Genomic DNA, 126774 nt, shown 5'->3' on the forward strand with positions numbered 1-126774 from the left:
CGCTTTTCTGAGGGTAATCGTTTTATGATGTGGGAAGAATTTTTTATGAATTCCCTCTGCATGTCGTTCCATGTGCCAATGGATCTAGGACGTAGTGAATGTAACCACGTCTTAGCTTTCTCTTTTAAGGAAAAAGGAAAGAGTTTCAGCCTAATTGTATCCTCAGATACATTAGGAAAACATAATGTAGCTATTATCTCATCGAACTCTTTCAAATGTAAATATGGACTTTCAGATTCAAGTCCATGGAATTTGGGAAGGAGTTGGATAACTCCTGGCTTGATGTCCATTTGTCCTGTGTTTTCAGGAAAAATCATGCATGAGGGCATACTCACTCCCGCCGGTTGTAGATAATCTCGTAAAGTACGAGGCGGGGTGCCTGTTGCACCTCATTCTCATCTTGGGTATCCTCCACCCCGGGTGGGAGTAGAGGAGGTTGGTCTTCAGCCATAACCAGTTAACTCCGGGGATTTCGAGCGGTGTCTAATCTGCGATGGATAGTCAACCCCTCAACCACTCCTCCTTATCAGAGACGTCGAGTGTTGTCACGGGCCCACTTGGGCATGAAACACTCGCACCCTCAATTCAAAGCCTAATCCTAAAAAAGGAAAAGAAAATCTAGAAAGAAAGAGAGAGTTGGAAAGAAATTACCAAATTGGAGTCCTAAGTTAAAAACCTGCAAAATAAAACAAGAATAAGTTAGATTCTTAAAAAGAGAAGAAAAATAACAGTAAATTAATTTCTAAAAGAAGGGATTCTTAAAAGAACGTGGAAATTTCTAAACTAAAAGAGAATTGAAAAATAGACAGTAGGGAAGGAGCTTACCTGAATTAGAGATTTCTATCTTAAAGGCCTACTAAATAGGAAGGTTAGTTTCTAAACACAAATTCTAAAAATAAATTAGGAAACAAATTAGTTTCTAAAATTAGAAAGTTACTAAAAGTAGAAAATTAATTAAGAAATAACCTAGTTTTAAACTATTTCCTACAGATGGGAGGATATTAAAAAAAATCTATAAAATTCAAACCCTAATTCTAAAAGATAGAAAAAGTAAGGAGATTATGGAGGAATTACCAATTTATGGACTTATGTCAGGATCCTACAAAACAGGAAACAAGTTAGTTCTAAAAATCAAATAGAAAAAATCTAAAACTAAAGTTAATAAAATCCTAATCTTATCCTAATTCTAAAGCTAATTAATTTCAGAAAATCGTAACTATCAGTCCCCGGCAACGGCGCCAAAAACTTGTTCACTCCCCAAGTGCAGGGGTTGTGATGTAGTAATAAACTCGGTAAGACCGAGGTCGAATCCACAGGGACTGATACCTGTACGTTATCTGAAACCAACTAGAACTAGAACTAGTCGAAGATGCGATCTAAAACAAATAGAATTTAGGAAATAGTTGCGGAATGATTATCTAAAACTTAAGTAACTCAGAGAAATGAAACTAGGGATTCAGAGGATCCACTTGTAGGGATCAGGGAGATCTTTTGCCTGCATCAGGAATTATGGAAATCAGACTGAACTTACTTGATTTGGTTTTCAAGAGGTGAAAGGTGTACGAATTAGAATGGATTCCATCATCTAACCATGCCTAGGAGACAAAGCAAACAACAGAATTAATCTAATTACCAATCAATCAACATGCCATGAAAGTTAGGCATAGTACCGTCATCCGACCATGCCCATGAGACGATGGTGAACAATAGGGCTTTCTGACTTCATAAACATGAAAAGGAGAAAAGGAACGTGCTCAAAGCTATCACAGACCCATTGTAATTTCAGTCACAATAGACCATTAAAAACTACAAACATTCCCTTAACAATTAAACCATAATCAAGTTCAATTCACGATTAAATAGTTAACCCAGCAATCAGAGTCTCCCATCTCACTACAAGCTTCACCTCTTAGCCCTAGCTAAGAGGTTTAGCCCGTCATGATGCGGGCTAAATTCTAATTAAAAGAAAAAGAAGAAGAAGAAGAAGAAGAAGAAGAAGAAGAAAGAAAACAAGGAAGTAAAGTAAAGGAAGAAAAAAACTTCTCTCTCTAGCTCTCAGACCGTGCACAGCAGCAGCAGCAGCCCCGTTTTCTTCCAAGCCGTGCCCAGCAGCAACTCCCCACGTCCCTGTCTTTCTCCCAAGCCGTGCACACCTCCAGCTGACCAACTCCCTCTCTCGTTCCAAACTAAACCGGCTCCCCTTTCTCTGCTCGTTCCCTCCTGCCCACCGTGGATACCCCTCTCTCTCTCGATCACACGCTCCTTATAGAGCTGTCCTCCGGGAATCCTACCAGAAATAGGACGCGGAGCTACTCCTTACGCAGCCAGGACTGGTGGAGATCCGGAGTCCGCAAACAAGCCGGCTGGGAAGCTTGCTCTACGCAGCGTGCGAAGCAGGGATGGTTCCGGTTCGACGAATCGTCTCGAGTGGCCGATCATCTACCTTACCCGTCTGACATCATGGTTGGAACCTTCCTTATCTTGAGAATCCTCTGGACGGTCCGGATCACTGATCCGGCCTTGATAGTGATCACAGAACGGCCCACTGTGGCCGTTTTTCACGGACGCTCGTCCATGCGTAAGCAGGAAACGCTGTGACAATCGGTGGGCCTCATAGTATAGTTTTTAGAGAAATCCACCCCGTTCATTGGATTCCTGACGAAAAACTGGTTAGGAAGGGTGGGTTTTCTTAAAATTCTGCATGGCCCATTGTATCAGATCCCTTCACCGTCCATCTTGCTTTTGGACGATCAAGAATGGATCTCTGGGACTTTTGGAAATTTGCCACCTATGCATGAATGATATGGCCCTTGTGATTCTCATGGACAGTCATCTGGACCATGATGGTGGCCCATAGAGATCGACCGGCGCCCCTGTTTCATGACAGAAAAAGAGTTCACGTAAACAGAGTCGTGTTGCCATGCACTCTTAGTGCAAAAAGTGTAGTATATACACCGTATAATGATTATGAGAAATCCACACCATTCATCTTGTTCTCCATTTCATTTGAACCGTGGGGGCCAAAGTTAAAGCGTATCTGGACAGCGGGTGGGCCCCAAATCAGGATTTTATGGACTGATCTGTTAGTTCAGCCACTTTCACGAGGATCCAATGGCTGAAATTTGACGTGTACGGTTAGTTTTTGGTCCTCGAGCCATGTATAAAGTTTTGAGCTGATCGGATGGCGAGAACCCCGTGATCTTGCATTTTTCACCAATTTCGGACCTCTTTAATGTGAATGGCCTGCTTTCCTCGGATCCTTGATGCATAATTCCATCGATCTTCGTCTCCTGGAGTCCGTCCTTATGATAAAATTTCAAACAATGCTTAATGAGTCCAATTGAAAGATACATTTCCGATCTCAAAGTCTAACTCACAAAATCCACCGTCTATCAGATTTTGCATTATATCTAGGGTTGTACATTGAGTCGAGTTGAGTTGAGGTGGGCTAAGCTCGGCTTGACTCGTCCATGCTATACTCGAGTTTGAGCTTGAGCTCGAGCTTGCCCTCGAGCTCAACATTGAGGCTTGGCTTGTTTGCCAAAGCTTTCGAGTCGAGTTCGACTCGAGCTAGTGGTTCGAGTCGAGTCAACTTTATCTTGAGTTTTGAAACTCAATTGAGCCATATGCAAACTAAATTGTCTAAAAATTATGAAACTTGCCTGTAACCTAGGGTTAGATGAATTCCCTATAATCCAAAGGGATGCAGATTGCCCACAACAACTTAGGGCAGGAATTCTTTACTATTGAAAACTATGTGGGTCTCATGTTAATTCATTTTGACTACTCTCGTTATGATATAAGACAAAAAATGAGACAAATCTAAAAAAATGAATTGACTACTCTCATTATGATATAAGACAAAAAATGAGACAAATCTTAAAAAAAGTGGGCAAGACAACGGACCCGGTCGACCCCAACTAGCTGACCCAGTTTATCAGATCCCAGTACCAAAGTACTTATGGCTACAGATTTGCGGTACATATGGCTACGGTTATAATCCGTAGCCATAGAGGCCGCTAAATCCGTAGCCATAATCTGACTTACTTAAAAACAAAACCAGCGAGTTGGGGTTGACCGGGTTGGGACCCGGTCGACCGGGTCAAAGCTTGGTCTATCGCTACGGATTATAACCGTAGCCATAGCTGTAGTGCTATGCACTTTTTTCTCTTTTCTCTTTTTATTTTTTACATGGAGAACATTTTTCCCCTTATATTTTTCAATAACACATAATTATGTAAATATGTATATATAAGTATATAAAAATATTTTCTATCTTTTAATTCATTTCTCTGTATATTTATTTAACAAGCATATCTCTTAAACTTAAATGATTTACTTAACTTACCAGATATGATTTTGGGGTAGGAGGAGCTAATTTAGCCAACCAACCTAGTTATTTTTCAAGATTCCATCGAGTCGATGGTCGAAAATCCATTTCATTCAGTTCATGGTCAATTTCAATCACTTTGTGGTCAAATTGAAATTTTGGCGAGGCAAACATGAAATTGAGCCAACCGCTCATTTTCTATCATGTGGCCCATTGAGCTCTGGATCTACATCATTTCTATCATGCTTTAGCAATCTAATTCACGGTTGCCCAAGGTCGTCATATGGTAGATATCAAGTGACCGTTCCGACAAATGCACAATCCAATTGGCATTTCTAATATCCGTAGAATTGAACGTTATGATGTTTTTAAATAGAACAAAACGACATAGGCAATCAGAACTCTCTTTATTTTAAGATGATGAAATTTTATAAAAGAAGAGAACCAGAGAACCATCATTCATTCACCAAGTTTGAGAATCGCTCCACTTTCACCACATCAACTCAAATCTGAACAACCGTGGTCCCAAATCATCTTACTCCACTTTCGAAACAATCAGGCAGTGTCTTTAAAATGTTGGCTATCCAGATGTCATTGTCCTTTCTAGATAACGCGCAATAATTAAGCCTCAATTCAAATTTAAAAATCACAAGATTTGGACCTATTAATAACTCGATGGGGTTTGTATTCTCGACTGGACAAAGGAGAAATAAAAAATGAAGAAATGGAGCGTTTTACTGGAAGGAGGATAGTCACAGAGGGGGAAAAGTAATCGGAGAATCAGATCCGGTCAGATAGGATGAAGGAGCAGGGGGAGGAGAGAAGAAATAATCAGATTTTTGGTGGAGATGGGGTTGACAGCATTGGAAGGGGCGTCTGTTTTAGAGCAGGGGCATTTTCATCATATACAAGGGCATCCGTACGTCTGGGGAGTATTATTGGCAACTAAAAAGAAAATGGGCTTAAAAAGGTTGTGGGCCATATACTGGTCGCACAGTTGGAAATTTCTCTTTATGTTCTTCACTTGGTTAGGTATGTATGGGAACAATGGACTAACTCAGATTATTAATGAAAGTGTTTCCACTTTGGTTTATGATGTACAGTAGTGTATGGATGTTTTCATTTTATCACTCTCAATCTCATTCATCATGCATCTTAGATTGATTCTGTCATTCCTCATCCCAAGCATGAAAATGAGTTAGGCAACCATGAAAACAACGGGGCAAACTGAAATATGAGCAGGGCAAACTGAAATATGAGCGGGGCAAACTAAATTATGAGTAGGGCAAACTAGAAAAATAGCGGGGCAAATTGAAATATGAGTAGGGCAAACTAGAAAAACAGCAGGGCAAATTGAAATATGAGCAGGGCAAACTAGAAAAATAGCGGGGCAAATTGAAATCTGAGCGGGGCAAACTAGAAAAATAGCGGGGCAAACTGAAATATGAGCGGGACAAACTGAATTATGAGTGGTGAATTCTAAACAATAAACAGATGAGATTGATGGGAAAAATGGGAGGATCACAACGGTAATTATGGTAAAATAATCGGGTGATGAGCCATTAAGGAGATATTGTATAAAATTGCGATGGTGTTCACTCCCCAAGTATAGGGTTGTGATGTAGTAATAAACTCGGTAAGACCGAGGTCGAATCCACAGGGACTGAAACTTGTACGTTTCCTGAAACTAAATAGAACTAGAACTAGCCTAAAATGCAATCTAAATCAAATATAAATTGATGAATAATGATGAGAGATTAATATAAAAACTTTAAGGAATTCAGAGGAAAGAAACTAGGGATTCAAAGGATCCACTTGTAGGGATCAAGGAGATCTTTTACATGCATCAAGAATCATGGAAATCAAACTAAACTTACTTGATCTAGTCTTCACAAGATGAAAGGTATATGAATTAGAATGGATTCCATCATCTAACCATGCCCAGGAGACAAAGCAAACAACAGGATTAAACTAATTACCAACCAATCAATAATGTATGAAGATTAGGAAGGGTATCATCATCCGACCATGCCCAGGAGGCGATGGTGAACAACAGGGCTTCCTGACGTCATATACATCAAAAGGAAAAAAGAGATATTCAAGGCCATTGCAGATCCATTGTAATTTCAGTCACAACAGACCATTAAAGACAAGAAACATTCCTTTCATTAAACTAAAAGCAATATCAGTTCAGTTTAAACAAAAAAAAAAGCATAAGTAAAAAAACTCCCATCAGGCTACAAGCTTCACCTCTTAGCCCCAGCTAAGAGGTTTAGCCTAGCATGATCATGCTAGAACCACAGAAAAACAATCAAAGGAATAAAAGGAAAAGAAAACAAGAAACAAAAAAAACTGGATCTTTCTCTCTTGCAATCGTCCAGCCAAGTCCCTCCTGTTGCTTCCCGTTCACCCTTTCTCCTTCCAAAATTCCTCATTTTATCTTGCTTCTCACGTCCCTGCCCAAAGAAAACTCCTCACGAAACTGTTGTGGAGTCCTGAAGGGATTAGGCTGCGGAAGCTGGAGACTTCATGCACGCCCTCTGCTGCGAGATACCTCACGCAGTCAGGAGTTCGGCGTCTCCACTCTTCTTCTTCTTTGCTTTCTTTCCAGAAGGACAGCGTCCTCTGGGGGTGTTTTGACAGAACTACATGATGAACGGCTCGGATCAGCCGTCCGATCGCCCCCACGAGCGCACAACTCGCCGCGAAAACTGGATGGCGTTTGGTTGCGAAACAGAGTGCGTTACGCACTTACGCTGGCTGATGGTGGGGCCCACATAGCTTTCGTTTTGGGAAATCCACGCCGTCCACTGGTTTCCCCTCGAAATTTCAGTCAGGAAGGTATGGTTTTTGCCGTCCGTTGGTGCGGCCCACGTGATCAATCTTAAGCTGTTCAACCTGCGTTGAAATGGTTGAGACGCCATTGTCGCTGGTATTTTGAAACTCTTCCACCTAGGCCTTGGTAATGTGGACCATGGGAATATGATAAATGGTCCAGATTTGTCATCTGGAGAGCGAGTGGGGCCCACTGCTGAAAAACGGACGGACGCTGTCCGTCCGCTGTTGCTGCGGGAGAAGAAGACGGGTCAGCCCTGTTTTGACTGGGCTGACCGTCCGGCGCGGCGCGGCTGGTGTGTGTGCTATGCACATGCACTGTATGATGTGGGTCCCAGGTGATGTATTCGAGAAATCCACTCCGTCCATCCACTTCCTCCTTTAATTTAAGACGTTGAGTCCAGGACTGAAGCGTATCCAAAGATCAGGTGGGCCCCATATCACTATTTTATAGGCTGATCTGTCCATTGGGACACTTCCAGAGCGATCCAATGGATGAAATTTTACGTGTACGGTTCATTTATGGTCCTCAGGCCACGTATGGAGTTTCGAACTGATCAGATGGTGGGAACCCTATGATCTTGCATTCTGGACACTTTTTAGGCCACTTGAGCTTAAATTCCTCGATTTTCTCGGACCCCTGGCGTGTAATTTCTTCGATCTTTGTCCCCTGGAGTCCGTCCCTTGCCCTTGGTAATGCCTGAGCTTTAAATCCATGCTTTTAACATCCTTTCCAGCCCATGCTCGTAAACATACTCTATATCACAAATACGATTAAATCAGGTCATTAACCGGCATCATGCTTGTAAATCCAGAAAATAATTGGGGTCTAATATGCAGTAATTGACCCTCAACACGGGGGCAAACTAGAAAAACAGCGGGGCAAATTGAAATATGAGCGGAGTAAACTAGAAAAATAGCGGGGTAAATTGAAATATGAGCGGTGCAAACTGGAATATGAGTGGGGCAAACTAGAAAAACAGCGGGACAAACTGAAACATGAGCGAGGCAAACAAGAAAAACAGTGGGGCAAACTGAAATATGAGCGGGGCAAACAAGAAAAACAGTGGGGCAAACTGAAATATGAGCGGGGCAAACTAGAAAAATAGCGGGGCAAACTAGAAAAACAACTGGGCAATTTGAAAAATGAGCGGGACAAACAAGAAAAACAGCTGGGTAAACTAGAAAAATAGCGGAACAAACTGAAATATGAGCGGGACAAATAAGAAAAACAACGGGACAAATGTTGGGTCTCATTTGTCCACATCATTTCCAAGGACCCAAGCTAACAAGATATGTCGGATTTCTCTCTCCTAAAGAGACTGCGTGCTATGCTACATGACTTTTTAAAGGAGTAGTCCTATATTTTAGCTTAGTTTTTTAAAGAAAAAATGAAGTTCTTTATGATGAATATTCACGTATATAATTAATAAAATCATAGATAATAAAAATAAGTCCTATATTGAAATATAATAAACTAATGTAATAATAAAAATATTAGCACGTAATTGAAATAACAAATTAATGTAATAACAAAAATATTAGCACGTAATTGAAATATAATAAACTAATGTAATAAGTCCTATATTGAAATATAACAAAAATGAAGTTCTTTCTTGTTTTTCCCGCTCAATTTCATGTTTGCCTCGCTCAATTTCTAGTTTGACCACGAAGTGATTGAAATTGACCACGAACTGAATGAAACGAATTTTCGACCAATGACCTGATGTAATCTTGAAAAATAACTAGGTTGACTGGCTAAATTAGCTTCTCCTACCCCAAAATCATGTGGTAAGTTAAGTAAATCATTCTAGTTTAGGAGGTATGCTTGTTAAATAAACAGACAAAGAAATGAATTAAAAGATAGAAAAATATTTTTATATACTTATATATACATATTTACATAATTATGTATTATAGAAATATTTAAGGAGGAAAACGTTCTCCATGTAAAAAATAAAAATAATAAAAATAAAAATAAAAAAGAGAAAAAAGTGCATAACACTACAGTTTTAGCTATGGTTATAATCCGTAGCAATAGACTCAGCTCTAACCCAATCGACCGGGTCCCAACCCGGTCGACCCCAACTCGCTGGCTTCTTTTTTTTTTTTTTCCTTCTTTTTCCCTTGTTATAATCTCCACTGATTTTTGTGGGTCCCATAATGAGGTATGTGTTATATCCAAACTGTCCATCTATTTGGCGAACTCGAATTAAGGCTTGAGGTGAAAAATAAGACAGATCTAGCTATCAAGTGGACCACACTCTAAAAGGCAGTGGGGAATTGAACGTCTACCATTGAAACCCTTTTAGGAGTTACAGAAGTTTTGGATCATTATGAAATTTGTTTTTCCTCTTCATCCAGGTCTTTGTGACCCTATGAATGAACTTAGACAGGGAGGATTTCTCACAAACATCACAATGGGCTCCACCTGAGTTTCTAATGGTTGACGCTCAGTCAACATTGTTTCCTGTAATGTGGTACAGTTGAGATTTGGTTATACCTCATTTTTGGTCTAATGCCATAAAATGATTTGGAAAAATATATGGACGGCATGGATGAAAAGTATACATCATGGTGGGGCCCACAGACCACCAACTGTCCGGCATTAGCTGGTGGCGGGGGAGTACTGAATCCGTTTCCGTCAAAAGGAGGGGTATTTACGTCCTGAAATTCTGACTCCGTACGAGGAGGTCCAAGTGAGTATTCTAAGTTTGAATTGCTTCAAAACAACCGCTGGATAAAAGGTGGGGTCCACACTCGTAAATTTCTCCCATCATGATGATACCCCGGCAAGTGGGTGGAGTGGACGCATCGGATGCTCGAATACATCATGAACTATTGTATCGTGGTATGTATTTTAATGATCCAAGCCGTTTATTTGATAGGAGTCACATTTGATTGCCTATTTCCAAAAAGAAAAGTCTCATATTGAATATTTTACGCTCTGATTATCCAAATTACATAATAAGCGTTCATATTCAAGGCAAAGTATATGAATTATCGAAGTAATAAATAATCCAATATAGAGCTTTATGTTATTAAATTTCCACCGTAGAAGATGAGACTCGTCATATAAACGGTTTGGATCATTGGAAGATCAACCAGATTCAAAGACTAAAGTCCCGATGTACGGTATGATAATACGTTGGGATGCATCATCCTAGGAACCTTGTTGCCACGCGTGCAAACGTGTCGGTTGGTGTCGCTGGTTCGAAAACGCTAGCAGAACTCGTGAAGGTATCCACTAGGAGGGCCTCACTCTCTCTAATGTGAACGAACAGACTTATATTCATGAGATCCACTCCGTCCATCAGGTAGATAACCCCTTTATTTGCCTTAACCTAAGAAATTAGACTGATTCAACACCCATGTGGGCCACCTCATATGGAATATTATAATATTATACATAAAACCTCTAAATTCAGGTGCTATGGCCAACATGAGTTTTGGCATGGTTGCATTTTATGGCTAATTTTTTAATTATTTTCCGGTGCATCGGATGGATAGAGTAGATGACATATAAATATCATGGTGGGCCCAGTACAATATTAATGGTGGGCGTGGCCATCCCTACATTTCCCAATGGCATGGCCCACCTGAGTTTTCGATCATCGTGATTTTTTGGATCTAGTGTGAAGATAAAGCGAATTACCTAATGGATGGTGTGGATCTCGTGAGAGGTCCACCCATGTAACGATCAGTCGGCGAAAGTGATGCCCTCCGGACACCGTCCATGCTCGTTGGGTGGTCTCCTGTCTCCACAGTATATGTGCGGTGGATGTAAAATCACGCCAGCCGGTTTAGACGCGGATTGCGTGGTGGCCGTGCCGCTATTGAACATCTCTCCACGTGGCGAAATTTGATTGGGCGACATGTTAGATATTGGCCCGGTGGGCGCAGCTTTGATGGATCCCCGACGGTGGGGACCACCTTGACATATGTTCCTTACATCCACACCGTCCATCCGTTTGGACATGTCGTTTTAAGCTTCGATGGATTCCGGACTGTGGGAACCACATTGACATATGTTCCTTACATCCACACCGCCCATCCGTTTTCACGGATGGTTTTAAGCTAGTATATTAAAAATGAAGCACATAAACACAAAATGAAGCAGATCCAAATCTCAAGTGGACCATACCAAAGGAAACAGTGGTGATTGACCATTAAAAACTTATTGTAGGCCTTTTGTAGATCAAGCTGGTATTTTTGTGGTCCCTTCATCAACGTCTCAGATCTCAATGACATTATCAACGGGTTGGATGGTAAATAAACAATTCGATGGCCCTTAAATAGTTTTTAATAGTGGTATTCAATTACCATTATTTCACATGGTGTGGTCCCGCTGAGATTTTGATATGCTTCGTTTTTTTGGATTTATGGATACTGAAGATTTTGATATGCTTCGTTTTTTTGGATCTGTGGATGCCGTATTGTAGGCAGATCACACTCAAGGGCTCTATTTTAGAACTTTTGTAGTATATTTGTGGGCTGGGTACTTCATATTTATTTGACTTCGAATTGCTACTTCATCAATCGCTCATGATTTCAGCAGATTCCCTATCCTAAATATTACTCCTAATCTGCAGTTGATAATCATTAGCAAGTGACCACAATAACGAAGAGGGAAATGTACGGACTCTATTTTACAAGATAAGACAAAATATTAGGACTAAGATTGGCTCTTCTGGTGATGTGATGCAAATACTTATGAAATAGAGTAAGGCAAGGCGATGCCTATAGCAAGTAATGGCTCAAGTTAGACAAGTCCATCGCGGCTAACCCACTCGATGAAGTGATTGAAATATGGTCAGTCTAAGATTTATATGGGCAAGATTCGGTATACCAATGAGCTACATAGCATATACTTGGACTAACTAAACCAATGGGTGATTTGGAGTGGAGATGATGACGGATGATGCAAGTATAGATGTGAATAAAGCTAAGTGAGACTAGGCAAGTGGGTAAACGATTTATTGCAAGAATCATTTAGATCAAATTGGTTAGATGGCTAAGGTGGCTAAAGGTTTTATGATAGGTTGGGTCGATATGGGTTGGTGACTCCTCTCTTCTTGGTGGATAGATGGAATAACTCCCACTCTCCCATTCTCATTCTTAAGCCTTTTGACAAGTGGTTAATAGTAAGAGATTGGGAATGAACGATAATAGAGTATTTATAAACTTTTGGAATGGTTTTTTTATCATTCATGCGAATTCTAGAGGTAAAATAAGCTATAAGGGGAAGGATTGGTTGCTATAATGAGATTACCACATGGTGTGATATGGATAGTTAGATCAAGGGGGCAAATTTCACAAATTTAAATAAGTGATAGGGCAACGAAGTCTTTCTACATTCCAATGCATTTGCTATTGCATGCATGGTCTGTTAAACCCCATAGAAGCATTATGAGAAATAATCAATGGATTCTTTGTCCTAAAATAACAATTAATCTACAGTCGAAAATTATGAGTAGGGGACCACGGTAACAAATAGGGAAGGTGTTAGGCACCCTCCATACTTGCACAAATGTACGTTCTCTATTTCCCAAGATAAGACAAAATATTATAAACTAAGATCGATTCTTGCGGTGATATGGTGCAAATATTTGTGAAATGTAGTGTGGCAATGTGATGCCTACAACAGGTGATGGCTCAAGTCAGACAAGTCCACCATGACTCACCCATTTGATGAAAGCGGTCGATGCACGACCAGTCTAAGTTTTTTTACAGGCAAGATTTGGTATACTAGTGAGCCACATAGCATGTGGTTAGATCAACTAGACCGGCAGGTAGGTAGGAGTGGAGATGATAACGAACGATGATATATATATATATATATGGGTGACAACAACCACATTGGTTAACTGCCCATGACTTGACAACAACCACCATGGAACTAGCAATGTGGGTGGGACCCTGATCATAGGGCCAACCTCAATATATGCACTATATATCCATGTCGCCCATCTGTTTTGCAAGTTTATTGGGATTAGGGATAGTCATGGAAATATCTAACGGATCAAATCAACTAATCAAGTGACCTAACTAATTCGATTTTAATCAAACTAGTTGAGTCCTCCACACCGCCAAAATGTACATCACTCCTGATAAGAACACTTCCAACCAATGTAGGAATTAATTTTATTTTTTATTTTTTAAAACCAACTAACTTGGCAAGGAAGGACCCAACCCATGAGCAATCAACAGTCCAAACCAATGGGCCTGAATCTCATTTGAACAAAAACAATCAAACCACATCTTCAGACCCTCAATAGTGACAAAACTTAGTCAAAATTGATCAATTAGATCTCGACACTTATTAGATACAATTATCAAATTTGATTGGCCAAGTCGAACCCAATAAAGTACGGATCACAATCATACATTTTAACTTTAGAAAACTTGGAGGCCCTGCGCAACAACTGGCGCATGAAAAAAGGAAAAATCCGATAAGCAATTTCTTAAAAAAATGACTATTCTTATTACTACCTTCACTCAAAAGCCCATTTTATTGTCATTCTATCATGACAATAACTACGAGGGCAATCTATAAAGCTATAGGTGCTCCTTTAAGGACTGTCTATCTGGTTTTTATAAACTACATCTCAACGAGAATTCTGAGAGAGAAGTAGCCATGCTTATAAGAGAAGGTTAGTTGCCGTTGAAGGGGTCTGGGGGAAGGTTGTGAGAGCAAAGTGTGTACGGAAGCGCCTTTTAGAGCTATTGGAGTATAGAGTGTGCATCCAAAGCCCCACCAAATCATGATTACATGTACCTTTTGTCCAATTCAAATGACATCTATTATCAAGGCAATTAAAATTCATAGAGAATAGTAGAAATTGGGGTCAATCGATCATCACTTTTGCCTAAATAATAATATTTGGACTCATTTTTTTCTCCATACATCTCAAAGTCACACAACAGTCCACTCCACACGTTTCAAAGACATGATTATTAATGCTTGTTCTCTTATATATATATATATATATATATATATATATATATATATATATATATATAGGCATGCTCACCTACAAACTTGCGCATGTGCGCACCTTTGCATACGTGTCATGAGTATTTAATCCGAACAGTCCATGTGATGTTGCATCCTATGAAACCCTATCACCTTGATCTAAAACTTTGGTGGGCCATAGCAAAAAGAGATGCAAATCAAGGGAGAAAACTGTTTTCTTTCTTCCATGCTCCACTAAAGTTTTGGATTAAAGTAAAAGTTGGGCCATAGGAGATTCATGAGGTGCCGCATCATGTGAACCGTTCAAATTATGTAAATCACATCACGTATGATGAGTTCTCAAAAAGTTTACACGAGTTCCGTGTGAACTAGTGTGCTTTTCATGAGAACCGGCGAGATATTTTTGAGAACTCATTTCACGTGATATAAGCTCAAAATTTGAATATTCCATGTGATACAACACCTTGTAAATTCTTTCGGGCCAACTTTTACCTTGATCCGAAACTTTGACGGGCTATGGTGGAAGGAAATAGTTTCCTCCCTCAAGTTACATCTCTTTACTATGGCCCACCGGATTATCAAATCAGGTTGAAAGTTGGCCCAAAAGGTTTTATGGGTGTTGCATCACATGAACCGTTGACAAAACTTAGTCAAAATCAATCAACTAGATCTCGACACTTACTAAATACAATTATCGAATTTGATTGGCCAAGTTGAACCCGATAAAGTATGGATCACAATCATACATTTTAACTCTAGAAAACGTGGAGGCCCGATGTAACAACTGGTGCATTAAAAAAGGAAAATTCTGTTAAACAATTTTTTTAAAAAATGATGATTCTTATTACTACCTTCACTCGTAAGCCTATTTCAATGACAATCCATCACGAAGATAGTTATAAGCGCAATATATAAAGTTATAGGTGCTCCTTTAATGACTGTCTATCTTATTTATATAAACTACATATTAACAAGCATTCAGAGAGAGAAGTGAAGTGTTCATGGTTATAAGAGAAGGTTAGTTGCTGTTGAAGGGGTCCGGGGAAGGTGTGAGAGCAAAGTGTGTACCGAAGCGCCTTATAGAGCTATCAGAGTATAGAGTGTACATCCAAAGCCCCACGAAATCGATGACATGTACCTTTTGTCCTATTCAAACGACAACTGTCATCAAGGCAATTAAAAATTAAATAGTATAGTAGAAATTGGGATCATTTGATCATCACTTTTGCCTAAATAATAATATTTGGACTCCTTTTTTCTCCATACATCTCAAAGTCACACAGCAGTTCACTCCACGTTCTCTTATATATATATATATAGAGAGAGAGAGATGCTCACCTACAAACCTTCGCATGTGCGCATCCTTACACACGTGTCATGGGTATTTAATCCGAATGGTTCATGTGATGCGGCATCCCATGAAACCTTAAGGCACCAATTTTCACCTTGATTTAAAACTTTGGTGGGCCATTGCAAAGAGAGATGCAAATCAAGGGAGAAAACTATTTTCTTTTTTCATGGTCCACCAAAGTTTTGAATCCAAGTAAAAGTTGGGCCCTAGGGGTTTCATGAGGTGCCACGTCATGTGAATGTTCAAATTATATAAATCACAACACATATTATGAGTTCTCAAAAAGTTTACACGAGTTCCGTGCGAACGGGTACCCTCTTTTTGGAGAACCGGTGAGATATATTGGAGATCTCATGTTAAGTGATACAAGCTCGAAATCTGAATGGCCATGTGATATAACACCTTGAAAAATCTTTCAAGCTAACTTTTAGCTAGATCTAAAACTTTGATGGGCTATGGCAGAAGGAAATAGTTTCCTCCATTGATTTACATCTGTCTACTACCCGACTATTAGATCGGGTTGAAAGTTGGGCCAGAAGGTTTCATGGTTGCTGCATTACATGAGCCATTTTGGTTTTGGATCTGCCTCATTTTTGTGATCATGCCTTAAAATGACCCGGCAAAATCGATGGACCACATCGAGAAGACACCTACATAACAGTGGCCCCACCGATTCGGGTCACCAGCGATGTCCCTGGTGATCAAACAACGTCCTGACAAACACACGCTTACACTGTCAGGTCCAATGGTTCGCAACTCTGCAGATGAAGGGGTCATGGTTTAGTAATCTCGACCACTGGTCTGATGCGAGTTGCGACCAAGATGAAACACGGCCCGGATGAAATACAATATCCTCCACGGGAAATCTTAACCCTTCAATCTTTGACCACAAATAGAACTCTGTGGTCCACATTCAACATCCAATCTAGAACATTTTTTGGACCTAACCCATCCACAGCCATTCACAGAAAACCAATGGTCTGGATTACTGAAAAATTGGCCCCACTCACCAGGACTTAAACCGCGCGTACGCCGTGCAAAAGCCTCGCGTTGCGCATCACACGAGCCGTCCATTCTAAAATGCGCCACAGGCGACACAAAATTAACCGGCGCAGCACTGTATGCTGCACGGCGGGAGCCGAGAAGTTGGCGCTAAAACAGATAGAGGGAGGAACGAAAACTGTCGAGTTTCGAACCTCCCCATTTCCCGAAATACCCCTAGCTACTCTTCACCGAAGGAATCCATCGAGGGGTGTTTCACGTCATTTTGCAAAAGCCCTTTTGCCCAAATACACGATGCCCACTTCAAACAAAAGGGAAGAGAAGAAGAAGAGCCGAAAAGGTATGATCTCGATCTCTCTCTGTATCTATACACATGATGCGTTTGGGTGCACTATTGAATTGGATTGCAATAATTACAATGAGAGAGTAATCTTCAAATTGCATTTGGATTCATTTCAAGTCGAACTTGAAAGGAATGCAATTGCAATTTGGAGTCCAAACACCACAACATGAACACGAAGGTAATTTCAATTTGGTCATTTTCGCATCTGTTGACCTGAAGATTGCAATCCTATTGGATAGCCACACCCAAAGGCGGCAGGTTCCTGGTGTTTGTAGATGATTGGTCAACGCGCGAGTTGTGATCGTCTGTTATTCGGTGTGTTGCTGGATGCAGTTGACATGGGCATAATCCGACTGGAATTGTCTTGGATGGGCCACACTTCCCAAAAGTGGTCCATGATCAACTGGATATAATTCGTCAGCTTAGCTATCTCTGTACTGTGGATCACTGGTGGGGCCCATTGGATGGATGGTTGTCTAGCAGCACATGTTGCATGAGTGCGATTGACATGACCCAAAGCATGCAAACACCCTCACTGTAGAAATAACAACAGACTGTTTTGGCTGTACCCCAAAATACCGATGCCAGCGACTTTGCATCTGCTCATCCATGTTCACTTTATCTCATAGCCCAGGCCCCACATCCATGGGTTAGGTCCTCGGCCAAACCCTCCTCGTGGGCCCCAAATCCATAGGTTCCGCCCCCTCGAGTGTGCCCCCGCATCCATATGCCACCCCACTCGAGCCCGGTGTGAAAATGCTCCTGCATTAATCACCCCCGGTGAAGAGTTTCGAACACGAGACCCCCAACTCTGATATAAATTTGATGCAGGACAATTAACCACTTGCTCTAAAAGCTCGAACTGATGAGCATGGCGAATTAATCCCTTTATCTCATAGCCCAGGCCCCACATCCATAGATTAGGTCCTTGGCCGAACACTCCTTGCAGGCTCCAAATCCTTGGGTTCTGCCTCACATGAGCCACTTGCCTCACACGGGCCTCAAATCACACGGGTTCCGCGGGCCGCCCACCCCGAGTGTGCCCCAACATCCATAGGCCACCACACTCGAGCCCGGTGTGAAAATGCCCTTGCATTAGTGGATGAGTCAAATACTCATGTTTGGGCGGCAGATGGGCTGTCCCATTTGTGTTTAGGCACATCTTGTCTATCCTTACTGTCAACTAACATTTGGATTTGGGGAATTCATAGTTTCACGATCCAAAACAATGAATTTCGCCTCCACAAGGGTACTTTGGTCATTATGGATATTTTAAGAGCATTTGTGATGCAAACAACAAAGGGAGATGCAAATGGATCAAAGAAAAGAAAAAGAGTGTGAGAAAGAGCCCAACATTCTTCTGGTTTAGACTAGAGATCACGAAAACCCATCTCCAAATTTCTTTTACGGCAGAAGAAGAAGAAGAAGAAGAAGATGAAAACTCAAGAACTTTTTATTTCCTAGATACCATAATGTTGAACTTTGTTAGGAACACATGCTTGTGCAATAAAGCTCATGTACATACCATGCATCTGCCAACATTGCACGATAAGTCCGAGATCCAATCCACCCATTAGAATGGTACCACTATATTGATGCCCTAGCCCCAAAGTCAGGTTGATATGTTGGTTAGGTGGGTAATAGCTAGCAAAACAAATGTATTGCTTTGAAAAACTTGGTTGAAGTTTTTTAAGCCAACAACTTGTTTCCAATGTTGGGCCCACATGCCGAGTGGATCAAGTTTATTTTCGGGAAAACATACAGAAGTTTGGACCGACTTGATGAATGGATTAGATCTCGCACCTTTATGCCATGCTAGCACATGTATGGTGTGCACATGAGCTTTATTGCGCATGTGTGCGCGTAGCAAAGTTGCCATAATGCTTTACAACTCCAAACATTAGCCTCATATAGGCTTGAAAAAAGAAGAAGCCGTAATTGTGAAAAAGACTAAATTTGTTGAAAATCGGATGCCTCAAATCTATGCTGAAACAGGGGCCATCAACCGGTCGACAGATCGAAGGATATCGAAAATATTCAATTTTTTGGTAAAACTCTCTGGATAGTGTTTTTGGAGTTTTCAATAGGTCGACCCGATCGATCTACACGTCTCGACCGATCGAATCGACAGGTCAACGAATTGCGTAGGTTGCGTAGTTTTGCGCGATTTGTTTCTATTTCCCTTTTACCTTAAATATATGGGTTTAATCGGGATTGGGGCAAGGGCTAGACATGCTTAAGGGTTTGAAAGGGTTTTGGAGAGACAAAATAATTGAAGGGCATTTTCACATCGGGCTCGAGTGGGGTAGCCCATGGGATGCGGGGACACACTCGGGGTGGGTGACCCATGTGATTTGGGGCCTATGGGGGAGGTCTCACGTTTGATACTCCTCCCCGTGGGTAATTAATTGCATTTCACACCGGGCTCGAGTGGGGTAGCCCGTGGGATGCGGGGACACACTCGGGGTAGGCGGCCCATGTGATTTAGGGCCACGAGGGGGGGGTGTCCGAGGTCCTAACCCATGAGATGTGGGGCCTGGGCTATGAGATAAAGGGATTAATTCGCCATACTCTAACAGTTCGAGCTTTTAGAGCAAGTGGTTAATTTTCTTGCATCACAAAAGGCTAGGGTTTTTCTCTTGGGGCTTTGAATTGGTAAGGTTTCATCTCTTGTAACTTTGTTATTCATAGTGCATTATCGCTTTGTGCTGTGGTTTTTTTCCGCAAGGGTTTTTCCACATAAATTCGGAGTGTTATATTTTGGATTTGCTTGTGCGATTATGATTACTTTGTTTGATTCCGCTTTGTGTGCTTCCGCGAGTCCCAACAAGTGGTATCAGAGTTAACGTTAGGAAGCAGATCGAATATGAAGATAATGTATCAATGGCGTCTAGCATGAAGTTCGATGTAGAGAAGTATTTCGGGAAAAACAATTTTGAAGTGTGGAGTGGACGGTAGGTAGACTACTCAGGATTGCGAGTATTTGGTTGCAATACTTATATTCACGTACCGTCAATTGAGATAAATAAGTTGGACGAAAGGGCTAAAAAGTACATCTTTGTCGGCTATAGTGATGGTGTGAATGGGTATATGCTATATGACCGGGTCACACGAAAAATTATCCCTAGTCATGACGTCAAATTCAATGAGGGATCCTTGTTCCGTAAGGATGAGCACAAGGAAGCGGAAAAGTCAATTGCAGACATTCAGATAGACAGAGATGAGATACAGGTTGATACTGAGACATAAACAAAGGTACAGGAGCAAGTGGATCAACTACCTGTGAGAAGGAATTCACTAAGGGATCGTAGGTTACCGACGAGATACAGGGATGACTTCCCTGAGATCTTCACACCCGTGTTGAAGCAAGTATTTATCAGATTCATATTGACGTTGGTTGCCCAATACAATCTCAAGCCGAAACAAATGGATGTGAAGACTGTTTTATTGAATGGGGAATTAAAAGACTAGATTTACATGAAGCAACCAAAATGATTCAAAATACAATGGGCATAGAGCAAGGTTTGCAGGTTGAAGAGGTTATTGTACGGCCTAAAACAGTCGCCTAGGCAGTGGTACAAAAAATTTGATTATTTCATGCTGAGTTAGAAGTTTACCAGGAGTGAGTATGATCATTGTGTCTATTTTATGACATTGAGTGATGGGAAGTTAATTATCTTGGTATTATATGTTGATGACATGCTTATCGCCAGTCATAACATGTTTGAAATTGACATACTGATGGTTAAACTACCAGGGACACTTGAGATGAAAGATTTGGGGGTTGCAAAGAAGGTTCTTGGTATTGACATACACATCGATAAGAAGAGGAGCATGCTATGGTTATCTCAGGCTGTATGCCTTGAGAAAGTATTTGCGAAGTATGGGATGAACAAGGCAAAGCTGATCAACGTTCCTCACGCGACTCATTTTAGGTTTTCTTCTTAACAATGTCCTAAAACGGATGGGGAAAAACATGTTATGCCTCGTGTGCCCTATTCGAGCGCGAGTGGCAGCTTGATGTATGTCATGGTTTGTACAAGATCGGATATTTCACATGCGGTGGGTGTTGTTAGTAGATACATGTCTAACCCCGGCAAGCAACAGTGGGAGGTAGTGAAATGGCTACTTCGATATATTTGAGGTATGCATGACTATGTCTTGACATTTGAAAATTTTGAGGACAAATTAGTAGGCTACATGGATTTAGATTATGCGGGCAATGTGGATAGCAGAAGGTCGACTTCCAGTTACTCGTTTGTCTTAGCGGGTGAAGCGATTAGTTAGATATCGAAGCTTCAGTCAGTGGTGGCTCTTTCCATAACCGAAGTTGAGTATATGATAGTGGCAGAAGCATTTAAGAAAGCAATTTGATTGAGGGGAATGATAAATCAGTTGGGGCTTCAGCAGGAGGCCTTGCCGGTTAATTGTAACAGTGAAAGCGTGATTAATTTGGTGAAGAAGTCAATTTACTATTCTAGAACTAAACATATTGATGTGCGTCATCATTTTATCCGACAAGTGCTTGAGGAAGGCGGTGTGACTCTCGAGAAGATACATACAAGCGTGAATCTGGTGGATATGCTTACCAATGTGGTTTCTATAGAAAAGTTCAAGTTCCGTGTGATTTCTCTGGGTCTGGCAAAGATAGAGTGAAGATGGAGTGTGCACAAGAAGTGATGATTGTGAAGCTATGATGGAGACGAAGTAGAGATGGAGGATCGAATATGGCGTGCTGCAGCATGAAGATTAGAGTCATGGTGGAGATTGTTAAAAATCAGATGCCTCAAATATATGTTGAAACATGGGCCATTGACTGGTCGACAGGTCAAAGGATATCGAAAATATTTGGTTTTTTAGCAAAACTCTCTAGACAGTTTTTGGAGTTTTCGACAGTGAAAATGACGGATTGCGCAATTTGTTTCTATTTTCGTTTTACCTTAAATATATGTGTAATCGGGAATACGACAAGGGCTAGACGTGCTTAAGGGTTTGAGAGGGTTTTGGAGAGAGAAAAAGCTAGGGTTTTTCTCTTGGGACTTTGAATCGGTAAGGTTTCATCTCTTGTAACTTTGGTATTCATAGTGCATTATTGCTTTGTGCCGTGGTTTTTTCATGCAAGGGTTTTTCCACGTAAATTCAGAGTGTTCTCTGTCAGATTTGCTTGTGTGATTGTGATTACTTTGTTTGATTCCGCTTTGTGTGCTTTTGCGAGTCCCAACAAAATTACCCGTTGAAATTAGTCACCATCCAATGGCCTTCTATAACCTGACCATTACTCTTTAAAACAACATTAATCGTGTGATCTTGTCCTTGTTTGAAAGCTTACTTGATAGGTTATCAAATGAGATCAATTTTGTATCATTCTATCATGTCGTGGTGCTCTAAAAATTGCCCACCAAAAGTGTCGAAAATACAAAAAGGAAAATATTAAATACTTAATCTAACCCCAATAACTAAAAAATAAAAAATAAAAAATCCTAGAAATAATGACCACTTAGTTGCTCCGGTAGGCCCCAACCATTACAAGCTAATCATTGATCCCCTCGAATTGGTAATGAGAATGTTAATTTGGTCTAGATCATCAATCAAGACAATTTGAATGCTTGAATTGTTCAGATCTTTGATCAACTAGCTTGTGTGGCCATTTGGTTGTATCAATTTTGACTAGAAACTAATGCTTCCAAATCTAATAGAAAAGCAAATATTTATTTGGATGCATGCCTTTTTCTTAAAGATCAAACCATTAAATTTCTCCAGAGATGCAAAAAAAGCTGAAAAGGGTTGTGGATTAATCTCCAACAACCTACTAGTTGTTATGCTAATAATCGCAATAAACCCCTGATCTTCTTCTACCAGAGTCAACACACGCCAAAGCGTAGCACCACATGCTACATTGTAAGAAAAATATCTTCTTCTTTTTTTCATCACCACTCCTTAGAAAAGAGTTGTTATATGTATATATATTCTTTCTTAAAGCCCTTTCTTAATACAATTCTAACCATCTATTCGACTAAAATATTAAAAATGACCAAAATACCCTTGAATTCCGTCACAACCCTATAAGTTCTATGTAATTTGGCCTGTAACTGACTCAAATGATATTAGAATGGCAAGATCTTGGGCTCGTTTGAAAGCTAATTCAATAGAGTTTCAAACATGACCAATTTCATTTCATTTGAATATCGTTTGGTACTTGAAAGGTGACCCACAAAATACATGACAAAAGTAATAAGGGTTTGGTTCAACCAACTCTAATATATAAGCAGACGATTGCTAATGTGGTCCATAACACACATTAGGACCAATGATCTTCCATTGAATCAATTTAAACCCTCAAAGTTGTTCAAATCTTCAATCTAGACAATTGGATGATCGACATCCTCTTTGATCATGAGTCACGACCCTTAGATGGGCCCCATCTTTGATCGGCCAACTTATGTGGCCTGTGTGCATCATTGCTCCCAGCTGGAAAAAACTTGTCCTCGAGTTTTGGTCATAGCTGACAATGAAGACCTCTACATCGTATCGGGATCTTGTTCATATGATGGCATTGTATGTCACACCATTCCTTTTTCACTTTTTTCCGGTCCTTCCTTTCTTTAGTGTCAACTTGGACTTCTTTAGCAAGAATGGATTTACAGACTTGGATGGCTGGAATGTTGATTGTGGTTCGCTCCATTTACTGTTGTGGATCAACTCCCATACCTTGTGGTGTCATCTTTGTCACTATTAGCCTTTGTGTCCTCTGATTGTTGTTGAGACAGTAAATAAGTAAATGAATTGAACTACCTCAATGGTTATGTAAACTGTTCATGCAGCAGGGGGATGATGGATCAGAACTATTCATCTAATGATCTCTACCATTGCTAGCCCGTAGTTCAAAAACCATACTGATAAGATGATCTCATCGATGGCTCTAAATATCATTTGAATTGACTTGGGCTAAGTTGTTTTTGTGTTGTTGGACAATGAAATAGGTTATTAGACCAAAACATATCAAACTTGAATGAATCAATGCGAGTCATATTCGATATTTGTTTGAGTCGCAGTCCTAGACCGCTATTTAAAATAGGGGTGGCCATGGGTTGGGTGATCCACTGGCTTGGCTTTTGGCCAGGCTTTGACTTGTTAGGTAGGTTTGTGGGCCGGGCTTAGTCTTGGCATGTAAGGCCTGATTGATTTCAGGGCTAGGCTTGGGCTCATGTTATTTTTAGCCTACCCAGTCCAACCCAACTTCAAGGTTATTTATGTAATTTCAGTATATGGCATGCATAACCCTACCCTAACTCAAATTCTTCCTCATATGTTGCTCCCTACTTAACCAACTTTATGGTGGCTATTGCCCTTCCCACCATCATATCTAGGGGTGCTAATGGGCCGCGTTAGGGCGGGCCAAGCTTGGCCCAGCTTGTTTGACATAAGTCCAAACTTGGCCCAGGCCTGTAACAGGTCAAAATAGCCCAGCCCAAGAGAGCTATAGCCTACCTAATTATTAGTTCAGATCTTGTAAACCTTTGCTACGTGTGCGAAAAAGCACGTCACTGATAAGCTATGCAAAGTAACATACACGTCCTTTGATTGATGACTTCTGGGACAGTAAAAAATTATGAGTTTTTGTGTGATTACACCATGAAGCTTGTGATCTCTATCTATTTTATACACAGTTCCTCTGGGAGGAAAAAAGAAAAAGAAAGAAAGAAAAAGAAACAAGAGAGAGAGAAAGAAAAGGCTTGCAGTCAGCCATGACAAAGCTTGGAAGTCTATTTTATACACAGTTCCTCTGGGAGGAAAAAAGAAAAAGAAACAAGAGAGAGAAAGAAAAGGCTTGCAGTCAGCCATGACAAAGCTTGGAAGTCTAGGTTCTTGAACAGACCTTAGGGAATTCATATGAATTTTCTATTTAAAGATGATTTTTTTTCCCTCTTTAAATTGATATTTTTGGCACCTATAGAGGTCAGTTTGTCGTGAAATTTTTTCTGTTTCATGCTTTAACATCTTTGCAGAATGTAATGACTAAATTATCCTTGTAGTGATTGAACTCTTGAATATTGGGGTGGAAATATCATTATCCCTTTTCTTATCTGGTTTTAAAGCTATTGTATGGGTGATTGATGGTGAATGTACTAGCTTGTTCTCTTTAAATCCTCTTTAAGTTCATGCAAGAGCCCATATATATTTGGCTTGTTTTGTTTCTTCCATTGAGACATTGGTTTGCATGAGTTATAAAAACTGTTCTTGCTATTATGACAAACTCGGAGTTTGTTTGGGCCTCTGGGGCAAGTTCTGGAAGTGTTCCAGTTTTCGATTTTCTCAAAGCAGGTGGGCCCGCCGGCAGCAGCTCAGCATTCGACTTTTGTGTGGGAGTGCTCACATTTCTGGAAGGGGATTTCTAAAAACTGTGGAAATTCCTGCATTCTGGAAATGTAAGACTGCTCTTGCAGTCTTGCTAGATAACAACCAAATACTGAGCTGTTCTCAATGGGTCCGCTTGCCTCAGAAATGACCACTCTTCTGTTTCATGTCCCAAAGAGGCCCTCAATTGCTGAGCACACCCAGATATGCTATTTTGGTTTGTAGGTTTCCAACGTACTGTACTGTCATTGACAAGGTTTTTGCATGTTTTTTATTTTATGTAGCTTTGTTGGAATAGGTAAAGTCTTGTGCAGAAACCAATAGAAATCACAATGGCCTCATCAAAGGGCAACAACTGTTGGATTCGAAGACATCAATGCCCTTGTGGGGATAATCAGTGCCATCTCAAAGTTGAAATGGATGAAGGGGACACTTCGAAAGCGCTTCAAACCCCTTCAGAAGCCGATGATACTAATGTCCTTCCATATGTAGGACAGTCGTTCCTCAGCGATGACGAAGCCTATGAGTTCTATAGTAACTTTGCTAGGGAGAGTGGCTTCACAATCAGGCGGCATCGCACATTAGGTAGTCAAGGGCATCCATTGGGCATTTATAGAAGGGAATTTGTTTGTCATCGTGCTGGTCCTGCCCTTCCCTGGAAATCCACTGAAATTGTACTCCAGAGAGATCGAAAACCACCACGGTGCAAATGTGAGGCAGGAATGGTTGTAGCCAAGGACATTATATCAGGCATTCCTCGATGGAATGTTTTGCAATTTAGTAATGTCCATAACCATGAATTATTGGAGAATGACGAAGTGCGAAACCTTCCCACATATCATAATATTCCGGTTGCTGACCGTGACCGTATTCTAGTACTCTCAAAAGCTGGGTGTCCTTTGAGTCTTATAATGAGGGTGCTGGAATTAGAAAAGAGTGTTGAGCCAGGTCATTTGCTGTTTACAGAGAAGGATGTTAGAAATTTCATTCAATCCTCTAAGAATATTAGACGAGATAATGACCCATGGCAGCTTCTCAAGGCATGCAAGAGAATGAAAGACAGAGATACAGATTTTACTTATGATTTTACTTTAGATGAGAATCAGAGGGTTGAGAATATTGCTTGGTCATATGGAGAATCGATTCATGCATATAAGACGTTTTGTGATGCTGTTGTTTTTGACACAACTTACTGTTTGAAGGCATATCACATGCCCCTTGGATTATGGGTCGGAGTAGACAACTATGGCAAAACTTTTCCCTTGGGTTGTGCTCTTTTGCGTGATGAACGGTCTCATTCCTATTCTTGGGCCTTGAAGGTTTTTAACTTGCATCTTCTCTCCTGGGTACTGCAAGGGTCTGGGTACTATCAGACAAACTGCATCACACTAAGGTGAAGCAACCCATCCATTGTTGACATGCCAAACACGTACACCAGCTTTGGACCATCCGAATTTTGGGTCTTATGAGGATGGAGCATACCTTGAAAATCACACTGATTGGATGATCTTAATCATCTGATTTCCTTGTCGAACTTGAATCCTTGACTTTTCATTTTAGCTGCACATTTGATTGTTACCATGGATTGGATTGTCCGACCAATGTGATTATGGGTCATGCTCCGTCTGCACTTGGGCTTATGATTTGGACCATCCAAATTGGTGTGCATGTATGCTTTGTTTGCAGTGGATGAGTTGCCACAACTGCATGTGATTCAACTTCACTTGATGTTGCCTTTTCTTCTTGTTGATAATTGACTTTACTTTCTCTTTTGCGCCTGTTTGGATTTGTTGAAATTGGAAGGAGGAAAATTTATTTCTTTGTGAATAGCATTGCTAGAAAAATTGGTGGAAATGAAATATTCTTTCGTTTGTATGTTTTCAAACCAATTTTTACAAGGAAGTTATTTTATTTTCCCAATGATGGGCCTAATGTTCATTTTACGATGAGCTAATGTGGAAATACCAAGGTGTTTTGTAAAGGCTGTAACGTAATGGTAATGGTGGCAACCGTTATGCATTACGGGGTCATAATGGCCGTTATGGAAAAAAAGAGACCCGTAATAGCCCCGCAAGGCCCATAATGGCTGGCCAATTCAGTTTTTTTTTCCCCATAAAAAAGGGGGCCTGTAACGGCTGTTACAACCCATATCATAACGGTGAATACCTTGGGAAATACATATGGTTAACCTTGACTAACAATGGGTTCAACATGGAAGTACACGTGGAGCCCAACATGTGTATGATCGACTAGCAATGGGTCCCACATTGAATCACCTAATGATGGGCCCAACACGGAAATAGTCAGGGTTTTGATTGACTCACAATAGGCCCCATATGGTTAAGATCACCAACCATGGGTCCCATTTGGAAATGCAACTGAATAGGATCGGCTAACAATGGGACCCTCCTAGCTAAGATCATCTCATGGTAGGCTCTATGTGGAAATATTGATGGTTAGGATTGAATAAGGATGGGCCTACATGGGTAAAACCATCTAAATGCTGAAGGAGACAAAGTAAGGGTGAGGCGGGGAAGGAGAAGAAACACAAATTTTCCTTTGAAGTTATGAAATTGTATTTCGTAAGCTTTAAAATGGAAATTGGAAGGGACCACTTTCCTGAAAGTTTGAAAAAATAGGAATTGATTTTCCATGGAAATTTTGGGGAAAAAAATCACACATACATAAAAAAGGAAATATTATTTCTGCCGGAAATTGATTTCCAATTGTCAATTTCAACAAATCCAAACATGCCCAATTGTAAAAATATATTCTCACCCTGCCAAGTTCACAGTCATGCAACTCACATAGTTCCTTCTTTTTTTTCTTTTTTCTTTTTTCTTTTTTTTTTTCATTCAGACTTTTGTAGGATTTATGAATGGGATTTATCCACAAACTATCTTGACCAATCAAGATTTGGAGCTTAGAGATGCCATTTCAAGCGAACTGCCCAACACAAAACATGCATTTTATATTTGGGATATCATGTCCAAGCTTTCAAGCTGGTTTTCTCATCTTCTTGGATCACAGTATGATGCTTTTGAATCTGAGTTTCAAAGGCTATACAACTTGGGGAGTGTTAAAGAGTTTGAGCATCAATGGCAGCAAATGGCTATTCGGTTTGAACTTAGTTTAAATAGACATGTTGCCTTTCTTTTCTCTCATCGAGCATTATGGGCATTACCATACTTACAGGATCATTTTTTTGCCGGGACTGAAACAATTGAGCAATCGAAATCAATAAATATGTTCTTGCAAGAACTATTGACTGTGCAAACACATTTGAAAGACCTTGTTACGCAGGTAAATATGAGAAAACATTGCCTTGTTTCCTTTTCAAGAGTTTTGCTAAACTCACCCAGATCTCTGTGTAACACTACATATGTTGTGTATGAGACATCCACGGCTGTTTTTGGCCTCATTGTTTTGACAACCTGCCCTGAAAATCAAGCCAATTAAATATTTGAGTAGAAAACCAGCAACAGTCCAATTCTTGTGTACATGTGGCCTGCTTGATGAATGATCAGCTTCCTTTTTGGTCCCGGTCACCTACACAATGGGGCAACCTGGTGCAGGTCTTGGATGTTCCATGCATCTGCATATAGTGGCCCACGTGGTGTTAAACTGAACTGTCTTTCAATGACACGGAATGGACCATTATCAAGTTTTTGTTTTTAAAATTTTTGTAGGTGGGTATCATCGTTGATTCTAGAAATCAGGAACGGAAAGACGCCACTATGCAACAAAGGTCCCTTCGTATCAATCTTAAAACAAGCATGCCCGTCGAAGAACATGCTTCGACTATTCTTACACATTACGCCTTCAAGATGCTGCAAAACGAGATTGTGTTGTCCCTGCAAAATATGGCGCTCAAAACGGCCAATGGGTCTTATTCCGTGATGCACATGAAGACGGATGGGGAGCATGCAGTGGTGAACTGGCAGCCGTCAGATCAAGTGGTCCACTGTACCTGTAAGAAGTTTGAGTTCTCAGGGATCTTATGCAGGCATGCCATTCGGGTGCTCCACGTGAAGAATAATTTCTCACTTCCAGAAAGATATCTTCCGAGTCGATGGCGTTGTTACAGCTCATCAGTTAAAAAGAAAAACCAGAATGTGGACGGTAGTGATAATGACCATTTTCAGTCATTGCATTCCCTTGCTACGACCCTTTGTCAAGAATCATCAATGACAGAGGATTGTGTTGAGTATGTTAGGGAACAAATGATGAGTCTCCTTAATCATGTTAGAGGCATGCAATCCAATGGTGATGCCGCTTCGAATTTGGTAGCTGGTCCACCTATTGTTCCAAGAGCAGAGGGCGTGTCAAATGGAAGTGAGCATAGCTCTGTTGGGAACCCTCAGCCAGAAAACGAAGGTGCTGAAATAGTGAAAAAGCCTAGGCACTGTCACTGGCTTAATTGCCGTCAAACTGGTCATGATTCGAGGAATTGTCCATTGAAGAGAATTCACATTTTGCCTGAGTCTCCCAGCAAGTAAGTTTTATTTTATTTCATTTTTTATAGAACTTCTTAGGAGATTGAAACTATGTGTGTTTTTCACCATTTCTTAGAGGACTAATCACCTTCAACCGATTGTAGGCCATGGCCCATTTGGTTTCCAATTTTTCCCTCTCATATATTTTTTCAAGGCCAAAATGCCTGTAAACATAGGTTGTTGGTGATCAGTTCTCTTTCTTAAATGGTGGTGTCTCATCCACTGCATGCACCACATACATGTATGCAAATCCAGATCAGCCTAGTGTGGACCCTATTGTCTATGGAGCATGTACTGGAAATCACGCTGATTAAACAATCTCAAGTCTTAACCATCTGTTATTGGCTAACCATTTTCTTTTCAGCCATTCATGTGATGGCCACCAATTGGTTTTATTAGCAACATGGTTAGAAAACCCGAAAATTTGACAACTCAATGTTCAGCTGCGTCGGGTTGACTCGAATAGCTGACCTGACTTGATACAGTATTTAAAAATTCTGTGATTAGTAACAAATATTTAAAATAGTTAAGAAAACAATATGCTGATTTTAACACCAAGTCACCAGATAGCACACTTGCTTAGTTCATCCAAACACAGTTGTGAAGGTTGAGGATCCGACTTCCTCTTCTTTTTTAAATTTTACTGATATAACACTACGGCAAACTGGGTGACTCGGTTTGAGTCAGCATGAGTTGCATTGACTCGACGAGTCTTCCCGAGTCAGGACCTAGTTTCCCATTTCCCAATTACTTGGCTTGAAATCTCGCTGAGATGAGTTGACTCAGTCGAGTTTCGAGCAGAGTCAGCAAGTTTGGAACTATGACTTGCATAATTCAAGAACTGTGATTTTGGGTATCCGTATCCTCCATCCACAACAGGGGCTTCAATTACTCTTAAGAGAATTGAGTAGCCATGGTGTTTGTTCTTCTTTGGATAATATTGGTAAGGCAACTCAGATCTTTTGGGATGAGATATCTCCGCTTTTTTTGGATAGTCGCTGTTTTTGAGATTATTTCTCATCGTCTCTCTGTTTTTTTTTTTTTCCTTGTAATTTCTGTTCATTTTGAGAATAAAATCTTCAGTTACCATTCAAAAGAAAAAAGAAAGAAAAAAGGGGCCTACAATTTGGATGGTCTGGATTGACTGACTGTATGGTGGACGGGATACAACCATCTAAGTGATAGTAGAGAACACATTTACTAGTCTAGATCATGCACATTCAACTAAAGAAATATTAGTGCCTAAGTGGAGAGTATCTCAAATGCTAGTGACCGAAGCTTTCTTGGAGAGATTATTCAACCGATTAGTAAGAGAGAACCGGAAGGAGCATGTTTTGGAGGGGTTGAACCAGCAATAAAACCTAGGTACTGCCAGGTGCCTTCTTGCGGCCAAACTGGTCACGATTCAAGGAACTGCCCATTGAAGAAAATTCTGCTTTCATCTCATCCCAACATGTAAGTCTTATCTTTTTATCTCTTTTATAGAGGTTTAGTAACTCCATGTGCTTGTTCAACCCCTACCCCATATGCACTTTGACATGTGGCGGATATGGCAAATGCCCGACCTGTCCATCAGATGGTACCCACCATGTAGATGCACCCGCCAACAACCAGGCTGGTCTGCTCTTCAGGTGGGCTACAGTGCACAAAAGAAATGGCCAGATAAAGTAAACTTGTTTAGCTGTCCATTTTTTGTTCGTTATGGCCCACTTGACAAGTGGACTGGCATGATTTGGGGGCAGGGAGACAGCATGGTGGGTCACACTTGATCAATGGATTGGATCTCGCATGTGCGGCAGCTCATTGTGAAGTTGGATACATAGATGGAGATTGCAAACCTCATTTTTAGAAGATTGTCATTGTACATTAGCTGTAGATAGTGGTAGAGTGGAGGATGTCTCAAATGGTTGTGTTTGCAGCTTTGTTGAAAGTTCTCCTCTGTTGGGTGCCAACAGACAGCTAGAAGGTAAAATATTAGAAGAGGGGAACAGAATAGCAAAGAAACCTAGGTATTGCCATGTGCCATCTTGCGGTGGAACTGGTCATGATTCGAGGAACTGTCCGTTAAAGAAAAAGACTTGAATAGCTGTCCTCCCTCGACCTCTAATCAAGTAAGTGTTTTACTTTTTAGCATGTTATTGTTCAGCTAAATATCATTCTGCATGCTTCATGATGAGTAATCAAGAGAAGTTGCTTTTATTTTTCTGTTTGACCCAGGAATGGTCCAGGTGGGACCCACTTTTTGGTAACCGGAAGTGCTGAATATCTTCCCCTATTAGATGATCCTACCCATCGTCTAATGGGGGTGATTTCAGATGGTTAGGATCACTTTTTGGGGAAGAGTTTCAGGGCTGATTCATCCATATGGATGGCCTGAATCCAAAAGGTTGATCCTTCATGTATGGTTTCTTGGGGCCGAGCAAAAGCTCAATTGGGTATTTTATATTTCCTCATTTAAGTGAAGTATGTTTTCTCACTCTTTGTTTACTCTTCATTGGTTGTAGACAGCAAAGGGGTTGGACAGACAACAGTGATACTGCGTTGGGATTGACTGTATATGTTTTGTGTTATGCACAGAGATCTTGTGACAATTTGGGTTGCTAGTTCTTCTACATTCTTGTAAATATGCTTTTCTTGTTTTGAAGGGTCTTCCTTGTCTTTAAACTGGAATTCAGGCTGGATCTTGGTAACATAATCATTATTCTTTTCTTTTCTTTCCTGATCCGGTGCTCCAAGTGCCTAGGTTTTACAGTTCTTGTAATTGCATAGGGATGTGTGGATAGGTCGATCCGTTGATTCGGAATGTCCATTGATTCCATCCCACACTTCATTGGCCACCATGAAAATCCTTCAGATTTGCTGGTTCTGACCGTACAATCAATAGCCTGTAAAATGGATGGCTAAGATTGTTTGTAGATAAATAGTTCCAAGCAACAATTTGCACCATCCATTTTGTTGGGTCTATCATGGAACACTTATGGTTTTGTAAATGCAATAATGGATGGATATACAGAAGGCCTAATTTTTGTTAATAGGATCATTAAGTCTATATGATTTTTACATGGTGGCCTGGACCACTTAATAAAAGGTCCAGGTTGGTTTGTTGAACTGTCCACATTTCGCTACACAACCAAGAGCACAAATAATTATAGCAGACTATTGAATTTATGGTACCAAGATAGAGGAAGAAGAATAAGAAGAGAAGGGATGCCCCTATTACAAAGAAAAGACCAAATTTCCTTGATGGATTTTTACGTACAATAGAGGCCTCACACATGGTGTGGGCCATATGGCCCGCGTTACATGTACGGTTACAATGATAAGGCTATGCCACGCACGCGCACATATTATTGGTATGATTAGGCAATACCATATAGCTGATAGATTTGGGTTTGTACGCATGTATGGCTAGACATCAATGCTCCCCCTCAATTTTGTTGATAGATATCAATGATGCTTAGCTTGGATTAAACTCCACCAGACCGATTTTGGCTCAAGGCCTTGGTGAACACAACAAGGTGATTGAAAGAGCTCATTTAGGAGCATGTATTTGAAATTCTAGATTTTTAGTTCTGTTTGGCAGTTTGGATTTTGAATATTATGTTTGGGAGCCTGGATTTTGATTCTTGGATTCCTGGTATTATTTTCTGGTAAATACTCTCATATATTCTAAACATGACTTATATGTGCAAACATAAGACAATCTCTGCGTTGAGCCATTGTAATACAGCCTTGGCCAAAAAATAAAGTAATTCCAAGCTTTTGGTGGCCCAGGTGTCCTATAAAAGTGTGCCATTAATTTTATAATTAAAAATAATAATATTTCTTTCTAAGGTGTTTGTCAGTTTTTCTCTATGATATGGACTTTATATAATGATTGCATATGTTTGATTTTTGTAGCATTTTATTATCAGAGTGTGAGTGCATGTGAAAACATCTAATGGTGTGAATGAATGTGAATACTCTAAGAGAGGGGTTAGTAGTTATGAGTTATGTTTATTGGAGATGACCAAGCCCAAAAATTTTGGATTTTGCAACCTAGAGGTCATCTTTGGGATTGAAAATTTGTGAAAATCTTGGATTTTGAACCACCCTGAAATTGAAATCCAAGATTTTCAAGAGGCCAAACAACTCCCATCTTTACTAAATCCAGATTCCAATTTGGATTTTGGGAGGGATGCCAAACAACCCTTTATATTTGACAGACTGAATATTTCATTGTAAGAATACGATCGCATTGGATAAAAATTTGAAGAGAATTGGTCATCCCACTCCGGAGCTTGTATGAGTTCATGTACATGATTGGCTAGTTGGCATAATAACTAACATTCTAAATAATTAAAAAATATATCATATATCGATAATTAGTTATTATATAAGAATGATCATAATGAACGTGGGTCCTATTTATTAGGTCAGGTTGTGTTCCTTCTACTCCCCCCTCAAAATGTGGTTGGGTAAACAACATTTAGTATTGATAGTTGTTTTCAATATCAATGTCTATAGAAGAATTGCACTCTTGGGATACAGAAGCATATTTGTTATTGCATGGGAAATATCAGATGTTTTGCATGATGTTTCACTCTTTTTTTAAGAGATCAAGAGATCAATTATTTTTTTCCAATGAAATTTCAAGGGGTGTAATAAAATTTAAAATAAAAAAAAAATAAAATAAAAAAAAAAAAAAAACCAAACCGTCATTATGCACTTAGAAATCAAAAGATCACAAAAATGTAAGTGCTCAATGTCTCAAGCTTTTTAAGCTATATGTGTATACAAAATCTAATAATATAAATTATAAATCATAGAAAAAATATATATGAAAATACAACCAATTAATTATTTTTTAAATTTTCACACTTGACATACAAGTAATTGAAATGAAATCGTCCACATTATGTCTCATAATCTAAAAATTAGATTTATTTTCTCACTTGATAGTGAGAGTGGTGGACATTTCTTGGGTAGTTAAGACATTTAAATAAATTTATGGGCACTAGATATTGATACACCTGTTATATCCATGTTGTCGATCCATTTTGCTAGCTCATTTTGGATCGGCCAGATTTTTGGGCTCCAAAGATAACATGATGGGGCTTACATGATGGACTGATTGGATGTCATGCACATCACGGCGGGCCCCACACACTGCTGTAGAATTAGCTTATTCTGCAAACGTTGTAGAGGAACCGGCCTCATGGGAGAATGATGTTTAATGTGGAACATTGATAATTTTCTAACCGTCCATTTCAAGTCCGTTCTTTAGATGGCTTCGATCTTCTGATTATCTAATTTATACAAAGTTTTCGGAATGTGGACCAAATATGGTAGTGACAACGAAATCAACGGTCGAGGTCATTACATCTGTGTACCGTGTCAACATGTACGGTTTAGATTGGGCCTTCTCAACAGTATAATTCCGATCGAGATTAGATTCCATTTTTATTCTCATGCATAACTTCAAAATTGCAACACCAAGAAAAAAGTTCAAATAAAAATATTATTGAGAGAAAATCCTGGGCCCACCATGGCCCACTTCAATCCCCTCAAGGGCCCACAGGACACTTCACATCCTGCTCAGCTTCACCATTGCTTCCTGCAGCCGCCGGATGTCGGGCCGACATTGGCAGCGTCATCGCCGTCTGGTCTTGGACATATTCCATCAGCGGCGGCGGCATTTTGTAAATGCTCGACGCCTTGTGGGCATAACCAGCTGGGCCCACAGGCCCTGGCCCACCACCACAAATCTCTGATTTACCGTCCCCTAAGATGTAGATCTTTGGCTTGAGTCCCTTCATCGACTCGGCATTGATCTTCGCAATCTCCTTGTACATGCCATTGTTTATCATCATATAATCCCGCAACGAGCTGTAATTCCCGCCCAGCGCGTTCAACATCGATCGTACATGATATGAATGTGCGTCGGACATTATGATCAATGCCTCAGCTTCACGCTTCTTGGCGTACAGGTTGGCATCGGCCGCCCGCTGCTTGACATGGAATTCCACATCAGCGAGTATTTTCTTCACCTCAGCATCCTTCTGCTCTGCGTAGAAGAGTGCGTCGGTGTACTTCTGTTGTTGGAAGAACTTGGAATTCGTTTCTTGAATCTTCGCCTCGAATTCGACTGTTGCCTTGTTCAGTAGATCGGCTCGGAGCTTCTCCATACTGACGAGTGCCGCCTTCTTCTCGAGCTCGAGCTGCAGCTTAGCCTCACGGATTGCGTTGGCCTTCTGGGTCTCCATCTGGGCCTTCTTGGCCCGCCCAATCGCGACAGCCTTGCGGCCGTCGAGATCGGCCACCGAGTCGGCAAGATCTCCTTCGAGCCTGTTCTCGAACACCTTTGCCTCCGTCTTCACCCTCTTCTCCTCCTTCTTCCCCTCGGCAACCCGATGGGCCACGAAGATCGACGTCTCTGTATCACACCGGGCTGCGTTTTGAATGACCTTCGCTTCTCTACATTTCATTTCCATTTTGCCCATTGTGTCCACCTCATTGGCATCAAGTCTCGCTTTGCAGGCGGCCTCGCCCTGGATTTTTTGTGTTAGATTGTAGAAGTAGGCTCTCCCGTTGGTGTCGACGAGCTCCTTGACATTGGCATTGTACACGAATAGCCCGAAATGGTTGAGTTCTGATTGGATTTTATCAAACACCTCGTGTTTGAACTGTTTGGTACCCTTGACTATCTCCTCGATGGTCATCGATGCCGCTAGCACGCGGGCCTCACCTTGTATGATGCCGTTGACGAGCTCAGCAATGTGGGCCTTGAATATCTTTGTGGAAGACGATGATGGCATGAGCTTGATGTACTTGAGGAGGGAGGCCATGTCGTTACGGGGCCCGATCGTGAACACGGCGGATAGGAGGAATGCAAGCTTGTCGGAGCTCATTGCATGGACCTGGACCGAGTAATTGACGGGCGAGATGCTGATACGGGTGCAGCGCTGGCCAGGCCACACCCACGCCTTCCTGGCTAGCCTGATGTCGGGAATCCGCGCCCCGGTGATGACGAGGTATTCGGAAGCTTTCGCCACCTTGAAGCTCATGGTCATGGCCTAGCTTGAAGCTGGTGGAGTTGAAAGCGAGTACGTAATAGATATTAAGGTAAGAATTTGATGGCATTCTGATAATTTAAAAGGAGGATTCCAGTCATGGATACATGACTCAGTGACTCAGGTTGACTCGTTCAGTCCTGAGCATGGTTTAAAGAGTCAGCGACTCAACCAGACTTCTTTGGTCTTGAGTCGAGTCTTGACTCGCCCGAGTTAGAGGTGACTCGTGGTATTTTCGTCCTCAAATGATCTGTCCGTACGTACAAGGTCTAAGTTGGGAAGGAAAGTTTTGTACATTTTATAAAAGACACTAGATAAAAGGTGACGTTTACGGTGCTAATTTTCTCTATCCACTGCAAAGCTTTGTACGTTAGGTTTTACCTATAGCGCGATGTGTAGGGCGAGGATGATTTTTGTATGACATCCAACCGTCCATCATGTGGATCCCCTTAAGTTCTCCTTGGATATAAAAAATCAGGCCGACTCAAAACTCAAGTGGGCCACACAATCGGAAAAGTTAGGATGAGGTAGCTCACCATTAAAAACCTTCCGGATTGTGCTCGGAACCACCATGTTTTCTGTATGAAATCCAATCCATTTGTAAGGGAAGCCGATTCGGTGTTACCCGGGCAACACCTTAGTTGGCGTTACACTTACTGTGGGATCCACCTTAATGATGTGTTGTATATCCACGCCATCCATCCGATTTCTCCATTCCATTTTATAATTTGTTCCAGGAAGTTAGCAAGATCAGAATCTCAAGTGTACCCCATCACAGAAAAAGGTGGTGATTGAACGTTCACCACTGAAAACTTAATTTTTCATCGCCTCCTAAAATGATGTGAAAAAAATGATAAACGGTACAGGCATACAAAAAACCTGATCAAGTTGAGCCCTATGAGGTAAAGATAACTCCCACTTGATTATTACCCAAGTAACACTTAATCTACTCCCCAATAATATTTATAACAAATTCACTTTATATATTTGTCTTTAAACATCACAATAAGAGTGGATTCTAAAATTTAAGCTTATTCAAAACTCAGTTGCCCCGCACCAATGAAACAGTGGAAATAACAGTGTCCATCAATGAAACCTTCAAAGTTGACCCATGTGTGTGTGTGTATATATAGGGAAAAGGTACTATATGCTCGACCTCACGAGTCCGTCCCAAGAGGCCGAGCTCTATGGGCCCCACCGTGATGCGTTTCAAACATCTACCCCATCAGTCAAATGCACCATTCCATTGTGGGCCTAGGTCTCAAAAATCAAGTCAATCCGTGACTTGTGTGGGCCACACCACATACAGAAGTGGAGAGGGGCCGTGCACCATTAAAACATTCATAATCATTTTTTGGGCCCACCGAGATGTGGTTTGCAAATCCAACCCATCCATTATGTGTGTCCCACTTGGATGAGGGTTCACACCAAGTTTCAGACGCGTGCAAATTTTAGGTGGGCCCCACCAAGTGCTTTTATATGTTTCAGCGGTGTCTTCATATGATTTTAGATGGTATGGCTCACCTGAGTTTCGTATACGGATGATTTTTGAGATATCCCATAATTTAAAGGGCACCCATCAAATGCATGGTGTTGATGGTCGACACGCATCATGGTGGGGCCCACACAGCTCGACCTCACGAGAGCTTATCGTAAGGTCAAGCGCATAATACCTTTTCCCATATAGGTTTGTGTGTGTGTGTGTGTTTGTGTGTGTGTTGGGGGCTCGTGGGAACTTCCCAAGAGGTCAAGCTGTGTGGGTCCCACTGTAATGCGTGTTGAACATCAACACTATACATTTGATGGGTCCCCTTTAAATGATGAGATATCCCAAAAACTAGCCCTATACGGAACTCAAGCGGGTCATACCATGTAATATCAAGTGAAGACATGCCTAAAACATATAAAAGCACATGGTGGGCCCACCTGAATTTGGATGCATCTAAAACTTGTTCTGACCCCTTGTACAAGTGGGACACACATAATGAATGAGTAAATTTTGTGAACCACACCTCAGTAGCACCAAAAAATGATTATGAATATTTTAATGGGAGGATAACCCCTCTCAACTTTTGTGTGTAGTGTGGCCCACAAAAGTCATGTATTGACTTGATTTTTAAGAACGAGGCCCATAATGAAATGTTGTATCTAATTGATGGGGGTGGATGTTCAGCACACGTCACGGTGGAGCCCACACAACTTGACCTCGTGAGCTCAAGGGCATAGAACCATTTATATATATATATATATATATATATATATATATATATATATATATATATATATATATATATATATATATATTGTTGGACAGGATCCCTGGAGCAGTGCCAACTTTTACCCGGTGACTTTTCAAAACACTCCCAAACTTCACCTTCCCAGTGTGTCCGTACATGATGGTTTACTCTGCAAAAGTAAAATTTGGGAGTGTTTTGAAAAGATGCCGAGTAAAAAGTGGTCCACAGTAGTCAATTGGATCGAGTCTTTCAAAATACATAGATAGAGTGGATTTGTCATTAACATCGCTATAGGCCGTTATAGCTCTCGGGTCATTGACAATCCACTCTCCCAAATTGGGCCTATCAATATTAAGGAAAATTTAAAAATGGGTCCATTTCAAAAACTGAGGTGAGCCACACAATGCAACATACGAGGTTTTAAGCTTGATTTTAATGATGTTACCATGGATTGGCCTTATTTTCAGGTGCAGAGGATAACCCGATGGACGGATGGGATGTCATGCATGCATCATGGTGGGCTCCACATATCTAGTTCTACGTTAGGCCTTAACCTAAAACGCTAAACTACTGATTTTGGCACGGGAGATTGATGATAAAGTGTAAGGTGCGGTTGCATCCCAAACCAAAGGCTGCTGGTGTCCTGATGCTCCGGTCTATGCAAGTGGGCCCATTTAGGTGATCCAAACCATTGATTCGATTGATACCACCATGGATGAGTGCTGCTCCAAAATTTCCATAATCTTGAAGAACTTAACTCATTATTCATTGGTACACATCTAGACGGTTGATGAAAAAAATAACAACAATCCAGAAAAAAAAATACCAGAAATTGGATGGCTAGAATCTTCAATCTCATTAATACATTGGGATAAAACCGTTTCAACCGCCTGGATCAACTTCACCTAATCCTGGGCCTCACTTTTATGAACTGAGAGCATCAGGACCCTCTAATTTCACAATCCAGAAAAAAAAACAAAAAACAAAATAAAATCCATCCTCACTCATTCAGTTTACCTTAGCAACGGTAGCTTTTGAGGGTACTTTGGGAAGCAACAAAGGGATTTTCTTTCTGTTTCGGCTATGGATGGATTGACAATTCTTCTGCCAAATGAAGAGGAGGTAAGCTATTTGTAGAGTCTCCTCCAAAATAGCGGGCCATTTTACCTGAAGCCGATTGCGTCCTGAATAACTAAGGGTGCTAAGTAAACTTTGTGGGCCTACCGTGATTTACTTATTTTATCCACTTTGTCAATCCATTTTATCAGATAATTTTATGGCTTGAGCCTAAAAATTAAGCATATCTAAAAATAAAGTGGACCACACCACGTGAAATAATGTTAATTGAATGTCTAGCGATGAAAATTTCTTGGGGGCCACAGAAGTTTTACATCAACATGGTATTTGTCTTTTCCATTCATCCATGTCTGTGTGATCTTATGAACAGTTTGGATGACAAATAAACATCACTGTGGGCCCTAGAAAGGTTTCAACGGTGGAAATCATCATTCCCACTGTTTCTGTTGGTGTGGTCCAGTTGATAACTGGATAAGCTTCAATTTTGGGATCAGCCACTAAAATGAGATGGAAAAACAGATGGATGGCGTGGATAAATCACACACATTCAAGGTGAGCCCAAAAGAGTTCACTCAGTACCATAAAGGCATTCTGAGTTACTCAGTCCGCAATTCGATTTCCATTTGACCGTTTCTCCTTTTTCCATTCCGATATCCCTAATCCATCTCTCGGGGGATTACATTGCTATGATGTTTGTCGCTGGTAAAATGATGGTGACTCCTTAGCTGTACACACGTGGCAGTTGTATGGAAATCCAGACCGAGTTGTCGATGGAGCGTGAGCCAGAACAAACTGGAAAGATAGTTTAGTAACCATCCGATTTTCCCTTTCCAATTCGGACCACTCGCTAATGTACTTTTAACCATTGATTCGAAAGCCATGAATTGGATGACTAGGATTGCTTGATTATCGTGAGTTTATATATTTACTCCATCTATAATGAGATCCACAATTTGGATGGTCTGGATGACAGTACACAAGTTCTGCATGTGAGAAATATGAGTCACCACTGTCTTCAAATGGTGGTGGCGACCGAGCCAAACCGTGCGTTACCCCAAGCTTTTTTTTTTCACACACCCCCACTGCCTCACTCACGCTAGTGGAATTTCACCGTATATGGATACTCGAACCGCTGACCAGGTGTTGAAATTCCTGGGAGTATACTGGAGGAGCAAGAGTAAGGATTCAAGTTTTACTTGGCTTGTTTATATGAGTGTAAAGTTGGTTTGGCTTGATCCAAATATTCAAGTTAAGCTGAGCTGAATTGAGCCAATGGTACTCTATAAACCTTACTATGATGGCTGAGAATTGGGTGCTTTCCTGCCCGTTCAAGATAAGGCCCTAAGGTTTTGAGGGCCATTGTGATATATGGATTTTATCCACACCGTGTGTATTATTTTAGGATGGGGGCACTAAAATCAGGCAAATGCAATGTTCAGGTAGACCATGAAAGGGGAATTAAACAATTATTTGTGAAAACTTTTTGAGTACAAGATAAGTTTTGGATCGATATTTATATTTTACTTTCATTCATTCTGGTTTTAATAATCTTACGAAGAGATGGATTAAAAAATAAACATCAAGCCTTGTGAACATTTCAATTGTAGGTGTCATTGACACCATTGCTTATAGTGTGGCTGGCTTCATGTAGTGTGGCCCACTTGAACTTTAGGTCCGCCACAAAAACAGCATGGCAAAATGCATGGACAGTTTGAAAAAAAACAAATCCATGCATCATAGTTTCCCTCGGAGCCCCTGCTTGTCACTGCTTGGGAAGGGAAGGATAATATCCAGTCCGCGCCCACTATGATGCATGCGTTTCATCCGCGCTATCCATCCATTTTTCGAAACCATTTCATAAGATAATCTACAATATGTGGTAAATCTAGATATCAAGCTGACCACATTACAACACCCCGATCCGGAAACGGATTGGCTACTCCCCCTGACACCATCCCCTTGGCTGGTGGTCAGTGCTCTGTGGGCCACACCATGATGTATGTGTTTCATCCATGCTGCTCATCCATTTTACGGATCATTTTAGTGCTAGATACCAAAAATTAGAGCGATATAAGTCTCAGTGGACCACACAACAGGAAAACAATAGTGATTGGATATCCACCATGAAAATCCTCCTAAGGCTCACTGTACTGTTTATTTGACATTCAATCTGTTACTTAGGTCATACGGACCGAGATGAAGGGAAAAAACAAAGATCAGCTTGATCCAAAACTTTTATGCCCCCGATAGGTTTTTAATAGTCAATGTTCTTTCAATACACGTTTCCTGTAATGTGGTCCACTTGAGATTAGGATATATCTCATTTTTTGTATCAAAACATAAAATGAACTAGGAAAATAGATGGACGACATGGCTGAAACACATACATCATGCTGGGTCCCACACAGCACCGACCACCAGCCATTGGCTGGTGGCAAGGGGAGTAGCCAATCCGTTCCCCCCCGATCCATGGCTCAAGTGGTAGACTGGTGAAAGATACCTCATTTCCACACTGAGGTCTTCTTATCGATCCCTTGTGGGGTGACTAACAATGAACCGTGAACTGACCGTGGGGTGTACTAACAAACTAACAAAGAATAAAAATAGAAAAAGATGTGGGGTGACTAAGAATGAACCGTGAACTGACCGTGGGGTTTACTAACAAACTAACAAAGAATAAAAATAAAAAAAGCGGACCACATTACGGGAAATAGTGTTGATTGAACAGCCACCCTTATAAGCTTATTGGGGGCAAAAAAATTTGTTTTTTCCCTTAATCAAGGTCTGTATGGCCTGACCAATAGGTTAGATGTCAAATAAAAGCTTATTAGTTTTTCAATGGTGGACATTCAATCACTCCCGTTTACCATGGTGTGGTCCACCTGAGATTTATATCCCCTCATTTTTGGGGTCAAGCCCTACAATGATAGGAAAAAAATGAATGGATGGCATGGAGAAAAATACATCATGGTGGGCCTACAGAACAATACCCCTATTGAAACGGAAGCGGATTGGCTACTGTAACTCACACCAGCTATATAAGTGCTTTATTGACGTTAGCAGTTCTGTTGGTCTTATCATGAGGTATGTGTTATATCCGAACCGTCCATCCATTTGGCGAGCTCATCCTACAGCTTGAAATGAAAAATAAGACAGATCTAACTATCAAGTTGACCACACTGCAAAAGGCAGTGTGAGATTGAATGTCTACCATTGAAACCCTTTTTGGGGTCACAGAAGTTTTGGATCAATATGAAATTTAATTTTCTTCTTAATTCAGGTCATTGTGACTTTATGAACAAATTGGATGGAAAATAAATGTTATGGTGGGCCCTCTGGATTTTTTAACGGTGAAAATCATTATCTCCTCCGCTATTTGTAGTGCAGTCTATATGTTTTTTGGATATAATTCATTTTTTCGATAATGTTCTAAAATAGATTCTAAAAATAGATGGACAGTGTAGATATAATAAATACATCACTACGGGCTATGTAACTTTGATATCCTTTGAACCGTTCATACAACTCAGAGATCGAGGAGCATCGATGCTCGTCTTCTCACGACACGTACCTACAATAGCTATAAGGTCAGTAGCTAAATCGCGGCGGAAGTGATGTCACCAAGCTCTGTGGACCTACCATGATGCATGTGTTGTATCCATACCGTACAACCATTTGTAGAGATCGGTTGATGGCATTACAAAGAGAACGAGATAGATCTAAATTTCAAGTGTACCCACCAAGAAAACTGTGGGAGCCGTCACCACCGGTAAAACATTTATAGGGCCCACGGTGATGTATTTTTGAGATCTATCATATTCATAAGTTAACATTGGGATAGATGAAGTGAAAACAAAAAATCAGCTTCATAAGAAACTACTGTGGCGCCTAAGAAGTTTTGAATGGTGGATGTCACTGGCTCCACTATTTTCTATGGTGGGGTCCACTTGAACTTTAGATCTATCTCATTATCTTTGTAATGACATAAAACGATCTCTAAAAATGGTTGGACGGTATGGATACAACACATGCATAATGGTGGGGTCCACGGAGCTTTGTGACGTCACTTCCGTAGCGATTTGGCTACTGACCTTGTCAGTATCCAATCCGCGCCCGCTATATAGCTGGTGTGTGTGGTACACCAGCCAACCGCTTCCCTCTCCCACATGTGGACCGCTTACACACGTGGACCGTTCATCACCGCTGCAGTCTCTCTTCGCGCGAATGGCTCTTTAGCATTTCTCTTCCTCTCATGCTTCTTCTCTCCCTTTCGCCGCCTCCTCTCCAAAACCCTACTCTTCCTCCTCTCTCTATCTGAAAACCCTAACTACCGCAGACTATCTAAAACCCCTAATTCCCGCAAAAGAAAAGAAGCAAGCACAGGTAAAAACCGAAGTACTCAGTCATCCTCTCTCTCCTCACTGCTATCCAACACCCAGTGCGCAGGATAACACTCTCCTCACCTCACTTTCTTCCTCGTGCACACAAGGAACCACGACACCACATCCGTCCATCCATTCGTTAAAAAAATCTATATTTTTAATGTCGAATTTGTAATTTCTCCTCCTTCCAGGGGTTGGTTGAGAGAGAGAGAGAGAGAGAGAGAGAGAGAGAGGGTTTTAATGTCAAAATCGTAATTTTCGCTTCTTGCAGAGGTTGTTAGAGAGGGAGAGATGGTGAAGCAGCAGAAGAAGGAGAAGAAGGTGAATGTCTCCGGAAATCCGAAGCATTCGCTCGACACTAACCGCAGCAACGATGGGAGCAAGAACGACACCCGCAGCGCCGCTACCGTGCGTCGCCTCAAGATGTATAATTCGCGCCCGAAGCGCGACCGCAGGGGCAAAATCTTGAAGCATGAGCTCCAGTCCAAGGACCTCCCTTCCACTCGCATCCAGCCTGATCGCCGCTGGTTCGGTATGAAATCTGACAATTCTCATCCGTCCTCATATTTTTATTTTTAAATCTTTTTTGGCTTTTTTTAATGTCCCCACCTTCATGGTGAAGTTAGCAATGGTCCCCAAACCTCTAAAATGCCACATAGGATGACCAATTGTTGATTTGAACTGTCCATGCATTCACACAACATGCGGCAATCCATTGTGGAAAAATCGCGCCAGTTGAATGATCTGTAGCATCCAATCAATAGCATGGAAGCTGGACAGTCAAGATTAAGTGGATAAACAAAATAGGTCCAATCATCATCTTGAACCATCTGCCCGATAGATCCCCATTTACCAAAATTGAGAATGCCGAAGAAATATATTGCTTGATTTAGCCTAACCATTTAGATCCAAATCCCACTACATCAAGTGTGTGAAGTAAGAAATCCCATACGTTATCCTAGGTGTTTTCATGTCAACTTTACATAGGATGCTGGCTTTGTCATACTTCATTATGAATCAATGCATTCATTTGCATCTAAGATGCCACAGGAATGTGCCCTTCCTTAATGAATGCCCTTTGGGAGTTTGTGCTTTCATTGCCCCTCCCAATCCCAGGTAAAGGAGGGGGGTTGCACCAGGTTGGCGTTTGGTGTCTTACTTCGGCTGCATCTTTTCTCATGAATCCTGAAAATTTGACATTGAGTGGAATCGCAGGACAAGATTCATGTAGCTGACCTCAATTAGTTGGGATGACACTTAGATGATTATGGTGATGGTGATGAATGCCCCTTGGAATAGAGATGTGATAAAACTCATGGCCTCCAGGCTTAATCTGATCGACAAGATTTCAGTTAAAATTTTGTATATGCTTCCCACCAAGCTATCCAATGGCCCCCCACCATGGATTGTTAATCGTTCCAAAGGAAACACCTGCATTGGATGATGTTAACAATGCAATCTCTGACTCGTACATCAAATGGCTGTAACAAAAATGACCAACTTTGAAGGGTCAAGATCATTCAATCATATGTATATTTTTGCATGATGGCCTAGCCGTATTGCATGATGTGCCGGAAAGGCCGTTACGTAAACGTAATAGTGGCAACCGTTACATGTTATGGGGTCGTAATAGCTGTATGGAAAAAATGATCTGTAACCGCCGTTAATGGCGTGTTACAACCCCTATAAAGGCCATAACAACCTCGTAATAGTTTGTTAGGGGGCATATACAAGTTTTTCGGATTTTTTTTTTCTTCCTTCAATGTTACGGGGTAGATATAAGTTTTTCGAGCTTTTTTTTTTTCAATAAAAAAGAGACCGTAACTACCATTACGGGGCTGTAACAGTTGTTACGACCCGTATCGTAAAGGTAATGGTGATGGCCGTTATGGCCACTTTTACCGTTATGGAATACCTTAGCTACAGTGGTTTAGACTAAATGGACTATAGATGCAAAAAGCTTGAAGTGAAGCGGCAACACGTTCGGGTGTGGGAGTGGGGAACTGTTTATATTTTAGCGAGCATAAATGTCTAGGAAGTGAGAAAGGGAGCACAAGTCCAACGTGTGATTCAAAGTGAGCGAGGCACCTAGTTAGAAGGATCTTGTAACTAAGGAGTGGATGGTTGAGATTAATGATTGAATCATCCCACATCCAAAGCAAATAGTTGTATTGCTTAGATCCTTCCCCTTTCGGTATTTTTTCCCATTTTTTAAATTATGAAAGTGGGAGCATTGAAAAAGGATTATAATCCAAAATCGTTTAATTTTTTAATTTTTAATTTGGGCTAGGTAGAGGTGCGCCTTTGCAACACTGTGGTGGGGACTAACCCACCTTACACTTGACGTGGATTGATTGGAGCTGTCCAAATCATGGTCCATCTCGTGTCATGCCCCAAACTCGGAAGCATGATGAAACGAGGAGTGTACCCTCGACGACTTCTCTTGATGATTGAGGGTCCTGCTGGGCTGCGTAAAATCTGCCCTGAGCCTGTTGGGGAGGTGCATGTCCCCTACATGGTGGGTCCCACCGTCCCACTTGCTGGACGGTTTAGATAAAACGCATACAAGATACACACGCTGTCCATTCATTTTAGGGCCATGGGCCCCGTTGCCTTGAGAGGCCCACCCCGATTTTCATATTAAACGCCCAATCGTGGGCTGCTTTGTGAGGCCCACTATGATGTATGTGTTGTATACATGCCATCAACAAGGAAAGAGAGAGATGGAGAGAGAGACGCGTGGTGGAAGGGAGTTCCGCCACTATAAGCTCCCTTTGAGCTATAATACATACATCAAGATGGGTCCCAAAACCTATGGGCCCTCAAATAAGGAAATTAAAGTTGGGATACTATCCCCACCACAAACTCAAGGTCTAGATGACCTCTTGCAAGATGGATAACAACTAAACATCATGGTGGGGTCTATGGAGAATGGCCCCACCATGGATTTACATATATGTATCGCGGTGGGCCATTGGCCACACCTTGAGTCCAAAATAAGATCCCTACCATTAACCGGTAGGCCCCACTTGTCCCATGAATCACAAATAAAGATCTAACCCTATAAACACCCATCTATGACTCTTCTTCTTGATTCCTTAGAATCCTTAGCTCCTAAGCTCTCTTTTCAATGGTGGATGATGAAGTTTGGATGGTTGGATGGTTGGATGGTGAGATTTAGGGTAGGAAGATGGGTCTAGCACTTGGCTTCTTTTTCTCTCCTTAGGAATTTTCTTCTCTTGGTTGCTAAGGAATGGAGAGAGAAATGAGATGGGATGGAGAGAAATGAGAGAGGAGTGGTGTGGAAGAAGAGATGGGATGGAAAGTATGGGTTGTGTAAGAGAGGTGACATGTAAAGTATGGGTTAAGTTGACTTTGGGATAAGAGGAGATGGCTTACTTGACTTGGTGAGATGAGAGACATGAGTTTGTACTTGACTAGTTGATGTGAAAGGATGGGTAGAGATTCCTCTCCCAAATGAAATCTCTCGAAATTAGCAACGCGCGGTGTTTCCTTGACATATACGCGAGTCCACTAATCCTAGCCTGAGTGTCGCATTAGTGCGCAAGACGCGGCGTTGGAACCGCGGCGACGGTGCGGTTGCAAGGGTATAAGTTTTGAGTTGAGTCGACTCCGATCTTCGGGATGCGGCTTAGGGTCGCGCGCATTTGTTGTCTGTGTTAGGCCAGTTTTGCTCGTCTTGCCCCATTTTGGTAGGGGAGACCTTTTTGCCCGCCGATCTGTTTGTTCTGCTGATGTTCGAGTTTGATATCATCCTGGGCATGGATTGACTCACCGAGTATTACGCTGCTCCGCGAGGATAGTCACGTTTTGTATACCCGGCATGCCGCAGTTCCAATTCATAGTTGAGCCCAGAGGAGAGTGGCTTTCTTGCCTCATGTCTTGTGACGTAGAGGAGCTAGTCGCCTTGTGTATTGACTAGCTGTCGATCGTCTGTGATTTTTCCGATGTGTTTCAGGAGATTCTGGGGTTACCACCTCGCTGGCACATTGAGTTTCAGATCGATCTCGTGCCCGGTACTGCGCTTATTTCTAAGGCCTCGTATCGTATGACACTGTTGGAGTTGCGGAAACTGCAGAAGCAGTTGGACGAGTTGTGCGAGTTGGGCTTTATCCGTCCGAGCAGTTCACCGTAGGGAGCGCCGGTACTCTTCGTGAAGAAGGATGGCTTGCTGAGGCTTTACATGTATTACCGTGAGCTCAACAAGGTCACGATTAAGAACAAGTACCCGCTTCCGAGGATTAATGATTTGTTCGATCAATTGCGGGAGGCACAATTCTTTTCGAAGATAGACCTGCGGTCTGGTTTTCATCGGGTTTGTGTCCGAGAGGAGGATATCCAGAAGACAACATTCAGGATGTGCTATGATCATTTTGAGTTTTAGGTCATGTATTTTGGACTGACTAATGCGCTTGTAGTGTTTATGCAGTTGATGAACGAGGTCTTCCGTCTGTATCTTAATCAGTTTGTTGTAATATTCATCGACGACATCCTGATATATTCGAGGACCCATGAGGAGCATGAGCAACATTTGGAGATTTCCTTGCAGACCCTCTATGCACATCAGCTTTGTGCGAAGTTGGAGAAGTACGAGTTCTGGCAGGAGGAGGTGAAGTTCCTTGGTCACGTGGTGACGAGGCAGGGCGTCGCAGTGGACCCTTCGAAGATTGATGCCGTGCATCAGTGGGGCTAGCCCACGAACGTGTCCGAGATCCGCAGTTTCCTTGGTTTAGCGGGTTACTACCGACGTTTCATCGTAGGGATTCTCCCGTATTGCAGCCCCGTTGACCAGGTTGACCCGGAAGGGCGCTGAGTTCGTTTGGAGTGACGCATGTGAGCGAGTATTCGCAGAGCTGAAGGATCGTCTTACGTCCATTCTAGTCCTCACTCTTCCCTCTGGGAGTGAAGGATTCGTGGTTTTTACTGATGCTTCGCATATTGGCTTGAGTGCTGTCCTGATGCAGCACGAGAAGGTCGTGACCTTCGCGTCTCGCCAGCTCAAGGTCCATGAGCAGAACTACCCCATGCATGATCTAGAGTTGGCTGTAGTTGTCTTCGCACTTAAGGTGTGAATGTATTATCTTTATGGGGTTACGTTCGAGCTCTTCTCTGACCATAAGAGCTTAAAGTATCTCTTCTCGTAGTCAGAGTTGAACATGAGGCAGAGACGCTATATGAAGCTCCTGAAGGATTACGATTTTGATCTTCAGTACCACCCTGGCAAAGCGAACGTGGTGGCAAATGCCCTTAACCGTCAGTCACGGGGCCTGGTGGCGCATATGATGGTCCAGGAGTGGAGGATGCTCGAGGATGTAGCCGAGTACGACTTCGAGTTTGGTCTGCAGTCTGCTATCGTTCAGTTATCGAGCTTGTCGATTTAACCTTCTCTTGTCATAAGTGTAATCGAGGCTCAATAAACAGATCAGTCGTTGCAAGATTGCCGAGCAGAGGCTGCATCTGAGGAGCAGTTGGATTGGTAGGTTAGGTCCGATAGTGGACTTCGTTTCAAAGGCCGATATTGTGTCCCGGATGTTCCAAAGTTGCGCAGAGATCTGATGACCGAGGCAATCGATCGAGGTTTATTATCCACCCCGGCTTCACGAAGATATATTGTGACATGAGGAGGCAGTATTTTCGGGCGGGGATGAAGTTCCGGATTGCCAGTTTTGTGGCCGAGTGTGACACATGTTAGCTTGTCAAGGCCGATCATCAGAGGACCCTAGGTCCCTTACAGCCATTGAGTGTCCGTTGTGGAAGCGAGAGCACGTATCCACAGATTTTATCATGGGTTTACTGAGGACTCAGCGCGGTCATGACGTCATCTGGGTTGTCATCGATCATCTGATAAAGTTGGCGTATTTTCTTGCGATTTGTGCGACTTGGCCTTTGGACCGTCTTGCTAAGTTATTCATTAATGAGATTATGAGACTGCACGGTGTTCCAGTTTCAATCGTTTCTGACCGAGATCTGAGATTCACGTCTCAGTTTTGGAGGAGCTTTCAGAAGGCGATGGGGTCTGCCTTGCAGTTCAGCACCGTGTATCATCCACAGACTGATGGGCAGACCAAGAGGGTCAACTAGATCCTTGAGGATATGCTTCGGGCTTGCGCAATTGATTTCTCGGGTAGCTGGGGTGAGCACCTGCGTTTGGCTGAGTTTGCGTATAACAACAGTTACTGGACGACTATTGGCATGGCTCATTTCAAGACGTTGTATGGTAGGTCGTGCAGATGTTCAAGTTACTGGACTGAGGTTGGAGAGCATCGTCTCTTAGGTCTCGAGCTTGTGCAGAGGACATCAGAGGCCATCGATATCATTAAGCAGAGGATGCACATAACTCAGAGCCAGTAGAAGAGTTTTGCTGATCGTCGGTGTCGTCCCTTGGAGTTTGCCATTGGGGACCATGTGTATCTCAAGGTCTCACCCATGAAGGGTGTGGTTCGTTTTGGAGTGAAGGGTAAGCTTATCTCGAGATTTATTGGACATTTCGAGATCACTGGGCGCGTTGGCGTCGTGATCTATCGGCTTGCCTTACCACCTCAGTTGTCTGGCATCTACGACGTTTTCTATGTTTTTATGTTGCGGTAGTGTGGGTCAGACATCGTTTCCATGATAGATTGACAGTCTTTAGAGGTTCGTGAGGACGCTTCTTACATTAAGTAGTCAGTTCATATCCTTGATCGAAAGGAGTAGGTCCTTCGGACCAAGGTTATTCCCTTGGTGAAGGTTCAGTGGGGTCATCATAATGTAGATGAGGCATCTTGGGAGCGAGAGGGTGAGATTCGCGAGCGTTATCCCCATCTCTTCGATGTTTGATTGTATTTTGTATTGTGTCTCTGATTATATATGATGCTATGACTTCTCTTCCCTTTTGTTATGAGGTCTGTTTAGTTGTGTTTAGTATAAATTTCGAGGACGGAATTTTTATTAGGAGGGGAGAGCTGTAAGGCTCGTATCCTAGTACCGTACCTTCCACCAACTCTCGCGATCCTCTTTGTCGAATTCCAGCGACCCGCGACTTATAAACAGCAAATGCGCGCGACCCTAAGTCGCATCCCGAAGATCGGAATCGACTCGACTTAAAACTTATACGTTTGCGATCGCACCGTCGCCGTGGTTCCAACGCCGTGTCTTGCGCACCAATGCAATACCCAGGCTAGGAGTAGTGGGCCCGCGTATAACGCTGCGTTGCGAATTTCGAGAGATTTCATTTGGGAGAGGAATCTTTACCCATCCTTTCACATTAACTAGTCAAGTACAAACCCATGCCTCTCTTCCCACCAAGTCGAGCGACCCATCCCTTCTTATCCCAAAGTCAACTTAACCCATGCTTTCCTTGTCACTTCTTTTACACAACCCATGCTTTTCATTTCATCTCTTCTTATACACCACTCCTCTCTCATTTCACTCCTTCCCATCTCATTTTGTCTCTCTATTCCCTAGCAACCAAGAGAAAAAGAATCATAAGGAGAGAAAAAGAAGCCAAGTGCTAGACCCATTTTCCTACCCCAAATCTCACCATCTAACCATCTAAACTTCATCATCCACCATTGAAAAGAGAACTTAGGAGCTAAGGATTCCAAGGAACCAAGAAGAAGAGCTATAGGTGGGTGTTTATAGCGTTATATCTGTGTTTGTGATTCATGGGACAAATGGGGCCTACCGGTTAATGGTAGGAATCCCATTTTGGACCCAAGGTGTGGTCAATGGCCCACCGTGATACATAGTGTAAATCCATGATGGGGCCATTCTCCATGGTCCCCACCATGATGTTTAATTGTTATCCATCTTGCAAGAGGTCATCTAGACCTTGAATTTGTGGTGGGGATGGTATCCCCACTTTGATTTCCTTATTTGAGGGCTCACATGTTTTGGGACCCATCTCGATGCATATATTATAGCTCAAAGGGAGCTCATGAACAAACAGATCGGTAGGCAAAAAGGTCTCCCCTACCAGAATGGGGCAAGACGAGCAAAACTGGCCTAACGCTGCAGTCTTCCCCAAGGGCGTCGATACTGACAAACCCTCACGAGCAGACTCTAACGGCAAACCGGTCAATCGACAGAAATCCTCAGGCATAAAAGAATGCGATGCACCAGAATCAAACAATACATGAGCTATGCATGACGAAACGAGGAGTGTACCCTTGACGACTCCTGATGACTGAGAGGCTTTCCACCATGCCTTGTAGGAATTATCCAAACCTTGGAGCCCACCTTGTGTACGGATCGGGCCCTATAGGAAGGCCCAGTTACTATATGATAAGAGAGGGTGAGGAAGCCCACTTGTTGTATATAGTTTCACCCTCTCAACTCACCTTGTTGTATAGCCATTAGACTCACCCATGAGGTCCATTCTTGATGTAACTATGACGCCTAGGCCATCCACTGTTTAGTACATCATCACCCCTTGCTGTAAATGGAAGAATATGTGGTATCAAGTTTGTATCTCCACTGTTTAGTACATTATTACGCCTTGTCATAGATGGAAGAATATGTGGTATCAGGTTTGTATATCCACTGTTTAGTACATCATCACCCCTTGCCATAGATGGAAGAATATGCGGTATCACTCATAGCTTGGGTATCGCATTGGTGCGCAAGACGCGGCGTTGGAATCGCGGCGACGATGCGGTCGCAAGGGTATAAGTTTCGAATTGAGTCGACTCCGATCTCTGGGATGCAACTTAGGGTCGCGCGCATTTATTGTCTATAGGTCGTGGGTCGCCGGAATTCGACGGAGAGGATCGCGGGAGTTGGTGGAACGGTACGGTACCAGGATACAAGCCTTACATCTAGTGCATGGCCTGCTCGATCAGCAGTCTGGATGATGCAAATTTCAACCAGGCGTCCCACTTAGATATACTAAGGGCCAGGATATACAATATACATATAGACATCCCTCCATTGCAGACCTTGTGGCCTGCTTGATTACCAGTTTGGATGATACAAATTCCAACTGGGCTTCCCACTTTTATAGTTTGAGGGCCAAGATATACAACACACATCCCTTAGTTGTGGATCATACAATTCCTTGTTTGTAGTTTTACAAAGTGATGATATTTGGCAATGAGTTTGTTTTTGTTTCACTATGCACATGTGCAAAGAGGTTCGGATGGTGAGAAGCATCAGTATTTTGTGCACTGTAGATTGGCCATGGTCAAGAACTTGAGCCGGATGGATATTCCTAACGATATCTGCACTTAATTGTGGACCTTTGAGTTGATAGGGACATTTTCAAGCGTTCAAATGAACATCACAAATCAATGGTTAGGATTATTCTTTCAGAGTGATTATTAGACCATGGCCCGTCCCCATCAATGCCAGAAAATGCACAGTTCTGATTATCCAGACAAATATGCACGTGCTCCCCATGTGGCAACACATCCTCATTGATCTTGATTCACTACATAGGCAAAACAAACTCTTTTGTAATGTTCCCCATATTTAAATAGGCCAAGTCAGAAGTGAGTTGCGCAGTTGAAGAATTTTCAGCTAGAGGCAGTTTGAATTGGATTTATGATCTTTAAGTTTTGGATATCTTCAATTCTCTGTTTCTCTTGTAATTTAGGGCCAGTTTGGACATGAATTCTCAAGTGTTGTTGAGTCCAAATTGCCAGATCGGATAGTGACCTGTCATTATGTTGCATACTTCCTGGGAAAATGCAGTTGTAAGAAAGAAACCCCTGTTATCACAGCTTTACTGGAAATGCTTTGTTGCCTTTCAATATCAAGACAAGGAATCGAATCAAATGACCAGTGTCACTGTCAACTAATTAATTGGGGTTTATCACCATTCTCATATTTAAATGTTATGGGTATTGTCTATGCTTGGAACCATATGCTTCTTTTCTTACTCGATACATACCATCAGCCCATATGTAATGGCCCCTTTTTATTTCTTTTCAAGAAATACTATCACGGGCCACACTTTGTTGAAGTTTAATGAATTGCTGTCCTCACCATAAATGTGGCAAACATATTGTTTGATCAGCACTGTTGTTGGCGAGCTACCATGCAGATCATTCATAGCTCATAAACTTCAGTGATTGGATGACCCAAACTGTCCAGCAATTCTTCCCATTTGAGGCTGCACTTTGCTTATGTCAGGCAACCATTTGCTGACAACTTACTAGATGGTTAACATAGCCTGATCACCTCTGTTGTGGGGCTCATTGATCACATCTATTGTGGGGCTCATCTTGTTGATGATCTGCATGATGACCTACCGAAATAATAACAGCTCTGATCACCACATGGAAGAGACATTTTTTGTGCTCTCTTTATGAACTCCTTGAAGTGCACACTTTGTCAGCATGCGACATTCTTTTCTATTCTATTTTTCTGTGACCACTTGATCAGTTGATCGGCTTATTAATGCTATTCTCCATCCTTTTCACAAACTTTGCAGGCAATACACGAGTTGTTGGTCAGAAGGAGCTTGAGTTTTTCCGTGAAGAGGTCCAAAATCGAATGTCCAGCAACTACAATGTCATCCTGAAGGAGAGGAAATTGCCGATGTCCCTTCTAAATGATCATCAGAAGGTGTACTTCTCCTTCAAATGAGTGGAAGTCAGTTTCATAATAATAAAAATAAAAGAAACATTTCTATTGAATCAGTCAAAGATAAACAGCAAAAGGATTACAAATCTTTCATTATGGCCAGGTTCTCAGTGAATTGTATGATACCACTCCACAATTGCAACTTTTTGAGCTAAACAATTAGTTTCCATATGTATGAAGGATTTCTTTTCTACCATGATCAAACACACGTGGTGTCTGGAGTCTTGACTCCCAGTCTCTAGTATCAGTGAGGGAAGGAAACAGCCATTGCTGTTTTCAGTGAGCATCGCTGGATTCTGCATATTGGACCCATTGGTTTAAACTCTCTTCCTTCAATAATCCTGTCTTCCATAACTTAGGGGCAAAGATGAGGAATTGAGTACGGGATCTCACCTCTAAATTTTTTGAAATTTTTTTTATCACCAAAAAGCGCATACCCTACGCAACATGTTCCTAATGTGTGCAGAGGGCTTCCCCGAGGAGCCAGCAATGCCATGAATTCAGTGAGCAAATGGTGAATGAGCTAATCTTCAATCCCCATCTGAGTTCCACTGCAAGTTCAACATTCAAACAAATGGCCAATCTAACCGTGAGAAGAAAATACTTGTCTAAAGATTTTTGTTGGAGATCCATCGTGGATGCATCAATAGAAACAAACTCTGAACTCACTGGCAGAGATAACCTTGACTGGAGGTATACTGTCTTCGTGCTTCGACAGGGGCAAACTTTGACCCATAGGGGATCTACTGCCTGCTTGCTTCGAGCCCTTCCCAGCAACTGCATCACTGTATGAAAACTCCTTTCCCTGTCCAGTTGAACCATCCCCATCTTTTCGCTTTCCGGGACAGCTGGCTCTGCCGCAATCAGCCGTTTGCCGTCATCATTGTACTCTTGGCTCTCAGGAATTCCAGTCCATATTTCACCACCTTTTTACTTTCATCCTCTCCTCCACTACAATGCAACCATCTAGACCTTGAAATGAGCCAGACCAACAATCCACTGGCATCTCTGCATCAGCCACCACCTCAACTTTCCTGAAATGATAATGAAGGTCTCTGTGGCTCCATTCCCACAGGAAGTTCTCCACAAATAAGGACACCAAAGATTGGCAACATCCACCTTCCTTGGAGGATCTTGGTGGCACTTGGATCCATCCTCCGCCATCCCAATAAAAAAGTCCAATATTTTCACACCTTGTTATGGTGTGAATTCCTATTGTCCATATTGCAATTATGTTACTATTGGGTGTACTTGAAAGGAATGTAACTGCCATTTGATGGCTACTTCCTCACCGTTCAATTCTTCAACCCTTATTCATTCTTTTTTAGCTAGAAGATGGAATTTAATTTATTTAACTTCTGCTATTCATTGTATGCTATCTTTCATTTCTTTTAGCAACTTTTTGAAGCTATTCATCTGTATTTCAGTAGATCTTTGAGTTTCATCTTTGATAATTTCAAATAGCTTATGTGCCAATTTCAGAGCAATTTTTTGGTTCTTCTTTTTTGTATTTCTTATGGATTTCATGGAAATGTTGGTATGATTGTGCTGGTTTTATTTATCTGTTGAAATAGTTATTTCTTTTGCTGATTTACTTTATGTCTATCCAGCAAGCTAGGGCGCATCTTCTGGATACCGAGCCTTTTGAGGATGCATTTGGACCTAAGAAGAAAAGAAAGCGTCCAAAGCCTTTGGCATGTGATTATGAATCTTTGCTTAAGAAAGTGGATGGGTCTCAAGGTAAAAGAGAGCTTTGAAAGAAAAGTCAATGAAATCTGACCCAACTTGCAAATTGATCAATTTCTTATTTTGACTTGGCCTAGCCATTGAAATATACCTGTTTTTGCCAGACCATTTACATAACTTGGGATTGGATGGGGAAACCAGTTGATCTTCTTTCATTCATATTTCTTCTTGAAACATAATTTGCACTTGAAATTTGAATTATTTCTCTTAATTTTGACACATTACGGTGCCAAAAGAAAATTCTGACATAGTTTATAACTTTATATCAATGTTGTGCAGTGGGATTGTAAAATTTGCAGACAGTTAGGTAGAACCGAACTGTACACTGCAGTGTGTTATTTATTTATTTATTTTTATTATTTTTTTGGTAGAATTAAAGAAATTGAAGCTTACAATGCGGAAAATCAAGCCAGCCATTATAGAAAATGTGTCGAATTTTAGCAAGTTCATAACATTTCATGGCATTTCTATGCAAAAACCAATTCGGCCTGCAAGAAGCCTGCATCTCTCCCCACCAAGTTCTTTTCATCTCAATTAAAACAACAGTGCGATCTCTATGCCATTACATTCCCAAGCCATCATACAATCATATACGGAAATTTGCCAAGTCTGAACACTGTTGAATCATAATAACTTTTTTTAAAAAAAAATTGGATTTGAGTCAAATATTAGGAATTTGATTATCATTCAGAGGATTTCAACAACAGTGACTTGTATTTTCTGTGATTCACGCATGGACATGGAGGACAAAATGGAGATTGCTTAGCATGTTATATTGAATGCTTTATGTCAGAATCACTCTGGTTCTACAATTATATGACCTTTTAGTGCATGGCGTGTGCATTTTAGCTATCCTTTCTGTTGGTCTGACCTTTCTTTTTTCATACACATGGACACGAGTATTTTGAGTATTTTGTCAACCATTTATTCCAACATTTTAGTTGCTCATGTCTTCTGTGCTTAGTTATGCATCACATAAGGAAGAAAGCAGGTGCACATTGATGTTGCACATCTATGCCACTCAGGTACTGGCATGAGACAAAGCTGCCTAAAGAAAAACGGCCGATAGATGACGCTTACCCATCTTTTATGTAAATTGTTGATGGACCCTTATGTGTGGCTCACTTTATATGAAGATGATGGTGATGAATGGTTTCTCCCTTCTTAGCCCTTGGTCCTTATGTCTTTTAGTTGAAATTTTTGGTTTTAGTGTCTTTGGTTTATGTAACACTTAAATAGAGGGCTTTTTTATTTTATTTTATTTTATTTTTATTTTATTTGTGGGTTACTTCACATCTACTATAAAAAGTGAGGAGGTGTGAACTGTGAAATGTCCCTCCTAGTTCAGCTCTCTCTTCCTTTTCCTCTTCACTTCTCATCTCTCTCTCTTCATTGACATAAATATTGGTGTATGTTATAAAATATATGAATAATGCAATCAGATAAAAGTACTATAAAAATGCATAAAGAATATGTAAAGAATTATGAAAATGAAAACTAGAAACTAAGTTTTGTTCTAACAGGCTTGTCAGGCCATATCCAACATGCATTACGGAAGTTTTAATTGGCACAGAAAGTTAAAAAGAAAAGTTAGTTGTCATGTTAGTTTAAGTGCTGATGTAATTTATGATTTTAACTTCTTATTTTGTAGATGCATTTGAGCAAAAGTCTGCTGCCAAACCCTCCGTTGAAGGAAGTGAAGAAGATGGTTTGAGAGACCTGGTGAGGCATACAATGTTTGAAAAGGGGCAGAGCAAGCGCATCTGGGGTGAGCTCTACAAAGTCGTGGACTCTTCAGATGTAGTTGTGCAGGTCAGCTCCCTCACTCGTTAGGTTCAAAGCTTGAAAATTTTATATCAAGATCTTTTCAATGCCTTGAAAAATTGCCTAAGTGCCTCCCGCCTGTATTTCTTTTCACACGATCACAACATATAATATTGATGTTGATGACGATTACAACCTATTAGCAATTTGAGTAGCTAGGTTGAATTGTGAGTCTTTTGGCTTGCATTGATGATACATCATTTTTATTGTCTATAACTTGGAACCAATATATAACTTGCATGAGTTTTGAGGAGGAATTATAAGATGTGGATCTTTTACTGATGTGCCTGGTCTTTAGAAGTGGGTGTGTTGTTCGGTAATCATGACCGTTGGCATATGGGCCCCATAAATTCTTCCATATTGACGGATCCTAGCTATTCAAGCTTTCCCTTCTTTCAGTAAAGTTGCTTCTTCTCTTCTTTTTTTTTTTTTTTCCACAACTGTTTATTTGTAGGCCACTGATTGAAGAGTTATGATTCTGATCTGGGATGTTTTTCATGCATCTTCCTTCCAAAATGAGGCCCATCAGATCAACATTCTGGATCAACCTAACCACGGGTCCGACTTGTACAGGCCAGGAACATATGGACATTATTCATGTCCTGATGCATTATGATCTGTGTTTTAGATTCTTTTGTTTTGCTTTAATGACATGATGTGCATGATATCTTGCAGGTGTTGGATGCTAGGGATCCGCAAGGTACAAGATGCCGTCATTTGGAGAGGCATTTGAAGGAGCATTGCAATCACAAACATATGGTTCTTCTGCTAAACAAGGTTGGCTGAATGCAGTGCTATGGCTGTTACTTTATCTATAGAGGTGGCGATGGTCCCAGTTCCTGGATGTGGTTGTCCTGTTTCTTAATCAGGACAACCCAGCCCATTTATGAATAGGGATTAGGGCCTGAAATTCTGGTCCAGGCGCCAGTAACAGTCATGAGCTGTTGACTCATAATAGGTTTTGGTTGGGGATAATCCAGAGCTCAATAGGAAATTGTCATACATGTGGCCAGGATCGTCTTAACTGGCTTGATGAAATGTGGAGCAGGGCCCAATTGGCAGGCCTAAAATCATGGCTAAACCTAGCTTGGCAGGTTGGGCTGGAAATCCCTGCGCACCAGCCCTGTTCATTTTTCTGCAATGCTCCTCACAAGTTGCAATATACATGATAAATTTGGTGTTTTTTTCCCAGTGCGACTTGGTTCCTGCATGGGCTACAAAAGGATGGTTGCGTCTTCTATCTCGCGAATATCCCACTCTAGCATTCCATGCAAGCATCAACAAATCTTTTGGCAAGGTATTTCCTGCCTTCATAAATTACTTGTCTTTTGGGGTTTCCTTGTGGTGTTCCTATTGTTTAGAAAGTTCAGATTTCTGTTTGTTGTTGTGCAGGGTTCTCTTCTCTCGGTACTAAGGCAGTTTGCCCGTTTGAAAGCTGATAAACAGGCAATATCCGTGGGCTTTGTTGGGTATCCCAATGTTGGAAAATCTTCAGTTATCAACACATTGCGTACAAAGAATGTAATTTTCCATTGGCATTTTAGCTACAGATAGCATTTGATTTTTTATTATTTTGTTTGAATGACATTGATGATGAGATGTGGCATATGAATTTGGCTTGATTACAGGACCTCTCTATCATGTGTACAAATTTACATATTATTGCAATTAGTATAAGATTTACTCAATTGAAGTCACGGGTTCGAACTTTGCTTACCTATAAAAAAAAAGAAGAAGTAATAGATTAATCGACTTCCTGAACAATTCTATGCTGAGGTTGACCTGTTCAATTAGTCAAATACAGGTTATTGGGTAATGGGATTTGCTCAAGTGAAACTGCCGTTGGGTACCGTAGAGTAGACATGATTAAATTATTAAACTAAATTGCATGCACATATGTATCTGTACACATGCATGGGTATATTCACAATGATATTAGATGCTCTGACATGCTTTTCCTAAGTTCCTAATGACCATCAATTGAGATGGGTTTCATGGTTGCCAGCTATGTATGTTTCTGAAACACCTGTTGGTAACTTTGGCATTCTTTTGAACCATAACTGGAATTTCATTAAAGAGCCATAAAGAGAAAAGATACTGGCTTACAAGGCAGACTTATCAATAAAAAACCTTCTCAGTTAGCATTTTTTGTCCCTTTTTTTTTTTTGTTTAAATGGAAAAAAAATTCTTTCAGATGCTTATTTATTTGAAGTTCTTACAGGGTGGTGTATCTAACCTTGTTCGTTTTCAAGGTCTTCATTCATTGTACTTTGATGCGATCTTCATTTTTCTGACAAATTGTGTGTTCTCTCTCCTGGGGCAAGTTCATTTAGGACTTCATTCTTGAAAAATTATTCTTTTAGGAGCAGCTTTTGCCCAGCTACCACTCCTAAACTTGTGCTGTCTTGAATCCTCTCTAATTCATACATGCTCATCCATCAGTTTTCATGCACTGTGCCATTAATAGAATCCTCCATACTACTACAGTTGCTATTGAAACGTATTTAAAAATAATCAGACTCATCCTACAAATGACTTTCTTAATGCACAAACTCAATTTGGCAGAATTAGATAGAAGGTTAACTGAGTTGATACTGAACTTAAACTGATCTTTATATATATATATATATATATATATATATATATATATATATATATATATATATATATATATATATATATATATATATATATAAAGTTTGGACACCATGCACAAGCCCTGCCAAAGCAAGTTGACCCTGCCAAGTTCCTCATTTTATCCATGCATTTTTTTTTAGCATTGATTAAAAATTATGCTTATTGGATTTCTTTGTGTAAGATGCTTATTAGTGATGTTTTTGGTAAAATGTTGCTTTCGTAACTCCTTGATATATGTCTTTTGGGTGTAACCAGATAAGTTGAGCTATGCATGCATAAGGATTCATATGAAATAGAGTAGTAGTGCTTAGGTGTCCTGTTTTTATTGATTGAGAATTGCAATCTCATTGGCCTAGAGTCTTTTGATGCTCTTAAGTGTTCTTATGAGTGAGTACTGCTTCTGTTAGCAATTCTATAGTTTTAAGGATTTCTTGAAACTCATAATGGAGGGATAAGTAACTGTCTAGTACTAATGGGGTGATTTTGGATGTATGTTGTTACTTCTTCCATATTTATGTTTTCATAGCTTACAATATTTGTGTGAGGTATTATCTGATGCTGACTGAACAAAGTGACCATATTGTTCGGCACAATAGTGATATAGGTGCATCTTTCTGTAATTTAGATTGCTCATCTGGTTTGCCATCGTGCAAGCTAATGTACAAAAATCTCCTTTTCCTTGCAATTCTAAACTTTCCCCTTGATGGGCTGCAAAGACAGTTTACCTATGGCTCACTTTCAATGGGGAAACAAATCCACTGATCATATAGGAAATTTTTTTCCAATTGGGGAGATTTTTTGGGGCACACCGCATTCACAATATGTTCCACAAGATGAAATGGCCTGAGTCATGGAAAGTTGGGCCCACCTGCACTGTTTCTTGCTGACAAAGAAACTGCCATTAACTCAGTCAAGCTTTATATCGTAATCATCATCATAACCTTTTCCTAGCTATTTGTGGTCCCCTTTACAGTTCTTACTTCGCCAATTGTTCCTAAGGCCCTGTCCTTGGGCCATATCATTGAGGTTCATATAGTTCCTCTTCTTATTTTATACTCATTGTCAGATATTTCTCATATTATTTATTTGAAGTATATCGTTTCATGATTTAGATAATGCTGCTTGTTTATTTAGTGCCCAATTTGACAGAGTTGTTGTTTTGCCCTCTATTTTTCAAGGTCTGCAAAGTGGCTCCCATTCCAGGTGAGACCAAGGTGTGGCAGTACATAACACTAACGAAGCGTATCTTTTTGATCGACTGTCCTGGAGTTGTTTATCACAACAAGGACACTGAAACGGATATTGTACTTAAGGGTGTGGTACGTACTCGCTGCTTGCACTTTTTTGTAGAAGTTAATTCTTAGATCTCGTTTGGATGACAAACCAGAAATTAGTTCTGAAAATCGCGTTATGTGGAACTGCAGTTTATCAACACTCATTTTATCTGAAGATACTGTTTGGAAGACAAGTGTCCATTTCTTTGTTTTTTCTCATAATGTTTATCGGATGTCAATGTCTGAAAGATCATTTTATCAAAAGTCAATGCACCATAATGCAGTTAGCAACTTCACTGCGTAAATGCATTGTGTCACCGAACTCTGATTGGAGGATAGGATCTTCCAATCTGGAAAATGTTTGAAGCATGGCACGTCTACTTCACTATATTGCAATTGGAGAACTAACAAGAGGCGTACAATAACATTACTCGTTTAAGCAAAAGTTTACTAGCCCCATGGAAATCCTCTCCCACATGCACTTTACAAGCAAAACATGTGCCAATATGGCATGTGTCTACGATATCTGATAGGAGCAGAGGATGGGTTGCTCCTTGTAGATGACGATGACCATCTAATTTTGCTTTTGCAATTTGAACCACTCACTATATCATTTTTATCCATCCATTTGTTAACCATCATTTGGTTAGTTAGGATTGATTGATCATTTTGATTTCCGACATGCACCTTTCAAGATGTGCCTTACAATTTGAATGGTCTAAAACGCTGTACTTGCGTGCCACGTGAGGAGTAACTGCTAATTTCAGAATTGTAACAACGCTTCCAACAGAACATGGCAAAGTTATATGACAATCTAGATCATACAAATAACTTAACCGATTGTGCTTCGAGCATAAAACAGAATTTCACCAACCACATGAAAGTAATCATTTGATTTTGCCTTGGAATTTGAACCATTCACTGTTAACCATCCATCTGATAACCATCAATCAGATGATTATCTTTGATTTATTAATGTGATTTTTGAAATGATATATAGCCATGCATGAGTGGCACATTTGAGGAAGATGACTCACTAAACTACCATTTTCAAGATGTTTGTGAACTCTGACATGTATGCAGAGACTCCTTTGATAGTTAACTACAATTTTAAGAAAATGGTGGTAACTCTTCCAACATACACATGTCATGGTTATATGACAATCCAGGCTGTCCAATTGCTTGTCCAATTGTGTTCGGAGCATAAAGTTACACAGGTAGCGACATATCCGGGCCATCCTAATTGCTGGCCCAACTGATGTTTCAATTTGGCCCTTTGGAATTTGAGCCAATCGCTGTTTGCCTTTTAACCATCAAATGGATGGTTAGGATTGGTTGATTGGTGGGAATTTCGTCATATGGTCCATTCACAATGTGCCCCAAAATTTTTGATGGTTTTTTGGATAGCCTTACATAAGTGCTACATGTAAAGAGGATGAATCACCACCTTTTTCAAAATGGGAAGGAGCTATCATGTTAATGCTGCTCTTAAAATTCAAGCATGCTTGGTTGCCTGATTACAGTGAGAGAAAAACACTGATAGTGTGGCAGGGTGTGATAATAGATGCATGAGCATTAACAAATAGCACGTCTCATATGTGGTTAACTTAAACTAAACCATCTAAATCGTGGGTGCTTGTTTAGATAGCTCGGGAACTGAAAACAATACCAATTTAAAGTTCGTATCTTGCTGATTGGTGGAGAATTAATGGTTGGTCAAGATGAAAACTAGTCAATGGTCCAAATTGACACACAAATATACACTGATCACAGATTAGGGTGATTTAATCAATCTGAATTTTGGATGATGAACTAACTATTTTGCCACAATGTGGGCAGTTTATTTCGTGTATGGCATGTGGTCAATTTGTAACTGCTTGCACATCATCCATTATAGTTAAGAACTGAACAACTCTCCATCCAAAAGGCTGTTTATGGTAGTGGAAAAGCAGCTTTCCATCCTTTTCCATGTGGTGAGGTTTTAAGCTTAAAATGGCATTTTTAGAAACTCTGTTCTCCAATGAGTGTCATTGAAACACAATGCAAGTGACTCTTTGGCATGAAAACTGCATTGAATGCTGTTCAATGCCAATTTAGGTGTCATCCAAAACATCCCATTATTCTGTAAGTTACTTTTCTTGTTTCTTTCAGTTTCCATTTGTGTGACTGGCACAAAAATATATAAAGGACATGGAAACAAAGCTCCAACTGCAAGATGCCTATTCCTACATTAAAAATATGTAATCAGGATAAAAATTCCACAAATTGTAAAAACACGTAAAGACCTGTGGGGAAGTCATAAAAAAAACTATAGTGCTACGTTGATGAGCTTATCATGTTGACAGGGCCACAAAACGTGGAATCACCATATACTTGTATCATAGTTTCCAACCTGTATTACTGGGAAGATCTGTCAGCCATAACTAGGTTCATTTCTCCAGGCATGACCCCAGGTGCAGAATAATTCATGATGATAATGATAGTAATAATTTTTTTATTGATTGATTGATGTGATGTTGGTGCTGGTGATGATGATTGGATATGGTCTCTAATTGAACTTATGGAGAAGAAAGGCAGTTTCTCGTTAACTACTGTCCAAATGCAAAAGAAGCTCATTTACACCAAGCAATGCCTATCGGAAGCCTTGATTCTTCATTTAAGTGAAAGTTATTAAGCGCCTATTGTATTAGATTGCTGATCTTTCAAAACTTACTGTATAAAAATAGCAGCATGCTTTAAAAAAAAAAAAAAAAAACTCTGTGAACTTATATCTCTGTCCTGGACCTGAGGCATCACCTTTCTAACTTGTGCAGAAGCTGTTATTTATGTCCGATAAAGTTGAGAAATGGAATCAAGTGTTTTAATGGATGCATGCAAAGTTCTAATATTTGATTCTTGTATGTCTCATGCTTCATGAGTAGGTTCGTGTTGCAAACTTAGAAGATGCCTCTGAACACATTGGAGAAGTACTCAAACGTGTGAAGAAGGAGCATCTGCAAAGAGCATACAAAATACAAAACTGGTATGATCCTTCTTTCCTGTAAATTGCATGCACGCACTATCCTATTAAGCTTTCCTCGATTTTGCAAGATTCCTTTCAGATTCCCACATTGATATATAAATACATACACATCAGTGGATGGTAGCAAGGTTTTAGAACTCAGTTTCAGAGTGAAAATAAACTGGTGTTGAAACCCCTACTATTCATTTAGTTTTGGTCAGAATCACTGAGATGCACCGTGACTCATCCCATTAAATACATGTTTAAGCAGGATGACTCGCTCTGTTCTCCAGTGTAACTGATTGACTCAGTTTCTGCAAGTTTTAATTTCTTGGATGGCAAAGATCGAAGCCAGGAATGGGCAATCATCAAGATGCCAATCACATAACCTGCCTAGTTTTCCCAAGAAATTTTCTCACCATTGGAATCAAAATGGTTAAAAGTCCAACAAATTACTGCTTGGACTGAACACCTATCACACTTAATCATCTTGGCCAGGGTATTGGGTATTAGCATTCAATCCCAAATAATAGCCTGTTATGAAGTTTTCTAAAAATATCAGCCACTCAATCATTGATTTTGTTTTCCTTATTCTGTTGTGTTTTCCTTTATTCTTCGGTATTCTTAAATGCTCCTTCAAGACCACACTTTCCATGTACTTTTAAAATAGTTTCCCTCCCTCCCTCCCCTCTAGTCACCAGTTTGGCCTTTCTTGGGTTGAATGTGAACCATTTTGGTGTTTCTTTTTAATTGCCTATTTACTGGTCGCCAAGTGAGGGGTTCGGAGTTAGGACTTTGCAGAGTGAGCTTTTTGGCACATGGCCTTCCTCACTGCGGCTCGTCATATCAATAGTTTGGATGACTGAAACACAGGCCACTTGTACAAACTCATGAGCCAAGCAGGCTACATTTTTCTGGTCAACTATCATATAATACCTCTTCTTAGAAGAACCATGCCTTGATATAATCTCCCTAGTCTATGTATGATGCTTAGTGGTTATTTATTTATTTTTGCCAATGGTTACCATGTTCTGATTGTACTCTATTGTTGCACTAAACTTTTACTTAGGGTGCGACACTCTGCCACCTGCTCAAAATTTGCAATTTCGAGACTCTTCTGCCTTGTAAAAGCTTATCTTATATTTGATATCATCTTCAGGGATGATGACAACGACTTTCTTGTTCAGCTGTGCAAATTGTCAGGCAAGCTTTTGAAGGTATGATTCCAGTTTCTAATTCTTTCTTGAGGATTCAGCAATTATACATGTTGGGGTTCTTTTTTCTTTTTCTTTTTCTTTCTCCTTTTGTTTTGGTGGTTTTTTTTTTTTACATCCACTTTAAGAGCATATAGATGTCGGTGACCATAGATACTTTTTAGGATTAGGACATCTAAAGCGAAAAATGTTTTGAGAAGGATGAAAATGGGAAAAACCCTCAGACCAAGTGATATAAAAATAGAGGTTTGGAAGTGTACGGGACATATTGGATTATTTTGGTTGACAAAGTTGTTCAGCAAGATATCTTCAAAAAAAGGAAAAAAAAAAGAAGAAGTTGATCAACAATATTTTAAGATTGAAGAAATGCCAGACGAATGGAGGAAAACTACTGCGGTACCTGTTTATAAGAATAAAGGAGACATATGGAATTGCACTAACTATTTTGGGTTAAAACTTATGGGGTGTACTATGAAACTTTGGGAAGTTATTGAGCAAAGACTAGGGCATGAGGCAAATGTATTAAACAGGCAGTTTGGTTTCATGGCTGGAAGGTCTACCACAAACTATTTTCTACTTAGACAATTGATGGAGAAATAAAGAGAGGAGGAAGATCTCCACATGGTCTTTATTGACTTAGAGGCAAGGTATTCAAAATCGGTTACATAACAGTTATAACTGTTACGCGTTACAGGGTTGAAACGGCCGTAAGGACCGTTACAGAAAAACGGGCTGTAACGGCCCTGTAACAGCCCCGTAACAGTCCATTAACAGTTTTTTCAAAAAATAGAAAACGGCCAATACGGGGGCCGTTAAGGCCCGTATCATAACGGTAACAATGGTGGCCGTTATGGCCACCGTTACTGTTTTGGAATACCTTGCTTAGAGGATGCTTATGGTAGGGTTCCTAGAGAATTAAGTTGCCGGGTGTTGGGAAAGAAAAGAGTTTCAAGAGGATATATCGACATGATTCAGGTGTTGACATGATTAAGGATATGTATGAGGGAGCAATAAGAAATACGAGGACCACTAGTGGAGGGACAAGCAGCTCCAAATTACTGTAGGGTTGCATCAGGAGTCGGCATTAAGACCGTTCCTTTTCACATTAGTCATGGGTGAGTTAATGAGGCATTTGCAGGAAGAGATCCTATGGTGTATGTTGTTTGTAGACGACATAGTTTTGATTGATGTGATGAGGGAGGGCGTATGCACAAAGCTAGATTTATGGAATGGTGCGTTAGAATCTAAAGGATTTAAAATTAGTCAGACTAAAACAGAATATATGGAGTGCAATTTTAGTAACAATAAGAATGAAAACGAGGAATTAGCTAAAAGATTGCTCGCCAAGACATTTCCCAAAATGACAATTTTCGATACCTTGGTTCAATAATTTATGATGGTGGAGAGATTGAGAAGGATATCGCCATAGAATTCAAGCTGGGTGGGAGAAATGGAGATGTACCTTTGGAGTTTTATGTGATCATTGTGTACCACTCAAACTGAAAGGGAAATTTTATAGGATAGCTATAAGACCAGCCATGCTTTATGAGACAAAATGTTGGGCAGTTAAGGAACAACATATAGGATGGGTGCATCTGAAATGAGGATGTTGAGATGATGAGTGGCAAGATGAGGAAGGATAGAATTAGAAATGAATGCATTCAAGGGAACTCACAAGCAGCACCAATAGGTAAGAAGACGAGGGGAAGAAGACTTAGATGGTTTGATCATGTGCAATGGAAACCATGAACCATGCCGGTTAGGAGTGAGCTGGTACAAGTTGAAGGCTCTAAAAGGGCTAGGGGAAGGTCCAAAAGGACGTGGATGGAGGTAGCAAGAAAAGACCTGATGACTTATGATGTAACTAAAGTTATGGCACTTGATAGAGTGGAATGGCATAATAGGATTTGTGTCACCGACCCCCAATTAATTGGGATAAGGCTTAGATGATGATGATGATGGTGACGACGATGACAACATATTTACAAGTATCCTAGTAGTAAACAGTACCAGTACCTATACCATATTGTTTTTGGCATGATATCACGAGCATATACAATAATTCCAGTAAAAGAAAAAAAAGGAGAAAAATACAAGATTTCCAGCATCGTAGATCAGGTCTTAATAGGGTCAAGTTGAATTGGTGAATTCTTCAAAAAGAAATAAAATGAAATGTGTCAAAATTAATGTAAACAGCATGTTATGAGTCGGACATGTGCATCATAGCGGTATTCAGGATTTTTAGGTAATGGAGAATCATTTCTCCATTCTGATTTTCATGTCTGTATCATAGCACTGGGATCAAGCTAATGGTCTTGTTTCTTTAAAACTTGAAAATATGTTGTCTAGTAAACTAAGGTCATGTTTGGGTCTACTATTGAATTGAATTGTAATAATTAGTTCATGAAGTGGAGAAATGCTCCTTTGCCCTCAAGAGCACTATCAAGTTATCGTCTCCTAGTTGCATTGGGACACAGAGACAGTCCAATCCATTGATCTAGACTTCTCATTAGGAACATACATTTATTGGGTTACCATGCAAACACCACAACCCATCTGAGGAATATTAACTATTTGATCAATGGTCTTTGATATGGATGGTAAAGATCGTTCGCACAAAATAGGTCCAACCGAAAATTTGATTAATCTATTTGTTAGGGAGTGTCATGGATTGCTTATGATTCTAAAGAATCATTTCTGTTAGGAAATTGTTGCTATCCCATCCATGGCTTGCAAAAAAGGATGGCTGTAGAAAATAAGGCCAAATCAAGAACGGATTGGATCATCCAATTAGTGCAATTTTTGCATGGTAGGCCAAATCAAGAATGGATTGTACCATCGCAATCAGGCCATTCCCTCAATATTGAAGTAACTATTACTGTCTAGTTCAACAAGTCGTCCAAAGGTAGTACTTGGGATATATATAGAATCTTGTACTTGAAAGGTCGGGCCACCAGATTTCTGAGATTTGAAGAAACTGGGCCAGAGTTAAAATGTCAACTCACATTTGTAATATTGACTGTTGATTGTTTCCGAGTTTTCTTTTTATTTCTATGCAGGAAGAATTGTGGGGTCGCCCATTCGTATTTTTAAGGTGTATTCAGCTTCAACTGTTCTCTTGTTCGACTATTCTCTTTGAATTTGGTCATAGTAAAAACAAAGAGAAAATACATGTACCACATCCGGACATCAAAAACCACACCCCATCCGGTGATCCTAGCCCCTAAATGGACCAACTTAGGGGACTACACAGGCTCAACAGTCAACACTCAGTAGACGAAATTCCAACCAGCAATTTGGATCATGCAACCAGTGTTTTTTGGGGTGTGCCCATCAAAGTTACAACCCAGACAATGTACACTCTGGATCTCATACATGTGTGCTGTGTGTGTGGGTGTGACCCCTCATCCAAGTGGAACACAATGGTTGGGTTAAATGTTTGAACCACATCTCACTGGGCCTTTTAAACAATCAGGAAGGTTTCACTCTCAACTGTTGTCTATGGTGTGGCCCACCTAAGTAAGTTGGCCTGATTTTTAGGCCCATGGCCACCATGGATGGGTGCATCTAAATGATGGTGTGGATGTCTGGCACACGTTATAGTGGGCCCACAGAGCTTGACCTAATGAGGAAGAGGTCAACCTCAGAACGTTTTCCTAGTTTGATTACTAAAATACTTGGATTCTGTACTCGATCCCTTTTTTTTGGTTTGATGACCTATTATGGTGGACATGAAGACTTGTTTTGTCTCTTAAAGTCTCTGAAAATCAGAAGCACCGACAGATTGAAATTCTTTTGTGGGTTGTTTTTCCAGGGAGGCGAACCTGACCTAATGACAGCAGCAAAGATGGTCCTCCATGACTGGCAGAGAGGTCGGATACCCTTTTTTGTACCCCCGCCGCAGCAAGAAGAAAAACCATCTGAAAACCCCACCTCATTCGAAGCAAATGAGGATTCATCAGTGAGCACTGATCGAGCATCGGCTGCCATGAAAGCCATTGCTAATGTTATTTCGTCGCAGCAGCTAAAACATGTTCCTGTTCAGAGGGACCTATTCGGCGATGATGAGCTAGAGGGTGAGAAATCTGAACAGCAGCTTCCGGAGACTAGTGTGTGATCTAAACTGTCTAAATCTTTCCCTTTTGAGACCCCTTGATCCCTCCAGAATCTAGTGAATTAGAAGAGAAATTTTGTAGAATATTGGAAGAGTTGTAGATGATCTTTGTTTCGCCATCTATGAACAGTGGGAGGTTTAGCCTTGAAACCTCGGGTGGCCCCCACATGATATGATTTGTCATAAGAAAAATAGGCATAGGAGTTATCATCTGAATTCCATGCATGTGAGAGATCCAGGCCGTCCAACTTGGTTGCTACCAGCTCTGGAACTATCATTTTCTGCAAACCTTGCTTGCGTGCATGCTATGTATATCATATGTATATTTTGCATGTTTGGGTGTGTGGACATAGCACTAAAGAACGTCCATCTCGGCAGGTTCAGGTTAGGAGACTGGATGAGTGGATCGGAGTTGCTGAATCTTTTAACCATGATCTCAGCGGTTGCCTTATTATTCTTCATTAGAAATTGATAGTTCATATGCATCCACTTGCAATTGTATGCATGCTGGATATTTGTAGATAGGTTGTAGCCACAAAAAAGGGTGAACGAATCTACCACGAAGCTTTGTAGGTTAAGCTTAACCTATAATGCTGTGTGGGGCCCACCAAGATGTGTGCATAACATCCAACCCGTCATGTTCTACTGCTGCCCAAAAATAAAGCTGATCCAAAGTAACGATGGGCCACAAAAAGGGATGGTTGGAATGGTGGATGACCGTCAATGAGTGTAGGTCCTCTGTATATATATTTTTTTAATATCCCGTCCAATCCATTCAGAAGATTATCCCCACCCAAAAAATCTGGCCATTCCTGAACTCAATTGGACCACAGCACCCGAGTTTTAGAGGTTTTAGGCATGATTTTGCATGGTGTGGCCCACCCGAGTTTGGGATCATCTGGTTTTAGGTGTCAAGGAGAATGTGTGGGTTGCACATGATGGATGGATGGATGGATGGATGCCATGCAAATCAATCCAGAGCCCTCTTACAACACATCATACCTGCTGGGCATGAATGATCCCGAAAATGAAGCAGATCCAAATCTCAGGTGGACCATACCACGGGTAACAGTGGTGTTTGACCATTAAAAACTTCTTCTAGGCCACTAGTTTTGGATCTGCCTCTTAAATTATGGTCCACCTGAGATTTGGATCATCTTCATTTTTGGCATCATGTCTTAAAATGATCTGGCAAGACAGATGGACGGTATGGATATAGAATACGTAGATCAAGGTCGGCCCCACAGTAAGGACCGCACCTAATCCGCTCCCCTGGTGGTCGATCTCGCCCCACTATTAAAAGGCAATGTAGCCTTATTTTCAGAACTTTTATATGCCGATATTATGTCTTCTTAAGTCAGTACTTTGAAGTAGGCGGATTGCCTTCTGAGTAAAATCTATGGGGCCCATGCGTGATGTATGTGTCGTATCCACACCGTCCATCCGTTTTTCCAGCTTATCTTAGGGCATGAGCCCAAAATTGAAGCATACCCAAAGCTCAAGTGGGCCACACCATGGGAAACAGTTGGGATAATGATGCCCTATTACAAACTTTCTAGAGCCCACAGTGATGTTTATTTACCATCCAACCAGTTCATAAGGTCACACAGACGTGAATGAAAGGAAAGCACAAATATCATCTTTTGATCCAAAACTTCTGTGGGTGGCCACCAACAAGTTTTCAACAGTAGCCGTTCAATTCCCGCTGTGTCCTATTTTATAGAATGCTTCAATTTAGCTACAAAAAAGGATGGATGGGCCCCACGGTTTTCTCAGTACACAATCCACGTTCTACTTTGAATAGTGCTGGCCTGGGGTGGGCCCACGCAGTGACATCTCATTTTAAACCATTCATCCTGTGGCAGATAACCCCTACAAACCTCCCAGATTGGAAACAAAGGACCGAAGATTGTATATCATGATCTTCAAATCTGGTGACCTTTTGTGGCATCATCCATTACAAGGGCCCATCACAATAGCAGCTAATATCAGAAGACCATGGGGGCCCACATGTACGGAGTGCAAATTAGAACAGTAGTTAACTTGGCAACCAGGTAATCAAGGGGTGCGGATTAGGTGTTACCATTACCATAGGACCCCACCTTGATGATTTTTCATATATCCACGCCGTCCATCCATTTTTTCAGAACATGGTCCCAAAAATCAAACAGGTGGGCCACACCACAGGAGGCAGTGTTGATCGAACACCCACATTAAAAACTTCTAAGGGCCTACATTAGGTAGATCCCTAATGCTTATTTGCCATCCAACCCGTTGATAAGGTCAATCATATCTGAATGAAGGCTGAATACAAAGATCAGCTTGATCAGCCTACAAAAAGTTTTAAATAGTCATTCATTACCTTGTGCCAGTGGTGTGGTCCACCGTATATTTGCATCTCCTTAATTTTCAGGACCACGACCTAAAATGGGGTGCAAAAACACATTCATCAAGGTGGGCCCCACACGGTAAAGGTCACACCTAAGCTGCTCCCGTGATTAAGGCCTAGAACTGGGTCCATTGACAATTTTGAATAGGCCGGGCCCAGCATGCCTGCCAGCCCCTACCGGTTCAAAAATCAGGCCTGCCCATCTCTCGGCCAACACGGTAGAACATAACACTTGGATACAAAGGAATCATCATTTATATTCAATATCTTGCAACCCAAACGGAGAATGGCCCATTTTTTGTAAGCAGTTTGGTCCAACCGCGGGTGCAATGGATCAAACCACCACTCAGGTTTTGCTTTACCAACCGAATCATGTGTTCAAACCCTAGCACACCCAGGCCACCCAGGTTCGATGGCCAGTTCTGATCTGAAGCAGTCCAACCTGTATTTTAAACCACTGTTATAAGTTTGCAAAAACAGACAATCAAACAAACATGGACCCCTTGTTTTGCAAGCTGCGTTGTTGGGAAAACTACAGACTTTCTCCATCAAACCACCCCGAATTGGCAAAAAATACTCATTTCATCCAATTGAAGAAAGAAACCAGCATAATGGTCATTATATTTGGATATTCATCTCATCGATGACTCCGGCAAGATCAAATTCTTTAAGAAGAAACCAGCACAATGGTCATTCGTACCATATGGATATTCATCTCATCAACACGGAATCTGTACTTGAAGAAGAATACCACTTCTCCATATAAGAAATTCTTCATCTTCACCCAAGCTTACTTATATAACTCATCAACTCAAAATAAGTAGCAAATACAAAAATCAGAATTTTTTAAAAAAAAATTAAAATTATAAAAAATAAATAAAATTGCACCCTACCCAAGTAAATGGCATGCAGAATCGATGAAGATTGTCGCATCCGGCATCTTCAGTTACCATCTCCCTTTGGGATTCTTTTCATAAAGCTAGCAGACATTGGAATCTCTAGATTAGCTCAAGAATACAAGGGTGGGTTTGCTAAGCCTGCAGTCATGCATAAGGCGGGCCATCAATATGCCACCACGTGCACCAGCGTGGCATACATATGCAAGTCTGTGCGGCTTCATACTCAGCCTGAATTTCATACAACTCGATATAATGGCCAGGCTATCCAAATGGTGGGACCTACCTTATACATACATGCTGACTTAGCCGAAAAGCTCCAAATCTAAAAATATCCAGCTGAATGCAATACAATGGCAAATTCCTGAATTCATCAGCACTACCAGTGATATGCTAAAGTTTCTCATTTTCTAATACAATTAAATTCAAGATTCTAGAATCTGGTCAGCACTCTCATAGAATGGGCCACACCCAAATATCTCCCCTATGGCTGTATCCAGCCATCCAACAAACTTGGACAATTACAACAAACAGTCCATAATCCATATTTGAATCATCCAATGGAGGAGATCTTTGGGTTATCATCTCCCATCTGCCATAGGGACAACCATAAACAATTTGTATCATAAAAACTGGGCCCCACAACTATAGTTGAGCCAAGCAAACACTACATTGAATGTTGCATCTGAAAAGAACAGAAAGGGTATGAGAAATGCTTTTACCAAAAATGTGGAGAAGCTGGTGGCACCATTTAATCCTCCTCCATGGGAACTTCTGGAAAATCCCATCTATCTTCCTCAATTGTTTTGTTGATGACAGAGATAGGAGATGGTAATGAATTGTCAAGGAAACAAGAAATGATACCTCAAAAGAATTCATACTGACATGACCATAATGTAAATTGATAACAAGAGAGCATCAAGTGTACTAAATTGTGAAAAGGAGATGCTGGAAATTACCAAGTTCTGCAGCATGTAGGGCATCCACCATGCATCAGGTGTACCATAACATACAGACAACTGGTCAAAAATCAGGCCAGCTAACTCATCATGTCGGCGACACATGTACGGACGCAACAGACCAAACATCCACATTTGGCACGTCCATACCCAGTATGATGTGAACTGGGCTGATTTGGGCCAGACCATCTATGCAATGGGGCTCTCCCGAAGTATGTTTTGATGACCCGCACATGAGTGTGCAGGTTCATGGCACATGGATCATAGCAAGAGAAACAAGATTACCTGATATCAAATTCAAACTCCAGCAAAACAGAAACTCAGCTATTATATCAGCATTCATCTGTCTGCACCCAGTCCAAGGATTTGTGTGCTGTCCTCATGCTGCCAGGCCAAGGACTTGAGGGCGAGAACTCTCAAAAGCATCCACTTCACCCTCAAAATGGATCCAATCGATCAGTTCCCATAATCAGTGTTTTAAGTATCAACAATATCGGCCGATATATCCCACAAGATAACTTGCATCCCACTGGTTGGATACAGAATGCACAAGTAGTGAGATATATCCCACGTGTTTAATCCGGTGAACATTTTCGATTTCTGATCCTTTTTTCTGTAAATCATGTTAAGTCAGCGGCCAATTGCTACAAATTTCCCAATTTCTCGTAAATCAGTTGCAATATGTGTACAAAAATAAAATCAAACATGTATATGACCTGGTCTAATGAGTCTTCTTTTGCTTTTGAATGTATTGCTTGTGTTTCCACATGTCTTCTTATATTTATAAATTATATGAATAGACTTTGAATATACTTGCATCAATTCAGTTAGACAGCACATGGATTAGGACCCCATACAAAGAAAACCTATTATCTGCACTTGTTTTTTTATAATGTTTTGATTTATAAGTGTATTGATGTCTTTTTTAACAATCACTGAAGTTTCATTGAAAAATTCCTCTAATTTCCCAATGTTTTCCCATGTTTCCAACAACAGCGATACATTACACGATACAATCAATATATCCCATGCGATAACCGATACGTATCCGTATCCCAAGGGTACGATACATAACACGATACTGATATTTCAAACACTGCCCATAATATTCGCTTCAAATCCTCCCATGGCAAAGCTTAGACAGAAATGGCTTCCTGAGCCATTCATTTACGCTTAACTAGACGTGATATATCATGTTAAAATGAAAATTAGAATAGAATAATAAAATACAAGTCATTTAGGAAAAACTGTCTGCGCCTAGAGTCAGTGCACAACTGTCTCATGGTCCAAAGACCGCATGTGAATCCCAGCACATTTGTAAAATGAGATTTGTAACTCATATTTTGGAATGTGCTGGACTCCCACCACCACCATTGTGGATCATGGGAAGATAGGAATACACCAACTCAGAATGTATGCTGTGCGCCAAACTCATCCCCCTCTTTTCAAGGATTGATAGAAAATATTAAAGTGAATCACAAGAGGAGAGATTGAAGTCAATCGTGGCAAATGGTGAAGTTAGAGCATATGTGAGAGATCCAGATCCATATATGAACATATCAGATCGGACCTTGCGTAAACAAATCCATCTCAAAATCCACGCATGAGAAGAATGACACATGTACCTGCAAAATATAAGCTGTTGGTGATTTTATTTCTAATGGTCCATTTCCCTTACTAGAATGGCCCACATAATGATTGGACTGTCCCAATTTATGGGCGAGGTGATGTTCACAGTTGGTCGATCTTACCAAATGATTGATGAGTATCTTTTACATGTGTATCATATTGGCACATATGCCATGGTTCACCTCTTCAATCTCTCCTATTGTGAATCACCACAAGCTTTCCAGTAATCTATATAGACTTAGGGGGTATGATATAGTAGCTACCCACAAGAAAATAAAGACAAATCTATGGAAACAATAGTAGGGAAAAAAAAAACTACAAGAAAGAAAATCTAGATATAAAATGATGCATGGCCAGACAATGAAGTGAACATGAAAATCAACATGCTAAAACATAAAAAATTCAAGTCATGATGAAAATATACTATGGTATATGCAGAGAAAAGGATATCTATTGACATTAGGTCATCCTCCTTCTCACCACGGTTACGGCTATTTTTGAGCTCCCTCCGAATTTCAGGGGTGACCTACATCGAAGGAACAAACAACGTATTCACAATATTATGTTATCATTAGAGTTTATCCAAAAACACAAGTAAGCATGCTCATCGTATGAAGAAAGGAATTATATTATACAATCATCTAAAAGAAGATGTGTATTCTTCAGTCCCCAACCTGTACAAGTGGGGCACAAGACAGATCCAATACTTTCAATTGGTGGCCAGCAAGTAGACAGTTTTATATATATATATATATATATAGCAACTCACATTTAATGAGGAAAAGGGCCAAAAGACTGAATGGTTTGGACATCTGATACAGGAGACATTCCGGGGCATGGTTTATCCATGATGAGGCTACAATATCAAGTTTGGATTGCAAAAATATGGGCCCACTTGCATAGACTGACCCAAGAATACAGTAACTAAGCATGTGCGGTGGTGAGGATCATATAATTCTCTAGATATAGCTAATAAGATAGGTTGTTCTTACTAAATGATGCTTCTGGTATTGAAGAAGCCGCTCCAGATTATCTTTATCCTCCTTTGTCAGTTCATTTTTGTACCTGCATGGGATCAACTTCTAAATCATAAAGAAATGAACATGAAGGAAAAGGAACTAAAATAAATTTAAAGCAACAGAACCATCATGAAAAATCATGGCACTGTAGAGTAGCGCACGCTAACACTTCCTTTCTTGCCAAATTTCGACATTTCTCAAAAAGGGAAAAAAAAAAGGTTAACCCAAACACCCAAGGAGAAAAATGACAATTGACACATGAAACAGATCGAATGCAGACATGATAAAAGCATGCATCAACAAATAACAGGTGAAATTTACTGTTCTGAGATTTTGCAAATCAAACTTCATGGCTCGGAAGCAAAGGCTTGAGTGATTGGCATTTGATGGATTGTGTGGAAAGCTGAGAATGGCTTTTGGTGATGAGAGACCATCTCCTTGGTCTTAAAAGTTATAACATGTTTGATTCCAGACTTATGCTTTGGGTTGAGGAGAGCTCACCCACCATCATCAGATGGTTCATCTATGCTTTATATCATCTTTAGACTCATCAATGCATATGATAATGTTTTTGTTCCCGCTTGGTTTTGATGTGTCAAAACCCATATTGAAGGGGACATCACGCGCGCACACACGCCCCCCCTACGCATGTACGCAAGGAGGAGGGCCCCACCATCGATCTGAATCGATGACGACGACCAGGGAGGGCCCCCTAATTAGAGGACCGTGTTTGGGTTCGTTGGAGTGGACCCGATAGTCATGTGAATCTCACCATGGGTTCTCATGATCGTGGCCCACTATTCTAATTAATTTAGTACTTTGGGTTTTGCTTATTATTGTTATTAGGAATATCATAAACGGTTTAGATTGTTTTGATTAGTTGTTATTTTTTATTATTTCGTCTCCAAGTAATAAGTTGCGCACATAGCGCGAGTTTTGGGATATGGGGTTTTATTATAAATAAGCACCCCTTATAGTCTTTTTTCTCATTGAAGATTAATTAAATTTCTACGTTTTTTCTGCTTCTCTGAGTTTTTGAGTTGTGGAAATCCAATTGGGTGTGAAACCCTCCCTTCCTCGAAGGGTGACTACCATGGTGCGAAGCCACACTCATTCCAATTCGCCCCCACCTTCTACCTTCCATATTTCTCCTCCTACAACCATCCTCCCAGCAAATCCATCAATATTTTAAAGACGTTTCTTTTCTACAGCAGATTTCTGGAATTTGGCTCTGTAGGAGGGCTGAAACTTCAGCGGAGCATCGCGCACAAACCGATCGTCGTGAAACTTGGGGGTTTTGTGGGCCTAGCTGGCTGTTTTCTGATTCGTGGGCCCCACACACGAGCGGGACACCACCAGCGCACGTACGTTTGGGCCTTCATTACTGTCCACGCGTGTGGTGTTTCTCTGGCGCGTCTCTTTCTTCTCTTTTACTCCTCTTTCACCCAAATCCCTAACCCTAACCCTAAATTACTCAAATCCCCAATTTTATGCCCTTTCTTCAACTTTAGGGTTCCCCGAATTGAAATCTGTGAATCCCTTAGATTGGGGAATTATTTCTGTGCATGAGTGGATGAATTTACCCTCCTTTGATTCTTGTTTGGTCTATAATTTTAATTGATCCGGCCCTAGCATGTGTAGGCTTGGATCCGCATAAGATTCCCCTTGATTGAGTTTTTGAACTTTTGTGCAGGATGTGGAATTTTATGTAATTGTTTCTGAACTAGTGTGATTTAAAGCCTGAAAATCTTGCACATCATACTTGAATTTCATGTCCTACATCACATATCCATACAAAAGCAAATTTGCCTTTGGATTAGAATGCAAATCCTGAAGTCATTAGGAAGAGTCTTATGAGTAGAAGCAATCTTCAAAGCAAGATAATGTTGTTACTTCGAAATCTCGGCCTTGCTCCTTCAGAACATCGTCTCCCTACAACCACTACATACATCTACCATGATTCCATTAATATCACCCTCAGACTCAATTGGTTTTGCATCTGAACAATATTACAAGGAGTGAGCAATCACCATAGTCTAGACCCAAACTATAATATTACAAGGAGTGAATAGGTCACAATGCATGATAGTGTATGGCAGTGTAGGACAAGTAGAACAATGTTAAGAAAACCACCTTTAGAAGGAAATCATCTAAGGAAGATGAGACTATAAAAGACTGAAATGAGTCAAAGCATTCACGAACTTTCGGGGCCTGTTTGGATAGTTAGAAAAGAAAATGGATGACCTTTCCCATGATGGGACATTTCACTATGTTTGGACTGCAAAGGAAACTTGGATTACAAAATGCAATCATTACCCAAACACCAAAATCAAATTCTCAAGCATCAAATACGAGGTCCCTTTTGTGAGAGGTTTATTTTGATTTCCACTTGTTATCCAAACAAGACACCTAAAATAGAATTCATGGGAATCCATGCTCATAGGAAATGTGGGGAATCGTCATTGGATAATCATTATAGTTTTCTTTTCTTTTCTTTTCTTTTCCCACTTTCCAAGACATTGTGTCTGTGTCGATCAGCGCGAACAAGTCCATATCTAAGTTACATAGACAATTAAGTGTGAACTTACCTTTCGAAAAGAAAAGAAAAGAAAAGAAAAAAACATAATCAAGTGTCATCTTTTTCTTTTTTTCTTCTTTTTCTTTTTTTAAAGTAGTCCTCAGTTCCCTTCTCTGCAAGTAGGAATTACAGGGTCATTATCAGCAGAAACTAGCAAACATCCAAACGTGTGAATTGGCCATGGTTCAGTATTCCAAACTGTCAATATCATGGTTCCCACCTTGGATGGGGAATGCCCTGACCTGAGATCTCTGATTTACTTTCATTAAGTAGACTGTTGGTTCATTTTTTTAACCATCCATCAGTATGCACGGATCAAAAGGTACGTTTGTTGGAGATTTTTTGGTATTCCCCCAATCCACGGTGGGGTCCCTATGGTTGAGATTGCCAAACCATGGGACCCACATGTACAGAATTCTGCATAGCAAAAAAGCTCAATATTTGACACTTCGCAAGACCCTACAGTTCTTCCTCCAGAAGCAATGAAGGAAAGAGAAGAAAGTGGAAGAGTGTGTAGACATCTAATCTTAATTGGGTTGCAAAAATATTAATAAAAGAAAACAAGAAGAGTGAAATATCCCACACAATAATGATAAGATTGCCGTAAGCTAATATGAATGACCAACTACCAACATAATGCTCTCATCCACATTTTCACTACAATGCCACTATAAGATTTATCGTGCACCTTGACAATAAGATGAGATTGCCTCAGCAAAATCACTGAAATATCTTTTCTGGTACAAAGAGCTTATTTTAGAATACCAAAAGAGGAATTATAGGGTCATCCTCAAACGTAACATCGAGTTTGCTGCTGCATAGGATTCCTTATGTGTCGGCCTATACTTCAGTGATCCAGACCATTGATCAGATAGACCCACTGTGGATGGGAGAGATCCCAAAATCTCCCAGAATGGAAAATAATAAAATACTGAACATTTTAACCAGTCCGCAACAAATAGACAGTGGTGTGTAAAATAAAGTCCTGGTCCACATTCAACAGACAGAAGGGCTATAATCTCTCAATCTGAGAGATACGTTATTTATCCCCCCATCCACGGTGGAGAAGATCCCATCCAGGCGCCCCGGACCACTAAAAACAGGCCCCTCATGTAATGAATCCTGTACTGCAGGAAAATGGAAGTTTGCTGCTGCAGGACCTTTGAATTCCTCATTCAAATAAGCATAGGAAAACTTTGTGTTTGGCTCCAGCCAAAAGTTCATCAGTAGCGACAGTGAAGTTTTTTTTTGTTTTCTTTTGGCAATAATAAAATTTATTGTAAGCAAGGGCCAGACGGTCAAAGCACTATAACAAACAGGGAAACATTTCAATCCAATGGGTCAATTAAATAGCAAGACCATTGTCCAGACAAATTGATGGCAGAGATCAAAATCCCTTATTTATATAATTATGTGCCACTGCATCATGAGTTGAGAAAATTTAACCTTTGCACGAATGAAAGAAGTGACTGGTGCCATATTACAGGCATGAGCCTTGTATCCTCGAGGAACCTCATAAAATGCGCAACAACCGCATCAAGCACCCGATAGGGCAATGCATATTTCTTGTCTAGGAAAAGCTTTATAAAATAACTGTAACAGAATAACAAAGAAAGTTTAAAAAATGTCGAGCTCATTCTGCAGCCTACAGGAACAACATTGCAGCTAATAACTGTAGACACATAATTTCATAGTTTTACAAGCAGAAAGAACAATAACCACAAAGGAGAAAAATTGATCAAACTCCATCAATCACCAATGTCATATATTCATAAATATGAGAGGAAGCCAAAGGATCATGGTTACTGAGAGGTTTACCCAACCCACATACCCTCCAAAGTCCAAAAACGCCTCTACATGAGACAATACATGCCAGGCTGATGTGCATGTGGAACATCCAATCAATGTATAAGGTGGGGCCCACTTGTTCAGATGATTTGGGCCAAAAATCATGCCAGTTAACTCATGAGATAGGCCACAAATGTACAAACCCAACGGATGGTTTTTGGTTGCCCTACGCACATGTCAGGGTGGCACACCTGCTGCTTTAGCTAGTTATCTATCCTTTCCAAATGTGATTTCAATGTCATAAATGGCCATCGAAATCGGTTCAAGTAGATTCTTCTTTTAATTGAAATAAAACCATTTAGATTCTCCCTGCATAGCACTTGATGAGTGGATATGGCTTGACTTTTGCATAAAGCATTCCTCATGGCTGGGCCAATCCATTGAACGGGTTGGATGTCCCATGCACTTAATAAGCTAGAAGTTGTGTTGGATGTCCCATGCACTTAATATGTTAGAAGTTATCCGTAGGGTGGACCATAACCTGTGTCCAACCAGTTGGAGCTGAGACCTTCTCCCTCATCCAACCGGTTGGACTCGAGGCCTCCCTCCCTGCGGACCACTTGATGAGTGGATAGGGATGATTTTTGCATAAAGTGCTCCCATGGTTGGGCCAATCTATTGAACAGGTTGGATGTCCCATGCATTTAATAAGATAGAAGTTAACCCACTTGATGTCCCATGCACTCAATAAGTTATATCCACTGGGCGGAACATAAACTCCCTCCACAAATTCATATTAGTTTTTTGATATATATAAACAAACAACTTTCTCATTTGCAATCCATTTGTTCAGGCCTCATCAAGCTCTTCCTTGGTGTCAAGTTACAAGCCATGAATGACTAGTCATACGCTCCCAGGAAGGGTAGAAGAATGGAATGATAGCCACTGTTTACCGAAATCCTGGTCAAGTTCAAAAGAATGCAATAGCTTTCAGACTATAAGAATAGTAAAATAAAAATAAAAAAATTGAACCAAACTACATCAGCTGTTGTTTATTTTCCATGCTGGAATCCACTAGGCCAAGGAAAACTTGCTCATTTAGACAAAACAAACCGGAATTCAATCAATCAACTCAACTACTTAGACAAATGCCCGGCGTTAGGAATTCCAAAAGCTCAAAACACCTATTTGCTGAACAGTCGGCCAACATCCACTTTGCTTGGAGTGTTTCACACTTCTAAGAAATCATAAACCATCTATTATGCCGAAATCGATATTTAGTTTTCTTTGTCCCTAAAGCACAGAGTTTAAGAGTGATTCATGTGTAATTAAGGTATGTCCAAGAGCAATGACTGAATCAAACTTAAGAGGCATGATCTCAGTTTAAACCTATTAAACTTATTCCAACATTTAATAAATAAATAAATAACCCTAGTGTAGCACTAGAAGAATATGAGTACCTTGTCGTGCCGCAATACTCCATCTCTGCCATCTTCATCAATGCAGCACTGCAGGCCCATCCAGAACAAGTCAATTAGAAATCTCCAGCATGCAAAGGAAGCTCTACCAAAAATGCGAGCTTATCCAACCAAGCTTATTGAACATAATGCAGCATTATTGCAGCTGCTATGCTTTATAAAGGTGGTACCTTGAATGAAGTGGAGGAATTGAGCCCTTCTGAATGACACTTCCAACAATAACGGCTTCCCTGAGATTGCAAGTCCTTGACTGCACATCAAAAACAAAAATGTTTGTTTTATTACACTTAAAAAGAGCTATGTTCAGGAACTGAAGTCGAGTTGCAAACTGGAATTTTGGTCTTCCAAGTCCAATTTGGTCAAGGTTAAAAGAAAAACGTGGGCAACTCAACCAAATCAACATGTAACCTTTATACAACCATGAAGCGGAGGAAGGGGTGTAAGAATGATGGGAAGAAGAGGATTGGCAGACAGTAGGATCGAAGTTAGAACTTTGAAATGAAAGAAGAGCGTAGAGACTTTCTTTGGTTGTCTACATCGATACATGAGTAGGTAGAGAAATGATGAAGGATATTTATGACTACCAATAGTGGAAATTGATAACTAAACTTTTGGTTTTGGGAACTTCGTGTTTCCTAAACTTCGGTTGAGATTATGAATCACCATCATCATGATATCATCATAACTGCCCCTCAGAAGATGATATAATCTAATAATCATGATCTTCTCCTAGCAAATCAGTGTGCAATTTTTAAAAGGCAGAATGGCAGAAAGCTTTATGCTTGGCTGCCAAGTAGACATCAACCTTCCACTTTTGCCAGGGCACTTGAAAACTGGCATATCAGCAGCTCGCATGTCAGATGCGAATACGGTCCAACCCAATGCTAAACTCCACCCCATCTATTACAAGCTCAAACCAAAGGTCAATGATTGAGTCCCAAACCCCACCCCCACCCACCCAACCCCCCCCCCCCAAAAAAAAAAAAGAGGAGGAAATCTTTCACTAGGTTCTTGGATCCTAACTGCTAATTTCATATTGAGGAGAGCAAGCTACCCACGAAGAAAACAGCATAAATAAGAAAAGGGGAATAATATTTTAGGTTTTACTAGAGAGAGAAATGTTAGTAAAAATAAGCCCCTTAAGAAGTTTGTTTCCTTCTTCTACTCCCACAATGGCTTTCATTTTAGGCAATGCTTGGTAGGGCTAAAACTTAATTACAGTAGGAACATGGCCTGCCAAGAGCAATTATCAAACCTTCTCCATCCTCCTTTTTTTTCTTTTTTTCTTTTTTGAAAGATAACAGCAAGCTTCAATAAAGGGGCGCTGAGATAGCACCAAAAACTACAAACAAGAAGACACAAGCAAAACAAAAGGAAAAAATGCTCCCTCAGAGCAATTATTAGTGTTGAAACTATAATGATTAAACCTTTTCCATCTTTTCTTTGGTCATTTTGTGTTCAAACCATAATGCTCTTAAATTCCGTGATTTCTGAACTTAATTCAAAATTATAATTCCCACGCGAAAAGGCCAATAACAGAGCCTGGCAGGAAACGTTCCTACGACAATTTACTTTAGTCCCGCTACCAAACAGAGCCGTAACCACAATGAGAAGCTTAAAGATATGCTGGAAAACCTGTGATCCAATAACAAACCATGATTTGATTTTAGGATGCACACTTATGATTTTTCCCTCAGATTATCAATTCATTTGATGAAGATATCAAAATTTTGTAGCTCAAATTGTATTGAAAGCCATACCTCACATAATGGTAGCAAAATCCCCTTGAAGAAGGCTGCTGGCTTGTAAAGAGACTTCATCAATGCTTGATAGAGGGCAAAATGAAGCCTTTTGTTCTTTTGAATGTCTTCTCTAACACGTGGAAGCAAGACAAGACTGTAGAAGCGTTGGGCCTTTCTTACACCAAAATTTGATGAGAAAATCCTTGTTGCTTGATACATTGCATTGGGTGACCACTTCTCTGGCTCAGTCAAATGCAACACATATTCCCAAAGTTCCAATGATGGAATATGCTTGAACGCTTTGGGCAATTTACCAGTAGCGTATCTACTAAGCAATTTACCAACTCTGAAAGATATTTATATAGAATACTTAAATAATAACCACCTATGATAGAATACAAGGAAAAAAATGATAATCAAACAAAGAGATGGCTTGCATACCCCTTATACAAATCTATGATGGCTGTGTCCAGTTGGGGAAGAGGCTGCACTTCTGTGGCTGATCAAAAAGAGATTACAGGTTCATAAATTAGACAACTCGAGTGGAAAACAGGAAAAGAAGTACTAACAGTTGCAACTTGCATCCTAATGTATTAAAGTGGTTTAATCCATTTAAAACATAAATATTAAAAGATTAAGATGTTTCCATTGATGGATTACCTAAAATTCATCTTAAATTTCCTTAGAATATAATGCAAATAATGCAAAGTGAATGTCATCTACTGCACATATTTAAAATGAGAAGACCATTCGTAAAATACAAATTAATCAAGCTAAAGAAACCAAGTCACGATTTTTAAATCATCATCATCAACAACAACAAGTCACAGTTTTTAAATATAATATAAAATCTAGACTAGAGGGATAATAATATTGATAATCTATTAAGAAACTACAAGCAAGTTGCAAATTTGGGCAGCAGTGGAATTTTTAGATGATTAGACATGTTTTAAGGCTTTTACCAGAGCCACTTGAAAGAAAATCATCATCATCATCAACATCATCATCTAAGCCTTATACCAACCACATGGTGTCAGTTACATCACATGAATTCTTATCCACCATTCCACCCTATCAAGGGCCATAACTTCAGTTAGACCATAGGTCGTCAGTTCTTTTCTCACTACCTCCACCCACGTCCTTTTGGGACTCGCACGAAATCAACACGATTAATAAACTTCGCTTCACTAAGAATTTGGTTGATGGGCATGAGTTAACGTCACACCAGAGCTTGTACTATAGGACTCAGGGCTTGCACTAGGTCGATCCAATGTCCCTCATCCCATTTAGCCTTTTTAAGATAGCTGTGGCACCTACATGATGTTTTATAAAGAAGTGGCACTGGAATTTTGGCAGGTTCCAATTCATAGTTTGGATGGGAAAAGATTGGTGAATTCTGCATATCAGTATGAAGATAATACCGTTGTCTTCTTCGAAATGATGGCAGACGCAACCTTCTTTTTAGCATCAATAGACCAGTATATAAGAAAGCATCCTATCTTTCATGAACACAATCGATGGTAGAACGAGCTAAGCAGTTCCCTTCAAATAATGGTGCCAGACATGGACTAAGCATGTTTCATCAGCTAGAGTTCCCGCCTTGATTATTGGCATGCTGGAGAGCATCTTTCTATAGAGCTCGGTGAATCTGGCATGGTATCCTGCCATCATGACTCATATTATGAGAAACAACAGAGGCATTTAGTTGGCTTGGCTTTCAAGTCCTGGGTTTTTTTTTTTTTTTTTGATAGATAACAAGAAATTTTATTGCCAAAAAAAAAAAAAAACAGAGAAACAGAGGGAGAACTGACCAGCAGAGGTAGCCGATCAGCTACTCCCTAAAAAGAGTAAATTATATCCCTTTAGCTTTTCAACAGCAAAAGCCCACTCAACTATAAAGAAAATGAACCTGTTAACCGTGGCCTCTAATGACTTCGAAGTGTCATTAAAACAACTCAGATTTCTTTCTTCCCACACAGCCCACCAAACGGCCAAAAGAGACATCTTCCAAAGTTTTGACCTTTGTTTTCCGCACCTAATTCCCTGCCAGGCCTTCAGCAAGCTGCAAACAGAATCTGGAAAGGTCCAGTGAACCTGGAAGTGAGACAAAATTTCAGACCAAATCCGATATGTGAACGCACAGTGCACAAAAAGATGGTCCACTGTTTCTTCATTTTCCATGTAACATAAGCAAATATTTGTGATGCACATACCCTTTTTTCTCAAATTGTCAACTGTCAGGACCTTTTTCTTACCAACCAACCATCCAAAAGTTGCTATCTTAGGAGGCACTTGATATTTCCAAACATAGTGTGGCAATGTTTCTTCATTTTCCATGTAACATAAGCAAATATTTGTGATGCACATGCCCTTTTTTCTCAAATTGTCAACCGTCAGGACCTTTTTCTTACCAACCAACCATCCAAAAGTCGCTATCTTGGGAGGCACTTGATATTTCCAAACATAGTGTGGCGATTCTTCTTCGACTGAATGGGGATTCTTGACAATTTGGCAAAATAGGGACTTTACTGAAAATATCCCTGATTTGTTGAAGCGCCAGACTAATCTATCTTCGGTGGACTGGTCCGGATTGCTGTTATGAATACAGTTAAGGAGTGCTGCATATTCTTCAACTTCTCGGTCATGAAGATTTCTTCTACACACCGGATTCCACACCACTGCTCCCCCAAGAATCGTGTAACAGGCATCCACTGTGATGGACTGATTCTGAGCGAGCTGAAAGATACGCGGAAAGGCAAACGCAAGTGTTTCATCACCCACCCAAATGTCTTCCCAAAAATGAGTACGTTTGCCATTACCAATTGCTATTCCAGATCCTTTGAGAAACTCCGCCTTAATGGACAATATTTCTTTCCAAAGAGCCGAGGTTTTGTATTTGGAGGAATTCTTTGTCCACCAACCCCTCTCTGAGCACCCATACTTGCTTTTGATCAGGTTGTTCCAAAGAGTTCCATTTTCGGTCCCTAGAGTCTAGGTTCATTTGCCTAACAGAGCCCGATTCATACTTTTGAGATCTTTTACTCTTGCCCCTCCTTGGATATGCTTACAGACTTCCTTCCAACTGACCCAGTGAAACTTTTTCTTATCTTCTTTTCCATGCCATAGAAAATCCTGTTTAAGTCTCTCGAAAATAGCCAAAGTTGGTGCTGGACATCCAAATAAAGACATGAAATAAAGAGGGAGGTTTGATAATGCCGCCTTGATGAGGGTGAGCCGACCACCCGGAGATAAATATCTGCATTTCCATCTAGCGAGATAGGAACCAAATCTTTCGATTACCTTGTCCCATAAAGCTATCGGGGGTTTTCCAATGCACAAAGGTAAACCCACAAAAGTGGTTGGAAAACAGCCCATCGCGCGTTGAAAGAATTCGGCATATTTCTCGATCCCGCCTTCCTCCATATTCACCCCAAACATTTTAGTCTCAGCCATGTTAACTCTCAAACCCGAGACTACTTCGAAGCACCTGATAATGGTCGGCAAATTGCTAATTTTATCTTGATCTACTTCGGAAAACAAAAGTGTGTCATCCGCAAACTAGATATGAGATATCAAAGTCTACATCCCTTCCACTCTGAATCCATTGATAATTCCTTCCACCTGACCCTTGCTTGGCATTCTGGAAAAGGCCTCCCCTACTAGTAAGAAAAGAAAAGGGGACAACGAGTCTCCTTGGCGAAGACCCCTAGAACTACGAAAGAAGCCTTTTAGGGAGCCATTGATTAATACTGAAAAAAAGGTCGAACCCACACATTCCCCGATCCATCTTCGCCATTTGTCTCAAAATCCCATCCGTAATAACATATACTGAAGAAATCCCCAATCTACATGATCATATGCATTTTCGAGATCCAGTTTGCATAAAAGGCCCTTTGATTTGGATCTATGTCTCGAATCCAAACTTTCAAAGGCGATAAGAGCATTGTCCACAATCTGTCGACCCGGAATGAAAGTACTTTGGTAGTCAGAGATGAGTGATCCAATCACCCCTTTCAGTCGAGACACCAACACCTTGGCCAGAATCTTGTAAGGGCCCCCTAAAAGATTGATCGATCTAAAGTCCTTTAGGGAGTCAGCGCCTGGAACTTTAGGAATCAGCGCAATGAAGGATGCCCCAAGATATTTGGCAAGCCTTCCTCTATCGTAAAATTCCTCCATGAATTCCATCACGTCCCCTTTTAAACTTTCCCAAAACGTTTGTAAAAAAAAACCATCAGGAAACCATCTAGGCCAGGGGCCTTGTCCCCTCCCAAAGCATCTACGGCTCCTTTAACCTCAAGGATAGAAAATGGAGACTCAATAGCACTAGCGTCCATGTCAGAGAACCAATCTACGTGAAGATGGTCCAGCTTGGGCCTCTTCCAGTCTTCTCCGTGAAGGAGGTTGCTAAAGTATCGAATGGCCTCTTCCGAAATTCTTTGCTTGTCTTCCAATCGGGACCCAGTAACCACTATGCTGCTAATTTTGTTAACTCTAGCACGGGCACTAGCTATACAATGGAAGAATTTAGTGTTTTTATCACCATCTTTTATCCACTTACAGTAGGACCTCTGCCTCCAAACAATTTCATCTTCCATCGCCCTTGCCGAGTAATTTTGAATCAGTTGGATTCTTCTGGACAGAGTATCTGATGAGGTTGGGCCATCTTCTGCTAATTGATCGATCGATTGCAGATCTGCCAGAATATCCCCTGTTTCCACATCTCTTTTTCGAAGATCTTCCGTTTTCCACTTTTTTAACTTGGCTTTCAATAGTCTCAACTTACTGCAAAGCTTAAAACCAGCGTAGCCTGACACACTGAAACCTGCCCACCAATCTTTTATCAGTTGATGGAAACCTTTTATCTTCAGCCATGAAGTTTCAAATCTGAACGGCTTTGGACCCCAATTTTGATCATCTACTGCAAGGAGAAGGGGGTTATGATCAAAAGTAGGTTTCGGAAGGGCTGATAGGGAAACCTGAGGAAATATTACCAGCCAATCGGGCGAAACTAGGAATCTATCCAGCCTCGACATAATAGGATTGTTTCTCCCATTAGACCACGTGAATCTCGCTCCGAGCAAGGGGAGATCGACCAATTCCTGATCTTCAATCCACTGAGAGAAAAGACGCATACCAACAGTGGTCTTTCCTCCCTGGGACCTTTCTTCTGGGTATCGCGTAATGTTAAAGTCTCCACCTATGCACCATGGACCACTAAATTTCTGTCTGGAAACATTTAAATCCTCCCATAGCTCAGTTCTTCTTTCTTCTTGGTTAGGACCGTAAACAAAGGTGATTAGGCAGCAGAAATCACCTGAAACCTCTTTAAGCAAGACCGAAACAGAAAATACACCACTCTGACTGTCTATTGCAAACCAAGAAGAGGATTTCCATGCCGCTAGAATACCTCCTGATCTTCTTGTAGCATCCGGCGCGACCCACTTTGCTTCTTTTTCTTTCCAGAGAGTTCCCAGCAGTTACGTATCGGCCGATACGTAACGGTAACGGTACGCACCGTTACCCGATTCGGGGCCGTATCGGCCGATACCAATTTTTGTACCCGTATCGGCCGATACGGCCCCGATACGGGCGTAACGGCCGATACGGGCGTAACGGTCACCCGTAACGGTCAGCACCGTAACGGTCGAAAAACGGCCATTTTTTTTTGCATTTTAAGGTCCGTTTTTGATGTTTTTTCGAAACTTCTTGCTTCCAAACTCCTTCTCACTCCTTCTACTGCTAATTTCGACCAACCTTGGCTGGATATTTGAGTAAAAAACACATTATATTGGCGGATTTTGTTGAATCAAAGCTTGGTGGGCCATTTTTCATAAATTTATCAAAAATGGGTATTGATACTTTTTTAATATGTTTTGCTGTTTTAATTATCTCATATGATGTGTTAATCATAGTAGAACATGTTAATATCCATTTTACAGATTTGGGGTGCCATTTAATATTTTTTAATATTTTTTTCTATTTACGCATGAATTTTGCCCCTTTTTTTAAAATTCAAAAAATCAATTTTTAATGATTGTTTTGCTGTTTTAATCACTCCATATGATGTGTTAATCATAGTAGAACATGTTAATGTGCATTTTACAGATTTGGGGTCCCATTTTATATTTTTTAAATATTTTTTTCTATTTACGCATGAATTTTGCCCCTTTTTTTAAAATTCGAAAAATCAATTTTTAATGATTGTTTTGCTGTTTTAATCACTCCATATGATGTGTTAATCATAGTAGAACATGTTAATGTGCATTTTACAGATTTGGGGTCCCATTTTATATTTTTTAAATATTTTTTTCTATTTACGCATGAATTTTGCCCCTTTTTTTAAAATTTGAAAAATCAATTTTTAATGATTGTGTTGCTGTTTTAATCACTCCATCTGATGTGTTAATCATAGTAGAACATGTTGATGTGCCTTTTACCGATTTGGGGTCACAGTTTATATTTGTTAGATATTTTTTTATATTTACTCATGAATTTTGCCCCTTTTTTTTAAAATTCGAAAAATCAATTTTTAATGATTGTTTTGCTGTTTTAATCACTCCATATGATGTGTTAATCATAGTAGAACATGTTAATGTGCATTTTACAGATTTGGGGTCCCATTTTATATTTTTAAATATTTTTTTCTATTTACGCATGAATTTTGCCCCTTTTTTTTAAATTCGAAAAATCAATTTTTAATGGTTGTATTACTGTTTTAATCATGCCATATGATGTGTTAATCATGGTAGAATATGTTAATGTGCATTTTACAGATTTGGGGTGTCATTTTATAATTTTTTTCTATTTTCGAATTAGTGACTTTATGTTTTTATTTGCTTATATTGAAAGTTTTGCCTTGGAGCTTCTTAGGGTTTAGTTAGAATATAAAATCATCTTTATTAACATAGGTCATACACGATACACTCATACTCAAATCTAATTATCTAGTGTCTACCTAAGCCTAAAGAAATGTCTGGATCTGGCCAACAACAAGTAAGTGATGATATTGGATGGCAACATTGTGAGAGGGTTGGTGGTACTAGGCACCAAATGAAGTGCAAGTATTGTGATAGACTAGTGATGGTGGAATTACCGTCTCAAACAACATTTGGCACATCGAAAGGGTCAAGTTGCGCCATGTAGTAGAGTACCGAAAGAGATAATGCTTTTAATGCAAGCTAGTCTGGATGAGTCGAAGGGTAAACGTGTTGCTGTATAAAAGAAGAAAGATGATATTTTAGATGCAGCTCGACAAGAAGTGTTTGGTCCTGAATATATGGGCATTCGTGATGAAGATATTATTGATTCTGACGAAGATTCAGATCGAGAACTTACTATAGCTAGGAGAGAGAGCTTGCGTCTAGCTCGTGAAGAGGAAGAACGTCGCGCATGTTTGGCACCCATGGGTCAGTGCGTAATACAGGGGGGGCAGTGGGAGTGGGAGTGGGAGTGCAACTGGAAGTGCAACTGCTTCTGCAGGTGGGGGTGGGGGTGGGAGTGGGGGGGGTAGGTTTGGTGGGTTACGACGTATGTTTGGGAGCCGACGACAGACATCTTCACATGATGCCCCTATACGTTTGGATGAAGAAGTAAATGAGCCTAGAAGACCCTCTATTGATCCAATCCTATTTAGGAAAGAATCAACTAAACAAAAGAAGATAAAACAAATGTGGAGTAGAACTTCCGTTGAGAAATTAGGTAGAGCAACAACAAAGTTATTTATACATGCCAACATACCTTCCTAACGCAGCCAATTCTCCATATTGGCAGGTGGTAATTGATGCAGCAAAGCAGGTGAAGGAATAAAAGCTCCCACGGCTAAGGAGATTAGGGGAAATGGACAGAATCAGAGTATGCGGATGTGAAAGCATACGTGGCTACCTTTAAACCCGTATGGCAAGCGGCAGAGGATGCACAATCATGTGTGATGGTTGGACTGGCCCAACCAGACGCAACAGCATGATCAACTTCATGGTATATCGCCACTTAGGAACTATATACCACAAGTCAATTGATGCCTCGGAGGCAACCAAAAATTCTACTTATATTAATGAACTAATGGATAAAGTTGTGGACGAGATTGGAGAGGAGAATATAGTGCAGATTGTGACAGATAATGAAGCAACATATAAGCTGCAGGACATATGTTGATGGATAAGAGAAAACATCTTTTTGGGTCACCATGTTCTGCCCATTGTATTGATCTTATATTGGAAGATATTGGGAAGAAGAAGAATGTTAAGGAAATGGTTGAAAGGGCAAGGGAAGTGACGACGTTTATTTACAACCATAATCAAGTAGTTGCAATAATGAGAAAGTTTACGAAAGGACGAGAGTTGTTGAGGCCTGCGGCGACTAGATTCGCAACAAACTTTATAGCATTAGAGAGTTTATTCCAGCATAGAGAAGAGTTGAGTGAGATGTTCGCTTCCCGAGAATGGCTCAACACAAAACATGAGAAGAAGACATCAGGAATACCGGTCGAAGTTGTGAACACCATACGGGACAACAAATATTGGAAGAAGGTCAAGGCGATCCTAAAGGTGATGGAGCCACTAATGAGGGTACTCCGTCTTGTTGAATCCGATGAAGCACCTACCATGGGCTTCATATATGATGCCATGGATAAGGTAAAGCTTGCAATTCAACGTGATTGTAGAAGTTGGCAGACTTATTGGAAGATGATCGACAAGAGATGGACAAACCAACTCCATCACGATCTTCATGCAGGTTACTACCTAAATCCTAGGTCTAGATATGCCCAATCATTTGTTGCGGATGATGAAATTCGTGTCGGGCTAAAAAATGTGATAAAGAGATTAGAGCCTGACTTAGATCTGCAAATAAAGGCATTAAATGAATTAGATACATTTGGAAATCGCCTTGGTAGCTTTGGAGATGCTCTTGCACAGCATGCAGTATCTAGATTGCAACCGGCCGAATGGTGGATTAATTTCGGAGAGAGTACGAAGGCTCTCCAAAAAATTGCAGTAAAAGTTTTGAGCCAGACAACATCTTCCTCTAGCTGCGAAAGGAATTGGAGTTGTTTTGCGCTCATTCATTCAAAGAATAGGAATAGATTGCAGACTAGAACATTAGATAGACTTGTCTTCATGCACTACAATATAAAACTAAGAATGCGACGACATCATAGGAGCATTACAGCTACTGATGACGGAGACTACTGTCCAATAAACTTGGATAATATTTATGATGAGGATGACCCACTTCTACCTTGGTTGGAAACAAGGGAAAAACAAATTGAAGAGGATAGTGAAGAATTGGAAATTGATGACCCAGAAATACGCAGAGCGCAACAAGAGAGTCGTGCAGATGTGTTGGACCCAGTAAGAGGGGCAGCGTTTATGCCACGTACAGATACGGCTCAAGATCAACAAAAGAGTACGAACAGTGGTAGCGTGACCGTGTCGGATGAAGACGATGACCCCCCTGCCCCTGGTGCTGGCACTTCTGGTGTTGCTCAGTGCCCTATACAGCCGTCTACAGATCACGATGTCGATGAACAGCGACGAGGTGGTACACGAGGTCGGACTTATGAGTGTACCGAGTCACGATACAGCCAGCAGGAGGTGGGTACATCTAGTGGTGCACCGGGTCCGAGAGGTTCGGAACATCAGCAGGCTCATGGTCTTGGTTATTATGATGGATATTCTTATGGTGAATTGAATTATGATGGTTATACTGAGCCTGTTCCATCACATTCATGTTGGAGTAGCCCTCCTGATCAATATCCATATGATTATAGATATCCAGATCCAAATCCAAGTTACTCATCACAGCAGACGCACTCTCAATCTCAAGATTCTCAACAACCTGAGTATGGGCACCAGTATGGCTATTCGACGGGCACTGGTGGATATCCTTATTCCGGGTCAGAGTCGTTGCCTAGTCAGGATCAGTCATCCTCTAGTTTCGTTGATCTAGTATTTCCTTCTGGCACTGGATATTATGGATATGTAGCACCTACACCTATTGGACAGCCTCAGCCTGATGGTGACGATGACGATGATGTGGAGGTCGAGCAACCACAAAAAAGCATATTTTCATTTTGGTGGTGACTTGTGATTGTGACTTGTGAGTATATATTTGTGTTAAGGTAAGTATTTGTTACAGCAGACAGCTCACAATAGTATTATTGCAAGAAGCCATGCACACACTGGACACTACCGAACTTGTATTTAAAATAGCTCCCCTGACAACCAATCAAGTAATCCTTAATCAAGTTGCAGGGGAGTATATCAGACACTACTAATTATTTTTTTTTAATATTCTTGACTTGAGGATGACAGGTCATAGACAGGAATTACACTATCACAGTCACGTGCATGGTGCACCACACTGCACAGGACCACAGGTATGTTCGAGAAATTCCTCAAAAATAATTGCAAACACCTGATGTAAGATATTTTCATTTTACATTCATTCTAATATATCTATCATTGATAGTAGATAGTTAGAAAATTAAATATATGATCAAATTCAGGTTATCTGGTTCATAAATTCATCAGACAGTCCGATACAACTTCTCACCAAAGAGTGGACCGTTACACCACCATAAACATGTTCCAAATTATAAATGAATGCATATTTGGAATGCTTAGAATATTCTGGATTTAATCCATATTTTTTCATATTTTTTTGGCAAAAAAAAAATTTTGCGCCGTTACGGGCCGTTACGCCCCCGTATCCGTATCGGTTTTGGAGGACACCGTTACGCCAACCGATACCGATACGGGATACCTTGCTTTCCAGAGAGTTCCCAGCAGTTTATCATTGAACTTATGAACCTTAGTTTCTTGAAAACATATCACCTCGGCTTTACTTCTTCCACATATATCTTTGAGAAGTCTCCTCTTCTGCTTGGACCCCGCCCATCTGATGTTCCATGATAGGAGTTCCTTGTTGTTATTTGATCTAATGGAGAATTTCCTGGGAGTTCTAGTCTGTGTCAACGGACGGCCGTGATCTTCGATATAGTGGAACGAAGCTATGTAATCTTCTAGATGATCACCAAAAGAAACTCCTATGGATCTTCTAACAAGACCTGTGGCATCTCTAATCCGTTTTTTCTTTTGAATAGTTTTGATCAACTTTGCCCTCTGATCTGCTTCATCTACTCTCTCCAGATGACCCATCCCCCTATCGACAGATGTTGTACTCGCCTTGATCTGCAGGGGTTCCACCTCCATAATTCCTTCTCCCGTATCTTCCTGGAAGAGATCTGTTATGGCTCGATCTATCATTGGAACTGTAGCTGGTAAGGAACAAGGTGAAGAGCTCTCGGAATAAACTACACAATCGAAATTCCAAGGCAGAAGATCCATGTCAGGAGCATAGGAAGCGTCCCCCACTATGGATAAATGAGGAAAGTCATCCTCACTTGGGGTTAGAGGCGTACACGAATCGAGCTAGCTCGGTTAGCTTACTCGACTCGACTCGACTCGAAAAAGCTCGATTCGACTCGGATCAAAGCTGAGTTCGAGCAAAGGCAAGCTGATTTTTTTAGCTCGAAAATAAGTTCAAGCCGAGTTCGCGACTCAACTTGGATCGAATCCAGCTCAAATCAAACTTGGATCGAACCAGTTAGGTGACTCGATTACTTTGCTATTGATGTTGCTCACCAAGTGTTTGATGAAATGACTCAACGAAGTGTGGCTGGTGGCAAGGAAGGTACGTACATGAAACAAATACCCTTTTCTTCTTGGTTTTTATGTTGCTTAGAAGGTGTTTGATAAAATACCTGTAAAACCATTGCTTCTGTTTTACATACAGTGGGATTTTGGAGATGCAGTCCAGGTGTTTGTGGAAATGTTGCACAGGGGAACTCGGCTCGAACTAGCCCGAGTTGCTGACTGAACTGAGCTAAGCTGGCCAGTCAGGCTCGAGGATCGAGACGAGCCGAGTTCGAGCTGAGGTCAGCTAGTGGCCGAACCGAGTCGAGCTAAGGCCAGCTCGAGTCGGTTCGACTCGATGTACACCCCTACTTGGGGTAAAACAAGGATTCAGAAATGAAAGGTGCAGCTCCTTCGCACGTGAAGGCAAACCTAACACAGATGGGGGAATGACCCATTTTGACCAATGATCACACGAGCACGATATATCATCGACACGTGACTCGTAAGTAGGGTCGGAGCTAGCAAGGCTCGATACTATCTGACGATCGGTGCTAGGCTCTGCATGAAATGGAAGGTCCGGATTAGATCTAGGTAGGATCAGCGGGTCTAACGCAACCACCTTGATATTTGAGACTTCTGAGCTGACTTTTTGCACTCGAACCTCTCATTCAGATCTTCCAGAAACGCCGAAGCTGCCATTTGTAGCGCCAATCCTGCAGAACTGACGCATCACCTGCTTCGAGGCAGCAAGGATATGATTACACTGCTAAGCCTCAAACGTCGTGGACGGTAGAGATTGAAACCCATTTGAAAAGGCGTCCGATTGAACACATGTCGGATGATCTCGCACCGGACTATCAACCTCGCCTGTCACCAGCAATTGTGTGACATGTATCCGTTACTACGTTCGATACTCCTTGGTAGCATGAAACTAGTGCACCGTCGTTCGAGTTCATGGTTCTTTCGCATCTAACGATAATGGCGGACTGCCCTTCTGCCTCCAGAAATCACCCCATCTGGGGATGGGGACATCCTTATCCTCCTTTTGAACCGGAAGATAGATCTTCCTTTCTTCGGCCATCTTCCTTTCTTCAAGTCCTGTTGGGACCTCCCCTACAGATGGTAAGATGATCGTGCATGGTGTTTTCCTCTCTTTTTTTATTCTTTTCTTTTTTTAAGGATAAGAAAAGGAGCAATACATATAAAAATAGACCTACTTCTAGCACAAATGAAGTTGAAACACAACCAAAAGAAAATGGAAGCAGCAAAGAGCTGCAAGCCCAATAGACAAGCATAAAAACAGCAAAACTAAAAAAACAATAACCAGAAGCACATCCCTGCTTGCTCCCCCTCCATGGCCAAAAAATCAGCGGTAGACTTACTGTCTCTCATAATGTGGGAGCAGGAGGAATCCCGGTAGCACAAAAGTCACATGCTTTATCAATGAGTTCAACCACCCTTCATGGATAGAGCCCCCTTCTGATCCAGGAAATGGCATTCACAGAATCTCCTTAAAACAGCACTAGGACTGACAAATGCTCAATAGCAATCATATACATGTGGACAAGGGTAGTGGCTTTGGCATGGAGTCTTGCAAGGTTTAAAATATCGTCCAATATAACTCAATTTCAGCCAAGGTGTATCCATTTCATTCAGGACCAGTGCAGCTCACACCCCTTTACACCACGGTATTCAATAACGCTAATGATAACAGTGGCCGTAACGGCCACCGCCATTTTCTTTTCTACTTTTTTCTTTCTCCTTTTTTTGGAAAAAAAAAAACTGTATCAGCCCTGGTCTCATAATGGACCGTTATAGGGCCATTACGATTTACGGGCCACTTCTTCTATAACTGCCATAATGGCCTCGTAACGCATAACAGTTCCCACCATTACCATTACATAAGGGTGGTTATACAGCTGTTACATTACCATTCTTTAATACCTTGCTATATACAAAGTAATCACAATTCAGCCAAACTAGTTCAATATTGGTATGATTCGCTCCGAGATAGGACAATATTCTTTTCCATCATATCCACAGCAAACCTATCACAATATAACGGAACTCATCCGGTTTTAGATGCGTCATACCTGTTTCTGAACTGGATGAGTCGCACTCAGAAATAGAATTTTTAAACCTTGGAGAATAGCAAACAAGGGTGCAAAAACTTGAAATACTACTCAAATACCACATCGGCTTTGGTTCATATCCAGTGTTCAAAATATCGGTTTTTCAATTTTTTGCAACTCGGTCCTTCTCATCCAAATCTCATAATCGAAGCTCCCAATCCATGATTTTTCATGCAAAACATGAAAAAACACAGATTTGTAACAACTCGACATTGATTTAACATGATTTTTTTTTTTTTTTTTTTAAAGGATCAAAAATAAAAAATGTTCACCGGATCGAACATGTGGGATATATACCACTATTTGTGCGTTTTGCATCACACAGGTGGGATACAAGAAAAATAGTGGGATATATCGGCCGATATCGTCGATATTTAAAACATTGTTCATATCAACACAATGTAGTCATGTAAGCTATCAATCTTTCCAAATTTAGAAACCTTCCAATAAGTTTCATGGTAGGACCCATTTGAGATTAAAGAGGGGTCAATTTTTTTCTCTTTTTGTTTAAAATTTTTAGGCTTTAATCAATCCAAGTCAACTTGTAACTACCTTTTTCCATTATTTATTTGCCTCTGTGTTTTCTTCCTTGATGACCAATTTACAGATGTTCCCATTTAATTCCATGATTTTTTAACCAAAGAATCCCAAATTTTCTTCTCAAAAGAAAATAGCAAACTCATGCCAGGGTGTTCCCTGTAAGTGACATGCTGCATCAGAATCTGGGTGTTGTGAGAAATGGGTAAGGGCTGGCTAAGGCGTCCCCCGAAAGAAAAGTGCCATAACGGCGCCTGGTTGCTATGAGAAGCAAGGGTTCCCATGCAAATTATGGATGAGTACAAGTAAAGAAGCTAGTCCAAGAGAAAAGGATTCTTCTTGTCACATGGAATATAGGAATACTAACAGGTAAGAGTATGGAGTTAGTAGATACGATGAAACAGAGGAAAGTTAACATATCTTGCACTCAAGAGTCCGAGTGGAAAGAGGCCAAAGCTAGAGAAATTGATGGATATGAGCTTTGGTATATAGGAAAGGACAATAATAGAAATAAGGTACAGATAATGGTAGATAAGGATTTAAAGGATAAAGTGGTAGATGTTAAGAGAATAAGCGATAGGATTTTATTAATAAAACTTGTGTTGGGAGAGGAGAAAATCAATGTTATTAGTGCACATGCGCTGCAGCCTACAGGTAGGGTTAGAGGATCTTGTCAAGAGACCATTCTAGGAGGAGTGGAGGACATGGATGGATGATGCAAGAAATTCCAAACACACAGGATTTTTGTAGGAGGAGACTCAAATGGTCATGTAGGAAAAGAAAGTAGACAATTTGAGTGGGTACATGAAGGATAGGGTTTGGGGAGAAGAAATGAAATGGAGTTGGTTATACTTGATGTCGCTATAGCATACAATCTAACTCTAGCAAAGCACATACTTCAAAAAAAGAGGTGAACATTTAATAACTTTAAAAAGTGGATCATATACAAGCCAAATAGATTTCTTTCCACTTAGAAAGATAGAATGATCAATATATAAGAACTGTAAGGTAATACCTAGAGAGAGTTTGACCATGCAACATGGGTTAATGGTTATGGATATTTATATTAAAAGATGGAAGAAAAGGAATGAAATAATAAGTGTCCAAAAATTGGGTGGTATAATTTAAAAGGAAGATAACAATATTATTCAGAAATAAATTAGTGGAAAAAAGAAAGTGATGTTGAGGAAGACGTAAAGGTTATGTAGAATGAGATGGTTGAGTGCTTTAGGAAGTAGAAAAAGATCTTTAGACGTATCTGGAGGGAAAAGCCAGTCATGTAATGTAACTTGGTGGTGGAATGACAATGTACAAAAGGCTATTAATGAGAAACATTCATGTTTCAAAGCCTGACAAGGGACTAGAAACAGTGAAAATCTTGGACAATAGAAATGCCAAAAAGATTACTAAGAAAGTACTAATTGAAGCTAAACTTCAAGCTTATGGTGATCTTTATGATATATTTGGGGACAAGATAAGGTGAGAAAAATGCCTTCAAACTTGCAAAAATGAGAGAGACGAAGAGTAGGGACCTAAATCATGTTAGATGCATTAAGATTTAAGAGAGATAATCAAAGGGTATAGGTCGAGGACAACAAGATCAATGAAAGGTGGTGAATTTATTTTCAGAACTTGTCAAATGACAATCACTCTGAGAGCACAAGAACTGAAGGAACCATAGACTCAAATGACGTTGGAATCCACATATACTTTTGTAGGAATAGGATATATATAAAGTGAAAGAAGCTTTGAGAAAGATGAAAACAGGAAAATCCCTTTGACCGGATGGCATACCAGTAGACTAAAGGACTGAAGGAACCATAGACTCAAATGACGTTGGAATCCATATATACTTTTGTAGGAATAGGATATATAAAGTGAAAGAAGCTTTGAGAAAGATGAAAACAGGAAAATCCCTTTGATCAGATAGCATACCAGTAGAGGTATGAAAGTGTATGGGAGATGCTAGGTTATCTTGGATGACAAACTTGTTCAATAAGATTGTAAGATTGAAGAAAATGAGAGAGTAATGGAGGTAAATTACGGCAGCACCCATTTATAAGAAAAAAGGAGACATACAGAGCTGCACTATCTATCATGGGACAAAACTTATGAGCCATACTATGAAACTTTGAGAAATAGCGATTGAGCAAAGATTAAGGCATGAAACCAACGTATCATAAAATCAGTATGATATCATGCCAGGGAGGTCCACTAAAGTTGTTTTCCTACTTAGACGATGGAGAAATATAGGGAGATGAGGGAGGATCCCCACATGGTCTTTATTGACTCAAAGAAAGCTTATGATGATAGGGTTTGTGGAGAGTTAATCTGGTAGGTGTTGGGAAAGAAAGGAGTTTCAGGAAGATATATTGACATGATTAAGGATATGTATGAGGGAGCAATGACAAATGTGAGGACCACTAGTGGAGAGACAAGTGAGTTCCCAATTATTGTAGGCTTGCGCCAAGAGTCGGCATTGAGCCCGTAGCTTTTCACAAAATGGTGTTATGAACAAGTTAACGAGGCATTTGCAAGAAGAGATCCCATGGTGCATGTTGTTTGTAGATGACATAGTTTTCATTGACAAGAAGAGGGAGGGCAGGGCATATGCACAAAGCTAGATTTAAGGAGAGGGTGCTTTAGAATCCAAAGGATTAAAATTAATCGGACTAAAATAGAGTATATGGAGTGCAATAGTAACAATAGGAGTGGGAATGAGGAATTAGTTAAGATTGTTGACCCTGAAATTTCCCAAAATAACCACTTTCGATATCTTTGGTCAATAATTCATCAGAGTGGAGAGATTGAGAAGGATGTTGCTCATAGAATTCAAGCAAGGTGAAAGAAATGGAGATGTACCTCTAAAGCTTTATGTGATGGTCATGTACCTCTCAAACTGAAAGCAAAATTTTATAAGTTGGCTATAAGACCAGCCATGCTTTGTGCAATAGAATGTTAGGTAGTTGAGGAATAACATGTTCATAGGATGTGTAGATGAAATAAGGATGTTGAGATGGATGAGCGCAAAACAAGGAAGGATAGGATTAGAAATGAATGCATTCAAGGGAATTAGGAGTAACACCAATTGGTCATAAGATGAGGGAAAGTAGACTTAGATGGTTTGGTCATGTGCAGTGGAGACCAAAAACTGCGCCGGTTAGGACTGAGTTGGTACAAGTTGAAGGCTCTAAAAGGGCAAGGGGAAAGCTAAAAGGATGTGGGTGGTAGCAAGAAAAGACTCAATGACCTATGTTCTAACTTATGGCCTTTGATAGAGTGGAGCGGTGTAAAAGGATTCATGCACCCAACCTAAATTAGTTGGGATAAGGCTTACATGATGATTGATGATGAAAAAGAAAATAGCAAACACTCAACTGAATTCAATGTCTATCCCATCCAAGAAATGAACGAATGCTAAGACAATTGAAGTTGCCAATTTAATTCTAAGAAGAGACTACCTACCTGAAGCTACTTCTGCATCCTTTTCTTTGATTCTTTGTATGATAAGATCAGCCAACGTACGCTGTGGACCAGCATCCTTGGACATGAATGCCGCCAAGACCATCTCATCCTCCTCATCAATCTCTTCCTACAAAATTAAGGCACTATAATTTCAACCCCAACCACTTAAAATAGGAGGTATTATCATAAAATGGTCAGCATCCCTTTTTATGTACCAATTTTTTTATCCACTTTGGAATTCTTACAGGAGGACACACTTTGCAGCAACCTAGACTGATCATCTAGTGGGCCCCACCATGGATGGGTAATGTAATGGATACATATTGACACCTTCGCATTGCACATATTCCGCATGCGATATTTCTTCTTTAACAATCCACTTGCAGGACAGCAAACACATGGCTAGGATTGCTCGACATGGTAATCATTTTGCAGTGTCAATCATATATGGTGCAGCCCTGACCAAATGAACAAACCAGATCACCGGGAGGTAGGGCCTGCCTTCCTAATCAAGTGTTCTGATATCTAATTAAAAATGCAATAGAAGAAAAGAACAAAAATGACAGTTACACCCTTTTCCATTGTAATTTTATTTCCTACTCTTTCATTTTGCCTTTACAGTTTACAAAAGAAAAGGGTGCGTATGGGCCATTTGGATGCCTATAAAATCCTTTTGTTGTAAAGAGTTTATAGGTAAAGACATTACAAGGGCTGTTTGGATGCCTGTAATTGCCTGTAAACTAGGCAATTTTGCATGTTTCATATTACAGTAATCCAATCATGGGTTAGCTGCTAGATTTGAAATCGGATAAGGAAGCATTGTAGTAGGCCTTCTCCACCATCTCTCGCTCGGATGTGAGTTGTATGTAACTCCTCAGGGACCAAGACAGTGTAACCCATATCAGTGTAGGGTCCACCACGATGTTTATCTAACATCCACTCCATCTATCAACTTTGCCAGATCATTTTAGGACGCGAGCCAAAAATAAGGCCAATCCAAAACTTAAATGGGCCACACCACAAGAAACAGTGGGGATTGAACGCCCAATCGCCCATCATCGAAACCCTTTTGGGGCCCATGGAAGTTTTGGAGCAGGCCAATATTTGTGTTTTCCCTTCATCTTGATGAGAATCACCTTAAGTATGGTTTGGATTAGGAATTAAAAAAGGCCATGGGCCCCAGTAAGGTTTCAACTGTTTAGAATGGTGTGGCTCACTTGGGTCTTGGGTCTGACTCATTTTTTGGTCTCCCATCCTAACATGAGGTGTGGAAAGCAAAGGTCTAAGCTTTGGAGAATGTCTCTCTTGGCTGTTTGTTGGGCTGTGTGGGAAGAAAGGAATGGGAGATGCTTTAAAGGTATTTCGAACTTGTTAGAGGCTACTATTCATAGGGTGATTCACTTTATAGTTGAGTAGGCCTCTTCTGTCGAAAAGCTAAAGGGTTGTGATTTGCTCTTTTTAGGAGAGTAGCTGATCGGCTATCTCAGCGGTCCAGCTCTCCCTCTTTCTTCCAGTTTTTTTCTTTTTGCTTCAATAAAATTTCTCGTTATCTATCCTAAAAGCTGAGCTGGCGAAATGATGGATGGAGTGGATTTCATGCAGACATCACAGTGGAACTCAGAACTCCACGGAGCTTTGGATGATACAGGGCCCACCATGATCTGTGTATTACATTCAACCCTTCCATTAATATTACTTCCCTGTTTTCTCTCCTCAGGCCCCGAGATCAGGAAAATCTAGAAACCAAGTGGGCACCACAACAATCTGGGCAATTTTATTGGTAGCGTACACATCACAGCCGTTTCTTCTGGTGTAAGCCCACCTGACTGTTAGAATGGCTTGATAAACTGGACTGGATGGCATATACAGTCCACATGGACCCAAAAAACAATCAGAAGTTATTAATGGTGAGCATGCCCTTCCAAATTATTGCTAGTGATGTGACCCACCTGATAATTAGAATCGCCCATCTGCCACTCTAAGCTGTCTGGAGTGAAAACCCCATTACAGGCTACAAACACTTTACAGGTTATCCAAACACAGATAGGTGTTTACTTGGAAACGCTTTATAACTAAGACAGAGTTTTCATGTGTAAATTGTTTATGTTTGAACCTTACAAAGGATGAGCTTATTCGAGTTTTCTGAGGAAACTAATATTTAAGCCCCCATTGTTGATAGATGCACCCCTTGTTGACAAATGAGATTGAGAGAACTCACCACACGACCATCATACTGGCTTTGGGTTTCTGAAAACCCATCAAACGCATCCAAATCACCTTCTCCATCACTGTCCGATGCGGCGGACGGATCAGTGGCAACAGATGAGAAAGCAGTTAGGGTCTGTGGTCCAGCTTCTTCTTCGAGGATTTCTTTCTGCTGATTCAAGGCTTCTTTTAGAATCTTCGAAGTCAGATTCGAAGATATGAGCTGTAAAAAATTACAAAAAAACTAATAAATAAGAATCTAATAAAAACAAAATTTATAAGAAAAAAAGAAGAAGAAAATTTATAGGGGAATAATTGTCTGCAATTTGCCTTCTGCTCCTTCTGATGGGTTTTAGGAAGACGGGAACGCTTCGTGGACGCGGTGGAAGAGTAGTCCGCAGGAGCACCCAAGGGCTGCTGGTGCTGCAGCTGCTGCGGCGATTTTCTTTTCTTGCCTGCCATTAGAGAGGGAATAGTGGAGTCGTACGGACAGGGAGATGGGGATTTTCGGAAAGAGAGTATAATGTTTTAGACAGAGAGATAGAGCGATTTATCCCTCGAGAGAGGGAGCGGCCGTTGCCAGAGTCGCTCGAGAGAGTAGCAGCCGTCGCAGGAGAAGGGAGCGGCTACGAGAGCGAGGGAGAGAGGTGGGGAGAGATGAAATCATTTTAATAAATAGGGAATTTTACAAAAACCTTACTGTTTGCATAATTGCATTCCGGTACCTTTTTTAATTAAACTTTCATTAAGCTGCCTAATTAGTTGAGTTATTGTAAACGAGTATCTTATGTTAGTTTTAACTAACGAATTAGGGCGTGCACGAACCGAGCTAGCTCGGTTAGCTCGCTAACTCGACTGGAAAAAGCTTGGTTTGACACGACTCAATTCTAAGTTGATTTTGAGCTCAGTCTAGATAATTTTTTGCACTCGAAAATGAGTACAAGTCAAGTTCAAGCAGCCCCAACTCAACTTGACTCGAATTGAATCCAGCTTGAATCGAATTCGGATCGAACCAGTTCAGTGACTCGATTACTTTACCATTGATGTTGCTCACCAAGTATTTGATAAAATGACTCAACAAAGTGTAGCCGGTCGTAGGGAAGGTATGTACATGAGACAAATATCCTTTTTTCCTTAGTTTTTATCTTGCTTAGAAGGTGTTTGATAAAATACCTATAAAACCATTACTTCTGTTTCAGAGAAATTTTGAAGGTCCAGTACAGATGTTTGTGAAAATGCCTCAATAGTAAACTCGGCTCGATCTTGACTTGAACTCAGCCCAAGCTAGCCCAAGTTGTTGACCAAACCGAGCCGAGCTAGCCAGTTAGGCTTGAGGACCAAGCCAAGTCGAGTTCAAGCTGAGGTCAGCCAGTGGCCGAGCCGAGTCAAGCCGGCATCAACTCGACTCGGTTCGACTCAATGTACACCCCTGGTGGTCAATGATTTTTTTGCTAAAATGGCAAAAACGCCCCCATAGCTGAGCCTTCAAGGACGGAGGCGGATTGCATACAATCATTGTGGGCCCACTATGATGTATGTGTTTAATCCACACCATTCATCTAACTTTCCAGATCATCTTAGCGCACGAACCTAAGATTCAAATGTCAGGTGAAGCACACCGCTGAAAAAAGTAGCGATTACCCACCATTGAAAACTTCCCATGGGCTACAAAAGTTTTGGGTCCTGCCCATATTTGCTATTTGCCTTTTCACTTGTTTCTTCGTCAATGAAATTTAGATTAAGTAGCCTAATAAAAGCGTGAGTGTGTGGGGGTGTGTGCGCGTGTGTAAATAATAAATTTTTTTTTTTAAAGAAAAAAAAAAAAGTAGCCTATTAAAAGCACACAAAACATATGAAGTGCATTGAAGGTCCTTAATCATACCATAGTGTGGACATACAAGATTTTCAACACAAAGAGGTCATGAGTTCAAGTACAAATTCCATCATAATCATAGTCAGACCCAGGAAGAAAACTGATGGTTGGATGTGCAGGCCTTATATGTTCTATCCACGTTGTATATCCATTTTAATATATTATTTTTCAGCATAAGCTGAGAGAGGAGACAGATTGACAGCTACATTTTATGGCATGAGGTGAAAAGGGAGACAAAGTAAGGGCTAGTGTGGACATAGATTAAAGGTTCATGTGGACCACACCGTATGTAAGTAGTGGGGATTGTAAGCCTACTCTTGAAAGCTTCATGCGGCTCATGAAAAATTTGGATCAAGCTGATATTTATATTTCCCTCCATCCATATTTATTTGACCTTATGGACAGGTCGGATAGCCAATAAACATTAAGGTGGGCCCTATACGGTTTCTAACAACTGGAGTTTAATCCCCACTACTTCCTATGGTGTGGTCTACTTGAGCCTTTGATGTGTATCTTTTTTGGGCTCATGTCTTAAAATGATACGTCAAAATAGATGACAACATGGATAGCGCATATACATCACGGTGGGCCTGTTGAGCCCCATCATGGTCGGCCCGTTGAGCCCCTTAACTATCCGTCTCTGGCAAGGGAGTGGATTAGTTGGGATGGCGGGCTCACCCAAGATGGTGAAGCCCTTACGGTGTGGCCCACCTTCATGTATGTATTATGTATCCACATTGTTTATCCATTTTTCAGATCATTTTAGGGCATAATTCCAAAAATAAAGCAAATCCAATTATCAGGTGGACCATGACATATGAAATGGTGGTGATTGATCACAACACCATTAAATACTTCTTAGGGCACACCTTCATGTTTCCGGTGTTTGTTTGCCATCCAGTCTGTTGATAAGATCCTATAAGGGGAAGAAAACAAATAACAGCTTGATCCATAACTTTTGTCGCCCATTAATGGCCAATTATCATTGTTTACTATAGTATGGTCCACCTAATGATTAGAGTTGCTTCATTTTTGGGATAACACCCTAAATTTATATAGGAAAAAATGAATAGAAAGCATGGATACAAATTACATACATAAAGGTGGACCCAACAATAAAGGCCATACCGTCTTGGGTGAGTCGGGGTATGTAGAAACCTCACCCAAAATGATATTAAACTATTCTTCAAGCTCTAGCTGAGCTTTGATAAAACCATTAGTGGACAACTCGAGGACCATTAAAAATCCAATCGATCAAATAGACATGACTCTTGGTGTGTCACGGGATTAACCAATTAATCTGATTGATATATCTAACTCTTGTCCACTTGTTTTGCCAGCTTATTTTAGATCATGAGCCCAATCAAGAAATAAATCCCTATTGCAAAGTGGACCACAACACTAGAATGCAATGGGGGTAATCACACCCATTGTTAAAACCTTTAGGGCCTATTTGGCCGGCGGGATTAGGATGGATGGGAAGGATTTTAAGATAATGATGGTGGTGTCAATGGATTAGTTTAAGATCCATGGGATTGCTACATCCTGGGACAAGTTCACTGGGTCTATTTGCCACAGCTTGGCATATCCTAGGATTTTACCTTCCAATCTGTCCGACCAAGGGTTGGGATCAATTTTAAGGTAATAATGGTGATGTCAGTGGATTATTTTAAGATCTATGGGATTGCTTAGATCGGGGACAAGTTCACCAGGTTTGTTTGGCTTGTCATGCATATCCCAGGATATCGGGATCCCATCCCTCCTAATACCATGGGATCGGTCTGGCCAAACAAGCCCTTAGAAGAGAAGGGCACATCATAAGGGTTGCTTAGATGCCTATAAATGAGCTACATTGTAAATCATTTACACTCCATGTTTAGATGACCTTTTTTGTATGTAAATAATTTACAACATTTACCCCATCTCATTTGTATAGGTATAAAGATCAAATTTCATTTAGGGCCCATTTAGTTAACATATTACCAAAGTAGATACTGATAAACGGGCAATAATTATTTACCCTTTTAAATTCATGTTAGCTGGTGTGAGATGATGATGGTTGACTAATGCACCAAAATGAACACCGAGAAAAACTAGACATTCTAAAATTTTAGGGCATGAACTAAAAAATGAGGTAAATCCACAGTGATACAGACCACAACACAATATACAATGGAAATTGAATACTTATCATTGGGAACTTTTTTAGGGCCACGAAAGTTTTGGATCAAGCTAATAAATGTGCTTTTAATTCGTTTTTAATTCATCAATACACATTACTATGTGTCATGTACCAATTTTAGTTTTTAACGGTTGATCATTGTCCCCTTATTTTATGTGGTGTGGTCTACTTGAGCATGCAGTTTACTTCAATTTTGGGCTCATGCCCTAATTTGAGTCAGTAAAATGGGTGAATGGTTTGAATCAGAAACATACATCATGGCGGAGCGAATGAACGGATTGGATATAACACATACATCATTGTGGGCCCCAGAGAGCTTAGGTCTGCAGTCACGTTCATTTCTAACTTCCTGCGCATCATCTATCGCAGTCCGCCAGAGTATTAAAGTTTTTTTCTTTTTTTCGAAGCAAACCTCCTCTCAATAACCCAGCAACTCGGCTCTTCTGGAAAACACCCTCGAACGGTCCACTTTCATGGCAAATTGTGGTCCGATAATCGTCGAGCTAGGGCAAGATCCAACGGCAGAGAAATGCTGGAACGCGATCGAGGAGATTGTGAGAATGGAGAGGAAGATTTTCCCCAAACACGAATCGCTTGCGAAATCGTTTCGGGAGGAATTGAGAAAGAGGAACTGCGGGCTGTTGTATTCTCAGACAGAAGCGGGAGAAATCGTGGGCTATGTCATGTATGCATGGCCATCTTCTCTATATGCATCCATCACCAAACTCGCAGGTATAAGAAGAAAAATACACCCTCATTTTTTAATGCACACACCTCTTTTCATACTTTTTAGTGATAAAACAAACCATACTCGTAAAAAAAAGAGAGTAGTTATGCATTTCGGCGTGGGTTATTGTTTATGGGTGCGTTTGGTTGCACCGAATTTCATGAAATTTCACGATTAATCCGTCTAATTTGGTGTAATTTTATGATATTTTGTGCAACCAAACACACCTTCTTCTTTTTTTTCTTTTTTCTTTTTTTTTTTTGAGAAATCATTGAGTCCTGATGTGCCAGTGTTTCCAATTGGGGCCAGGTTAGTTCATCTAGACTGTTGATTTTGTGGGTCCCTTTGTAGTTGGGAGTCAGTAAGGATAGATGGTAAACGTCTAATCAGTGTTCTAGAGATGGACGGTTAAGAAATAATTGCAGTCTTGGTCTGGAAAAGGAAGGAATTGGATGGAAAGGAACTTAGGGATCGGGGTTTGGTGATCCTCTTTCGGTTAGGCCATGACAGTGGGGCCCACCTTATGTATTGTTATATCCATGCGGTCCATCCGTTCTGCCAGCTCATTTCAGGGCCTGGACCCAAAAATGAAGTGGATCCAAATCTTAGGTGGGTCACACCACAAGAAACAATGGTGATTGAATGGCCACCAATAAAACTTCTTGTGGGACACAAAAGAGTTGGATCAAGCTGATATTTATGTTTTCCATTCATCCAGGTCTGTGTGACCTTATCAACAGGTTGGATGGTGGGCTGGGCCCTAGGAAGTTTTTAATGGTGGACATTCAATCACCATTGTTTCTTGTAGTGTGGTCCATCTGAGATTTGGATCTTTTTTTTTCTTTTTTTGGACCCATGCCTTATAATGAGTTGATAAAACATAAATCAAGATGGGCCCCACAGTTCAGCCCATCAAGGTGGACCATTGTTCTTTATATTTTTAATTTTTTTCATTATTTTAACCATTGCCCATTAAAGCAGTCCATTTTTATTTTATTTAATCATCTTGTGTGCAGTCCAGCCCATCAAAGGCCTCACACTGTCACACACAAGAATCCTTTTTGTTTGATTATTTGTCTCCACTGTCGATTAATTATGTTTTTTGCACCATCATTATGTGCTCTAGGTTACATCTGATAATGTGTCTGATTGTTGTAGGCCATTTTTATTTTTTTTCATTAACTTGTATTTTGCTAAATACTGAGTATATTGATTGGAATTACAATCCATTTCCATTTAGTGTCTGATTATTGTGAAGTTTTTCTTTTTCTTTCCTTCTTTTTTTTTTTTGGTTACAATCATGGACATGAATATCGGTATCGTATTGGCCAATATGGCCATATCGTATCTGTGTCAGCATGAGACGATACATGATACGAGGTCGTAATGGCCCGATACCAAAAAACTGACTCGTATTGGTCTGTATTGGCTTGTATAGCCGATACAACAATGATATGGCCGATACAGGCTGATACGCCCATAAAAGGCCAATTTCGATTATTATTTTTTTCAAAATTTCACATATGTCTCATTTTATTTATTTATTATTTTTTTATTTTTCATTTAAACTATGGAAGAAGCTTAAAAACTCATTTTAGGCTAGATCTAAATTTATTTTGGGATTAAAACAGATGATTTGAATGGGATTCAACAAATCGAAGTGAAGTGGACCATTATGGGAAAAATCGAGAAGAAGGGTAAACCTTCACTTTCTTTTTTATATTTTCATTTTCTTTTTGTTGTGTTTCAACTTAATGGGCCATTGTTCACCAAATCATGCTTGATTTGTATTTAATTAGGGCCCATTTAGTTGACCTTCAATCAGTCAAATCGATAGACAACATTCTCATCAAATAATGGTCCGATACACCCTTGAATACATGGTCAAAATAATTAAAAAAGAAGAAGATAGATTCTTGTGTATCTTCCCCCAATATTTTTCCATATTTGTTTGCTTTAATTTTTTTTTTTAAAATCGATACGGGCAGGTACGGCTCCAATTCTGATACGAGACGTTGTATTGTATCATTTTTCCACCGGGCCGATATGCCAATCGATACTGACATTCAGTACCATGGTTACAATCCATTTCCTTTCAATGCGCATATTGAGTTATTGCTCTGTATTATAGGTGTTTTGAATCCGTGACCCACTTGATGATTGGTTTAACCTAAAAATTAACTTAAATATTCATCTAGATGGGCGTAACAAAATGACATTTTTTGTGCCTAGCTTTTCTTACGTGATTATAACATTTTAGAACGATTTCCCAATCCAAGTTCTGCTTGGTGCAAATATGCAGTTTCTTGCTTATAATTAACTTATAGGTTACCTAAACCAAAAACGAACTTACGTGTAAGTGATTTACAGCTTACATCCAAAGAATATTCTTTGCAAGTGACTTTCACCTATGACTTACTTGTAAGTTACTTATAACTTAAGGAACTTACAGGCATCCAAACAGGCCATTAATTTTCTCTAAATTCCATCAAATTAAGTGTGCTTTTTTCATAAAGGATGAAAATGCCTCTCTCTATATAGCAACAAAAATCTTTTGTTTTGTAAACAACAAAACTACCCTTGTACATAAAGAGCCATGGAAGTTTCATGGATCTAACTCATCTATAAGTACGCTGACTCATGTTTGTCTTAAGAACTTGAAAAACATGACCATCCTCAACTTAGGTTGTAGGACACACCCTCAGAAAAGGTTTGGATGAGACAACCATTATTTGTTTTGTGTAGGGCCCATTGTGATGTTTATATGCTATCCATTACATTCATCCAATGTCCCTCATCAAAATGAAAGAATTACCCAAAATGAGATCAGGTAAACAATCCTAACCTCTGAATTGTGAAAACTTATTTTTGATCATCATTTACAAAAAGTAACCCGTTCTAGTTACAAGGTAAGATATGAAGTGCCATAGAGAATGGGACCATCTTTTGTTTGACCCCACAATGGTACAGGTGGGATAGATCTTTGTGGAACCTGAGCCATTAAATCTGGTGGGCCCCATCATAGGATGCACTTTGCCCAAATATCCATCCCATCAGAAGAACGTAGGCATCTCATTGAAATGAACAATACATCATATTAACCACATTTAAGCTTGTGGCTTTGAATCCTGGTTTCCGTCCTTGTGCTGGACTGGAGTTGAGTCAACTTGGTCAGGTTGGCTCACTTGGAACTAACCGGTGAGTCAAAGCCAAACTGGGGAGGAACTAACCGAAGCAGGCCGGGTCGGACGAAATCGACTCAACTTGTTCAAGACCAAAATGGGCGCTTCTGATGATATCCATTCCATGTTTAATATGGGCCAGATGAGATGTCCAGGGTCCCACCATACGGACGGTTTGTTTTCCAGAAGGTAATCTCCCCATCACTGTTTGTTGGGCTGAACGAAAGCTCAGTCGATCAATTACATCTTGAAGTCATCAAATTGTTTGTGTTCTGGTGTATCTTTCCTTATTTGATCTGCTACATGTCAATCTGCTGACCCTATTGGCTGATGCAATAAGGGGACCACACAAAGTAAGGCTAGCCCACTAATGTAGGGGCATTTTCACACTGGGCTTAAGTGGGGTGGCCTGTGGGATGCGGGGCACACTCAGGGTGGGCGGCCCGTGTGAGGCGGAACCCATGGATTTGGGGCCCACGATGAGGGTTCGGCCAAGGACCTAACCCATGGATGTGGGGACTGTGCTATGAGATAAAGGGATTAATTCACCATGATCTATCAATTTGAGCTTTTAGAGCAAGTGGTTAATTGTCCTGCATCACCCACTGTGGTAGCTAGTGAGATTGCTGGGTTACATTGCCCTCTGTCTTTCTTTCCTTAATTGTCCTGCATCACCCACTTTGGCTTTACACAGTGAAGGAAAACCATAGAAGTCAAGGCCATGGAGAAGCGTTGCTGAAAGCGGCAGTTCACAAATGCAAAACAAGGAAGATTAAGCGTATATCTCTTCACGTCGATCCTTCCAGGATTGCTGCTGTTTCTCTTTACCAGAAATTGGGTTTTCAAATCGATAAATTGATTGAATGTTATTACACTTCTGATCGAAATGCCTATAGAATGTACTTGGATTTTGATGATTAATGCAAAATGATTTTGTATGATTGCCTCTTAAGCCCTCTGATGAAAGATCCAGCCCATTCATCAGGTGGGTCCCACCTATGTTTCTTGACCCAGAAACAGCTTTAAAGAGCTGTCTCATGCCAATCTCGTTATCATGTGGGCCATGCGTTTACATTACATGCAGACTGTTGGTTAATTTTTCAAACTTCACGTTTCTTCACACACGCTTGGTTCATGTAATGACCAGAATGGCCTGGTTTTTGTGCCATGAGTGAGACCCACCTGATGAATGGCCCAGATCCTGCAGAGAAGATAAGTGATTCAGATGGAGTGGCTACCACATTTCTTGCTTGCAATTGCCTGTGGATTTGAAGGGTAGAGTTAGATGCCAGTCATTGCATTTCTTTTCATTATCATTATTACATGTTTTTTTTTGCTATTTTCTGCTTACTACTCAAGAAGTGCATATTCATTCAAAGTGTATAGTGTTGCTGTTATTATAATTTCCTACCACTATTCAGATATGAAGAACGAGAAAGATCCAAGCCTTCATGTTGATCTGGTGTCTTTGTCATTGCATTTCTTTACTGAAAAATGGATCTCGAAAGCAGTATAACTGAGGGAATTTTCATTACTCTTTAGATAGATATGCCAGAAAAAAGGATCTCGAAAGCAATATAACTGAGGGAATTTTCATTACTCTTTAGATAGATATGCCAATGAAATGTACTTGGACTTTGGTAAGTCTTCTCTCATTTTCAAGTTCTCATGAATGTGTTTCAAATTCATATCAGATAAGTCAGTCCTTTGCAAGTGTCGTGATACTTTTTCTTTTAATTTAAAAATACTACATTGAGTCTTTCTAATATCCATATGATCGCATACTATTGATTCTGTGGAAGATCTATTCCAGTTTATTTTCTACTCTATTATGGTTGGGGAATGTAATTTCCACCCCCTAAAATTGGGCTCGAACCTGTAGTTCAATGATAGACAGGTCTTGTTTCAACATTGAGGTCTCACGTTGGAGCCCCACTTCTTTTTTTTTCTTTTCTTTTTTTTTTAAATGAAGAAGAAGAAGAAAAGCAAAAATAAAAATAAGAAATTCACCCCCTAAAATTGGTCCTTCCAACCCTACAGAAGTGATCAGGTTGTAGTTTAGGGGTTGTTTGGATGCCTGTAAAGTAGTAATCAGATTACATGGGTCGTTTGGATGGGTGCATTTGCTAGTACTGGGATTACAACTAAAAGCTATAATTGAAACATCGCAGGAGGGCATATTTCATATTAAAAAGAGATTTGAGGTGCGGCTTTGGCATTCCCACCCTCCCCTTCTCCCTATCACCAAACCTATGGTTAAATGATATAGACCATCGTGCATTTGTGGCCCATTGTATATGGGGCACCCACTGTATACGTGGGCCATTGTATCCTCTCTATGTGTATCATCCATCTATGTTTAATAAATTAATGGTCATGATTTGACCCATTGTATATGTAGGGTCATCCATCTACAAAAGTATCAACTAAAAAAGGAATTAGTAGGCCCATTTTTGTGGCCACTTACTGATTGGTTTAGAATAAGGATTGACTAAGGGGGCGTTTGGCGCATGGGTTTAAAGGGGATTAGGTGGGAGTGGGTTTTAAGATCGCATGGATGATTGCAAGGTCCTTTGGAATCTGTGCCGGAGCAAGGGATTTTTGCAATCCAACTTTGGATTTCATGTGCCTAGTGGTCAGTGCTATGTGGGGCCCACCATGATGTATATGTTTTATCCATGCTGTCCATCCATTTTGAAATATAATTTTAGGGCTTCATCACAAATTGAGGTAGATATAAATCTCAGGTGGACCACACCATGGGAAAACAGTAGTGATTGAATTACACCATTAAAAATCTCCTAAGGCCAACTGTAATGGTTGTTTGACATCTAACCTGTTGATTAGGTCATAAAGACTTGGATGAAGGGAAAAAATAGTTATGAGCTTGATCCAAAACTTTTGTGGCTCCCAAAAAGTTTTTAATGGTGAGCGTTCAATCAATACTGTGCGGTCCACTTGAGATTTGGATCAAACTCATTTTTGGGCTCATACCATAAAATGATATGGAAGAATGAGTGGATGGCATGGATGAAACATAGACATTATGGTGGGGCCCACAGAGCACCGACCGGTAGTGGCAAGGTGAGTAGCAAATCCGTTTCCATTCCAGCCGTTCTCTTCCAAACACACGAAGTGGGATAGCCTCTAAGCCATGGGATTGCTCGACAATCCCCGACACGATGTAATTAGTATGTTTTGCTAATCTCATCCCACTTAAATCCATCTACTCACATGCTCCAAATACTCCCTAAAGGCTTTATTGAGTTGGGCCTATCTATATTAAATGAAGACTTTATACGTCATTTGATGATTTTTAAAGAATTTATCACTCCAAGGTCTGTTATATATGAATATCCAATTATAAAAGTTATTCAAACAGAAACAATTGTTAACCTGTAAGTAGATTATAAATTAAAGTCAAATAGGACATATTCTAAACACTTTATACTTGTAATCCAATTGTGGATTATAATTTAAAAAATTTATATACATCCAAACAACCCCTTGCATGGGCCCACCTTCCGAGGTGGGTGGATCCCTTACTGTTGGACCCACCGTGATTTATGTACCTTACATTCACACCGTTAATCCGTTTTGATGACTCATTTTAGGGCATGATCCAAAAAAAATGGAGGAGGTCCAAATCTCAGGTGGATCCCACTAGAGGAAACAATGGTGATGGACAACTAGAAACTTCTTGTGGACCAAAAGTTTTGAATCAAGCTGATATTTGCGTGGTCCTCTCATCCTGTTTTTTGTGACCTTATAAACCGTTTGGATGGAAAACAAGCATTGCGATGGTCCCAAAGAAGTTTTTAATGGTGTGTATTCAATCACCATGGTTTCCTGGTGTGTTCTACCTAAAATTTGAATATGCTTCATTTTTTGGGTCATGTCCTAAAATGAGGTGTCAAAATGGATGGTTGGTGCGGATGTGAGTCATACATTTTGGTGAGCCCACAGTCAGGGATCCACTGAAGTCGTGCCCACTTTACATACACATATCATCATTATTATCATGACCTAAGCTTATTATCCCAACCAATTGGGGATGGTTGTATGAGTCTCTTTTCCACCGTCAAATTCTATCAAGTGCCATGACTTCATTTAGACCATTAGCTACTGAGGCTTTGTTTACTTACCCCACCCTAATCCTTCATTTAGATCATAACTAAGGCTACGGGCATTGTGTTATAATATGAGCTTGCGAAATTGATGTACAGAGTGGATTTCACGTGGACATTTAAGTCGCCTCATAGCTTAATGGGTTACATTAAATTTGCATTAGAGATATAAAACAGGGAGAGAAGAACAAAGCTAACTTTTTGCATCTAAATCTAGCCCTCTCCTGGCTTTTTTGCAAGTAAAAATCCTGATTGTGCGTCCAACGACGGCAACTACAATTTTTTTTTTTTTTTAAATGTCTTTTCATATTCTTAAAATTAGTTAAAGTTTGTCGCTGTGGAGACTAATTGCAGGGCAAAAGATATTCAAACACTACTAAGGTGATATTCTTGCTAAAAATGTTGCATGGGAGAATTTCCTCTATGTGCATGCGTTGGATAATTTCCTCTTATGTGCATGCATGTGTTGTAACAACACACCGCAGATCTATAGCTCAAGTGATAGACAGAATGAAGAAAACCTCACATTCGACACCGAGGTCTTGGTATCTCACTTCGGGCGGTACACTGAGTGAAGATAACCTCATTTCAACACCGAGGTCTTGGTATGGATAAACCACTTGAAGATAACCTTTTTTTTGTTGGTGTCCGATGCCTTCAATCTGACAGATCACTGTTTGATGACATCGAAGCAAACTCGATGCCATCAATTTTTTTTTGGAACTTTCACCCCTTGTCGCTGGACAGTTTTGGTTATTCTTCGATGTCATCGAAGGTTTCGCGCAGATTTTCTGCGAAACGCAAATTTTGTGATTTTTTGTTTCCTATTTTGATTCTACTTCTTTTTAAAACTATATAAAGGGTGTATACAGACTGGAAGGGTATTCCAGGGTATTCTAAGAGGTTCTAAGTGTTTCTAAAAGGGTTCTAGGGTTTCAAGGGGTGGAGAAAAGGTGAAGTTTAAGGATTGCTCAAGCCAGGTAAGTCATCTATCTTTGTAATATGTGCTTTCATGGTGAAATTTTATGTCGCTTTGTGCCGTAGTTTTTTCTCGCAAGAGTTTTCCACGTTAAATCTCTGTGTTCTTTTGTGTTTGCTTGGCGCTCTTGGATTTTTATCCTAGATATAGATCTGTGTAATTCCGCAGCACAAATCCCAACAAGTGGTATCAGAGCAATCGTTGAGGTACAGATCTAAATCTAAAGGATTAACAATAATGGGTAACGTCAAGTTTGATATTGAGAAGTATTCAGGCAAAAATAATTTTGAGTCATGAAAGGTTAAGTTGATTTGCCTATTAACCAAGTAAGGCGAGATTAAAGCTTTTGAGAAGCAAAAATCTACTATGAAATATGAAGAATGAGAAACCCTTGATCGTAATGCTTTAGCCTCCATCTGTTTATGTCTCACGGATGAGATTCTCTATAATATTTTGAGGGAGAAAACTGCAACTAGTTTGTGGGCGAAGTTAGAAAACATCTATGCGAAAAAGTCCTTTGAAAATCGCCTACACTTGAAGCTATAGTGTTATACCTTCAAGATGGTAGAGGGTGGAGATCTAGAAGCCCACATCAACAACTTTAATAAATTGATGTATAAATTGTTGGATATGGAGGAATCAGTCAAAGATGAGGAACATACATGTTGAATTTTCTTCCTGCATCTTATGAGTCATTTAAGGACACGATGTGCACCGCAACTAAAACCCTGAGTGTTGACACCGTTATTTCAGCCCTTCAAGAGAAGGCCATGAGAAAGTTAAACGGCGACATGAGAATATCTTCCGATGCACTGATTACGAGGTGTAGAGATTCTGAGTGAGGTGCAATATCTTCTAGACCTATATCGAAATCCAAAGGCAAAGGCAAAGAAAATTAAAGTGTTAAAACTGTGGGATGTCTGGACACATGAATAAGGATTGTAAAAATCCTAAGGTGAAGAAAGAAAATTCAATAGCTTCTTCCATGGAAGCCAATGTTGTCACATTTGATGAAGGGACAAATGGTGGTGATGTTATGTCTGTTTCCATAATTAGTCACTTACACGATAATCATAAAGACGAGTGGATACCTGACACAGGAGTGTCATATCACATGACTCCTCATCGGAGTTGGTTCGCCAATTACAGAGAATGCGATAGTGGATAGGTTTTTATAGGCAATGACAATGTCTATAATGTTGTAGCTATTGGTACGGTGAGCATCAAGATGTTTAATGGGATAGAGCGTACCCTAACTAATATCAGGCACGTTCCTAATATGAAGAAAAGTCTGATTTCTCTCGGTACACTCGAGGCTATAGTGTTCACTGGTATTGATGGTGTCCTTAAAGTTTCAAAATAGTCACTCGTGATCATAAGAGCACAAAGGCACAGTAACCTTTACAGATTGATTGAGACCACTTCAACAGATGGAGTAGCGACAATTATTTCAGATTCCACGTTTTTACGCATGTGGCATGCTCGTCTGAGCCACATGAGCGAGCGAGACATGAAGGTTCTATCTGATCGTTGTTTGATTCCAGTTTTAAAAATTTTCGATTTAAATATATGCGAGTATTGTATATACAGTAAACAATCTATATCATTTTTAAAATCTGAAAAACATGTATGTAAGGGAGTGCTTGATTATGTGCACTTTGATGTATGGGAGCCATCGCCAGAAGTTTCTATTGAGGGATTGTCATAATTTGTTTCATTCATTGACGACTAATACAGAAAAGTTTGAGTTTACCTCGTGAAACGTAAATCCGATGTTTTCACCATATTGAAATAATGGAAGACAATGGTAGAAAAACAGTTAGGATAAAAAACAAAGGTTTTAAGGACTGACAATTGTAGAAAATTTACTTCCACTGATTTTAATGAATATTGTAAGAATGAAGGAATTATTAGGCACAACACAGTGCGCCACACAACCAAACAAAACGATGTGACTGAGCGGATGAATCGGACTCTCTTGGAGAGAGCTTGATGCATGTTAAGTAATGCTATGTTTAGCCAGGACTTATGGACTGAGGCCGTTAATACAGCTTGCTACTTGATGAACCGATCTCTATTTACGACAATTGAATGTAAGATCCTAAAGGAAGTATAGAGTGGTCATAAGATTGACTACTCAGATTTGCGCATATTTGGTTGTGATGTTTACTCTCATGTATCGTCAGTTGAGATAGATAAACTAGACCATAGAGCTAAAAAGTTTTTTTTTTTTTTGCTATGACATTGGTGTGAAAGGTTACAGATTATTCGACAAGGTCATCACTAGCCTTAACGTCAGATTCGATGAGAGCTCCCTATTCCATAAGAATGATCAAGATGAGCAAAATGAATACAAAAATGTTGATCGTAGACGTCAAGAATTACATATGCCCTCGTTACAGATGAGGGGGACCCATCCACTATTTAGGAAGCTCTCAGTGAGCCTAATGTAGAATAGTGAAAGGCAACTATGGACGATGAGATAGACTTGTTGCACAAAAATCATACATGGGAGCTAGTGGAGCTTTTAGTGGGCCGAAAAGAAATCGGATGCATGTGGTTATTAAAAAGAAAATATGATAGATATAAAGCTAGATTAGTAGCTAAAGGTTATGCTCAGAGAGAAGGAATTGACTTCACAAAGATTTTCGTGCCAGTGGTTAAGTACGTGTCTATCAAATTTGTGTTGGCACTTGTTACTCAATAGGATATCGAGTTGGAACAAATGGATGTCAAAACTACATTCTTGCATGAGGAGTTGGAAGAGCAGATCTACATGAAGCAAGCAAAGGGCTACGAAGTTAAGGGGGCATAGAAAAAAGTTTGCAGGTTAATGAGGTCGTTATACGGCCTAAAACAGTCGGCTAGGCAGTAGTACAAAAAATTTGATTCTTTCATGTTGAGTTAGAAATTTATTCGTAGTGAATACGATCACTGTGCTTATTACAAGACATTGAGTGATAACAAATTTATTATCTTAGTACTGTATGTTGATGATATGTTAATCACCTGTCATGATATGTCAGAAATCAATGTATTGAAGACTCAATTATCGGGGACATTTGAGATGAAAGATCTGGGAGACTGCAAAAAGGGTTCTCGGCATAGATATTCATAGAGACAGGAAGAAGAGTAGACTTTTGTTATCACAGGCAGAATACCTTGAAAATGTGTTGATTAAGCATGTGATGGACTAGGCAAAGCCAATGAGCGTTCCCCACGCGACTCACTTCAAGCTTTCCTCAGAACAATGTCGTAAATCAAATGAGGAAAAACAGGTTATGTCTTATGTGCCTTATTTGAATGCAGTTGACAGTTTAATGTATGTCGTGGTCTGTATGAGATTAAATATTTCACAGGCAGTCGGTGTTGTGAGCAGATACATATCAAACCCCAACAAGCAACATTGGGAAGCGATTAAATGGCTACTTCGATACATTCGAGGTACGAAAGACTATGTCTTAACTTTTGAAAAGATAGGGGCAAAGTTCGTAGAGTATGTGGATTTAAACTACGCAAACAGCTTGGATTATAGAAGTCGACTTCAGGTTACTCGTTTGTACTAGAGAGTGGAACAATCAGTTGGATGTCGAAGCTTCAGTCTGTGGTGGATCTTTCCACAACCGAAACAGAATATATGACAGTGACAGAAGCGTTTAAAGAAGGTGTTTCAAATCAATTTGGACTTCAGCATGAGGCTGTGTCGGTTAACTGTGATAGCGAGAGCGCTATCAAATTAGCTAAAAATTCTGTTTATCACTCATGCACTAAACACAATGATGTTCATTATCACTTTATCTGATAGGTGCTTGAGAAAGGAGGTGTAACACTATAAAAGATTCACACCAGCGTGAATTCAGTAGACATGCTCACCAAGGTCGTTCCTACAGAGAAGTTTAAGTTCTATGCAACTTATCTGGGCTTAGTGATAACGTAAAAGAAGGACGAAATGTGCACGAGAAGTGTTGATGAAGCTATGATGTGAGGCAAAGATAAGAGAAGAGGACAATAAGCTATACGTTTGGAGATTGAAGATATGGTAGATATTGTTAGTGTCAGATGCCTTCAAGTTAACAAATCATTGTTTGATGACATCGAACCAACTTCGATGTCATCGAAGACAGTTCGATAACATCGAAGTAAACTCGATGCCATCGAATTTTTGTAGGATTTTCACCCCCGGTCGCTGGACAGTTTTGGTTATTCTTCAATATCATCAAAGGTTTCGCGCAGATTTTCTACGAAACGCAGATTTTGCAATTTTTTATTTCCTATTTTGATTATACTTATTTCTAAAACTATATAAATGGTGTATACGGACTGAGAGGGTATTTTAGGGTATTCTAAGAGGTTCTAAGTTTTTTTAAAGGGGTTATAGGGTTTCAAGGGGTGGAGAAAAAGGTGAGGTTTGAGGATTGCTCAAGTCGAGTAAGTCCTTCATATTTATAATCTGTACTTTCGTAGTGACATTTTTCTGTCACTTTGTGCCATGGTTTTTTCTCGTATGGGTTTTCCACGTTAAATCTCTGTGTTCTTCTGTGTTTGCTTGGCACTCTTGAATTGCTATCCTAAATCTAGATCTATGTGATTCCGCAACACAAATCCCAATAGCTTCAACACTGGCCTATTTGGCTGGGTAGATTGGATGAGATTAGATGGTATTAGAGTGGATTGCACAGATTTCAAGGTAATGATAGCTGCGTCAGTGGATTGGTGCAAGATTTATGGGATTGCTATATCTGGTCTGTTTGGCATGCTTGACCAATCTCGGGATTAAACCTTCCAATCCCTTTCAATCCCTCGAACCAAACACATCCCAGGCAATTTTGAAGGGATTAAGGTGGATTGGATGGGATTTAAAGGTAATGATAGTGATGTCAATCGATTGTCTTAAGATCCATGGGATTGCTATATTAATCGACTTAAGATCCATGGGATTGCTATGTCCGTCCCGTGTCTGTTTGGCACGCCTGGCCAATCCCAAGATCTATATTCCAATCCCTTCCAACCCCTTCCAATCCCATCCAATCTGCCCGGCCAAACCGGCCCTAAGGTCTTGGCATTGATTATGGCTTGGACCAGAGCAAGCATTACATGGGTGACCCATGTGCACTGAAAATCTTCACCTACCAATCAAATCTATCAATGGATGGTGACCAACCATGTCAAATCAATCAGTGTATGGTGACCACCAACCGCATATGCACTTAAAAATATTCACCACCCAATCAAATATATTAATAGATGGTGACCAGTGAACACCAATCGCCATTTAGTAAATTGTACTAAAAAAATTCTTTTTAAATAAAATTGTTTAATTTAGCTTTTTTTTTTTTTTTTTTCTTGATTTTGTTTTTTTTAATCCACGCCGTCTATCCATTTCATCATATTATTTTAATGCACGAATCCAAAAAAGAGGCAGATCAAAAGATCAAGGGAACCACACCAGAGAAAGCAGTAGGGACAATGACACCCACCGCTGAAACCCTCCTAGAACCCACATGACGTTTATTTTCCATCCCAGTTGTTCACAAGGTCACAATGACCTGGATGAAGGGAAAAACAAATACCAGCTTAACAAAAAACTCATGTGGCCCCCCCAAGAAGTTTCCAATGATAGGCGTTCAATCCCCACTCTTTCTTATGGTGTGGCTGACTTGAGGTTTGTATCTCTATCATTTTTGGACCGTTGCCCTAAAATGATCTAGAAAAATGGATGGACGGTGTGGATATAACACATACGTCAAGGTGGGGCCGTAGACCTTTGCCACGTCAACACAGTATGTACCTGTTGCCGTGTCCAACGCAGACGGGATTACGTACTACCCCGACTGTTCCGGGCTCAGAACAGGCTGGAACTCCGAGTGTCCCACCGTGATTTATTGGCTTATCAACACCACCCATCCATTTTTAAATATCATTCTAGGATATATACCAAAAAATGAGGCAGATCCAAGGCTCACGTGAGACACACAGTAGGGATTAAACGGTTACCATTAAAAACTTCTTGGGAGCCACAAAAGTTTTGGATCAAGCTTATATTTGTATTTTTCCTTCATCCAGGTATATATGACCTTCTGAACAGGTTGGATGGAAAATAAAAATCACGGTGAGTCCTATGAAGGTTTCAACGGTGGGAGTCATTATCACTGCTTCTTCTGTGGTGTGGTCCACTTGATATTTTTAGCTATCTCATTTTATACCTTATATACGAAAACGATATGTAAAAATGGATGCACGGTGTTGATAAACCCAAAAATCACGGTGGGCCACTCAGAGCCCCAGTCCATTCCGAGCTCGGAACAGACGGAGGTTGTACCGGCGTCTGTTCTACCAAATCCCAATCCAAATGGATTCCACGTATCTAAACACTCATTAGTCAACAAAAGTCATTAAAAGAGGTCATTAATAAGAGCTGACGATGGTTTAAAGAAAAAACTTTGATACTCTGATAGAGTGTGCTGGATGATACACAGGCACTTAGGAATTGTGTAGAAATTTCATATAATTCATGTAAGTAACTTAAATTAAACTGTTCAGATTATGTGTACTGGTTTAAATGTATTATGAGCCAAAAGTTACGCTTCTTTGATTATTTAAACATCAGATAAGTGGACATTTATGGAACGACTCAAAAAGAACAATATCCAACGGTCCTGTTTCAACGAAGAAGTGGACACGAATGAAAAGTTAGTGCTGTGCGAACAATCTGATTTTTGAACTCTGAATTACAAAAGTAGTCGGTTTGGTTTGATTTGACCTAATGCATGCCTGTTTACCATTTCCAAGTGCCTGCGTATCATATGTCACGTACAGCCAGAGTATCAAATAACTCCCCTAGTTTATATCAATTTAAGCTTTGGATGGTGACCTGAATACCACGCGCCACGAAATTGGACGGTTTCATTTTCAATTGATGTATGCTACTTGTAGAATCTGGAAAATCGTCGTATCAACTATCATGCTCTTCCAGACTATCAAATAATTGGAATGGAATCCGGTGCAACGCTTGTTCTGCCGAGTGCTTCAAACGCCAAACTAGTGGGAGACCTCACCCAATAAACGGAGTGGATTTATAAAACATGGTGGGCTGATAGAGCTGAGAGCGGATTGGGTGAGACCCCGGGCCTCACCCAAGACACTGAGGCCTTACCGTGGGGCCCACCTTGATGTATTTATTATGTATCCACATCGTCCATTCATTTTTTCGGATCATATTAGGGCATTATACAAAAAATGAAGCAGATCCAATTATCAGGTGGACCATGCCATAAGAAACAGTGGTGATTGACCATTAATGGGCCACAAAAGTTTTGGATAAAGCTGATATTTGTTTTTTCCCTTCGTCCAGTCTTAGGCGACCTTATAACACTATAGAAACATTAAGGTGCTTCCTAAGAAAGTTTTAATGGTAAGATGGTTAACCACTACTGTTTCTTATGGTATGGTCCACCTGGTAATTATATCTTCTTCATTTTTGAATAATGCCCTACAATTATCTGTAAAACTGGATAGAGGTCGTGGATACATAATATATACATCCAGTGGGCCCCACGTTAACCCCTGGGTAAGGGTCTCACTTAATCCGCTCTCCACATGGCTTGGGTGTTTTACCTTTATTTTTTTTTTCCTAAGGTCATTTTAAGGTGGATCCAAATCTTACATGCATGCATCACACCATAGGAATCAATGGTAATTAAAAACCCATCATTCGAAACTTTTTGGGATGGCCTTAGGAGGTTTTTAATGGTGGGTGTTCAATCACAACTATTTTATTGTGGTGTGGTCCAATTGGGATTTAAATCTGCTTATTTTTAGGCTCATGCCCTAAAGTGATATTAAAAAATTAGATGGATGGGGTGGATAACACACATACATCATGGTTAGGCCCACGGCCATCTCACCAGTTTTACTCAGAGAAGACAATTCGGAGTCCCCACTCCCCATGTTGTATAGATGACATTCAGAGCGTACGTGGGGCCATCATGATGGATATGTTTTATCCGTGTTATTATTATTATTTTTGGTGAGCTGGTTAGTACACCCACTGGTAATTCACACTTCACTGTTAGCCACCCAAGGAGTTAATACGAAGACCTCAGTGTTGAAATTGATATATCATTCACTCCGTCTACCACTTGAGCTATGTATTTGGGAGTCTTTATCAACGCCGTTAATATATTTTAAAAGGCTCAAGTGGACCACACAAGAAAAAACACACGGCATTGAACTCCTGTGATTGAAAACTTACCAGGCCTATTGTGATATTTATTGGCATAACGTGTTATTAATGTTGTGCCACCGAGAACTTTTCAACGGTAGGCTTTCAATCTACACTATTTTCTATGGTGTGGTCCACTTAAGCCCTTGATCTGACTTCTTTTTACGCTCGTAGCCTAAAATGATCTGTCAAAATTG

General features: G+C 40.4%; 5 protein-coding genes and 1 non-coding gene across 11 annotated transcripts in view; 4 read left to right on the forward strand and 2 right to left on the reverse strand.

Moving 5' to 3' along the window:
- LOC131226494 (small nucleolar RNA R71) overlaps positions 1-15 on the forward strand; it is a 107-nt gene extending 92 nt beyond the window's left edge. The window contains exon 1 of the small nucleolar RNA XR_009161873.1: positions 1-15. This exon is cut by the window's left edge and continues 92 nt beyond it. This is a non-coding gene — a small nucleolar RNA (small nucleolar RNA R71).
- A 16576-nt stretch (positions 16-16591) lies between these two features.
- On the forward strand, positions 16592-32401 carry LOC131226275 (putative protein FAR1-RELATED SEQUENCE 10). 5 transcript variants are annotated; one of them, XM_058222075.1, is made up of 7 exons: positions 16592-16834; positions 25477-26511; positions 28052-28495; positions 28882-29687; positions 30958-31143; positions 31608-31799; positions 32193-32401. In XM_058222075.1, the coding sequence occupies exons 2-6, from the start codon at positions 25525-25527 to the stop codon at positions 31768-31770; spliced, it is 2586 nt and encodes an 861-aa protein (XP_058078058.1). In that variant the 5' UTR covers positions 16592-16834; positions 25477-25524; the 3' UTR covers positions 31771-31799; positions 32193-32401. The 5 variants fall into 5 exon arrangements, with proteins under 5 accessions (XP_058078058.1, XP_058078060.1, XP_058078062.1 ...); XM_058222077.1 differs by having other exon boundaries at positions 32197-32401; XM_058222079.1 differs by having other exon boundaries at positions 31644-31799.
- Positions 32402-35234: 2833 nt separating this feature from the next.
- LOC131225032 (flotillin-like protein 6) lies at positions 35235-36752 on the reverse strand. The gene has a single exon (XM_058220458.1). It carries the CDS (start codon positions 36738-36740, stop codon positions 35235-35237), a length of 1506 nt encoding a protein of 501 aa, XP_058076441.1. The 5' UTR covers positions 36741-36752.
- Positions 36753-44217: 7465 nt separating this feature from the next.
- LOC131226277 (nuclear/nucleolar GTPase 2) lies at positions 44218-71046 on the forward strand. Its single transcript, XM_058222080.1, has 12 exons — positions 44218-44437; positions 44708-44968; positions 54869-55002; positions 56631-56760; positions 58418-58578; positions 59266-59367; positions 59783-59887; positions 59983-60111; positions 62406-62546; positions 65423-65523; positions 66662-66719; positions 70531-71046. Exons 1-12 carry the CDS (start codon positions 44221-44223, stop codon positions 70831-70833), a joined length of 1842 nt encoding a protein of 613 aa, XP_058078063.1. The 5' UTR covers positions 44218-44220; the 3' UTR covers positions 70834-71046.
- Positions 71047-73809: 2763 nt separating this feature from the next.
- Positions 73810-105946, reverse strand: LOC131226278 (bystin). 2 transcript variants are annotated; one of them, XM_058222083.1, is made up of 12 exons: positions 105617-105946; positions 105300-105509; positions 103082-103208; positions 85750-85801; positions 85327-85654; positions 83737-83816; positions 83549-83596; positions 81747-81893; positions 77696-77768; positions 77154-77229; positions 74838-74946; positions 73810-74198 (listed from the first exon to the last, which is right to left on the reverse strand). In XM_058222083.1, the coding sequence occupies exons 1-11, from the start codon at positions 105746-105748 to the stop codon at positions 74867-74869; spliced, it is 1353 nt and encodes a 450-aa protein (XP_058078066.1). In that variant the 5' UTR covers positions 105749-105946; the 3' UTR covers positions 73810-74198; positions 74838-74866. The 2 variants fall into 2 exon arrangements, with proteins under 2 accessions (XP_058078066.1, XP_058078065.1); XM_058222082.1 differs by having other exon boundaries at positions 85750-85807.
- A 3776-nt stretch (positions 105947-109722) lies between these two features.
- On the forward strand, positions 109723-114188 carry LOC131226280 (uncharacterized). Its single transcript, XM_058222086.1, has 2 exons — positions 109723-110073; positions 113945-114188. The coding sequence occupies exons 1-2, from the start codon at positions 109815-109817 to the stop codon at positions 114169-114171; spliced, it is 486 nt and encodes a 161-aa protein (XP_058078069.1). The 5' UTR covers positions 109723-109814; the 3' UTR covers positions 114172-114188.
- Positions 114189-126774: the final 12586 nt, after the last annotated feature.

Source organism: Magnolia sinica, chromosome 14 (assembly GCF_029962835.1).
Source record: "Magnolia sinica isolate HGM2019 chromosome 14, MsV1, whole genome shotgun sequence".
Classification (NCBI taxonomy): Eukaryota; Viridiplantae; Streptophyta; class Magnoliopsida; order Magnoliales; family Magnoliaceae; genus Magnolia; species Magnolia sinica.

What these genes read in the sequence shown, in the direction of transcription:
- LOC131226275 (XM_058222075.1), top strand. Translation starts at nt 25,525, where the DNA reads ATGGCCTCATCAAAGGGCAACAACTGTTGGATTCGAAGACATCAATGC. An exon ending in TTGCCTGAGTCTCCCAGCAA is followed by an intron (nt 29,688 to 30,957) that starts GTAAGTTTTATT and finishes CTCAAATGCTAG; the next exon opens with TGACCGAAGCTTTCTTGGAG. An exon ending in CTTTCATCTCATCCCAACAT is followed by an intron (nt 31,144 to 31,607) that starts GTAAGTCTTATC and finishes TTGTGTTTGCAG; the next exon opens with CTTTGTTGAAAGTTCTCCTC.
- LOC131225032 (XM_058220458.1), bottom strand. Translation starts at nt 36,740, where the DNA reads ATGACCATGAGCTTCAAGGTGGCGAAAGCTTCCGAATACCTCGTCATC.
- LOC131226277 (XM_058222080.1), top strand. Translation starts at nt 44,221, where the DNA reads ATGTGGACCGCTTACACACGTGGACCGTTCATCACCGCTGCAGTCTCT. An exon ending in ATATTGTACTTAAGGGTGTG is followed by an intron (nt 62,547 to 65,422) that starts GTACGTACTCGC and finishes CTTCATGAGTAG; the next exon opens with GTTCGTGTTGCAAACTTAGA. An exon ending in TGTCAGGCAAGCTTTTGAAG is followed by an intron (nt 66,720 to 70,530) that starts GTATGATTCCAG and finishes TTGTTTTTCCAG; the next exon opens with GGAGGCGAACCTGACCTAAT.
- LOC131226278 (XM_058222082.1), bottom strand. Translation starts at nt 105,748, where the DNA reads ATGGCAGGCAAGAAAAGAAAATCGCCGCAGCAGCTGCAGCACCAGCAG. An exon ending in CCCATCAGAAGGAGCAGAAG is followed by an intron (nt 105,510 to 105,616) that starts GCAAATTGCAGA and finishes AATTTTTTACAG; the next exon opens with CTCATATCTTCGAATCTGAC. An exon ending in TTTTGCTACCATTATGTGAG is followed by an intron (nt 83,817 to 85,326) that starts GTATGGCTTTCA and finishes TTTGATGTGCAG; the next exon opens with TCAAGGACTTGCAATCTCAG.
- LOC131226280 (XM_058222086.1), top strand. Translation starts at nt 109,815, where the DNA reads ATGGCAAATTGTGGTCCGATAATCGTCGAGCTAGGGCAAGATCCAACG. An exon ending in ATCCATCACCAAACTCGCAG is followed by an intron (nt 110,074 to 113,944) that starts GTATAAGAAGAA and finishes GGCTTTACACAG; the next exon opens with TGAAGGAAAACCATAGAAGT.